Source organism: Lycium barbarum, chromosome 6, assembly GCF_019175385.1.
Source record: "Lycium barbarum isolate Lr01 chromosome 6, ASM1917538v2, whole genome shotgun sequence".
In the NCBI taxonomy this organism is placed as follows: domain Eukaryota; kingdom Viridiplantae; phylum Streptophyta; class Magnoliopsida; order Solanales; family Solanaceae; genus Lycium; species Lycium barbarum.
In genome coordinates this window covers 127,999,004-128,131,182 of record NC_083342.1, presented here as the reverse complement: position 1 = coordinate 128,131,182, position 132,179 = coordinate 127,999,004, and the positions used below count along the sequence as shown (strand labels likewise).

The window sequence follows — 132,179 nt, the reverse complement described above, 5'->3', positions numbered from 1 at the left end:
TGCGAAGCACATTGAAGGTTTACTGCAAATGCTTTAAATGGTCCTCTGTTTCCAGGGACTTAACAACCATATCGTCAACGTAAACTTCCATTGTTTTCCCTATCTGTTCTCCGAACATTCCATTAACTAGGCGTTGGTAAGTTGCACCGGCATTTTTTAATCCGAAAGGCATGACGTTATAACAGTAGGTCCCGTACCGGGTGATGAAGGATGTTTTCTCTTGATCCTCCGGGTACATCCGGATCTGGTTATACCCGGAGTAAGCGTCGAGAAAACTCAACATCTCATGCCCGGCTGTCGCATCGATCATTCTGTCGATGTGGGGCAACGGAAACGAGTCCTTCGGGCATGCCTTGTTTAAATCTTTGAAATCAACACACATTCGAAATTTGTTACCTTTTTTGGGTACTACCACAACGTTGGCCAGCCACTCCGGGTATTTTACCTCTCGGATGGAACCTATCTTCAAAAGTTTTGTTACCTCGTCCTTCACAAATGCGTGTTTAGCCTCCGCTATGGGTCTCCTTTTCTGTTTCACCGGAGCAAACTTCCCATCCAGGCTGAGCTTGTGAGTTGCCATTTCTGGTGATATACCTGTCATATCTATATGCGACCATGCGAAGCAATCGGCGTTAGCACGAAGAAATTCAATTAATTGACGCCTGAGCTCCGGGGTGAGCCCCGTGCCCAGGTATACCTTTCTGTCCGGGAGATATTGGAACAGGATGACCTGCTCCAATTCCTCCACAGTTGACTGAGTCGCATCCGAGTCATCTGGCATGACGAACGATCTGGGTACCTCGTAATCTTCCTCTTCATGTACCGGGTTCAACCCGACGCACTTTGATTGCTATTTGGGAACCTCTCCTCCGGTTGCTTTTTTCTCTTCCGACCCCTTGGGCCGAGGTGCCACTTCTTCTACTGCAAACATTTCCCTTGCAGCGGGCTGCTCGCCTTGGACGATTTTCACTCCTTCCAGCGTGGGGAACTTCAATAGCTGATGTAGTGTTGAAGGCATAGCCCTCATGCTATGTTTCCAAGGTCTGCCCAATAGAGCATTATATTTCATGTCCCCCTCGATCACGTAGAACATCGTTTGCTGAATGGTGCCACCCACATTTACAGGCAATGAGATTTCCCCCTTTGTGGTTTCGCTCGCCATATTGAACCTGCTTAGCACCCGGGCCACTGGTACGATCTGACCGAGCAGTCCTAGCTGTTCAACCACCCTCCATCGGATGATGTTGGCCGAGCTACCTGGGTCAATCAGAATACGTTTAACCGTAGTTTTAAAGACCAGTATAGAGATTACCAATGCGTCATTGTGGGGTTGAACGATGTCCTCCGCGTCTTCGTCATTAAAGAAGATAGATCCCTCGGTCGAATGGCCTCGAGTGCGCTTTTCACGGACAATAGAGATCTTCGTCCGCTTCATTACCGGCCCTCGAGGGGCGTCAGTCCCGCCCACTATCATGTTGATCGTATGCTGGGGTTCGACAGCCTCGGACCTTTAAAAAGATTCCCTTTCCTTATAGTGATTTTTGGCCCGGTCACTCAGCAGATCTCGGAGGTGACCATTTTTCAATAACCGGGCTACCTCCTCTCTCAATTGGCGGAAATCTTCGGTTCGATGCCCGTGGGTCCCGTGATACTCGCACACTACACCCGGATCTCGCTGACCCGGATCCGACCTCAATGGTCTAGGCCACCTTACATCGGGGACACGTCCAATAGCCGAGACAAGTCCTGAAGTACTAACATTGAAGTTGTATTCTAAAATTTTTGGAGGAACTTTATTTCCGGCGGAACTTCCGGCATCGCTCCTAAACGAGAGTCCCCGACTGTTCGATGGGCGCTCAACTCGTTTGCTGCCCCGTCCTGAGAAATGGCTCGGACTTTCTATTGCCTTTTTCGACCTGAAACTTTGCTTCTCCAAGTAGGGATATGGCCGAAACCTTTCTTTCGATGATTCGGACTTGGCCTCGTATCCCTTCCTTGGTGGCTCGAAACCTCTACTTATTTTGGTCCTTACCGGAGAGAACTCGAATTGATCGTCCTCCACCCGAATCTTTGACTCATACCGATTGTGGACGTCGGCCCATGTTACGGCCTCGTATTCCAGCAAACTCTCTTTCAATTTTGCCGAGGCCACCGAACTTAGCATGTTGAGACCCTTTGTGAAGGCCTGTGCGGCCCACTCTTCCGGCATCGGGGGTAGCTCCATTCGTTCCCTCTGGAACCGGGTGACGAATTCCCGTAATAACTCGCCGTCCCTTTGGGTTATCCGAAAAATGTCAGCCTTACGGGCCTGCACCTTTATTGCACCGGCATGGGCTTTCACGAAGGCATCGGCGAGCATCTCAAAAGAAGTGATCGAATGCTCGGGCAGATGGTCGTACCACGTCAATGCCCCCTTTGACAGAGTCTCCCCGAATTTCTTCAACAGTACTGACTCTATCTCATCTTCTTCCATATCATTGCCCTTTATAGCACAGGTGTACGAGGTCACGTGCTCATGCGGGTCCGTGGTGCCGTCGTATTTCTGAATGTCCGGCATCTTGAATCTCTTCGGGATCAACTTGGGGGCTGCACTCGGAGGAAAAGGCCTTTGAATATATTTTTTCGAGTTAGCCCCTTTTAACAAAGGTGGAGCCCCCGGTATCTGATAGTTGTAAGTCTCTACCCTTTTTTCGGTAGAGTCCACTCGCTTCGCCAAGGTTTCGAGCATCTTCAGTACCTCGGTGGAAGAACCGGCTCCGGAATCATTGCTCTCGACTGTCCGTGGCTCGTTTCTCCCGATTTCCGTTGTTCCCTTGGCCTTTTCCGGTCCAGCCTCCCCTTGTCCGCTCTGCAACCGGGCAATCGCCATTCCTTGCTCGGCGATTGCCGCTCTTTGTTCCTGCAACATCTCGAAAATCAAACGCAAATTTATGCCGTCGTTCGGTGCCTCCGGCTCTCTGTGGCTTTGGGTCCGAGACAATGTAACGGAGTTACGAGTTCTTAGAGGATCAGTGGCCGGTAGGGCGACATTAATTTGATCCACCGTGTTTTGTCGGTTGAGGCCTTCCCTCGAGTCAACGCGGTTCGGGTCAGCGGGGTTCGGTAGTCCCCGTAGTTCGCTTTCCTCGTTTTCTGCCACAATTTCGGTATTATTGACATGGCCAGATTGACCAACATCAGCCATGAGTCCGTTTTTGACGATACAAACGAGGGTGGAAGCGTTACGGTTTAGAGATGAGAACGACAAGAATCAAGACCAAGAACTATTATCCTAGCCCTACGGTGGGCGCCAAACTGTTTACCCCAAATTCGGTAATCAATTGAATTTGTATGTGGGTATAGGATATGTGCTTGGGTCCAAATATTTATTACAAAGAGTTGATGATAATGCTCGTTGATAAGCGAGTAAGGAGTGTAAGTGACAGACGATTTCGCGGATGACGAGTTGGTTGAAGAAGTACAATATAAATGACCAAATTTACAATAGATAGCATCAATATTGAGGTTACAAGAGCTGTATATATGTTGTATTACAAGTGTTCTTGGAAATAAAAGATGACCCAACCCCCCAAAGGGAGGTGGGAATGCCCTATTTATAGTAATGAACCCATGGGCTTGCTCCAATATGAATTAATAAAATAATAATATAAGGGACAGCCCCTGCACGGATTTGATGGGATTTGACTGACGGCGCCGTCTGACACACGTGTAGTTGGTAGCCAACCATGATGTGACACCACTGATGCATCCCAGTAACGGTCACAACGGACCAACGGACTCACGGATACCGGACCAACGGTGATGATGCCCCGGAAAGAGATCCGAACCTTCGGTGGCTTAGAGACCGGGCCCGATGACGCTTCCGCTTGGCTTTGATCCGAATGCTTATCCGGAAAGGCGATGCCTTCACACGAACTTTCGCCCCTCTTCTTCCTCCGAGCCATAGTTACCCCGGATTGGCCCGTATCCGGTTTTTACCGTATACAAGACTTATCCACATTATTGTTTTCAACTAATGCATCATTGTTTTGGGCTTCATTGCGAGTAACGTGTATTATGTTAATTTTGTTCCTGGCGAAGGCATAAGCTAACTTTTCATGATGCCTCTATATTCTGAAACACGGCATCAAGAAGAAGGCATCACACTCAGACGTAGGGAAGGTTAAAAAAGAAGATCACGTGGAGATAGTAACATTGGAGATTTGATTTTTAAGAGAAGGCAGGAAAACGTTGGCAAATGTTCGAATGGCAACTTATTAGAAGTACAGCTCTCTTCAAAATAGGGTGTAAAGTCTTGTGGCAACTCTTCGTACAGCAAGAAGCCTTTGAGTCCATCAGTAGTTTTTTATTTTTTATTTTTATAGTTCATAATAGCAATTAATTAAATACGAAATTTAGTTAAATAAAAAGGATACTTATGTAATTTAATTTTCAAGTTAAGGAGCTTATGCTTTTAATATAATATAGATAGATAAATTAAAAATGACAAGGTTCAGAATATGTTGATTTTTTTTTCTTGGTTTCTCACCCTGTATCCGGTATCCGATATTCGTATTGGAGCCCGATTATATCCAAATTCCTGTCTTGTAAATGAATATATCTAATTAAGGTTCCGTATGAAATCGGACACCAAGTTCGTAAATTTTGTGGAGCATATTCCCAATAACTATACTTTAATAAAATAAAGTACTACATAAATGTCCTATAAAGTCCTATTATTTGGTCTACGAAAAGCAGAATATTCCGACCCTCCGGCCCCCGCTTCACAATTTCCACGTGTTACAAATACTTAGAATTATTAATTGAAAGATGGTACTGGATGATGATTGATGTTAATACCTTTTCATGAAATGAAATAATATAGTACTTGATAAGCCCATCACTACACAGAGTTTAATTGGAAGAAGAAAGTGTATAAGTGTTGTAACCACTTCAAATTCACATACACGTGTTAGGATATATAAGAGACACGTTCTTTTCACATTATAAAATTAATGATGTAAAAAGAATGTGTTACAAATACTTAGCGCCCGCTCTCACCCCAATATACGTGTAGGGGGAAGCACCAATGAAAATGAACCTTTATTGTTTCGTTTCCTTTTCTCTTCGAACCGATTAGAGAGCAAAGCAAGCTCCAGTGGTGGGTTGTCTTCGCGGTCCCATTCCATCCAATTATTAATTGAAAGATGGTACTTGATAAGCCCCTCACTACACAGAGTTTAATTGGAAAAAGAAAGTGTATAAGTGTTGTAACCACTTCAAAATTCACATACACGTGCTAGGATATATAAGAGACACGTTCTTTTCACATTATAAAATTAATGATGTGAAAAGAACGTGTTACAAATACTTACAATTATTAATTGAAAGATGGTACTGGATGATGATTGATGTTAACACCTCTTCATGAAATGAAATAATATAGTATTTGATAATTCCCATCACTACACAGAGTATAATTGGAAGAAGAAAATATATAAGTGTTGTAACCACTTCAAAATTCACATACACGTATTAGGATATTTAAGAGACACGTTCTTTTCACATTATAAAATTAATGACTTATAATAATCGACACTTTTACATATCAATAATACTATGATAACCTAAAAAATGGAGTAATTTAAATCTTCTCTTTTTTCTTATTGTCACTAGATATTACTACAACTAGCGGGCAGTTGCCCAGTGTTATACTCTCTGTAAATAAATTGATTATCTTAATTTTTTTAAATATTTAATATTTAAAATATATGAAACGCAGAATAAGTTATTATCATAGAATACTTAACTCCCAAACAATAATTCTATGTAAACATAGAATTCTTAACTCATAAACAAACATACTCGTACTAAACGTAAAATACTACTTTGGTTGCAATATTTTATCAATTTATATGATAATTATTTAACGAACTTTGTAATGTACAATTATTCTTAATTATCATACATTATCGTAGTATTGTAGGAGATTTTTTTTCCTGAGCTCCTCCTTTATAAGATGTTTTGAGTAAATAAGGAAGCACAACAAATAGATTTACTCTTTATTTGGGTATAAAAAGAAACAAATAAACTTAATTATTTATTTCTATGTAGTTTCCAACCCTTTAAATGGGATGACACTTCTCTCCATTTCACTTCTCTTCATTTTTCCCAAGTTCTTACTTGGATGAGAGACATGTGTCATGATTAAAAACTAGTGGTTGAGATTTAATTAACCACAGAGTCCTAATCATGGTTAGGATAATACATATATATTTCCTTATCAATTTTTGTACTTTTTGATAATTTTCTCTTTTAAAAATTTCAGAACTTCAATTAATTAGTTTTTATATGTCAAGTAATCTTTACTCAGTTATTTGTTGTGTTCCCTTTCTCTTTAATTTGTTTGGTATTTCTTTTCTTTTTTGTTTTTAACAATTGACGATTCAATAAGTCAATTAATGGCCACTGAAATTTTAAAATTGTACAAATTACTTTTATTATACAAATATTATTCTTTATTCTTTTTAATTTGTTGATTTAATACATTGATTAATTGACCATCCTAGTGAATTTACTCCCACTAAGCGTTTGATGTCTACTATTTTCTCAATTATATTCCCATCTGTTCAAAGAAACAGAAAAGTACTATTCAAAAAAATAAAAACAAAAAAAAACTCATAACAAAGCTGGAAAAAGAGAGAAAAATATTTAATATATATATATATATATATATATATATATATATATAAAATCTGTAGCTAAAGTTATAGGATTTTCAAAAAAAAAGTTGAAACAGATATATAGTATATTTATTATCCTAATCATGATTAGGACTTTGATTTAATTAATTAAATCTCAATAATTAATTTTTAACCTGACACATATCTCATGTCCAAGTAAGAACATGGAAAAATGGAGTTGAGCCCGTCCCTTTAAATGCAAATGATTTATCCGCAGTAGTAGAGAGTTAGATGGGACCCACATTTGTAGAAAAACTTTGAAGTATGTGGTGATGTATGATGAGATAAGCAAGGGGAAATTTGGGCAACTCACTCAAATATCTTTCTTTACATTGCAGCTACAGTAAGATACCTTTTCAGCCAACCACTTTGCTCCATTTGGAATGAAAAGACCGAAATGCCCCCAAAATGCCAAGCAGGCATGTTAGACATCCTGGGTGCTTTGACTTTTGATTAGATAGTAGAATCTATGTAGTTTCCAACCCTTTAAATGCAAATGATTTAACACGCAGTACTCATAAGCATCATTACAAACAGAGAGTCAGATGGGACCCCACGTTTCTAAAAAATCTTTTGAAGTATTGTGGTGATGTATGATGAGATAAGCAAGGGGCAATTTGGGCAGCTCGTTCAAATATCTATATTGCGGCTACAGTAAGATACCTTTTCAGCCAACCACTTTGCTCCATTTGAACTGAAAAGACTGAAATGCCCCCACAATGCCAAGCGGGCATGTTAGACATCCTGGGTGCTTTCACTTTTGATTAGATAGTAGAAACTAAACTCTATACTTTTATCTTGCAAAATAAACGAAGAATCAACTAGTATAACATTTTAAACCTTCTTTTCTTCTATGTTTTGCGTAAAATCTTATGTTGCAGTCTTAAAATAAATATTTTTTTAATTCCTTATTAATTTAATTGTTCTTCAATTTTAAGTAACAAATTGCAGTTGTTCACATAAAAGAAGAGAAGGTTTGACTTTCTAAATTGTATATTTCTAATAAAGAAATGGAGGATGGTGGGATATGTAAGATTCGCGATCCAACAAAACAAGATAATCTTTGACTATTTTATTTAAATTTTTTATCGTGTGGGTTTAAGCGTTTAAATATTTAAAAAAAAAAAAGAATAATTGTGTCTGATTTTGTTCCAAAAGTTGGCCAAATTCACCTTTAAACTGAGAGCCAAACAGAGCAAATGATCAGTAAATCTAAAGTTGGAAGAATGTTGGCCCGTTTATGTTTCTCTAGGATATGTATTGAGAGTTAAAAACGTAACTACAAAAACACACATCAGATGTATCAATAATGAATGTTATACCTAAGCAAACGTAACACCATTTAATGTTTCTTAAGAAAACAGACTACAAAATAATTTTATTCTACGCATTATTTATTCTTTTTGGCGTTCAAGTTATCTATGTTATTACTTCGTATTATGCATGTATTAGTGAATATATCCGCGCCTCGCGCAGTTGAAAAGAAAAATTACTCATATATATAATCTATGTAATGAAGCAACTTTAATTAGAAAAAAGTTTTTCTTTCGATAAGACTTCTTATTACACAAAGTGGTGAGTATCACTACTTTTTTTCTTGGCAACATACACTGATCATTAATTAAATAAGCAGTCTAATCGAAAAAATATACTAATTCGTAAATCTATGGTCTTCTCAACATGTAAAAGCAATACTTTCTAGCAATCAAAAACTATAAATAGTAGAGCTACCTTAATTCTTATGAAAAATATCGAAGTTATATTTAACTTCTTAACTCTCCCACTTTCATAGACAAACAAAGTGATAAAGAATATCGAGAAAAAGAGAAGATCATGCAAATAATGATTCAGGTGAATCCGCACATTCCATGGCAAAGTGAAGATACATGTATTTGTAAGCTAATTGAATTACATCTTAAATTGCCTACATATTTAAATGTAAAGTATTAAGCAAGTAAAAATGAATAAGGGGATAATTGAAAATATAACCCTATAAAATGCCAAAAGTTATTATAACAACAACAACAACAACCCAGTGAAATCCCACAACGTGGGGCCTGGGGAGGGTAGAGTATACGCAGACCTGACTCCTACCAAGGTAGGACGGTTGTTTCCGAAAGACCCTCAGCTCCCAAAAGTTACTATAAGCGGATGGCAAATATAACCCTATAAAAATAGGGGGACTATATCACGAAAAACCTATTATTATGAAAAGTATAATTGTTTAAACATCTAAAAATGGTTAGTTTAGCAAGTTAGATTTATATAAAATACGATGTGGAAATTTGAATAATTAAAATGAGAAAGTTGTTTAAGTCACTGATAATATAAAACATAATTCAAATCCATATACTTTTTTTGTCACCTTATCTTTTCATTTCTTTTTCTAAACTCAAAAGATAATTATTTCTTAATAACTAAAGAAGAAATTCATGAAATTGATCAATATAATTTTCATTAGATAATATAGAATAAAATAATAATACAACGGTATACTGGGTTGTAATATTTGTAGTAGATGGAATTGAGTTAATCTCATATTCCTTTTTAATCTTATGAAATAATCTTTTGATTTGACCAGAGGTTACATTGGTCTTCCTATAAACTCCATACTGTTACTGCTTGAAAAAATGTTTGCTGATATGAAAATACACCAAAATAAAATAATGAAGATATAAAGATAAAAAGCACCTCAAACTGTTAAGCTCTTCGTTTCCCAACTCAAAATTAAACAGAATCGAAATCCAATTTCATTGCTTGTCTCTTTCATTGTCATTGAAAAATATTTGACGGTAACTGGAAAAAGACAAAAAAAATGTTTGGTGGTAGAATTTCCTACCTTCATCTCCTTCATCCCCCTCTCTCTATTTTATATTGAAAGTCGTTAGCACAAAAACATAATTGATTAGTATCCATAATCAAGTTTTACATACATTTCGAGAGCTTCTAAGGAGGGTCATGATATAACCTTTGAAACACCAATAAGTGAAGCTCTGCTTTATAAGAATGGGTGGTCGAAACTTGAAGAGCGACTCTATCTACCTTGTGAATAATCATGCAGTTGACCCAATAATATTACAGAGTGTCGGTATACAATTTACCAATATCTTCAAATTAAAACCAAAATAATCCAAGTCCAGCAAATTTAATAGATTATTTACTATAATTATTTTTTGCTTTTACATAGGCTTTTAAATATAGTTAATGAGAAAAATAATGCAAGAAATTATCAAAAAGAGGAGAAAAAAGATAAATAGCAATGATGGTCATAGAGAGGTATCACATCACTCTGTCTATGCCTAGCTTTATATTATACTAATAAATTTGTCAGCGATTCGCGCGGATATCAAAGCTTGTTGATTATATATAGACACACTAATATTTCTTACTGGGAAAAAATAACACATGATGAGAAAGAAAAGTAAAGCAAATTATAAAAAAATGTCATCAACTAATCCAAAATATGTGGTGTTGATTAGTGTTACACTGTTACTGCCTATACTTGTCTACAATAACATTCCATTAATATTTGTTCCTCAAAAGGCATCAAATTATTATTTTCATTAATTTCACTCATGGCTTACTAAACCCGTAAAACTCATCAATTATGCACTCCTTTGGTGTTGCAAATGGAAATAAATTTCATTTTTCTAGCCCTAATATATTGTGGAAAATAGTGCCCACTCTATTTTTTTTTCCAGGATCAGATAATTGTTATTAAATCTGTATTGCAAAGAATACTTTGAACCAGTAAGTTAGACTAATTCCTGAAACAGAAAACAGAATCTGTCCAGTTTCTGCAAAACTGTAGAAAGCGAAATTAACAGAAACTGAAAAATAATATGAACAGTATATGGAAAACCAAATCGAGCCCACTGAATTCACAGTGTGTCCTTAAGGAAATTATTCCCCTCAATGTACCCAAGGTTTTGGAATCTTTCCTCCCAAGATAGAACGATTTACTCACCAAAATAGCGGTACAGCAAATTCAGGTGACTACGAACCACTCGAAGGTAGTATATCACACGAGAGTTTTTAAGAAGTGCAGAGAAAGAAGAAGATGAATATCAGAAAATTTCGTAAAGAAAAATTATGAGGATCAACAGAAATATATAGCCTGTTTGGGAAAAGGTTTGCAACTTTTCAGAAAAGTTTGCAATCTTTCAGAAAAATTCTGTTGAAAAAACGGAGGGAAATGTTTTAAATTAATCAGGGAAAGAAAGAAAACGGGTCGGGTCACGGGTCAGGATCTTTAATTAATTAATTAATTATAATTAAAGGAAATTTGGTCAAAAAAGATTATCAATCAATCAGATCATTTGACCAAATCTAATTCCGAGCTGAGCGATGACGACAACGTGAGGGGAGACCCTCTTCTTGACCCTTTAGCAACATGAAGGAGTGCTTCTACTTTTAAGTAGGAGAACGTTTCTTTCCACCACCTATGAGGGACAAATGCTTATTTCATAAAGCAAGAGAGAACAACTCATTTTTCCCTTTACTTTTTTTCCCTCCATTTCTCATTCAACCTATCAATTAAACCCAACAATAATATGGTTACTACATTTAGATATCCATTTCTAAGAGTGAATATGTGGTTAATTTTGTTCTTTCACTCTTTTGGTATTGCCATAGAAAATATCAACTCGAATAACCAACCTGTTTACAAAATAAAAAGAGATTGTGCATTGAGATACCTCTATTTTTATTAATTGACAAAGTTCTGAAAAGTATCCATTTCTTTGCTGGCCGACAAACTCTGCGCTCACCCTTAGAGAAACTATCTAATTAAAAGGCTGACATAAATATCCATATTTGAGCATTTCATAAATTTAATTTGGAATATGAAACGGTACAAGAATATAATTCAAAGAAGACTTTTTGGCTTCTATTTCACTGAAATGCAAAAGTATCAATAAAATTAACGTGTAATTATCCATATCTAAGCATTTCATAAAGTTTGTCTGGATTGTATCTTTTCCTTAAATGCCCGTAGACACATTAACAGTGAGGACTTTTATCTTTTGCACCAAATTCTAAAACAAACTAAATCCTTCTCCCACATCTGCACATGCCGTTTACTTTTCTCCTTCTCCGGCGGCCTTCCTTTTACTCATCTGCCTCTTTATTGTTCTTCTCCCTTCTCGCGAGTATCACAATGAGGAGTAACTGACTTGCTTCAAACTTTTTACTTTTGTTTTCTTACTTTATTGCTTCTATGTTTCTAACATTAACTGATTGGTAGTTTGTGTAAGTATTATTAAATTCGGCGGGAATGACTTATGAGTGTTGATATTTTCTTTATTGCTACAACTAATAGCATTTAGTCATCTCATTAGAGTTACTAATGGATGATATTATTCTTTGCCCCGACTTTTCACTTGCCATAGGATTTGAGCTAAGTAAGCACTTTCTTTATTCCAGCAATAGTAGTGGAGTTACACTGGGTATGTTGTTGTTGTAGTAGTGTCAGTCATTTTTCTTATGCTTAGCTTGGTTATTTAGTCTAGAATAAATCGTGTATTAATTAAGCAAATGAATGCTTGATCTTTTTCTAAATGGTAGAAATAACCATGACCATGCTGGCAGTGATTTCATCATCAGAATCATAACTGCTCCTAGCACTTAGATTGGTTTAATTTCTCATTTTCTCTACCTCTTGGGCTGTAGTAGCTACTCATACCTCGTTATCCTATTGCGTTTTATCTTTTTGTTATTGCAGTTTTTGCACTTTGTTGTGGTAGCTCTCAATTTATGCGGTTTTGTAGCATTTCAATCAAAAGGTACTTAATTTTTTCTGTATTATCTAATTGTTTCAACTAGATTATCTATGTAAGTTTTCACTATGGTTTCTTTTCATTTTGGTTTGTCTAAAAATATATGTCAGGTCTTTTAAACTGTAGAACTAATTAATGGTCTTTTGATATATGACAGAATAATTTAACAACTTATACCTTTCCTGTATATGTTTGATTCAAACAGGGGCGGAGCTACACTATACGAAGGGTGTTCAGCTGAACACCCTTCGCCGGAAAATTATGTCGGGTATACAGGTTAAATATGGTATTTTACAGATATATGCCAGTTATTGAACACCCTTGTCACAACTAAGTGACGCGGCTCAACGGTTAAGGGTGTTCATTTTGGGTCTCATCTCGCGGGTTCGAAGCTCATTAAAGCGCTCTTTTTGTGTTCCTTTTTTAACTGAAAACATACGCTGTTCGACAAGCATTGCACTTCATCAAATAGGATTCAGTCAAAGGCAATTCTCTACTTTCCTTTCTTTAAATATTCTTTTTAAATATTAGTCATAAGTATATGTTTAAAAAAGTTTCACCCAAATCTTCTTGAATATCTCAAATTATACGAGTAGCCTCTAAACATTTACCATCCTATGAAAGAAGAAAAGTAGATATATAAATAAATTATTTATACGAATTATAAATTAATTAGGTATTAAACCCATTAGACACATAGTTATTTTCTTTTTTATAAGAAAATATGATAATGAAAAGTGCAGTCCAATGCAAACTTTAATTCTAATAAAGATGTTTATATTTGTGATTTTATTAATATATAATATTAATTTCTATATGTATATACCTGAAAACATCTCAAGTAAAAATAAAGTTCGTTTGATTTGCTTTGTAGTTACTCTGAAAAATCTATTTAAAACCTCATCGTCTCCACCCATTGGACGCTACCAAAGATGGTCGCCCGGTTCATTCTTTTCTGTCTTTTTTTATTCTCTTTTATTAACTTTCCAACTTTTTTCTTCATTGGTGCTTAGTGATTTTATTTATTGGAATTTCTTAAGTGATTTTCTTTGCTCAACTAAAATTTTCAGCGAAAATTTCAAACTATATTTCAAATTAATGTTTGGATTATGCTTAAGGACACACAACAAAGCAAAATGGCAAAGCTAAATGTTATCTAGTTCGATTTAATTTTTTTGGTGCACCCAATCATGAAACAATATGTTTACTTTATAATTTTGAACACCCTTATCTAGATTCCTGGCTCCGCCACTGGATTCAAATCATGTCGCCATCCTGGTATGACATGCATAATAGAGAGATAGAGAATACCACAACAAAAATAGAGAATTCAGTCATTTTCACATGAATAGTAGGTTTGGATCAACTCCAGCAAAATTTTCTCATATCCTCCTTTGCCCCTGAGAAATGTCTCATCAACAAATTGTTGTCGATTAATTTGGAGATGTTTGCTTCCCCAAAGTAGTGTCTAGAAGAGAACAAGGTTTACTACACTTGAATGTGCATGTTATAAAATTGTTTTTGTGTTTCTATGTTAAAATTGATATGAAATTGTGCATCACTGATGTGTTAGTAAATTCATAGGAACTCGTCCAAAGAATTTATTGTTATTTGTATGCTATCTCTGTGGATGTAATATGAAGGAGGAGTAAAATTCGTTGTTATTGAAAAACCAAGTAAAGAGCAGCCACATTAAATATCAGATTTCCAAATGTTAGGCGCGTGCGCAGCACGGGCTATACTTATCTAGTTACTATCAATTAGTGCTTGGCAGATCATTAGAACTAAGTTTCCTAAAATAAATTTCATCAACCAGGTTAACATAAAAAGTTCCCCTTCAAGATATCTTTCCTTTCATGGTGGTTTTGGAAGGAGATTTCTTTTTGATGACATATTATGTAAATTTGGAAAACAACCATTTAGTCAATTATTACCCAATTGTCAAACTTTAGAACATGTTTTGTACAGGAATAGATAGCAATGCAGATTTAGAAATTCTTTAATCGGATCTTCTTTAGGCATCAAAATCACAAGTCAGAACTCAAGAAGCACAATGCAAGCATGGTAGAAGATTAAAGCACAATGCAAGCATGAAATTCACAAGCTGATACTACAAATCACCGCTATAGTGATCAGCTGGGAACTATGGAAAAGCTTTTGCTCCTGTAAATATGGAGACCCAAATAAGATTTTCAAGAGCAACATTATATATCAGACATGCTGGATCTCACAGAGAGCCATTGCATATGCCTTCTTGAGTGTCATTTGTCAATTCAATGGACTCATATCGATCTGTTCTACAGTGGAGAGAATGAAGCCTATAGCCACATGGAAACAAGTTATATAGAAGAAGCCTACTCCTGGATGGGTAAAGATCAATACTGATGGAAGTTATTTTGCTCAATCTGGGAAAAGAGGTGTGATTAGGGATGTTCTTAGATCCTTAATACTTGCTTCCTCTGCACCTACTTGTTGTGGGAGTAATAATTTAGCATAAGCTGATTTTGCACTGTTTGGTGTACAGTGGTGTCTAGCAGATGGCTACTCCCAGTTAACTCTTGAGCTAGACTCTCTTTCGATTGTTAATATGATTGAACAAAAGAACAACATGAACATCAAACTCAGGGAGGTCCTAAGTACCATGTATCCACTATTCGAACAAGCTAATTAACATGTCACTCGCTGCTGTAGAGAGGCCAATCAAGTGGCAGATAGACTAGCTAAATAGGGAGCTGATCTAAATATCCCCTTGTTAGTCACTGACCACAGTTTTTGCCTAGGATCATTTAAGGTGCTTATCACTTGGATCGTCATCAGTTGTAGTTTCAAAATTAGCTACGACAAAATCAATTCTTTGCCAGTTAACTCCTTTTTGCTACCAGTTTTAGGGAATAATACATCCTAATAACAGTGTAAGATTCTTTCAAACTGTTTAGAGGTGAAGCCTAGTCCCCCTCTTTTTTTCTTTTGTAATATTCTTATACGAATATAACCAAGTACATAGACCCTTTGTGATTTTTTTTTTTAAAGTACTAGTGCAATACCAAACATGTAGCACGAGGATAACATCATTCACATGTGGATTTTTTTGCTAAATAATGTTTGATTTTCTCACTTGAAGAAATGAGTGTAATACTCCTGTTCCTTCATGTCCATTTTTAATGGTTGTCAATTCAGCCAATGTCCTAAAATATTGACCACTCATTCAGAAATTAACGAGATAATTTTACACAACTACCTCGATGCTCATCAAGTCTTATCGTGATTAATAGGTAAAGCTATAATGTCATTGAGAGAGAGTCATAACTTTGTCGGCTCCTACAGTTGGATTTTGGCAGGTAGTGCTAATTAAAAACTCATTTTAGTTAGTTAATTAAAACTCCCCATTTGGCCAAAGTGTGATTCTTCTCCAAAAGAAATAAAAAAAGAAAAGCTATTATTATCAAGAGTGATAATTATTATCAAGAGTGATTAGTACAGAAGTCGCAAAACACGGCTCCCCTCCGGTGGCAATCTTCTCCAGTTCCCGCAGTACTGCTATCTTAATTTTTTTTTACACGTGTCCACTTATTAATACAATGGACTAGATTTATTTACCAATTGAAACATCTTAACTCTTAACCATGGTCAATATTTTTCTCACATATCCCTTCTCTTCCGTTTCACTGTTCGATGATCTTTTATGCCCTTTTCTTTCAAATCTCAAGCAGAAAAAACCCACTTCCATTTACTTTTTTTCCGTCAGGTTTTCCATAAACAACATGCCCTTAACCATGCCTAATTCATACTATAGGAGCATTACGATTGTTAACAAATTCAAGAGGACAATTTCTTAGTCTTTTGAATTGGAACAAATTCAAGTGCTTAATTTATTTATTTTTTTGATTGCCATTGATGGCGTCGAGGACCCTTCGAGATAAATTTTGGCAGTATTCTCGCTGACTTTGAACTTATGATTAGTGGAATAAATCTAATCTGTTACATTGATAAGTGGACACGTGTAAAAAAAATAAAAAAGCACTGCGAGAACCGGAGAAGATTGCCAACGGAAGGGAGCCGAGTCCAACTTTTTTCTTTAACCTCCCCAAAAATTCTCTCGCTTTTGAAGTTTAGAAAGAGCTCAAAAATGCCCTTAACATTTTCTTTAGGTTTAAAAATGCCCTTTAGTTAACAGAAAAATGACATGAAATTTCATTAAACAAGTGGCCATTTCTTAATGGTCCAATAAATTTGCCACCCAATTAAAAGATCCGACCCGAATCTAACACCCAAACCTGTTTCTAACGAACCTAGCCCATCTTTTACACCTCTTGTTCCTCTCACATGCAGGGGCATAGCCAAGTAGGCCTAAGGGAACCCCTTTCGACGGAAAACTACACTGTTTATACATGGTTAAAATTATTTTTTATGTATGTATAGTAGATGTTGAACCTCCTTTGACTTCTTCGTGTGTTTAATTATTCGTAGTTTGAATCCCCTTAGTGAAAATTCTGGCTCCGCCACTGCTCACATGGTGATATCGTGTTGAACAAAAAAAGGAATAGCCTACTTGCGTGACTGTATACCTGTGTGAGGATTATATGTTTCCCAGCACTGAATTCGAATTTGTTTATTTGATAAAATAGTTAAGTGCATCTATAAAAATCTTTCAAATTATTTGCAAAGGGATGCATTAAGTATTTTAGTGTAAGTAATAAATCTCTCTAAGGAAGTTAATACGGGGGAGAATTGGTACAACTTTTAAGTTTTTGTTTAATATTTTAAATGCATATATTATAGTTATGGAGTAGGACCAAAAGTGCCACTAACCTATTGAATTTGGGTAAAAAATATCTTTCTTTTCTCTATTGAATAAAATAAAAATATCCTCAATGTTATTTTTGGCCTAAAATGTCTCTAAAATTAACAGTTAACTACTTAACTATGAGAGGCCTTATAAAAATAATCCACCCGGCAGAGTATGATTAGTCCAGGTGTATTAAATAACCTAACATATGTATTGATCTGGCACACACACGTAATTAAAACCAAACTCATGATTATTAACCTCTGTCCCAATTCTTTTATTCTTCCCCTCATATATTCCTGCAATATTATCGTGTCTTTTAACTAGACTCTAACCGTGTTGGTCACATTATGGCTTTGAGTTTTTTTTAAGGGGGTCTAAATTGGATTTAGTAAGAACATATTCTTAATTTGGGGTGTCTACGGTTGTCAATTGGATTCTTTGTACCAAATCCAAACTTAAACTAATCGAGAATTTTAAAGGTTAGTGGTGATTTTTTCTTCAATTTTTAGTTGTATATGTCTTCTCTGCAATATAAAAAATGAATAATCTAAACTGTACTAAAAACACACACTAGATGGCTTGACAGGGAAACTGATGAGAATAAAAATAAATTTGATGTGCTAAATATTGAAAGTGTTTAGAAAAGGAGAGAGAGACTTTAGGGTAAAGAGGAACTCAGGTGGAATCCAAACGGAGAAGCATGAGGAATATATGAGGAAGAAAAAGGAATGTTAATGGGGGTTAATAATTAGAAATTTTGGTTTAATTATATGGATGGGTCGGATTAATAGATATGAACTAATTAGTCGGATTAATAGATATGAACTAGTTAATTTGTCCGCGCTTAGCGCGGTTATAATAAATGATATATATATATATATATAGTGAATTTAGAAATATTATTCTTATAACTTTAGTCAAGATAAAAAGAGAGATGAAATTTTACCAAGAGATGAAATTTTACCAAGTATATAAGCATAAAATTAAGGCACAATACATAAACATGCCCTCAAACTTGGCCTCCGCTGGCAAGTATGCCCTCCAGCTTTGGATATGCACAAGTAGGCACCTCAATTTGTCTCCACTTTGTCAGTTGAACACTCTAACTTAAAAAATGATCATTTAGCAACCTCAACTTGTATAAAGTACACCTCCAAAAGTTATGTGTCACGTCAGTTCCACGTAAGCATTTGTGTTTACATGTTCAACTTTACACAAGTTGAGGTGTCTACTTGTGCGCACCCAAAATTGAAGGGCATACTTACCAGCTGAGGCCAAGTTTGAGGGCTTCTTTATGCAGTATGCCTAAAATTAACTATATATATAAACTGATAATATACGCGTATATAAATACTTTAATTAGAATTAGAACATAGAAGAACTATTATTAGAATACAACTGAGCATTGAAGAATTTTTTTAAACCTTTGTTAACTGCAATAATTTCTTTGTTGCTTTGGATTTCACGTATAGTGTTGTTAATCCATCGTTTATCACAACCAATTACCGAAAGCACTTGTTGAAAAAATTAGAATATAACAAATTATAGTTCATTTATCTTCCTTTAATTATAAAATTAAGATCTGTTTGGATAGAGATTAATTTAGATTAAATTCTGAATTATCTTTAACATTTACTTTTGCTAATGCCCATAGTGTGGCTACCTAATATTTCTTTACGTGGATAAATGTTATGTATTGTTCACTTTGGTCCACAGACGTCATGAATTTTGGATTTGTCCCTTGGGCTACGTTCTCATCGATCTAAAAGCGCGAGTAAATAATATTCACTTCTTCAGAAGCTTTAGCCTAGAAGTCTACTAGTGCTTCTCTTTTTCCGGTCTTCCATCACGAGCATCACAATAAGCTAGAAGATAATCAAACATATAGTTTTCGGCCTGCATAGGGGAACACAAATTGAAGAAATTGAATTCTATGATGTAATTTTCTACCTCTTTTCTTGGACTGTTGTCACCAAATATTAGGAGTCAAATGTTTGATATTCCAAACATTCATATGCATCTATGCTATATATTCCATTTAAGCTTGGAGGAATAGTATTCAAAGTGGTGCAATTTTTTGATAACAAAAATTGCTATGATGGAATATATTGCCGCTAACTGTTAAGTGAAAGTAGCAGTGCGGTAGTGCCGTCTCTTCTCAATCGCAAAGTCTTGAAGTTAGCCATTGATCCCTGTTCATAGCAACTAAAAGAGGCATCATTACTCCAAAAACCTGACCTATCAAAAGAATGAATTGAAAGAAAAAAAAAAAAAGTCAACATATAATAGCTATGTATTAGAGGGCATGGAAATGATGAAATAAAATTCACAGAATTCCTAAAATTAACTTTCGCATTATATTTAAGATCGTGGAACATCACTCTGAAAATGAAGAACAAAAGTTAATGAATCTTCTTAAAGGTGTGATCATATCCAAGAACTTACCTCAAATGTTCTTTATCACTACTATCATATTTTTGTCTTTATAGAAAGTACCTAAAAGAAGCAAAGTAGAAGAATTATGTTATTTCAAAAGATGAAGATCCTTAGTAAAATGTTGTTCTGTTTATATGTAAAGATAGTAAATTGGGGCAGATGAATGATCATCTAACTTCCCTGCGTTACCTTTCGTTTTTAAAACGTCAGAATTCTTATTAACCGAAGTAATATATATATAATATAAAGCTAAGCATAGACAAGGTGATGTGACACCTCTCTATGGCCAGCATTTGTATTTATCTTTTTTCTTCTTTTTTTGGTTTTTTTACTCATTTTTCCTGGTCAATAATATTATATAATACACACATGGATTAAAGAAACATTAACCCCAATAAGGGCTGTTACAAAGTCACGACCTTTTGTGTTCCGTAATAATTAATCATTACAGCCTTTCATCAACGGATCCGGTTAATTGTGTAAGTGTCTTTTCCTCTTTTGTCTTGATTAAATTCTCCATTCGAAATCTAAAGAGTCTAGCACTAAATAAAAATTTGAAACGGTTTTTCCTCATTAAACTATCACCGCCACTATCTTCGTTCTTCACACACTCACTATAAAGTGCATCTCCTCTACATGGTTATCAAATATTAGGTCTTCTCACAAAATCAAAAGTTTCAAGACAGTGAAAAGCTATATGCTATGTGCTGCATGGAGTTATAATTTTGTCCTTTTGTTTATCATTTCGATGAAATATCAAGGATTGACGATTGTATTAGATGTTGGCTAAATTTAATCTTGGAGTTTCTATGTACGCTTATGTGTATTGTCCTCAGTAATCTTTTCAATTTAATATGTTACCGTGCTATGCTTGAGTTAATTGTATCAATCCTTAAGTGACTAACTTTCTCTTTTCTAATAATCTACTATTACCATGTTATGAAATAATTTAGCTGTATCAAATTTTAGGTTAGGTTAGATTTTTTCTTTTGTTTGTTGTATCAAATTTTAAGTTAGATGAGATTTTTCTTTTGCTTGATCTTAACAACAGGTACTATTCTCAGTGATCTTTTTTGTTTAATCTTTTACTGTTGTATCAATTCTTAAAGTTATCCCAGTAAATTAAATAAGATATTTCTTTTGGTTTCGGAATCACTACATTGTTTTTCGTTCATTTGTAGTCTATGTGAAAGAAAATCGCATTTCAATTTTTTATTAGCGATGCTGCATCTATTGCTTGTTAGATTTTTAAGATAGTGATAATGTCATGCTCAGTGGTGGAGCCATCCTTGGTCATTGCACATTTTCGTCGGCTTATCAATTTTTATATACAATGTATATACTATATGAATCCCCTAGATTTTTTTGTGAATTTTTTTTTTTTATATTTTGACTCTCCTTCGTAAAGTCATACATGTGATCATAGGGATCTTCACTGTAAATTTTTTTAAGCAGAATAGATAGATTATATACGATTATACACAAGTTATACATGAATTATACATATATTATATATCTGCTAACTATTTATAGTTATATTTTATGTGTTTAGCATTCATATCTAATCACTCTTTTAGATTTCCCATTTCACTGAGCATTTAAGCTGAAGTCGATTGATTAAGCGAATCAAAATGTGCTTGAAACTGAACTTTTAAAATTGTATATTTTTGTGACAGATCTGATTTTTTGGTTCAATTTAATTATTACTCTTGACAACTCATACGATATCGCTTATTTAGAGCACTATGAACAAGTGCAAGTAGCTTTCCAATACTTAAATTAGTTTTTGAAGTATGCACTTAAAAGTTTAATTTATATTTGCAGGTGAGTTATAATTATGTCCTGCTAATAGATGGTATTACAACTCTCTTGGACCAGCTCCAATCTATTTTTCTCTTTAAAATCTTTTACTACTTTTTGCCGTTTTTATTTCAATATGCTCAATAAATCTTAACAATTTTGGTAAAAGAAAAAAATAGGATCAAAATGTAATTTTAATATCCACTAGATTTAACGAAAATGTAACTTTTGAATATCCACTAGATGGAATTCCCAACGTTGCCACTCTTTTCATTCTATTTTTTTTCTTTCTGCTTTTACTTTATTTATTTTTCGTTTTACATTTTTTTTTATTGAATAGAAGATAGACAATAAAAGTTTTACTATTTAAAGAAACAAAAAACTCAAATGCCTATGTATTTGTATTTGATATATAGCAAACTAAGAGAATCGTGTATTAAAACCACCCAACACACACTTCTATATACATATATATAAAAGTGAAGATGTTTTATCTAAGCTCTAATTGTTATAAAGTATTGATTAGAGCTATAAAAACATTACAGTCCTTTACGACCGCGCGAAGTGCGGACTGATACACTAGTTACAAAAAAATAAGTAGAAACGAAATTAATGAGACTAATTAAGAATTGAAATTAATGAGACTTATTTTGGAAAAAGCACATATCCTCTCTTCTGAATTGTTGCCGTAGCCAAACTTCTTTCTTTCTAATGCTCATTACATACAAATTAAGTAGCCTAAAAAATGAGTAGAGGAAGTAAGCTTCTCTGTAATTATGGTAATTTAATGTGAGTTATGAATATGATTAACCAATTAAGAGGAGAAGTTATGAGAAGGAGGAGGTGTGAGTTATGGAGATGACTTTTGAAATAAAATAATTTAGAAAATTGAAGAAAAAGGCAAAAAAAGATAAATAGGATCCTTAGCCAAAGAGAGGTACCACATCACTTTTCTTTTACCTAGCTTTATATTATACAGTCAAACCTCTCTATAACAACCTCGTTGGGTCCGAATTTTTTTTGTTGTTATGCACCTATAACATTATAACATTTAAATAATATTTTGCTGTTATAGGCAAAAAAGATGCATGAAACCTAATTTTTCATTTTAAATTCCCAAATTCTAAGCTTAATCACACTTTGTATAACGAAGGAATTTTTTTTAATGATGAAAGGAATATAAATGTGATATTTTTTGTCATAAATAGTGTATTAAAGGATCAAATATTTGGTCAAAATCTCTACACTTATTATTGGTAATCATAGATATTCTATTTTTATAAAGATGGTTAATTATTATATTACCAAAAAAAGAAGATAACTGTTATATGGGAGGTAATTTTACAAAGAGCGTACTGTTATAAAGTTGGTTGTTGCTGTTATAGGTGAAATACTGTTAATAGAGAAGTAAATTATAACATAAAAAATCGATTTAAAAAAAAAAACTTGACTATTATAGAAAAGTGCTGTTATATGCGGATGTCGTATAGAGAAGTCTGCCTGTATATAGATATGATTAGTAATTTACTCCTATTGAACACTTGGACCAATCATACTCTTCCATGTTTTTTTTTTTTTTAATAAAGTCCCACATAATCAACTTGTCAATCGTTAATTTAAGAGATATTTTTAAGTCAAAAAATAAAGTTAAAGAGTATTTTGGTCCAAGACGTAGAAATAATATTTTTGAGCCAGTTTCAATAAATTAGGGACATTTTAAACCTTTTCTGTTCTAGTTAAACGTAAAGCCGAATGGTATTATTTGCCTATCTGTTCAAAGGTCTCTGTTTTGCCAGTTGACTCGAGATAATAAAGAAAGAAAAAAGGAAGAGTACATAAACAATTATTAAGGGGACAGACATAAGTGCATTGCAAGAGGTGATTTTAGGATTAAAATGCTTAGTGAACGATGAGAATGAACAAGGTACTGGAACCACATCACATTTCGAATTTGATGAAATAGGATGAATTAAAAAGTTATTCTATGAATACATACAATTATCTTAAATATAGCACTATTTTTTTTTTCTCTCGTCAAAAAGGACAAAAGACGATAGTAGAAAGCTATTTATCTGTAAGTAGTCCTAAAGAATATAAGAGAAGAGTTATACAAAAAAGAAAAAAAAATCATTAAATTATCATGATTTTAACAAATTCCTCATAGCTAACGAGACCATCTCCATCAAGATCTGCCTCTCTGATCATCTGTTGGGCTTCTTCATCTGTCAATCTTTCTCCCAAATTCATCATCACATTTCTTAACTGCATTCACGCACATCCAAAAATTTCACCATTAGAATGTGTTTCCACAGCGGGTTAAAGTCAAAAATTTTAGTCAACATTTTTATTTTTGAGACTTAGAAAGTTAAGGTCTTTGATCAAGAGTTACTAATGAGGAAAAAAATCGAATGAAATAAGAGTATAGTTAAGACCTCATTAGCAGAAATAAATCCATCTTGATCTCGATCAAATACTTTGAATGCTTCTTTTAACTCCTCCGATACGTTGTCCTGCACAATATATAAGTGTACGAGTAATTAATATATAAGTTTATGAGTAATTAACATCTATACATAGTCATTTTAAATTCTTTTACACTATCAGGTTACCTAATTAAAAATATCTACAGTCGATCACCTGATATGGATTAATATATATATATATATATATATATATATATATATATATATTCAATATAATTACCTTGAGCTTTCTAGCCATGATATTCAAGAAATCTTCAAAATCAATAGTGCCATCACCATCAGGATCCACTTCGTTTACCATTTCTTGTATCTCTTCCTTAGTTGGATGTTCATTTAAAGATTGGATTACTGCCGCAAGTTCCTCCATTCTTATCACCCCTTCATTTCCATTCAAACAATACAAAGATTTCAAAATTGGACAAAATAAAGATCCATTTTCTGGAGTTTTTTTTTTTTTTTTTTTTTACTATTGTTAACAAAGACCAGTTTATATATAGTAAATTATAGGAAGGAAAAAACGAGAATTAAACTAGAAGATTTACTGGCTTACCGTCGCAATCCTTATCGATAACCCAGAAGGCTTCACGAAACTCAGAAATTTGGTCTTCTGACAATGCATCAGCCATGCCTAATTAATTGCTCTAAATCTTTGATGCAAAATATAGAAAAATCAACTCTTAGAAGTAAGAGAATGGTACTTGGACATGACAAGCAACTTCGCGGTACTTTAAAAAGGGAGTAGATACGACATTTTCCACAAAATTAAATTGAGGAAAGTCAGACACACGCCTGATCTTTGGAATTAAAATTTCTATTCAACATTCAAGGATTGAAGCTTCTTTTAAGATGGAGTCCAAAATTTCCATAGTTGCAAGAACACTATCAAAGACTTGACACTTAACATATTTTGGAGCAAATTAGCTGAGTGGGGGCTCACCCTTAATTTCATTTTCGTCAATTGAAGCTTGACTTTGGTTTTGATTGTGAGAGATAGTTATGAGTAATTATCACTCAAGAAATAAGAACTAGCTACTCCATTTTTATTCAGTCAAACTATTGATTAGAATTTGGAAATACACCGAACGCTGCACAGTAGAAAACACTTCACTAGGACATGATCGTCCACTTTTTGATTAAGTCATCCGCATGCACTTAGGAAAAATTGAAAGTTCAACATGCAAAATCGTTATTAATATATTAACTTTCTTCCATGAGAGAGTCAATATTTCCTTTTTCCTTTCTAGAAATGCCAACAAAAAAAGGTGTCTAAAAAGATTATGGATTTATAATATTGTGCTTTTGACTAGGGCGTTTTATTCGATCGGTTATAACCTGCTTCATTGTGATACAATTTTACAGACTTCAATTATATTCAGTAATTTTATATATTATATTATACGATCGACGTAGTTTCATATGTTATAGGCTGCTATTTGCGTTACTTTGATTTCAAAGTGACTCATCCACATTTTCGGTTGACATTTATTATAGTTATCTCTGTTAAAGTACCTAGTAGCTAGGGTAGTAGTAAAAATTATTCTACAAGCGTATAAAAGTTCCAATATCTTGGTAATATAGCGTGAGGTATTTTTTGATACACAAACTTGAACTCGCAGAATATTAAATACTTCATCTTACGTTAAAATAGAAATAATATAAACTAAAGAACGAATGGCAGCTGTATGACTTTTGACTGCGGAACTGGAACGCAATAAACACAAAACTAATCTTTTTGAATTTCAGCCTGTCTGTTAGTGACTATTTAGAGACAAGGCATCAAATGCGTTGATTGACTTCGAAGAAAAAAGGGGCAGCACAACACAACTGCACAAGGGCCTTCAAAGTCTTACTATACTTTTGAGGTTGGTTCACACACCTATCATTCTCCTCACTTATTTCAATTTTATGTTCTAATTCTTCATCCTCATTTGCCATCAATGTTCTTTCCCCAAAATCAGATTGAACCTCCTGTTTATGCTGCTTAGCTTTGGCTTTGCCAAAGCCTAACTTTAGGTCTGAAAAGTCAAAGTTCAATCAAGACATATTAGTTTGAAGCTGGGCTTTGACCGAGCCTAACTTTACACCCGCAATTTAAACTTTAGACCAGCATGATTGATGTTAATTTTGAAACGGCTATTTTTTTGGTAAATTTAAGCTATTATTTGAATAGGTGTCCTAAAACCGGCTATTTTTGCACCTCCCCTGATTTTGTGGTTATACCTTGTGGGTTAAATTTGATACTTCTAAAAGTACCCGAAAAGATTATGTAAAGACTTAGGTGTATTTTAGTAATGTGCAAAACTGCAAGGACCTAACTGCAAATGGATGAATACTCAGTTGAATACAATAAACAGAAAATTTTCCAATCACAGTCTCCTTTAATTCTTACAAATTCATCGCTTTGTTTACACTACATAGATGTTTCTACAGATCTTATGACCAAATTGGAAAAGGATCTTATTAAGGAGCGTATATCATATTATACGAATAATAGAGGCAACACACAACAATACAAAAATATTAGTTACGGTTGTGTTTGTTTGCGAGTAAGCAATACCTTAATTGCCAAGTGAGTTTGGGGCATGAACACAGCAGTCAAAGCTTGTAATCCCAGCAAAAAAGCCAAAAAAAAAATTAAAAAATAAGGACAACAATTATACTTCATACAAACAGTTTTTTTTTTTTTTTTTTTTGATAACCTTTGCCAGAAGCCTTTGGCTTTGACAATATAAGAGAGATTTTTTTCTCTCTGGCTGATCTCCATTTTTCATCAGCATAATACTTTTTATATATACTATACTACACTTATTACAACTAACATTATCTCATCGAAGAAGAGCAGCACTCTGGCTTCTTCTGATCAATACCTTGGTACTGCAAGAAAGAGACCTCATTTGTGATCCAGAAGTACCCGTCTCTGATTCATTTACCTCAATTGATTTCTTTCTTGAATTTTGATCAGCCCAATGTTCTCTTGAAGAATTTGCGATGACAGAAGATGCTGATCCTCTTGATGCACACAATTCACTTGTCACTCCTTCATTAGTACCATTCCCCACATCTTCTTTGGAATTTCCGCTCATATCCATGGTACTAACATCCACCGAATCACCTTCATTTTCAATCTCAATCCTTAATTCCGTGGTATTCTCTGAAATTATTCTCGGACGAGTTTCTTCTTCATGTCTCAGTCCTGAATTCTGCATTATAAACATAATTAAGTAAATAAAAGTGTGATTTTTTTAATATGAAATTATCACACTTCAACATGGTATCCGAGCAAATAAATAACTTGTGTTCGACTCTCAAAGTCAATTATTATCAACAATAATTTTCAAGCGTGCTTGATCCATGAAAAAAATGGGTCTTGCACTTAAGAGGATACCGGAAGAATACATGTTCAGACGACGATGAGGTGGCGGCTGGGGCGATGACAATGGCGGCACGACACATGGGGCAATTGGTGTGTGATCTAAGCCAAGTATCAATACAAGGTATGTGAAAAGCGTGGTTACACTTTGGCAAAATCCTAAGAGTTTCATCTTCTTGAAACTCACTCAAGCAAACAGAGCACTCCGTTCCTTCAATTATTCCTTCTCCCCTTGTATACTTGCAAATCGTGATAGCACTAATAACTGATGGTTGAAGACCCACTGTTCTAATATACCATATAGGATGATCCACCATTGGTCCATGAATATCTTCATCAACAATATCACTAAACTCCTCTTCTTCTTCAACTCGCCGCGACGCTCGTGACAAAATTCTTGATTTTCGGATTCTGTAAGCCACGAAGCAACAAAAAATGAAGAAAGAAGTAGCCAACACAGAAAACAGAATAATCAAGAAGATGGAAATAATGTGTTTATGTGGAGACTGAGGAATAGGAACTTTGGGGGTGAAAAAATCTGGTGGTAATGGTGGTTGGATTTCATTAAACAGGGGAAAAGTACAAATTGGATAGCAAATATATAGGCATGAAATTGGACAAATTCCAGAAGGGTTTTCTTTTGTGTTGCAATAATAGCTGTTACAAGTTTTGCCTGTGGAATTATCAAGTGATTCAAATATGAGTTTTCGATCATGGAAGGCCATGGTTTCTGCTAATTGTTTAACGAAATATGTGAAGGAAACATATGAGCATCTTGGGAAATTGTATGTAGCAGCCTAGTTTCTAACGAAACGGTAACATGAGGAATGCAATTTGTTTTTTTCTTTCTTCTATCTTTCTGTTTTTCATTTCTATGTTTGTTCTTATTTGACTTTTAGGAAGTTTACTAGACTAGGCGGCTAATTATTAAGACTGATTTACACAAGCTACCATTTTTTTCCTGCTTGTCCCACCCAACCTAAACTGGCTTATGGCAAATTGGACATTTATTGCTTTAATTAAGACCTCATGGTGGAAAACGAAATACTCAAACTGCACGGCATATTATATTGACTTAATTTCCTATATGGTGTCATTGCATTTTATTCGCTATTACATTCAGTTACAAAATTATTTTGTCGCACTAAAGTAATTGAAATTTATCCATTGTAACAATGAGGTCACAAAAATATTTTTATCATATTTAAATAACTAAATCATGTCTCAACTGTCTATTTAAATAAATGACCAAGGAGACAAATTTTCAATTCAGAAAATGCAAATGACAGAAGTGGTTTTCTGCCTTTTTGACGGTGAGTAGAGGGGAAGAGAAAACGAGACTAGCCACAGCCAATATTAGACCTTTCGGTCATTATATATTTGAGCAATCCACACCTAATTCAGTTAATTTAATGTGATAAATTCATTGGCGATAAGTGTTATACCTTTATTATATGTTCGCTAATTTGCAGTCTTTAAAAGTTGGAATCTCTCTACTGGCGGATCCAGGATTTTCATTTAGGGTGTTCGGAAAAAAGAAAAAGCTAAATATACACTGTAATTTTTTGCCGAGGGTGTTCAAAAGTTAATATATGTGCACATAAACACAGAAAATTTACCCTATATATACACTATAATTTTTTACCGAGGGTGTTCAGGTGAACACCCTGGCCCCCAAGTAGATCCGTCCTTGCTCTACTGTACCCCGATTATTCAAACAAATATCTTTCACTCCACAATGAACTATATGTTAGCATAAAATAAATAATTTTGATTGTTTGAGAGTTGAGACCAAAGTGAATCAATCTATTTTCTTTTTGGGCACAAGCGTATTGGAAAGTAGGGTTTTATCTTAAATTCGAACAAGTAACTGTGAATCACCAATCGAAGTCGCTAGAATTGAGTCTCACAAGAGAAAACCTATATACTGTGATTGCTGTAAGCCTTTAACAAAATAGGGTGTGTCTGTATAGGCGATTAAAAATTTAATCGAGGAATTGCCCGTTCTTAGATTTTCCTAACGAATTAATTACTTTCTTAATCACATAGGATTTACGTGTTGCTATAAATTGCCTAGAAGTTTGTATATTCTTGAGGAAGTAGGAGACAGTAGGTCAACAGAAAGGGGCTTGTAATTCTTATCACTAGGCTGTTAATTTCAATATCTGCAATTTCCCTTTCATTTAAACCTAGAAAAATAGGGTGGGGGGAGGGGGGGAAATATTTTTTTACCAAATAAAGAGATGGTATCACTTTCTAACCGTCTTTTTTTTTTCTTCAGAAAAGGGCCAAAAATACCCTCATTCGAAATAGATCACATATACCCTCCGTTTGCATTTGGTACCAAATATACCCTCGCCGTCACACCAATGGACTTCATATACCCCTCTCGTTAACAAATTGCCACAAATGCTGACTGGGCAATCCGATGTGGAAAAAAAGCCCACATGGCAGTCCACGTGGTTAAAACACCCCTTCCCCTTTAAATCAATGTTTTTTCTCTAAATTAGAACCCTAATTTCAGAAAAAAGTTTTCTTCCCCGCTAAATTCAATTGGAAATCTTGAACAATGTTGTAGAAATTTTTATAAGTTTTATCTCGAACAACCACAAGGCAATGGATTGGAAATCTTAGTAATAATACTTCTCAAAATAGTAAGAAGCAGCTGCAAACAATATTATTATAAGTGAGTTTTCAATCTGCAATTTTCAAATTTGTGATTTAAGAAATTTTCATAATTTTTATTTTTTTGGGTTTTCGAAGGAGTGGATAAAATTTTTGGGAAAGAAGATGATGGTGCTCATATCATCAACATATCACGTGTAGTACATCAATATTTTCTTAATCTTTTTCAAATTTACTCTAAATTAATTTTTTAGTGTTTTTATTTAATTCATTTCATCTTTCTTTTAACATAAGAATTTCTTTTTCTTTCTTTTAAGTCCAACATTGTAGTATCGTTCATGTGGGTATTATAAATATCCCAATTTTCAAGTTTTAGTCACATTATTAAACCTAATTGGAAATTTAGTGGGGAAGAAAGCTTTTTTTCTGAAATTAGGGTTCTAATTTAGAGAAAAAACATTGATTTAAAGGGAAAGGTGGGTTTTAGCCACGTGGACTGCCCAGGTGGACTGCCATGTGGGCGTCTTTTTTCCACGTCGGACTGCCCAGTCAGTATTTGTGGCAGACTGCCCAGTCAGTATTTGTGGCAGTCCGTTAACGAGAGGGATATATGAGGTCCCTTGGTGTGACGGCGAGGGTATATTTGGTACCAAATGCAAACGGAGGGTATATGTGATCTATTTTGAATAGTTCGAGGGTATTTTTGGCCCTTTTCCTTTTTTTTGGGGGGGGGGGGGGGGGGGGGGGGGTTAGCATAAACCATTCCGTGCAGTTGAAACAAGAAAAGAAAAAGAGTTGTTTTCTACTCTCAACTTTACCCCATGTTTGGATGGTTGTTTCTCGTGGTTCATTAATGTATGGTTTTCAAGGAAATCATGTTTGTATCCATTGTTCTTAAAATTATGTGGTATGGTGTTGTAAACCCGTTGTAATTCCGTGGTTATATAACCATGAAAATGCTTAATTTTTGTAATCACGAATTTGGTGAATTTTGCGTGGCTACGTATTTTATTTCTCCATTATACCCCCACCATCCACCGCTCACCCCACCCTACCCTACTACCCACCCCACCCTAACTACGCACCCCACCCCACTACCTCTCACCACCACCCAAACCCCACCCCCAACTACTCACCCCCACCCTACCACTCACTATCCCACCCTCATACCATAACCACCCACTACCCATCCTTCCACCATCCCCTCCCACTACCACTCACCACTACCCAACCCCACCACCACAGCCACTTACCCCCACCCTACCACCCACTACCCCCACCCTAATCCCATAACCACCCACCCCTCCACCATGCCCACTACCCACCAAATGACCACCCCCGCCCACCAGCTACTTATTTTTTAAAGTTTCTATTTTATCCTTTACCTGAGTTTTATTAATATATATAAGCTAATTTCTAATTAAGAGTTAAGGGTATTTTAGTAAACTTACAAGTAATTATACAGTACCGTACAATCAAACCAAACAATACAAATGTTATTAAACCACAACAAACGATACAGTCTATCCAAACATTGTGTTCATTAATACAGTACAGTACAATACAATATAACACCATACTGTACCAATACCATACTGTACATTAATGAACCACAGGAAACAACCATCCAAACAGAGTGTAAGTTGTGCATAATCTTTTGGGAGTTAGCACTTAGCATAAACCACATTAACCTTCCCCTAACAAAGAACATAACTTACAGTTTTGCAAGATCGCGGATAAAACATATTCATGGGATTATCACACGCTTTAAGAGGTATTCCTCTATTTACATTTGGATACATTTGTAATACGTATGTTGTTTATCTTAAATGCAAGATTCTGGCTATTTGCTTCCGCTGTTTATGCATATCTTCCATCATGAACCTTATTCAACTCTCCTTCAGGAGCATTTGCCACATCTTCCTTTCAACTTACACCGATACCCAAAGTACTTAGATTCTGTGATTCGCCTTCATTTCGAATGTCAATTCTTAATTCCTTGGCATTTTTTGAAATTCTTTAACGAGTTTCCTCTTCAAGTTTCAGTGCTAAATTTTACAAAATAGAGATAACTAAGAAAATAAAATTGTACTTTGTCTAATAACTTAGTTTTTAAATAGAATAGTCACACATTTCATTAGTATGTTATAAAACTAGGCAAAGGATCCTGAGTTTGAATCTCATTGCCTGAATATAAGCTAAGAGGCGCGTTGATGTCATAATTATGTAAATTAAAATGTAGTCTTCCAACAATTTAAGCTTTTAGATGAGATGGTCACACGTTTCGCTCAATAAAAGCTGCAGTGGCGGGTATTGTGATGACAATGCCAGCACGGCACATAGGACAATTGGTGTGTGATCTGAGCCAAGTGTCAATGCAAGGTATGTGAAAAGCGTGGTTACACTTTGGCAAAATCCTAAGAGTTTCATCATCTTGAAATTCATTCAAGCAAACAGAGCACTCTGTTCCTTCAATTAGTCCTTCCCCTCTTTTATACTTGCAAATCATGATGGCGCTGATGACTGATGGCTGAAGACCCACTGTTCTAATATCACTAAACACTTCTTCTTCTTCTTCTTCTTGTTCTACTACAACTACTTGCTGCTCCTGCTGTGAAGAAGTTCTTGACTTGCGGAATTTGTGAATGACGAAGGAATAAAATATGTAAAAAGCAATGCCTAAGAATGAAAATAGAAGGATCAAGAAGATGGAAACATTGTGTTTATGTGAAGACTGCGAAAGAGGAACTTCGGTTGTGATATTTTGTGGTGTTAGTGGTGGTCCGATATCTGGAAGCAGACAAATACTCGGGCAACTATAACGACATTGCGGTGGACAAATCCCAGCATAATACTCCTTCCGGTTGCAATAATAGTCGCAAGCATTGTCAGTGAAATTATCAAGAGATTCAAACATCAGCTTTCGATCAATATGGAAGGCCATGGTTGCAGCTAATTCCTTAACGAGAAATGTGAAGAAACGTACATATAAATGCTGCCTTGTTTCAAATTCTGTGTGCAAGAGAATATAGAGCATTTTACAGCCTAGTTCCCAACGAACTTATAACATGACGATGAATGCCTTGTGTTTTTTGTTTCTTTCCTTTTTTTTTGTTTTTCTTCTGGTTTTCATTTATGTGTTTCTTCTTATTGGACTTTTGTGAAGTTTAGTACACTGGGCGGCTGATTAAGACCGATTTACACAAGCTACGATTATTTCTTCTTATTGGACGTTTGTGAATTCGTGATTGACAAAGATCTGATTCTGTAAGAAGAAACCTGTAAGTCTTCTAAACTAGTTTTTACTTGGAATTGATCAGTGTTGTTAATGCATTGTACTGTAAGAAAGAGATCTCTTCAACTCTCAATGTGTTACTCTTCAACTTTCCTGTTGAGTTCTCATCACATCTTAAAACTCCTTGCTACAGAACCCATCTCTGATTCATTTACTTCAATTGATTACTCACCCGAATTTTCTTAAGCCCAGTGTTCTTTTGAAGAATTTGCGATGGCAGAAGCACGAGCCCTTGAAGTAGTAGCTTCTTAAGGCATGAACCTCATTTAACTTCCCTCCACGACCATTCACCACATCTTCCTTGGAATTTCCACTGATATCCATATTTTCAACCCATAAAAATTAAATTCTGAATTCGCCAATCCCCTGACCCGCCTTCATTTTGAATTTCAATCCCTAGGGTTTGTTTAGTATGAGGGAAAATGACTCTCAGAAAAACGCTTTCTAGTGTTTCGATGAAAGTCATTTTCCATGCAAAAGATTTTCTCTGAAAAACGGAAACACTTATTGCTGGAAGTCATTTTCCTACAACTTCTTAAACTTTTAACTTCATATTTTTTGTTTAAACTCACACTTATATATATATATATATATATATATATATATATATATATATATATATATATATATATATATATATATATATATATATAAATGAACATAAGGTCCAAAATAGCTTGGTATTATGACGTTTTTCCTTATCATAGAACAATGAGAGAGATTTATTAAAATTTTATGATATTTCTTAAAAGTACAATAATGAAATTTAAATAATAAAGCCAAAGAAATATCATAAAATTTTAATAAATCTCTCTCATTGTTAGGGAAAACGTCATAATACTAAGCTATTTTGGACCTTATGTTCATTAATATATATATATATATATATATATATATATATATTTTGGAAAATATTTTCCACTCACCAACCAAACACTAGAAGATATTTTTCATGAAAAATGACCTGCATCATACCAACACACTCTTAATTCTGTGGCATTTTCAAAAGTTCCAGAATGAGTTTCATTTTAAGTCTCAGCCCTGAATTTTGCAATATGGAGTTAATTAAGACAATAGAAGTGTGTTTTCTCTAGCAATTTAACATTTCGTTAGTGTACTCGTACAGTCATTAGTATGTTTATAGGAGCGGGCATAAAGCAGGGGTTTGAGTCTCATCGTTATCCATTAGAAAAATTCGCGTATTTAGCGAATTAAGTCCGAATACGAGAATTAAGTCCGAATACGAGCTTGGTGACGTGCATATTAAGAAAATAAGAGTATACTCTTTTTAATAACATTATAATTAAGAAATCAAAAGAATAATCTTCAACACTTTAAGCTTTTAAACGAGTTAGTTACACAGTTCGTCGTTATACAGAAGGCAAGACGGCAATGGCTGGGGTGATGACAATGGCAGCACGGCACATGGGCAATTGGTGTGTGATCTAAGCCAAGTGTCAATACAAGATATGTGAAAAGCATGGTTACACTTGGGCAAAATCCTGAGAGTTTCATCTTTTTGAAACTCACCCAAGCAAACAGAGCACTCTGTTCCTTCAATTAGTCCTTCGCCTCTTTTGTACTTGCAAATTGTGATGGCACTAATCACTGATGGCTTAAGACCCACTGTTTTAATATCAATAAACTGTTCTTGTTCTTCTACTACTTGCTGCTCCGGTTGTGAAGAAGTTCTTGAGTTGCGGAATTTGTGAATGATGTAGACACAAAATTTGTAGATGGCAATGACTAAGAATGAAAGTAGAATGATCAAGAAGACGGGAATACTTGATTTATGTGGAGAATGCAAAAGAGGAACTTCGGTTGGTGGTGGTGGTTCGACTACACAAATACTCGGGCAAATATAAAGACATTGCTGGGGACAAATCATAGAAAAATACTCAGCCTGCTTGCAATAATAGTCGCAAATTTTGCCAGTGGAATTATCAAGAGATTCAAACATCAGCTTTCGATCATGGAAGGCCATGGCTGCAGCTAATTGTTTAACGAGAGATGAGAAGAAACGTATATATAGCTACTGCCTTCTGCTTGGTGCAAGAGAATATAGAGCAATTTTACAGCCTAGTTCCCAACGAAATTGCAACATGATGAATGCCTTTTTTGTTTTTCTTCTGTTTTTTCATTTATGTGTTTCTTCTTATTGGACTTTTGTGAAGTCTAGTATACTGGGCGGCTGATTAAGACCGATTTACACAGGCCTACCATTTTTTTTCCTCCTTGTTCCGCTCAATCTAAGCTGGCTCATGGCAGATTTGACATTCAATATTGTTCAAAGAAACTAAGCTACATGAATTGATAGTTCAAAGCTCTCGGCTTTTCCAAGTTAAGCGTCACCTTAGATGTATTTTCAATGAAATATTGTATCTTTCATTCTAGTGTGTACAAGTTAAGCTTCACCCTCAATGTGCGTGTTCCAGTAAAATGTTGTATCTTATATTCATGTTGCTGATAATTGTAAATTGTAATACAATGTTACTTATCCTGATCAGATTTAATAAAGAAAAGAATTTTTCATTCCTTCAATTTAACTGTTTTCAGATGATTTAGCGCAAGGAATTAGAGGTCCAAATGTATGTATGACGTTCATGTTCAGACTTGTCTTTCTCAATCAGAGCCATGTGAAGCTTTAACAGGTAATAATGGCGTTGTATTATCCAGACCTTGAAATTTAATGATAAGAAACAAAAGTTAACATTATGAAGAGAATATAAAATATATTGTTAAGGTAAAAATAAAGCAGTTTACTATATGAAATGATTATTAATTGTCTATGTTAATGTTTTCAAGAGTGACTTTTGAGCCAAATTGGGTCATGATCCGAAGTCTAATCCATATCAAGATGACAACATCCTAGTCCTGCAATATGTTCTCGTTTTTCCTTTTTCCCTTATTCATATAAATCAGAGTACCACATTTTAATTTTTGCATAAAGAATGAAGAGTTCCATAATGGTTTTAGCTTGTAAGGAACAGGTGACTTGTCAAGCAATTTTGAATGTTACTTTTAGCTTAAAGTCACAAAATTACATAAAATAAGCAAAGAAAACCCAATTCCTTCATTTCTTGGCGTGTTAGGATCTTCTTCATTACATGTTAAGCACTAGTTTGGCCTTTACACACTCCTCCTTCTCTGGCCTAAATTTCCTTAAAAGAAAGCACTTTTACTTCTCATATACTTGGCCAACCTTGTTTTTTCAGAAATTAGTTACTGAAATCTCTTCTAAAGTTATTGCTTCCGTTATAAAGTTACTACATATATATGTTCTGAAGTTACTACTCAACTGTTCAAATACAGCAATTCATTATTCGAAATTACTAAATCTAATTTCTGGTCTTTCCTCTCACAAAAATCGGGCTTTTATTTTGTTGGTGATCATGGCTGCAAATTCTTCATCTTCGTACAAAATCCGAAGTCTTGTTACGTTGCTTCACCAATACTATAGAGTTCGCTTTAATGCTACATCCTCACAGTTACAGGGCATCCATGGCATTGTTCCAACTACTAGGATCGGTTATGGTGGCTCAGTAAGTCCAGGGTTACGGCTTATCAGTTCTGGAGAGTATCAAATACCCAATAAGACGGATCAGTAATTAATTCTTCTCTATATAGCTTTCGTTCAAAAAAAACTGACAAAAGAATTTTTCAGTTCTATCAAGAAAATTGAATCTTGGTTTCTTTATTGCATCTATATAAGGGTAAAGAATGAAGCAAACAAAGTTCCTCCAGAAGAGCCAGCTCCTTCTAAGCCCAATTTATTTGCTTGGTAAGCAGTTAATTATTGTCATTGATCATACAGTATCAATTTGATTGCCATGCACAGAAAAAGGAACTTTAAAGAAGAGGGGAAAAAAGAGAAAGTGAGTTTCCGCTTACAGCTAGAGTACAAGTCATCAATGAAACCTTCTAATTAAATGTGCAGGGCAAAATGGCTTTTTGGATCCATAATATCAATATTCCTCCCCTTTTGGAAGGGAAAATGGGACAGCTTTCGAAGAATTGAAGGTACTACTATATATTTTTGTATTTTAAATGCATATTAACAAATTAATTCCAACACTATATATTCAAAGGTAAAAAACGCTCTTCAAACTCAGAACCCGAAACGTCTAAATTAATTGTAATAAGCTCATATTAAGCTCATAAAACACTCATATTTTAAGATGCTCAGAGATGATGATCACATGAACGTTACAAGAACAAATTAAACTCAAACAATTATAATCTTTCAACTTAAACGTGTAACTCAAAAGGATGTCCAATGCTCTGAAACAAGAAAAGTTGACTTCAATTTCTTTAATGGAAAAAACAAGGAAAAAGGGTCAAATATACCCTTTTGCTTTAGTTTATTGGCTAACTTTGTCCTCCGTTAGTCAAAGTAGTCAAATATACCCCTCCCGTTACCAGTTGGGGTCAAATATACCTCTACCGTTAACAAAGTTTCAAAAATACCCCTCATTTCTAACATATTTCCACATAAACAAATCTAGTCATTGAAATTGGGTGACATGGACGCCACGTGGAATTTAACTTATTCTATGTGGTGCCTACGTGACAATTTTTTTAAAAACAATCTGCAAAAATTGATTTATCTAAAAACAAATCTATTAAAAATGGCTTTTATTAAAAATCCGATTTTTTTTTTACTTTATAAAACCTGCTTCTTAAAAAAACATATTTTGGAAAAAATTGGAAAATGATTTTTTTAAAAAAATTCAGTTTTTCAGATTTTTCAAAATTAATCCAGATTTTAAAAAAAAAAATTAGGACACTTTTTTTAAAAAAAATTACTTTACAGTTTTCCAGATTTTTTAACTAAAATATCCAATCGAGAATATATTTTAAAAAAACTAGTTTTATTAAAACAAAAAAGTTTCAGATTTTTAATAAAAGCCATTTTTTTTCCAGATTTGTTTTAAAAAAATCAATTTTCTAGATTGTTTTTTAAAAATTGTCACGTAGGCACCACATAGAATAAGTTAAAATGTATGTGACGTTTATGTCACCCAATTCTAATGACTAGACTTGTTTATGTGAGAATATATTAGAAATGAGGGGTATTTTTAAAACTTTGCCAACGGCAGGGGTATATTTGGCCGCAACCTGTAACGGAAGGGGTATATTTGATTACTTTAACTAACGGAGGGTAAAGTTAGCCAATAAATTAAAGTTGAGGGGTATATTTGACCCTTTTCCCAAAAAACAAAGATTTTCTTATAATAAAAATTGTTCTCTATGAAAGATCACAAAAAAGCCTAAAACATGGAATTGATGTTTCAGGAGAGGTAGCGAAGGCGGCTGAAGAGGTGGAAGAAGCAGCAGATATAGTAGCAGCGTTAGCGACTAAAACGGAAAATGTAATGGGAGGGGTTGCTGGGACGCTGCCTGAAAATAGCATACTCAAAGAAGCAGCTATAGCAGTGGAAAATGCGTCATCTGTAGTTGCTAAAGATGCTCAGCTTACTTCTAATTTCATTCACAAGGTCAGCATACCAAATTGGTTTTATCATAGATCGCTTACATACTTCTAGTCTACACCATGTGTTGTAAATATCGTCGTCTTAACGCTACTAGAAATAGAGGTTTTTTCTCAGATATTAAGCGAGAAATTTATGTTATAAAACATGATTTTTACACCTCATTCCCACAAAATCAGCTCGCTGGGAAGACGCATGGTGAGAAATAGGCTCCCATAGAAATCGGAAAACTTTCTAATTTTTTTCGTGTAAAAACACTACTACCCACTATTTAGGTTTTTTTCCACCGATATTTTAATAGAAAAATAGTGATTTTTTAGTAGTGTAATTTGTATCCATTATTATTATTTTCTGGTTTAGTAGAAAAAATATAGTTTTCTGATAACACTTCTGACAGGTTGAAGATGTGGAGCAAGACTTGAAAGACCTGGAGAAAATGGTTGAACCCATTATTGAAAAAGTCGAAGAATGGGAATGTGACAAAAAGTAGTACACTGCATATTTTATTTATTCTTTTTGTGCCTCAAAAATCATAAAAGCAGAGGGCATATTCTTCATTTGTAGAGACGATTCAGAACATTGTGATTGGGAATAATAAAATAATACTATAGAAAATATTCAATTTCTAACTCTGAAGAGAATAAAATGAAGCCATCGCTTAATCACTCCTATACTTTGAATAACTCTTGCCAGAGTCAACCAAAAAAGAAAAAAAGAAAAAAGAAGAAGAAAGTAAATCTAACTATTGTTTGCAAGTTCATCTCTTGAGTTAGGCACAAAAACTAAGTTTGATGAAGAGAATTTAATGCAGGCAGCTTTTTGAGACATTTTTGGCTTATTGTTATCAAGACATAAGGAGGACATTAGTCGGAATTTATGTTTATGGGTGGTGGTTGCCTGGGTGGGTTATAGCCTGTTGGGCCAAGTTTTTGAGAGGTCATTACTTCTTTTAATTTACTAGCGACTTCTTTAATCTATTGACTTTTGTCTTAACCAAAAAATCCTCATTTGAGATTACTCAAAAGTTGATGTACTGTGAGGGGCGACAAAATTAGTCCATGAAAATATGATTCACTCAACTCGTTTAAGTTTACCCCTATTTATTAACTCTGTCCATTTCAGCCCATCAAAAGTTACTTTGATTGAAATGTGTTGGGTTAAATAAAAAAATAGTAGGTACTTTAATAATATAAAAGAACAAACAGTGAAATTAAAACTTAGTAGAATTAACCGGGTTGAGTTATGACTCGCTTTTTAACCCAACCCATTTCAATCAAAGTAACTTTTGAGCGGTCCAATTATTAGTCACCTCATCTTAACCCGTTCAAATTCAGCCCAACCCCCATTTGACACCCCTAATTGGGACGTTTGAAAATCCACATATAATTTTTCAAGATAACTCAAGAAACCAGCAAATCCAACTCCAAATTAAAGCACCTTTAAAGCTGCAAAATAGTTTCCGGGTAAAATAACTTGGAGGAAAATAAGTGAGTTTCTTACTTTTTTTTTGTGTGTGTTTGATATGTAAGCAAATAATATTATCATAAATGTATTTGCATATAATCTAGACAAATACTATGAGAGGTGCAGGTAGGGGTAAGGGTGGTGGGTATGAGGCAGGGGCGGAGCTAGGTTGGGCAGAGGGGGTTCATCTGAAACCTCTTCGGCGAAAAATTACACTGTATATATAAGGTTAATTTTTTTTTTTTTATGTATATATAGTAGATGTTGAACCCTTACCTTCTTCATATGTTTACTTCTTTATATTTTTGAACCTCTTTAGTAAAATTTTTGGCTTCGCCACTGGTATGAGGAGTACAAGATGGGGGCGAACATAGATGAAGTGTGTTGGAGGGTGGAGAAGACACAATCAATATGGAATGCCACTTGTGGAATTTGTTTTCCCTACCTGCATTAGAAAAACCATTTTTCTCATCTTAAAGGATCTTGTTTTCCTAGGGCAACTATAATTTAAAAAACGTGACCAATCCAACATGAAAAAATTAGAAAACTTATTTTCGTCCGTACCGAACAAATATTCTTTGATCATCACACATTTAAAACCCTTCTCTACAGCCGGCCCATGGAGAAGAAATGGCCGTACATACATTAATGGGTGTGTTTGGTAATGTTCTCCAATTTTCCTGTAAAAAATATTCCATGAAAAATAAACCTTTTTTTACATTTCTTTTTTCAGTATTTGATTGATGAGTAAAACAATTTTCTCGCGTTTCGCTAGTGAAACTTTTTTATATAATTTGGTTATTAGGAGAAATGAAAACTCTGTTGGAAATATAGTTTGGAAATTTACATTTCTATTTTACACGTGCTTATGCAAAATTCCTAATCACTAGAATTACTTCTTTCCAAGAAAATGACAAAATGAATATGAGATGAGATGACTAGATTCTGGGTTTGATCCCCAGCAAAGTCGTTAAATTGTTTATAGAAAAAAAAACAGAGGAGATGGCTAGACCTTGATACTCACTACAGTAGGGTGTCAATGGTACGGTTCGGACGGTTATTTTATAAAATTTATACCATATTAATTTTTCTGTTATTTCATTTTGTAGAACCAAAATTAGACTTTTCGAAACTGTCCCATAATCTCGGTTTCTCTTCGTTATAGGTACGATTCGGTTAATTTTCGGTACCTTTTAAAAAAAAAAAACTATGTTACAGACTTATAGTCACTAGTAAAAGTTAAAACACGATATCATGCATACTTTATATGACTTTGGCAAAAACTCGTTAGACATTTTTACTGTTGAAAAGGTGATGAATCAAGAAAACGTGAAAGACGACAAGAATAAAGATTGATCCCACTATTTTATGCCAGTGTAAAACAATGTTAAGCAATGACAAAATATTATAATTTAGATCACGCGAGAAGGCAAAAATCAATCAAGATGGGACTCAAGAACTGAGTCTACTAAGATTAAGTATCCTATAAGAGAAATTTAAAATCATACTAGAGGAAAGATATCTAATACTTTGTATCTTCTTATCCAAGATCGTTTGAATACCTTGGAGCTTACTAGCTAGTTACTAGATGCTAGTAGCTAATTTAATTTTAATAGGAGTAGTATAATTGATTTTAGAGTTGGAACTTTAGTTGTTAATTATGTTGCCGTCTTGTGGTCGTTTTCATCATCTTGAACCCAAGGCAAAAAAATTAATTTTATTATATCTAAATTTAATATATAGAATATATTTTACACATATAAACTTAGTCGGTACGGTTCGGTATTTTTTCGGTTTATTTTTATAAAATTAAAAATCTACCTAATTATTCGGTACGGTTATAAATTTATATAAAAACAGTCGTTTAATTAAAAGAAACCTAAAAATTGATTACGTACGGTACGATTCTGTCGGTTAAGTCAGTTTTCTTAAAACTATTGACACCCCTACTCACTAGTCACTCCGTCTTAATTTATGTAACGGTATTTGACTGGCACAAAGTTTAATAAAGAAAGAAGGATTTTGAAATTTGTGATCTAGATTAAAAGTATATACTTATTTGGCTATAAACTTATTAAGGATAAAATGAGAAGTTCAAAGTTAAATTAATTCTAAATAAGAATAAATGACATTCATTTTGGTACAGATTAAAATATGTCATTTAAATTGGGATATAAGGATTATATAGGAAATCATGGATACTGTGGTGGACTATTGTCTAAGACCACGCAAGCAAATCATAATTTCTGGAGAATATTTTCCGCAGAACACAAACATACTAGTAGGGGTGTTCACAGTTTGGTGAAAAATCAAAATCAAAATCAAACCGAACAAATTAAGAAAGGGTAAAGTACGTATATATATATATTAAGGAGAAATATTTATGAAATGTGACGATAGTTCTCTATTTACAAAACATAACATTACAAACCTTATACAAAACATGCTTTTTTAGAAAAAAAATATTTTTTTATTTTTTATTTATTTTAAATTTATTTTTATTTTAAAAAATTATTATTATGTTTTAAAAAAAAATCATTATGAAAGTTGTATGAAATGTGTATATCTCGCTCAAAGCTTAAAAAGTTCGCTCAAAATTTAGTGTATGAAAACGGTATGAAAAATGTATGAAATGCGTATATCTCGTTCAAGGCTTAAAAAATCCGCTCAAAATTGTGTGTATGAAAACGGTATGAAATTTGTATCTTGCTCAAGGCTTAAAATTTCGCTCACATTTTCGTGTATAAATTTCATGTTAGATTTCTGTAAAATTAATACAACTACAGCAACATTGTATACAACTTTGATAGAACATTCAAGACTTAACATAATCGCTCAATTTTTTGTGTATGAAATGTGTATATCTTGCTCAAGGCTTAAAAAGTTCGCTCAAATTTCGTTTATGAAATGTGTATATCTCGATCAAGACTTAAACATTACGCTCAAAATTTTATGTATGAGAATTGTATGAAATGTGTATATCTCGCTTAAGACTTAGAATTTCATTCACATTTTTCGTATATAAAGTTCATATTAGGTTTGTGGAAAATTAACACAACTACAACAACATTGTAACAACTTTCATACAATATTCAAGGCTTAGAGTTTTCGCTCACAATTTTTTGTATGAAAATTATATTAAAAATTTCGCTCACACATGCACATTTCATACACTAAATTTGAGGTAATTTTGTAAGCCTTTGAGTAAATTAAAAATAATTTTTTAAAAAAATATAATTTAAAAAAAAAAAAAATTATTTTCTGTAAAAAAATAAGAAAAAGAAAATATATGAAAATCCGTCATGTTTTGTAAAATATCATTATGTTTTGTAAATAAGGAAAACTATCTATATATTTTGTAATAAAGAGTCTTAAGTAGGTACCCTATGTCTTTTTCCCGTTAAGAAAACCGACATTTGGTTAAATTTGGTTTGGTTTGGTTTTAAATTTTAAAAACTGATAATATTTGGTTTGGTTTTGATTTTATTAAAAAATAACCAAATAAATAACCAAGCCAAACCGATAAATTATATACACAAATTTTGAAATTATTTATAAATATAATGTTTGTTTTTATAAATAATTATAAATATTTTATACAATCAGTATCTAATTTTTGTCGACTTATTTCATATAATTGTTGGAGGCCTATGTCTTAAAGAAAATGCCATAGCCTAACACTGTACCTATCTCACTTTTCATCTTACGGCCTACTGGTTCATTGGTTGCTAATTCCAAAAAATTATTATGATTGGCTATCCTGGATGAAGTATTTGAAATTTAAAATAAACTGAAGTGAAGATTTGGCATTGTAGTTCGGTTATTGTAATTTCACTTTGGTACTTATTTCTGCCAAAGTGCACAGTATCCCATTTGCTAAAATAGTATTACGAGCTAGTCATAAATCGAAAAATCGAATCAAACTGATGATTTTTATGTTGTTTGGTTTAGTTTGGTTTGGTTTTAAAAATTTAAAAACCGAGTAAGTTAGTTTGGTTTTTGTTTTAATCAATAACCGAACCATGAACACCCTACATACTAGCATCAAATTTGACCCTTGGACCCGTAAAATTTGCAAACATGCCGAACGTCTATAAATAATAGGCTAAGTTCCACATCTTAAATCATCTTGCCCTATTTCATTTCAAGATCTTTATTGTTAGTTGTTAATAACTAGTCATCAAGCCAATCCTAATGGCCAAGTTAGAGATTCAAATCCAGATAAGAAAAATGTTAAAGCCCTCAACTCCAACCCCAACCCCAAATCATCTTGAGAGCCTCAAATTTTCATTGTTTGATCAGTTGGCTCCTCCTGTATATGGACCTATGTTGTTCTACTACTTGCCAATTACTAGCAGTGAATGTAACAGGGCAAAAAGTGCTGAAAAATGTGCTAAGTTGCAAAAATCTTTGGCTGAGACTTTGGTCAAGTTTTACTCTCTAGCAGGGAGAATTAGAAAACATGACCTCTCAATTCACTGCAATGACGAAGGTGTTGAGTACGTTGAAACCAAAGTCAACGCGGACCTTGCTAAATTCCTCCGTGAAGGACCGGAGATTGAGCTATTGAAAGATCTTCTTCCATGGTGTGTTCCTCCAGACGCAAATCTGCCATCAAGCCCATTGCTTGGAGTCCAAGTGAACATATTTAATTGTGGAGGACTAGTCACAGGGATACAAATTTCACACATCCTAGCTGATGGTTTCACTTTTGGAACATCTGTCAAGGAATGGGCAAATACTAGCCTTACACAGGGGTGAATCCACCCATTAAAAATGGGTTACGTGAACACATGGTTGCCCTACTAAACTCGGTATATCTATATAAAGCAGGGACTTAGGCCCACTGAGTTTGACACTTCCCGTGATGAGTATTCATATTTATCTATTTTCTCCTTTATCTGCAATTTTCCCTTAAAAAAAGCCCAGGCAGAAAAGGAAAACTAATACCGCTTCGGTGCTATACCTTACACTCCAACAGTCGCTTCTTAATAACCCCAGCCTTCTTAATTTCCTCGATGGAGTAAGAGCGCAAAATACCAGCGGTTGTCCCTCCACTTTCTCTCCTCTCTTCTTTTTCTTTTCCGTTTTCAATTTGAGAGTTCCATTAAATTGTCTTTTATGTTTGCATATCTGATTCTTAATAACCCCATCTAACGCTGGCATGCTTGGTAAATCTTTAACTTTGGGCTTTTCTTTATTTCACATTTCACTGTTTTCTTTGTGTTGGGTGTTGTTGGTGAATGGTGATTGTACGGTTTATAGTTACCTTTCTGATTGCAGCGTTGTTGTTCAAATTGATATGATTGATTTGTTTTATCAAATTATCGATTGGCTAATGCTTGCGTTGAATCCTCTTTCCAGGTTTTAACAATCGCTCTCCAGATCAAGTCTTGGTTGCCTGCTTCAACAATTGCACGCAAAGCTAATCTCACCCAATTGTGCTTTCTACTTTTAACTGTTCTTTTTAAATCAGTTTAGTAATTTTGGTGAAACACTTCACTTATTCGCATTGAATAATTCGCTATTCCCTCTTGTGTACTAATTATTTGTAGTACAGTTTGGGAGTGCAAAATAAGGGCTACAAAGATCACTTTTGAAACTTGTATTGGTTCATTTACGCTTGAGGTACTATATTCTTCTATATATTTTTTTTTAAAATTGTGCATTCAGGTTTTTGGGTACTGAAGGAAAAATTGAAATTCCTTTTTTGAAAGTACATGAATTATAAGCATGTGCGAAGAACATGCTGTGATTCCGTAAATCTTGCTTGGGGAGGGCCTACAAACTCCATTGGCTCATTTACAGTTGAGAGGTATTTATTCTTCTGTTTTCTGTTTTAGTTATTTTTCAGTTTGGGTACGAGGGAAAAAATGAAATTCTAATTTTTAGAGTAGATGTATCACAAGTTTGTACCAACAACTTGCCATGATTTCATAGCGCTTGCTTCAATAGGGTATGATAATGTCAAATTCCACATAGCCCTCAAGGTTTCGTCAAGTTTAGAATATCACTGAAAGTTGATGCCCCTGGTACTAAGTTTCATAGCAATTCATGGTAATAATTAAAGGACTAGATGTTCCTGCTATTTAGGCAAATATTGCACAGTACCAGAGAGAAAATGCAGAACAAATCATGATTGCTCAAGCACATAAGGTTCGTCCTTAATGTGCTCTGATTACAATACTTACTTTCTAAAGGAAATGAGTTTGTAGTAACTGCTGCATGCAAAGCATTAATTTTTTGAACTGCCTTCTAATATTGCTATGTGGTGAACGAGGCTGAAGAATATGGACCAGCCTTGGCAGCCATAAAGCGACAACCTACACAGTACGATGGGGATGTGAGTTGATTTATGATTCACACTCTTAAGACTTATGTTTATTTGGTAATTCTGGTATGGCCTGATCAAATATTTAAGAAACTTTTCACCGTAATCAGCAGCAGCATAAGTCTTTCTTGAGCTTTTGCATTTTTCATTATTTCATGTTGACGATAAGCTTTAAGGATCATTTCCAAGGGGAGTTAGTTATAATTTATAACAGCTTTCTCTAACTGTTCTTCCAATTCAGTAGTAATAGATAATTATGGTATGCTTATTTTCGTGCAAATTTACGCAACAAAATGACTGACAAATGTCCGGAAGCTCTACCTTTCTGTCATCACAAGCGACAGTTTGTTCTTTTCCTCCAGGCATCCTACTTGCTTCTGCTTTTCAATGTTTGAATTTTCAGGGTTAAAGCTTGATTTTACATGTGTGATTCCTTGATACGTATGCTTTTTTATTTTGCATAATTATGAGATAAAGGTGATTGACTTTTTTGATCGGTCAAAATCAAAATAAATTTGGCTAAGTGTAGGTTTATCTAAGCTTAGTCTATGCTCTGAAATGTGGAAAGTTTTCTTTAACAGTGTCATACTACGCTTTATTTTTTAACCATGCTACATTCTTTTAGTCAAATGCTTTATTTAATCCCCCATCCCCCTTTCAGAATTTATCCCTTTAAGGTATAAAGTAAGGAAATTATATTTGGGTTGGGTTGGGAGAAAGACTCTTCTCTAATACACTGGGTGTGAAATTAGAAAAAGAGGCAAGATTCTGGAAAAGAAATGTCTTCGACCTTTTCTTCTTTGATAGATCAAATAATCATTTAATTAAAATGTGCCAAGATGGCGCCAAAAAGATTACACACAGTTCTGTAACTTTTTTGTAATTTAAATAATTATCACTTAGTCAGCACCTAAGTATAAATCCTCCTAAATGGGGGGAAAAAAAAAAAAAAAAAAAAGCACCTAAGTGTGGAAAAAATTATATACAAGGGAATGAGTGGCTTAATCACAATTATCAAACAAGCAATCCAAAGTATATGAATCTTTGTCTTCCATCCCGCCTTATCTTGAGATAAGTCTGCACTAATTCCAAGAAAGCGACAGACTATGAAACCAAGCATGGGGATCCGGTGAAACTCTTTTTTTTATTATTTTTATAAATCATTTTCCTTTCTCAGTGTTTGTTTTGAAAGTGGGTGATTTGTGTTCAGAGAAAGAGTGGAAAAATAAAAACTGAGAAAATCACAGTAACCTACAAAAGCAAAGGCAAATAGGACGTTGGATCAAACTTATATTGAAACACAAATTTTGGTGTTGTCTTCTGATAATAAAATATGAGATGCAGTTAGAGTTTTGAGTCGTTTTATTTGTTTGGGTTTGGGAAGCTAACGGAAGTTGCTGGAACTATTAGAAAGTCATTTGACAAAGCGGAGATCAACTGGGAGAAGTAAGCTTTGTTAATTACTTTCTTTTCCATGATATATTAACTTATTTATACTACTCTGCATGAGTTTGTTTTGTGTCATTTAATTCTTAATTTGTTTGTTTCATCGAATGTTTTTGTGTTTAATTATGAATATGATAACGAGTTTGCATTGCAGTTAATATCGTGGTTAAATGTGGAAATACTAGAGGATGTTGACAATGGAGAAAAACATGGTTAAGTATGAGGCCTAAAGTTGGTGGGACGTTTTCTCAAGGACAAAGTTAATTGGAAGATATAGAGAAACAGATCGTTAGTTTTCTTGGACTTGAAGATGAATCTGATGAGAGAAGTGATAAAAAGAAGCGTCCATGTCCTTTGTAATATGTTAAAAGTTCATATTGTTTTATTGTCGATTGTTAATATACCAATTATTTCAATAAATGTTCGTGTACCCACACTTACACATATCAAACTACATGTATGTAAATAGATATTTGACTAAGATGATAATGTTATTAGTATCCCTCTATCAAATCCACGACTTAGTGGACAAATTTGCAAGCTTTTATTTAATCAAGTAGATCCAGTATTGTTTTTGTAGTTTGCATGCAACTTCCATTTTCGGTATTGCTTTGGATTTCATTTTGTTTGTGAATTTTTTTTCTCAATTATATTGGTTGGATGATGAGAATATTGAGATATTAAATTGTGATTTGTACACATGATGAGGAGAATAGAGTTCTTGATTTTTAACATATTCTTCAAAGGAGAGAAATATATTACTAGCATCTAGCGCAAATGTTGAGACTTCTAATAGTTAAAGGTTGATCCCAATAATTCTGTAAGGTCGTTGTTGATTTGCTGCCTTAGGTTTAGAAGGTCTCATACCTATATGTAAACAAATGTTTCTCCCTAATACATAAATATTGATAACATGATCGGTGTTTATTTAATTGTTAATTAATTTGCATCTCTGGTGCTTTGGATTTCCGATCCGTTTGTTTGTGAAAACTTTTTTCTCAATTATATAGGTTGGAGGATGTGAATATTTATTTAAAAAAATGTGATTGTGCGCATGAAGAGGATAATAGAGTACCAGATTTTTGGGAGAATCAAACGGAAAGGAAATAAAAAGAACAGATGAAGTAATGGAGGGAAAGAGTATGTGAAAGGGAAGCAGAAATCAATAAGTCAATAATAGGACATAGAAGTAAAATAATACTCACTCTACAAATTGCATTGTCATTTTTTATTTTTTTTTTGGGTTCCTTTACACCTTATCAAGTTTTCTTTTATTTGTATGGAAGCAAATTTTCGAAAAATAAAAGTTTTACTATCTCTGGAAAAACAGAAAATAAGCTGTCATTCTAATAAAAATACTAGTATGTGCTATTCCTCAACCAATAAATTAATTTTTGTAAGCATATACGAGACAAGTTTATATTTTCTACAATAAAAACATACTCAGCGTAATCCCATAAGTATAAAAAAATATTAGTACTGTTTTCTATGATCGCGCGAAGCGCGAGTGAATTCTCTAGTTATGTATATAATCCTAAAAATATATCTAATATTAACTGAAAGAACACATGGTTATGATATCATCACATGAATGTTAGATAATAAGACTGAAACAGTTGTAATCTTTAGTAAACCTAAGCATGAATTTCCTAGAGAGGAAGTTCAAGCTTGCTTTTGTGAGTAAGAAAATATTTAAATCGGTGACAGATTCCATAGGAATGCGCAATAATAAATTATTTTGAAAAAATATTCTGACGGAATCTGTCACAGATTTAAAAAAGATACTACATATTTTGATATACCAATGGTTTCTGACGGGAAAATAGCTGCATTTTCGTCAGGTTTCACTGTAGTCTTTTCGATGGAAACTGTAGGAAATTACCTAGGATGCAGTCAAAAACTTTTCCAACAAGCCATTTTTTGACATACCCCATCGCTTATGAAATTTGTGATTTCCAACGAATATCCGTCTGGAAATTGGTGAATTTCTAGTAGCCCGGCCATCTTTTACTAGGCCCTGCTCTGAACTTCTCATGGAAGAACTACAACTGTATAAACAGTTAAATTGAATGGATGACACATCGTAGCAAGATGTTGACTTTACCAAAATTTTCCCTTGCCTTTCTTTATAGAAGAACAGAACATGACAAAGTAACAGTGTTATTACATAAACAGTATATAATATACAAAGTTTTTTGTTGAAATGCTTCTTAGTCTTTGAAATGCAGCTAGTAGTATCACTAAGATGGCACCAAATTGCAAATGAGTTCTTGCCATGGCTGAAGTTTAATCTACTTTTAACATAAGTTTTCACATAGAAAAATATTTAAACTAGCTGTAGTGCAAAATTCTTGTATTTATTCTGGAGTTTTGAGAACGACAGTACATCCTAATGAGCAAAGTCAATATGTGATAACTAAAGCGCCCTAAATTCTCTATCCAATGTGTACCACGTTTTTAACTCATGAGTGTGATGGCAATAAACTAATCCCAACTGTTCCATGTTTTATTGATCATGAGCGTGATTACAATAAACTGATGCCGACTTATGCCATGTTTATGAATCATGAGTTTGTGATGGCAATAAACTAATGCCAATTTATGCCATGTTCATAAGAGTGTGATGACAATAAACTTATGGAATTAGTAAAAAATTTGGTCTTAAAATTTGGGCTGAGGCCTCTATAAAAGAACCTGTCAACTAAGGAATATTCAGAAACAACTTGAAGTACAGAAATCAACTCTTAGTACATAAATTTTGCTTCTTTTTGTTTCCAGATATTTCCCTACTAAGAAAAAATCAAAGTTCTTTTCTTTTTGGCCGTCAAGCCAATAGTCATGGCCAAGTTAGAGATTCAAATCCAGACAAGGAAAATGATGAAGCCCTCAACTCCTACCCCGAATCATCTTCAGAGCCTCAGTCTTTCATTTTTCGATCAGGGGGCTCCTCGTATATATGTACCAATACTGTTCCACTACTTGCCAAGCAGTGAATGGAACAACGAAGGAATTACTGAAAGATGTGATAAGCTACAAAAATCTTTGGCTGAGACCTTAACCAATTTTTACCCTCTAGCAGGAAGATTTAGAGAGGATGAATTCTCAATTCACTGCAATGACGAAGGTGTTGAGTATGTTGAATCCAAAATCAATACGGATCTTACTGAGTTTCTCCGTGAAGGACCCAAGATTGAGCCTTTGGAAGATCTTCTTCCAAAAATGGATAAGCTATCAAGTCCATTACTTGGTGTCCAAGTGAACATATTCAACTGTGGGGGACTAGTCATAGCGATACAAATTTCACATGTCGCAGCTGATGCTTTCACTTTAGCAACATTTCTCAATGAATGGGCACAAGCTAGCCTTACAGGGACGACGACAAAATATTGTCTTCCAAGGTTCAGTCATTTGTCATCGCTCTTCCCCACAAGAGTGCTATCGGGACCTCAATTCTCACCACCATCCAACATAGGCCCTAAGATTGTCACGAAGAGATTTGTGTTTGATGCTTTGGCAATATCAAAGCTCAAAGACAGAATCAATTCAAGTGCCACATTTACGAGACCTACTCGAGTGGTAGCTGTTATGTCATTAATATGGAAGGTTCTTGTGGGCATTTCGTCAGCCAAACATGGACATTCGAGGGACTCTTGTTTTTTGTTTCCTATTAATTTGAGGGGAAAATCAAATTTACCATCTTTGGAACATGCTCTAGGGAATTTCTATGTGACTGTAGTTGCCACTCTTGAGGCAAACCAGTTAAGAAAGGAGTTAAATGACTTTGTTAACTCTATAGGAAGTACAGCAAGGGACACATCTCTAAGCATTGGTAAGGCAAGCGTCGATGAAATTATCTCTCTGTCCATTAACTGTGGGACAGAAATCATTAACAAATTTGGTCAAGGAGATAAGATGGACATTTATGCCTGCACTAGTTGGTGCAGATTCCCCTGGTATGAAGTAGACTTTGGTTGGGGAAAGCCAATTTGGGTGAGCAGTGTTGGCAGACCTTTTGAAATAATTAGTCTGTTCGACACAAAAAGTGGTGATGGAATAGAAGCATGGGTTAGTTTGAAGGAGAATGACATGGCTGAATTCGAGAGAGATCCTGATATTTTGTCCTCCACTTCAAAAGAAGCATTTGATTCCTCGATTTGGATAAAATGATTAATATAACTGTCTATCGTGATATTTTCAAGTGTATCTTTTGAGCCTAGTTGGTTGAAGTCTAATCCATATGATGATATGAACATGACAACAGCCTAGCTAGTCGCACAATAAGATTTTGTTATGCTTTTTTCCTGTTTATTCGGATGATGAGCAACAAATTTGAGGTTTTGTGCAAGGAGTATCTAGTTTCATCACAATTTCACTGAACATTAATTTTATGATGAGTTGAGTTGTTGAAAGATCTTTCATACATATTACTGAACAATAGCAATAAGTTTCTGCCTCTACATGTTAGGAAACGATAACATGAACAAAAACTAATAAGACCCAGAGAGGCATAAACTTTAGTAAATCTGATCATGAATTTCAACCACTTAAAGTTCTCGACTTTCTTCACTTTATGAATAAGAAAATAATTATGGAAGAGATTCACTTACTATAGTGTCGTGGGGAACAAAAATGACGCCCCATGGCTTAATAGTTTGTACAATAGATTGACTCAATTGTTTGGAACGGGGGTAGGTGAGCCTCCACATTATAGGCTCCAGGTATTGACTACTTGAATAAACAAGAGGTCTCGTGACATATGACTAATCATAGTATATTTAACTAAAGGAATCAATGTCGTAATCTTCTTCATATTATATCACGTATACAATATTAAATATTAGAGCTAGCTATTGTCACATTGGTGTACGCCCTCAGGCAACAAACCCAGTGTGGTAATGACAATTGAACTTGCAGAAATGAACAAAAAATAAAATGATATTTTGATTATTCAAAGTGGCCACTATAGTTTATCTTTTCCAATTCTTTTCAAGTCAATCAGCTCTAACCATAACAATAACAGATCCATTCTAAGCTAAATCTCTATCATCTTCCGGTCCAATAACCTTTGATTACTCAAGATTTGATGCACCATGCTAGGACCAAAAATCCAAATAGTTTCAAGAAAATTCATAAATCCATCAAATCCAACTCCAAAGCACCTTCAAAGCTTCAAGTTATCCGTTTTTGATAGACTTGCTCCTGCATCCCATATCAAGATCGTTCTGTATTTTTCCAACAATGAAGAACACAAAGCTGAAAACAATTATCAAAGACAACTATCCGAATTGGAGGAATCATTGGCCCACACTTTATCCAAGTTTTACCCACTAACTGGAAGACTTGTCAAAGATCAAGAACAACTCTTTATTGATTGCAGTGACCAAGGGGCTGAATACTTGGAAACAAAAGTAGATAAAGAACTTGCTGAGTTCCTTCACCAAGGAGTTAAAGATGGGAGTTTGGATCAACTTTTACCACAAGAAGTTGGTGCAGCAGACTCTGCCACAAGTCCATTACTGACTATCCAAACCAATTTATTTGATTGTGGAGGACTTGCTCTTGGGGTGTGTGTTTCCCATAAAGTTGCAGATACTTCTACAGTTGTTTCATTCATCAACGAATGGGCCAAATCAAATCAAGGAGAGATCAATAATAAGGTATTGTGCCCATGTTTTAGCGTTCCTTCATCGTTTCCAGTTAAAAACTATATAGTTAAGAACGTCCCTGAATTTCCTATAGACATGGGAATGAAAATCGTAGCCAGAAGATTTATGTTCAATGGGTCCAAAATAGCTGAACTTAAAGACATATTCAAGAAAAATGCTACTACCCACCATGAAATCCAACCTACAAGAGTAACACTGGTGACTGCTGTCATATGGAAGGCTTTAATCAATGTGGCTCAAGCCAAACATGGCCAATTACGGCCTTCTTTACTATCCCCTGCTATGAATTTGCGTGGAAGAACTGAAGTTGTTCCCATTTCTCAAAATGCTTTCGGGAATTCTTGGATTCCAATCATTGCCCGCTTTACTCCACATGGAGATAGATTAGAATGGTTTGATTTGGTACCTCCGCTGTCCAGTGCAGTGAGAAACACTGCCGAGGTCATTAGAAAAGCAAATAGTGAGGAGATTTCTTTGATAGAGGCCGGAGCTTTTATGGAGGTACATGAAGAAATCTTGAGAAACGATGGTGTTGATGTGTTTATATGTAGCAGTTGGAGTAGGTTCCCAGCATATGAAGCTGATTTTGGTTGGGGAAGGCCTTCTTGGGTTAGCTGTTCAAGTGAGGATTTTGAAATGTTCACTCTGTTGGATAGCAAATGCGGTGAAGGAATTGAAGCATGGGTGTGTTTCAATGAGGAAGACATGTTTGAATTTGAACAAAATACAGACATATGCAAGTTTACTTCTTTGTGTTAAATCGTATCAAATAGTTAATTTGAAGGAATGACATATTATAGCAAGTTGTTGAACTGCACTTTTGTCTAGCATTTCTATAGACTACAACTCTTCAGGACAAGAAAAAGTTTACCATTTATTACCTTATATCCGGAAGATTGTGCTTGCTTCTTCATTACATTTGTAAGGATAAAAGAGCCAGCTCTTCTTAGGCCCAGTTCATTTACCTGGTGTACACTTGTTTTCAATGATAAACTAATTGCCATGCATACAACAACAACATACACAGTGAAATCCCACAAAGTGATGTTTGGGGAGGGTAGAGTGTACGCAGACCTTATTCCTACCTTGGGAGGTGAAGAGGTTGTTCCCGGTAGACCCTCGGCACAAGGACAGGCAATTCATACCAATATGAAAAAAGAAATAACGAGAGCGAATAAACCATAGCAAAATACTATAAAAAGCATGATAGAGCAATCTGAAAAAAGGGGCCATAACTACCTACAAATTAATACGGTAATCGAAGTACAAGAAAGAGTAGATAATAGCGGAAATCGAAGGACCAGGAACTACAAGAGTAATACTACGACTACTAGTATGCAAGAATACTCGTGACAACGCTCAACTACCCACTAACCTTCTACCCTAATCCGCGTTCTCCATAACCTCCTATCTACAGTCATATCCTCGGTAAGATGAAACTGCGTCATGTCATGTCTAATCACCTCTCCCCATGCCATGCACACAAATAGGAGGAAAGAAAAACGAATGGTCCTTAAGGTATATAGGTAGGACTATTTTTGTCTTTAATGTATTATATGGAAACTCCCACCTTAATTAGTGGCAATGGGGTCGGCGAAATTGCAACTATTGTACCAGTAAAAGGAAATTCAATCATGGATCCACTTACCTTGATTAAGCGCTCCCGCAAGAGGACAAGCTGACAAAACTCCAACCAGAGTGACCTCACCTGGTTTAATCCCAGAAGCTAGTATTTCTCAAAACACATTAATTGCTTCCCTGAACTTCCTATAATGAGTATAACTCGTGATCGATGCATTCCACGACACTACATTTGTCTCTGGAATTTCATCAAACAGTTGATGAGCATTTGAAATTGCAATACAGTGGATGAATTCCCAACTTCTTTATTGCTACTTAATTGAGTAACTGGCGTGAGAGCGCTCGAGAATGTTGAGGAATCAAGGTGGATATTCAATTTACGCATTTGGGTGTAAACACAAACGAAACGCCACTAACTATTAAACAGGTACATGATGTGATCTTGAGAAATAAGGGCGTTCATGTGTTTGGTTTGTCTGGATGATTATAAACTAGTGAATTTGACCTGGCTTCGCCGGTACTAAGGAACCTAAAATCAGATATTATAAATTAATCTACAAATTCAAATATATTATTTTAAGTTCTCATTGATTTTATTATTAACATATTATTTTATATTTCTCTCTATTTGGCCCCGTTTGGACATGGTTTGAAACCTGATTTCAAATCATGTTTGGACATACAATTTGAATATTTTAAGTTGTATTTTCTCTTATAGACATAAAAATTTCACAAATTATGAAAACTATCAAAACATTCTCAATTGTTATACAATCTTACCAAATGAGCAAATCATAGTTTATAACAAAATTAGTACACTACTAGAAGGCTTTTCTAAAAAATGCAATATCAATTAATCAAATTTTACTTCAATAAAATTGAAAATTTATCATGAATAGTAATGTAACTACTATTTAATATAATCTTCCCACATAAATTAAAGATTGGTAGACATAAATAAACGTTAGTGGAAGTTAATGAGATTGGTAAATGATTGATGGGGGTAATTGTTAAAAATATTTACCAACTTATGGGTTTTTTTTTTTACAAAATATTAACTTATGGGTTAAATTTTATATTTAAAAAAGTTGAAATCATGGTTTCAAACCCAAACCAAGCTTTTTTGGATGATTTGGGTTCAAACCATGGTTTTAAATCAGATTTCAAACCACGACCATGGTTTGATGGCCAAACGCTGATTTGAAACCATGGTTTCAATTTTGATGGCCAAACGCCTACTTGTTATCATTCAGGATTTTTTACTCTTCAGTAATGCTTGATCCATTTTGTGGTGAAATTATATACCTTTTCTCTCTTTTATGTCTTCCTCTTGTTCTTCCTATTTTAACTTTTGTTTCTTACTTGCCTACCTAGTCATTTGTTCCTAAAATGTCAAATCTCCCTTTTGGTTCTCACTCCCTAACTTTCTAAGTAATTTAAGTAGGTAACTAAAGAAATTCAAAGGCATAATAAATATAGATATATATGAAAAAATGACTCATAGACAACATATTGAATTTTTTATTATTGAATGAATCCGTTATGAACAATAACACACAACATATTGAATTTTTTATTATTGAATGAATCCGTTATGAACAATAACACATGCATTAAAAATGTACAAGAGAAGCCTTGATAGCTCTAACAATTAACAACTATACACAAATATAAAAATAAAAAAGGGGTGCATATATAACATATTCATAAGAAAACTTTTTAAGTTACCATTAGTAAATGAGCACTCATGGTAATCATTAGCTTCTCTTTTTAGTTAATTTCTAATATACATACACCTTAAAAATAAAAATAAAAATTGGAGTGTTAAAAAGACACCCACCTTATTTGAATAGTACTCCTAACCAATTGTTTAGAAAATCCCTGGTCGATTCATTATTGAAGCAAAATTCTTACAATTGTAAGTTACTTTTTTTAGCCATGGTTCATACCATAAGCACTAAGCATAAGGCAAAAAATCTAAAAGAAAAAGTAAAAGAACAGCCATGGGATTATCAAGATTTCTTTTGCTTTACAATCATTCAGAATTCAAAATAAAATTCAAATATAATTCTCACAAGGTAGCCCAAAAAAGTTAAGCTACTGATATGTCTAATCTTAATGTGTTCAATTTCACCGGAGAACATGTAAAGCTTTTAAATTTTTTGTTTGCCTGACATATATAACTATATATTTCTTGGATATTATTTTTTGTGCAAAAAAATAATATGCAATATTAAACCGTTAAAAATACAAAAGTAAAGAAGATAACAATTATTTAACTCACATGATGGCCAAAAAAGTAAAAGATTCAAAGAAATATATACATACACAACTGAAAAGCCAGATTGAATTAGGATGTGGAAGACATTTGCAACTTTGCAAGCAAAGAAACTGCATAGGGCCTGAAATATAAAAGAAAAAAATTAAGCCAAAGAGAACAAACAGAGGCACAAAATTGCAGAGTAACCCATATGCTTAATATATATATATATATATAGTGATATGCATTTATTTTCACTAATGATCACGTTTAATTACAGAAAAGAAACACCTTTTAGTCTCTTCAAATTCTATTGTTTTTCAGTTTATATTTTTAAATGCCTTTCTCTTTTAATTGAACAATGAATGTGGACAATTATAAATGATAGAGAAATTTCATTTTCAGCAAATATTTTGAGGTAAATATAAGAGGAAAATGTCAAAAAAAAAATGAGAAAAAAAATAAATAGGAATGGAGGCCATAGAGAGGTGCCACATCACCTTATCTATGTCTAGCTTTATAATATATATAGATATAGATGTGAGATTTCTGCTTTTTTTTTTTTTTATTACAAAGTGTTTTTAAAATTTAGCGTTTAATTAGAAAAATTCACCGAACCTATTCATGGAAAAAGACTTTACTTTTTCAAAATTTGAATATCTTTAGCACAATTCCTAGTGATTCCATTGACAACATTAAATCAGTTTACACAGCATTATACTATCTATATAGAGCTTGATTTTTCATTCATGAAAAGAAAAAAAGAATTATGCTTCTTCATAGATAGGTTTTTCCAATTCAAAATCAACATTCAAATAAGTTGTTTCACAAATTAAAAACATTGTAAATCATGAAATTGAGTTTCCTGCATTTAAATATTAAACAAAAAGTACTGAAAATCACTTTGCCAATTACCATAAAACATCAAAGAATATAGACTGAAATTTTTGTTAGATATTTTTTTTTAAAAATGTTTACAACTGAAACTATGGAAAACAATCTCGAAACACCTTAATTTTAGTGTTGAAAAGCTTTGGAAAAACACATTTTATATCAAAAGTTTAATGCTATTTAATTAAAGTAATTCCGTTCAGTCCCAAAATTTGGTAGATGGGTAATTTCTTATCAAAATTGGGAAACTTAAATAATAACACCTCTTCTTTTAATCATGGTAATTAATATACTTCTTTGATTGAGAAAACTAATTAATCTAGACCTTTGATATTTAAGTAGCATATGTGTCACACATCCAAGCAGTAACTTGGAGAATGAAAAATGAAGAAAAGCCAAATCCAAGTTAAGAAATTAACCCTTGTGTTCCCTTAACCTACGTGATCTTTACCCTACACCACATGATATCTCTTTATTTTATTTTTTCCACGGCCAAGCTTCTTGCGCTTCCAATTATTGTTATTCCATTGTCTTCAGACCTTTGGTCAAGCTTCGTTAAACTTCAAAATATCCACTTATAAGGGAATAAAGAATAGCTTTTAAATACATATTATCTATGAAAATTGACTGAGAGAAAATTAAAGGTGGAATTTGATTGGACATTACGGAGAATTCACAATTACTTGCAAAAGTTGAAAAGTTTTGCATGGTCAGTGGTCTGACAGTAGAAAAGTCTTGCATGGTTTCAGATAAAGAAAGCAACTAAATGCTTTATGAAACTCTTTACCCAATGTTGACCAATTGCAGAATGTGTTTAAATTGAAACGGCGGGCTGAGGCCTCCATAAAAGAACCCCTTAGGCCTTAACTAAACAATTCTATTAAACAACTTGAAATCAACAATAAGAGAAAAAGGAACTCTTGTGGCTATTCCAGAAAAATCTCTCCAATTCATTGCCAAATATTTCTTGTTTCTCTTTTTTTTTTGGTGGGAAATTTGGTCCTCAAGTACATCCTAATGGCCAAGTTAGATATTCAAATCCAGACAAGGAAAATGTTAAAGCCCTCAACTCCTACCCCAAAGCATCTTAAGAGCCTCAAACTATCATTGTTTGATCAGGGTGCTCCCCGTATGTATGTACCAATATTGTTCCACTACTTGCCAAGTAGTGAAGGAATTATTGAAAGATGTGATAAGCTCCAAAAATCTTTGGCTGAGACCTTAACCAAATTTTACCCTCTAGCAGGAAGATTTAGTGAAGATGAATTCTCAATTCACTGTAATGATGAAGGGGTTGAATATGTCGAAACCAAAGTCAAAGCGGATCTTGCTGAATTTCTTCAGCAAGGACCCAAGTGTATAGGGAAAAATGCGTAGACACCAAGTGGACGTATCAAAAGGTGACACGTGGTGATGGCGACAGGTCAGATCCAAGCCAGCGAACGAGGGACTCTAGGAAATCATACGAGGCTCTGGATAAGTAATTCGGTAACTCACTTCCGCAAGCAGAAACTACAAGGGTCCGGAAGAGCGTGCCAACTCACCGGTCAAATGTCATTCAATGCACAGCCGTAACAGAAGACCCCCAAGTTTCCTCCAGCCTTTAGTAGCCTTTATTAGGCTTTATTATTCTTTATTGCAACATTAATATTAGTAATTGAGGGGGCACGATTCATGGACCCCATAGCTCCAGTATAAATAGATGTACTCATTCTATTGTAAGTCATCTGAAACATTATACAGAAATACAAAGTATTCATATTATTCTTAACATTTACCCTTTCTTGCTTAACTCGTGGTGATTCACCGCCCGGAGACTCTAGCTCAAAGCTTTTCCAAGGCCCAGGCTACATAACTAGCTATGTTTTACTTTCACTTGTCTTGTTAATTATTACTTGCTATTTCATAATTTTGGTTACATTTGATCCACTTGTCCTTGACCTCGCGTACAAATTCAACTATACCGATTTTCCGTGTAAACAGGACATAGCTGCAGGCATTGGTAGGGCAAGCATCGATGATATTACCTCTCTGTCTGTTACCCGTGGCAGAGAAGTTGTAAAGAACCTTGGTCGGAAAGATGTAGACAATTATCCCAGCACGAGTTGGTGTAGATTTCCCTGGTATGAAGCAGACTTTGGTTGGGGAAAGCCATCGTGGGTGAGCAGTGTTAGCAAATATTATGAAGGGATTAGTCTGATTGATACAAAATCTAGTGATGGAATAGAAGCATGGATAGCTTTGAAGGAACAAATATTATGAACGGATTAGTCTGATTGATACAAAATCTGGTGATGGAATAGAAGCATGGATAGCTTTGAAGGAGAATGACATGGTTGAATTTGTTCAGCTAAAAAAAAAAAAAAAAACATGGTTGAATTCGAGAGAGATCCTGACATTTTGTCCTTCACTTCTTAAAACTAAGATTTCTTGGCTCTATTAAGATACATAGTACCTCTTCATATTCTTTAATTTTTTCATTTGTATGATGTAATGATAAGCATCTTGAATGCATTCTTTTGATTGAAGAGAAATGCAGGCAGTCTCTTGTGACTTTTTTGGGTTCCAATGTTATGAGGGCCTGATGGGAATATGCAAATCAAAACTTATACATCGAAAGCTTTTTTCTTAATTGCTTGGGAAGGGGGTGGGTAAGTTAGGTATGTGACTACTTAATTATAGCTATGCTCCAGCTTCCAGGCATTGACCACTTAATTAAAAAGGAGATTTCGTGGTATATGACTAATAATATTTAACTAGAGGAATCAATGTCGTAATCTTCTTCATATTATACAATTGTCGCATTGTTGTGCGCACCCAGGCTACTAAACTGATGTGCTGATAACACTTGAACTTGCATAAACGGAAGGGAAAGAATGGTCACCATATTTTATCTTTTCCAATTCTTTTAAAGTTATTGTCTCCAACCATAACCATGACAGATCCATTCTTAGCTAAACGTCTATCATGCTTCCTGTCCAATATATTTTCAGTACTCAAGATCTGATGCACCATGGTGGAACCAAAAATCAATATAGTTTCAAGAAAATTCATATAACCTCAAAATCCAACTCCAAAGCACCTTAAGCTTCAACTTATCTGTAATTGATCAACTCGCTCCTTCATCCCATATCAAGGTCGTTTCTGTCAACAATGAAGAAGACATGAAAGCTGAAAATAATTGCTTCCTTCATTAATTGGGAAAATTAGAACAGGGAATTAAAAGAACTAAGCACAGTTAAAATTATCGACATGTTTGTCTTTTAATTAAATTTATCCCTTTCCCTTGTTTATAATTAGGGGAAGTTTGTCTCTGTTGAAGGAATATTTCTAGTACTAGCCATTTATCACACAGTAAGTGAATTAGAAGAAATAGTTTTTTTCAATGTTCAAATAGAACGAATGTGTATTTTATTTTCTTGAAATGAATAATTTCAGTTTGTTCTCTTTATTTTCTCTTCTATCTTTCTCTATATATATGCATTTCATATATTAATTTAAAAAATTACAAAGATCCAAATATACTCCTAAATAATTAAAAATGTCTATATATGATCTTGAATAATTCTAAAACTCCAAATATGCCCCTACCTGGTTTTCGCTGTTTGTGCGAGTGCATATTTGGACCTTTAGTTTGTACAGGGGTATATTTGAGATAAGAAAATATTTATGAGCCGAAAAAATCAACGAAAAGTAAATACTGTATGAGATAAATCAGCATTTTAAACCTTTTCCGTTTATTGGATGCACCATATTTTTGCCAAGTGGACTTTGGACTAGTAACGAATTTGAGCTAGGGCATCTTACAATGGAAGTCTTGTAGCTTTCTTCGTGGACTTAAAACACAACTCTAGAGTTTGAACATCACCGTCTATGGCGGGTCAAGCCACAAAATTGTATACTAAATTGAAAACAAAGACTTTCTTTTAGTTTGAAGGGAAATTGTTTCTTGTATCAGTGATTAACCCCTTATTACACAAAATCGAGATTTTTTGGAAATGGGGTTTGATGAAATGGAACCAATGTTTGGGCGAGTAAATGCAGAGTGGTCAGCACCTCACAAAACCCCATTGAAACCTTTCCTCTTTCATGTCCATGGGTTGCCAAGTGATCCCTCTACTCTTATTGTATGTGCCACTGATTTCCATTCAAATACATGGGAAGCTTTGAAGTCTGCCCAGGAGCTTGAACATATGGTTTGCCCTGCTTACTCTTTCCTTTTTATTTTGTGCAAATGTTGTCTACTTTACTTTTTGCTTCTCTTATTTCAATTCAAGATTTTGTCCTCTATTGCTAACTTGATAATGTTTTGGGTGGTTGCAAAAAGTTGACGACTTTCTTGTGAAAAAATGATGATTTGTGAGGAAATGTAAGATCATGAGCATGAGAGACCATTTTGTGCATTTGATTGTTCTACAACCTCTAGGCTTAGTATTGAACTGAGCATCTAGAGAGGTCTATGATGTGGATAGATTTAGCAGACAAGCAAAATAAATGATAGGAGGATGGACACAAGGATATTATAGGGAAGACCAATTGAAGGAATTAAACACAAATCTAGTTACTTATAGAAAAAGGACTTAAGCACAAATCCAGAAATTAGATCTGAACCATTGCTTAATCCAGCCAAATAATCAACATTTGTAGGCAAATTAAGCTAATCTCACCAAGAATTGTGATAAAGCTAGTCCATTTTATATAAAAATAGACCCAAAAATTGAATACAATCATAATCTCGTTCAATAAACTGAATTAGAAGAAAAGAAGCAGGAGGGGAAGAGATGGGAACTCATTTAAGGATTCTCACCTTGAAAATCTCTAATATATGGTTCAAGAGGAAGAGATAGTTTGGTGGACAGAGTTACCTGGTATCAGTGCTTGTGGGAGATAGAAGGTACCCCGTGAAATTAATCGAGGTGTGAGCAAACTGGCCTGAACAACACGGTTATCAAGAAAAAATAAGAGGAAGAGATAGAGGGGCAATACCCCGATCTCAAAGGGGTTTTCTTAAGCAGAAGCTTTCAACTATTCAAATCTCAAAATTTGCTCTAATTAGAAAGGACAAGTCTATCTATATTGTTCCTAATGTCCTAGACACAGTAGGGGTTAATACAAGTCAAATTTGGGCCGAAAAAAATAAAAAATAGTTATTACTGAGGTGGAGGTTGACGTGGTAGTATCAAGTTGTTTTCTTTGGGCGAAGTTGGGTCATGTTTCACAAAAATGTGTTGAAGTGCCGATTAGATAAAAAGAAGTTTTCATATGGATATGGAGAGAGAGTAGTGATGGATTGTTCATTGTTAAGTCCGATTACTAGAGTTGGGAGTGAGGAATCTTCTTTTCCTCATTGCTCTATTTGGGTTCCCAGGTTGCCTAGGAAGGTGCATTCTTTACGTGGTTGCCAGCTATGGAGCGATTGACTACAAAAAATCTGGGGAAAAGGAGAATCACATATGTTAGGCGAAGATGTGAACCATCTCCTATTGCATTGTAAAATGGCTATGGCCCGAGTGAAGTGGGTCATGTCGGGCACACTGAAGGAGGCGTAGCAAAGTTGGGCTCTCAGGATGCGGAAGAGGAGTCTACGAGCATGGAATGTCGCTTCATTAGCCACTATGTGCGTTATATGGAAAGAAGAAATATGAGAGCTTTTGAAGGGGTTGAGCAAGTACATGTAAAATTGCAAAACAAGTTTTTTGTCTCGATTATTTGCTTTGAAACCGTTTGAAGCAGATATTACCCGTTGATGAAAATATTGACAGGACACATACATATTCTTTAGATATTGGAATAAAAGCCGATTGGCAAAAAAGAGAATATGGCATACATTACACATGCTTATTGTGACTAATTAATTGTTGCGTAATTTGTCTTTGTTTAGCCAACCTTTTTAGTGGCTTTATTTGTAATATTTGTTCTTTTGAGATCTTATTTTTTATCTTTTTGTTTCTTTCTCAAGAGGATCTAAGCAAAGTATGGTTCTTGTGTTTCAAATCATAGTCACCAGTTTATTATCTTTCTATACAGAGGGACAGAACTGGTATAGGAGGCTCTTGGTCTGACTTTGTAGATTACCTTATAGCTTCCTTAAAGTCTGAAGATGTGAAGCTTGTTATGGATGGACAGTCAAAACTTGGAGGTGAACTTTAATTTCTTTTTTCAAATTTGCTCAGTGGCCAATTTCTTTTTCTCTTTCCTCTTTTTTGAAGTAAGCATATCCCCTAGTTTCTTGATAAATGAGAAAGCATATCTTCAAGTAAAATTGAAGTTTAATCTTGAAGATATTCTGATGGTTGAAACAATAGTAAAACAAGTATGGGCTTAAGTCAGATCTTAATGTAAACTTAAGGTTATTGGAAACTCCTCTATATCTTTTACATTGTTCTCACAAAATTTACCGATGTCAGTGCTTTCGTATTTCTTAATGTTAGTGAAATAAATTAACTTTCAATGGGAGGCTAAATTTTTATGATCCCAGGACTAAGACCAATAAATGAGGTTAGTTGATTATGTCAGGTCCTTAAACTAATCAGATATATTATTGGTTTAGGCAAACTTCTTATGAATCCTCTTCACATTCAATGATAATAATTAGCTTTCTTCTTATGTTTCTTTTGTTTCTCTTTTAGAATTCGGGTGAGTTTGTTTGTTGAAACTTTTGAATATTTGGGGTTTCAATATATTGGATTCTTTTCCCTTTCTTTCAGGTGCTGCACATGCAAAATTGGTTGCTCAGAAAGCAAAGGGGATGCCAAGAATCGCTATATCACTTAGTAAACTTGTGGATACTGCAGCAACTGAGGCAATGGCAAATCTTTCTCTGGAGCTCTACAAAACATTTACAGATGTACATAATTTGCTTAAAGCTGGTCGGTACCCTCATCCGTGAGCAATGCTTTATGTTCTTAGTTTAATTGATGAATACCTGTAATTAATTGGTTAAAGCTTGTGGAAGGTATTTCCAGCTGTTTTTGGTGTCATCACTGGTGCCATTTCAAGATTAGATAGTCAGGTCTTATTGCTGTTTCTTCTTTAAGTTCTTCACATATTGCACAACCATGTATTCGTTCATAGAAGAATTTACTGAAATGGTGCAGTTTGCACTATTTCCTCAATTTATTCATTTGCTGTCACATCTACGCTTAACTTTACTGATTAAAAAAAAAAAAAAATCTGCACTTAGCTTTTTCCTTATTCTGTCCTGTCTTGTGAACAAATCACTTTTCGACTTTTGATGATCTCATGTGGCTAAAGATAGATTGTCTTTTTGAGAGTGCTTTTCACTTTCTTGTGCTTCTCTCTGCAGAGCAACAACGATGCTGTGAGTTGACAAATGTTTTATCGGAAGAAAAGGTTATCTCTTTTTCATCAGCCATAACTTTTGTGAAATTTGACTTTGCCTGTGCTAGTTTCTTTACAAATGAATAAATGCAGCTATCGTTTTTTTTTCATTTGCTCCCATCTCATGCAATCGAACTCAATGTTTTTGGTCTGTGTATTATAAAATAATCTTTTTAATCTTTTTTTTTGTCCTTTGCTATATGACTGAACTTGGGAGGTACGGGGTACAGTTAATGCTAGTGGATACAATCAATTGCTTTGTCTCTTATATTATAGTGTAGCCATTATGGTTTTATAGTTGCTTTGTTTACCTAGCAGGAAAAGAACGAAACTGCCCAGAAGCAACTCGATGCACTTCTGTACTCAAAAAGACATAAACCGCAAAAGATTACTGAAATTACAGCCTCAGATACTGCAACCGTCAGTCGCTCACTGGAGTCTCCAGGTATAGTAAAAAAATATATATCCATTTTGTAGTGGAAAGTTGAAACTTAGGCTTGTACAGGATTGAATTTCGATTCTTCAACTACCATTTGAACAAATTTAGATCAGTGATGTCCCTGTATTACATACCAAATAATCAAATCCTTTGCTAGTTTATTAATGAGGTGAAAGGGCAAAAGAAACTTGATAGTGCAATTAGTAAATTTCTATATCAAAGGCTGTTTTCGATAATTTTCCTCGTATTTGCAGGCTATACCTTTTCTCTGCCAGTCCTAGACTTTCTGAAATTGTCCTAATGTTTTTCTTCTCTGTTATTCTATACTTCTGTAGGAGAACAATTCACATCCTTTGTGTGATGTCTATGGACCTGTATAAATGTCTTTTGTTTTTACCATTTACATTCATTGTCGCAGCTGCTAATTCTCTACTTGTAGATATAATTGTATTGTAATATCTTAGTACATTCGTTCTATACCTTATTGCAGTTAAGCAAGCAACCCAACTTCCCTCTACAAAGGTGACTAACCGTGTGGTTCCAGCACATCGTAGGTAAATGCTAAGTCAGTTTATCTTTACATCTTATCTTAAATCTGTTACTTCCAATGACTAGCAGCTTGGTTTGCAGGGCCAGAGTCCGAGGTGTTCTTTTACATGATACTGAAGATGATAGACAAGATTAGAAAATACTGTCATTTATCTCTGTCAATACAACTGTATAATGGAATATATGGTGGATCTAGGGAAGACAAGGTCTACTAGGTTAAAGTCGAGATTTATTTAAGATTGAGTTGTTAGGTTCAAGTCGTGGAAATAGTCTCTTGCAGAAATGTAGGGTAAGGCTTCCTTGTCAAAAAAAGAAATGTAGGGTAAGGCTGCGTACAATAGACCCTTGTGGTCCGGCCCTTACACGAACCCCGCATAGCAGGAGTAAGGTGCACCGGGCTCCCCCCCCCTTTTTTTTTTTTTTTTTAAAGAGTTGTTAGGTTCAGAGAAACAATTAAGTCAATGTGCAGATTAGTCTTTGTTTGTAGTGAACAAGGGGACTCCATCCAAGTTTTATCCACCAACTGGGAGACTGGTCAAAGGTGAAGAATCTCTTATATTGATTGCAGTGACCAAGGTGTTGGGATGAAAAATAACAGCTTTTAAATACATCTTATCTATGGTAATTGGTCTGAGAAAATCAAGTGTCGAATGTGAATGTATATTACGAAGAAATTAACAATAACTAAGCAATTGCAACTTGCTTTGCTTAATTGAAGATAAATAAGCTATTGCAACAAAATGAAAATATTTAACTTTTGTCCTTCCCTCAAAACCTCGGGGTTCCTGGTTCGAATCCTTGCGCAGGCGAAAATTTGAAAAAAAAAAAAGGCAGAGTTTTCAAGCAAATTATGTCTGATGGGCAGAGTTTGCTTGCAAACTATGCCTTAAGGTAGAGTTTTGCAGACAAATTATGTCTTAGCAAACTCTTCCTGATAAGACATAGTTTGCAGGAAACTTTGCCCCATCAGGCATGCAAACTCTGCCCCATTAGTACAAGTGTTAGTTTGCAATCATCTGCCATAATCCCATAGTAGTCCTCTGCATAGAAGGTAACTATCTGCAAGGTAGTTAGGCTATATTATACTAATGTGTGTACGAACCAACATGGGTACATTTAGTTTTGGGATCTTTACACTATACTTAAATAGCAGCTTAACAAAGCCCTCAATTAGATAGTTATACGAATCAACATGGGTACAAGATAGTTATACACTTATATTTTAATTTTGCTTTCAAAACTCTGCCTTAAGGCAGAATTTTAGCGAAATTCCTTTTTTTTTTTTTTTTTTTTTTTTACAATTTTTTTGCGCGGATACCCTTCTTTTGGGGTGATCTTTAAATTTTGCCCCTCATATTTATGGTTTTTAAATTTTGCCTCTCATATTTGTCGTCTTTAAGTTTTGCCCTTCGCTTGAAAAGGTGGGCGAATACCTTAGGTTCTGGGTTCGAACCCTCGCTCAGGCATAAAATAAAAAAATAATTTCGTAAGGCAAAGCTGGGGGGCGTGTATGCAGGATCCGGCATCCAGACCTTAAGCAAAAACCAAAGTTATGCCAGATCCGACATAACTAAAGGTCTGCCCTATAAGGTGTTGACACCCAATTTTGTCCCTCCTTTATTTTTTATTCACTCGGACGTATTGACGAGCTAGATACTTTATTTTTCACTGCTATTTATATTCACTACTTTTATTTTTTAACATTATAAGTATTACTTTATCACAGATTTTAAACGGTTAGTCATCGTTTCATTTTCGGGTTTGGACTCATTAAATTAATTACAAGACAACACTTTGCAAAATATTTATTTTTACATATTAATTATTTATTGTCTTTACATAATATATATTATACCAGTTATTAAATTAGAAACCCAAAAATAATTAAATAGAAGATGAAGGGTCAACAATTTCAGCCAAATAAATGGCCCAAATCATCAACCCATACTCTAATTAATTCAACCAACATACATTATTCCCTACTCAAAACAAATAATCAGCCCACATTTATCCCCCTACCCAACAGACCAGCCCATATCCTAAACTACCCGGTCCAGCCCAACTATTAACCCGACCCGACCCACTTCATCTATTCATCACCCATACCAAAAGAACCCTAATCCCTTTTCTTTCTTTTCCTCTCATCTTCAGCCGCACCCCCTTCTCCGTCCTTTCCCGCCTCTCTCCGCCGCTCCTCTCTCTCCCCCTTTTCCTCCTTCTTCTCCGCCTCCCCACTCACTCCTGTCCCCCGCTCCCGTCTCTCTCATACGCTCCTATCCTTACTTTAATACAAACAAAAGCCCTATAAATTTGGGGGGATTCAGTGTTCAAATGGAGGAGAACAAGGAGGGGGAAGAAAGAAGAAAGGAAATCAACGAAAAAAATAAACAGAAAGAAAAGGAGGGGATCAAAAATCAGACGGATTTTTGGGGGGAAGAGACGAACAGATCGACCAAGACCTGGAAATCAAAAATCAAAGAACAAAAAAGGAAAGAGAGGAATCGAAAAACCTAATCAACTTTAGAAAAAGGAACCACGAAAATCCCCTACAAAACACAAGTAAAATCGACAAAAACAGCCAACACATCATTCTATTTTTTTTTTTTTGGGTTTGAAGTTTAGTTATTTCAATCGGTTTCGGGTTCGTCCGAGCTCGAGCGTAGATTCGACGACATCGACACCCCGTTCATTGCACCTACAAAAGGTCAGTAAACCTTTCCCTTTTCTTTAAATTTTAGTATTCTGCGTATTGGGTTTTAATTTATGATGATGTGTTAGTTAACAGCTGGGTTGGCAATGATTTGGTTTAGTCGAACTTAGATTAGTTAATATAGCGTATTCTTAATGATTGCGGCACTCGGGTATGTTAGTATAGCCAAAGACGTTTGCTGTTAATCGTAATGTTCAAGCGTGTCTTATTTGTATAAGTGCTGATTTTCTGTTTGAGAGTATGGGAGATATACCTAAAATATACTAGATGTATACAGTTCCCGCATGCATTTGAGCTATAAGAATTTGTATATTGGAGTATATATCGTGTATATCAGTTATGCAGACTCTGAATTATTAGCTTGTGCGTCATAATGATATTAAGTTGAATCTGAACTTTAATTGTTTGCTTCATTGGATTGCTCATTATTAGTTTCTATATTCTGAGTATCGTGGGTATCATTCGGGTTTTTGTCTTGTTTATTAGGAATCTAGAACTAATCAAGCAAGGCTGGGTTTTACGAATTTAGATATTTAATGTCGTTTCAGTTTACAACATGTATGCGAAGTATGGATTTTTGTTGCCCTGTTCTGTTTTTCATCTCTATGTCATTGAATATATCCATTTGCAAACATGAATATCCTTGTCGAATGCGTCTGTTTTGTGTGAACTGGGGTTGGTTACTGGTTTAGTTCATATTTGGTTTAAGTTTTAGTCTGCAGATGCTGTCTTGGAGGATAATCTGGTCCCCTTCTGTTTTGTCTAACAATAGCAGTATAGACATGAATTTTAAGCATAAATTATTGTTCCAATGCACATTCTAAGGGATTGGGACCAAAGGAATATGTTACGAATAATTAGTTAAGTTCCAGCTCTTGTCTTAGCGGTTTTTAGAGAAAAATACAATGACACATCATTATTTAAGCTCAATCTAGGTTAATAAGAGTGCTACAGACGGAAATGTCCCCTATAAACGATCCTTGGATATTGCCTAAATCTACTGAATATGTTTAAAATCTGATTTCAGTATCTGAAGAAATCTGGGGATATTAAACAAACTAGATTTATGTGAATCTATTTGGATATGAATGATTTGTTACTCGAGTCCGTCTAAATGTACAATTTGGGTCCAAAGATGAGAAGAGGCGTGAGTTAAGTCTATCTTGACCAGAGGGAGTCAGATTGGTTGTTGTGACTGAGACCATCTGTCCGCGACCAATTTATATAGAATCCAACAGAACCTGCTCTGAAGGTTTTAAATGGGTCTTAAAATCAGTTTTAGTATCTGAAGACTTTTGCCCACATCTTGTTAAGACTAAATAAAATCATGTGATGTGCTTGAATGATAAATACTAGTTATATTCCAAATGATCAATCCTTGATGAACTTGTAACCATGTTGTGCATCTTTGCTGATTGTAAATTTCCTAATGAGTATTCTGCTTTGCCTAGTTTTCCTTTGAGTTAACAATGTCTGGCTATTGATTTATAGACTCAGTTTGTATGTGTGTGTGTGTGTTCTTCCAACTTATTATATCATTAATGGATATATGGATTCGTTATGGCGCTGTTGTTGAAGCAAATGACTGTTGCGGTCTGACCATTAGTTGCTGCTTTTAAAGGCAGATTATTGCCGCGATTTTTTTAGCCCGAATGTGGCTGAATGTTGGGTACTTTGAGTTGATTTCTGTTATTAAGTCAATTGCTGCATTTTTGTCTAACTGAGCTGCGTTTGAAATTAAAACCAGATGCGTTCCTGGGACAATTCTGCCACATTGCTGTTTTATTAAAGCCTCAAACTTCTTTATTTGGCTTGTTGCTTAGTTGTTGTTTGAACATAATAATTGATGCATTTTGAGAGTTTAGCTGGTTTTTTTTAGAGGTGATGCTCCCACTGATTGTGTTTAAAACTGAGGAGATTGTTTTATTCAAAAAAAAAATCCGATTGAGATGGTCTATTTTGAGGCATCTAAGAGCTAGCTAACAGAAGCACATTTACTAAATTTACCTGCAACAAATAGCAGTACCACGTTCAAAAATTTACTTTCATTCATTTACGTCTACTGAAGCTCATTCTGACATTGCAACTTTACTATTATTTTGACGTTGCCAAATAACTAAGGTATCCACTCATAAACCTCAAACTAAATCCAACACCCTATTTACGTGATTTCATATTTTAAGTCTCATTCCACTGAACAACATAATTTAACTTTTTTTTTAAATAAGTTCTATTTTATCAAAGTGGCATCCTTATTTTATCTTTATATGACTGAATATCCAAGCAACAGCCGTGGTGTCTTCCCTATTTGTCATTGTTCATATGAGGCGTGAGTAAGTTATTAGAGATTAATTGTCTGTTGGCGTTTATCGTACTTTGTTGAGAAATTCAATTTCCCGTTGCTAATCCTTTTCTCTTCTTTTATTTTTTGCATGACACACCGGAGTCGAAGAGTCTCATTTTAAGACTCAACGTCCCCCCGCAAAGGCTTGAACGTGCATCTACTCTATCATTCAAAGTTCTCATTCTTTCAACGCTCATCTGAAACAAGAAAACCAAGAGAATGGCTAGCCAAACGGCGAACCACTGAAAACTTCACTCTTTTATGGAAGCCAAATATGGCTTTAGTAATTTTAATTCTATATTCTGATGGTTGTTTATATGTTTTGTGTGACTAACATTTCTATGTGATTAGGATAAATATTTAGTTGCTTATGTTTGACCGAGCCTATTTTAGGATGTCTTAATTAGCAAAGTTGGGTCTTAAATCAAGTGAGCTTAGTTGTTCCTGGTAAGTTTGGTATTTTAGTTAAAAAGAAAGATATGTTTCCAAAGCATCACAAATTTTACATATTAATGTTAGTTTGTTTTGAGAAATAAAAGGCCAACTAGTTTCCACGGATAACTTTTTTTTCATTTTAGTTTCTTTTCAACACTTGAAATACATGTTTGTTTGAAACAACCTTTGCACAATATACATTAAACTATTAGTCTTTCTACGAAACTTTTAAAATTTATTTAATATTAATTTCACAATAACTCTTTTAATTTGTGGGTCGGCATAACTCACTTTTATCCAAATAGATATAAACATTACACATCTCGTTTCTTTTAGTTTATTTGTAACTAAACTCTTTTTATGCAACTATTACTTTTCTACAAGTTTTATTTTGAATAACATTCTATTTCTATTTATAACTTTAGTAATACTTACAAAGTTATTTTCTTTTTTTCATAATATTCAGATACTTAGCCTAACTAATCATAAGTCCGGTCGGTTAACCATTGTTAATGGGTCTTAAAGGATGCCTAATACCTTCCCTTTAGACTAATTGAACCCTTACCTAGAATCTTAAGTTTCGCAGACCTTAAACAGAGTTAACTTTAAACATAACTTCAATAAAAGTTAGGTGTCCTAATTCACCGTAAATAATTAGGTGGCGACTCCTTAACAACAAAACAACAAAAACAGGAATCTCCAATATGTCGTACTCCTAAATTAACTCTCCGGGGTTAAAATGGGGTGTGACATAAGGCAGAACGTTTTCCTTAAGGCATAGTTTAGTTATGCCGGATCCGACATAACTAAAGGTCTGCCCTATAAGGCAGAACTTTTTCCTTAAGGCATAGTTTAGTTATGCCTTATGAGACAGACTTTTAGTTAAGGTATAACCAAAAGTATGCCCTATAAGACAGAACTTTCCTTAAGGCATAGACTTTGCCTTATAAGGAAAACTTTTAGTTATGTCTTAAGGAAAAATTTTGCCTTATGAGGTATACTTTTAGTTATGTCTTGTCACGACCCAACCCCGTAGGCCGTGACTGGCGCCCTACTTGGGCACCCTGACATACCTATCCATATCTGATCACATCCAAATAGCATATGCGCCATAACACAGCATAACACCAGAAAGTTTCAAATCTACGTATCCCCGTCACATATCACCTCACAACATAACGCCATACACAGCATAACACCAAATATATGTGGAACCCGACCCTCTTTTGCGAGTAGCTCGGTGAACCATAAACACAGCATAACTCCAGAGTATATCAAAGTGCGCACGATAACAGAACCGGCCCGGGAACCGGCGAAAGATATAACAGAACGCACGAGCAGAGTCATGAGTAACCATATGCATAAAATCATTATCATAGACTCAAATATAAGTAAATGACCATACTTGAAATTCGAAATGATAATCATACCAAATTCTTTCAAAAGTCGTCCGAATTACATAAAGGAAAGTCGCGGGATCCACGGACGGGTATTGACCCGAGTCGGGTCCGCCTATGGAAAACATACTCATTATATGCCATATAAACTTGTACAAAAATATTGAAGCAATCCGAGCCTTTCTGTGAAAGATATGGCGTTCACAAATTACAAAGTTCTTTAAAGTGAAACCTTTTTATGCAAAGTTCGGAAAGCGATTATTTCAAAGACATAATGGTTCATATTTCATCAAATTATACATAAGAGTGCCAAGGAATATATATATATAAAGATCATAACATGCTCGGATTTCGAATTTAGAATTTCCTCGAGGCTCGTGATATAGCCTATTGAAAACTAAGGCATGCCAAAAGAAAGAAGGGTTGCGCTTTACATACCTCGAACGCACTTCCAAGATAGCCAATCTAAAGCTAATCCAAATCTACGCCTCGGGCTCCCCAAGGTCTACAATTACGCCAACAAATACCAATCATTAGCTAAGGGCACTTGAGCCATTCATTCCAAACTAATCATTAAATTCTACAGAAAATTCGGCAGCACTTCCCCTGTAAATAGGCCATCCCGAGAATTTATCTCGCTCAAAATCAACAACAACAACCACAATAACCAACCTAGTAACATTGATAACCAATTCGAAAGGCAAAATAATAATAGTAACTCTCTTTTACATCATTCAACAACTTTCATAAATTCAACTCGACGACTTACCTTCAAGCCAACATCGATGCTTATATATATTTAAATACTAACCCGAATCCATACCAACAATACTTAAAGACATTCTAAGCAATTCATACAACATTTCCAACAATCCAAAAAATTTCCCTTCCTTTCCACATAATGTAACTCTTCCATTCTAACTTCACACCATCCAACTAATATCAACATTTTTCCATATTCATTAACTAACTCAAGATTACCCAAACATATTTCAATAACATTTTAAACAATATCCAAGGATTCGAACCATTCCGCCCATTTCCATATTCCATTCGAAACTTCTACAATTGCAACGAAACTACCAAATCGCATTATTTTCTTCCAAATTCATTAATAACAACCATAGTTCACATTTAGCATCTTACTTTCATAATTGCATAAAAATTATATAAAAATCACATAATTTCTCATAACAACATACAACCAATTTCAACACCAACTCAACTCGTTAACCCTTTATCTACGTCATCAACGTCACAACGACACCTCTAACAAGCTAAATAAATTTTAATTCACCATTCTCTTTCATTACTATGGCTCACGGCCACACTCCTCTTCACACACCCACACGACCTCTATAAAGTTTCTAACCATTAAATTCCTTCATAATGCTACTAAAATCAATTCATCATTCTTACTCAAAACACCCCCCTTACACGGCTCAATTTATAATTCAACATCAACATACATAACCCGTTTGTATTCAACACACATCTACCAAGCTATACAAGTCTAAACTACCTCCAAAACATGTAGAAAAGAATTAAATCTTACCTTAGAGACAAGCTCTAATTTTTCACCATGAAATGTCTTCAAGAAAGCCATAGCCGTGAGTTGCCATGGCTACCATGATCTCCATATTTTTCCTCCTCTTGATCTTCAAATCTCTCCAATTAATTGTGTAGAAGGGGGCAAAAATGGGCTGGCCGTGAACAGTACCCATAAACAGTGGCGCCGCCCGTGAACAGTGGCGGCGTGAACAGTGCCGCAGTGAACAGTAGCCGCCGTGACCTTCTCTCTCTTTAGGCTTGAGAGCTTCTCTCACTAACTCTACTTTGATGGATGAGTTTTGTGAATAATGGAGGAATATAAGTCATCTTATGCTTTATATAAGTAGCCCTTAATATTGACACATGTCCCACTAATTTACTTGGCTAACTTTAATTAATCAATTTTTGTGATAATCAAAGTTGAAAATTAAAAGCTTTTATTTCATGTCCGAAAATAATTCCTCCTTTAACTTGAGTCGATTTGCTTGCGGATAATTTGTCGTATAAATGTACGGGGTATAACATGTCTTATAGGGCATACTTTTAGTTAAGGCATAACTAAAAGTATGCCCTACAAGGTGGAACTTTTCCTTAAGGCATAACTAAAAGTTTGCCTTGAAAAGTAAATAAAATAAAATATATGCCTCAAGGCAAAGTCTGCCGGAGGGGACAGAGCGAAATTCAAACTTTGCCTTGCGAATTTTTTTAAATTTTTGACTGAACGGAAGTTCGAACTCGAAACCCATGGGTTTTAGGCGAAGTGCAAAATTTAAAGACCACCAATTTGAGGGGCAAAAGTTAAAGACCCACCCCAAAAGACGGGCAATTCGTTTTCACTGAGCTAGGGTTCGAACCCAGAACCTCGGGGTATTAGGCGAAGGGCAAAAATTAAAAACTACCACCAATTTGAGGGGCAAAAATTAAAGACCACCCCAAAGGAAGGATAATCCGCGCAAACAAATGAGTTTTTTTTTACTTTTTCCTGGAAAACATTTTCACTTTTATTTGGAAATAAATGTTGTATTTGAAATTTGAAAAACACAAAAAAACTTGTTTTCACTTTTTTCACTTTCAATACATTCAAACAACCAAATATTTTTTGCAAAAACTATAACCAAACACAACTCCAACTCCAAAATACCAAATAAAATTAAATAAAATATTTGATTTTCATGGCCAAACGCCTACTAATTCTAATTAGAATTACGGATTGAATAATCATGAGAATTCAGGGCAATAAACTATTGCTTACCAAGTTGGCGAAATGCCGCCAGTAACGCGTGGACCGACCGTTGACAATGTATTATTGCTTCCGAAGTTCCAATAATGCACCTCAATTCTTTAGAAATATATGTCATGTTGAGAAGAATAGAGGGCAATAAACTAATGTCTGCGCTGGCATCTTCTACCCAATTGACCAATGCTTAAATTGAAAACGTGAGCTAAATGGAACGACAAAGAGTGCAATAAACTAATGTCTGCGCTGGCATCTTACCATTTTCCTTTGTGTGGATTTGAATATCTAGCTTGGCCATTAGGATTGGCTTGAGGACCAAATATTCCCAACAACAAAAGAGAAATTAGAAATATTTGGAAATGAAAAGAAAACACTCAAAGATGCGATATTGTTTGATCAGGTAGCTCCTCATATATTTGTACCAATATTGTTCCACTACTTGCCAAACAGTGAATGGAACGACAAAGAAAACACTCAAAGATGCTATAAACTCCAACAATCTTTGGCTTTACCGTCTAGCTGGAAGATTGAGTAATGATGACCTCTCAATTCACTGCAATGACGAAGGTGTTGAGTATGTTGAATCCAAAGTCAATGCGGATCTTGCTGAGTTTCTCCATGAAGGACTCAAGATTGAGCTTTTGAATGATTTTCTTCCAACAGATCTGCCATCAAGTTTGTTACTTAGAATCCAAGTGAACACATTCAATTGTGGAGGACCAGTCATTGGGATAAATATTTCACACATCATAGCTGATGGTTTCACGTTAGGGTCATTTTTCAAGGACTGGGCACACATTAGCCAAACAGGGACAACAGAGAGTTGTCTCCCAAGTTTCGGCCACTTGCCGTTGATCTTTCCCTCAAGAGCGCTATCAGGATCTCAAGTTTCACTTCCTTCCAACATAGGCCCTAAGATTGTCACAAAGAGGTTTGCGTTTGATGCTTTGGCAATATCAAAGCTCAAAGACACAATCAATTCAAGTGCCACATTCATCAGACCTACTTTAGTGGTCGTTCAGTCGTTCATATGGAAGGTTCTTTTGAACAATTCATCAGCCAAACATGGACATTCAAGGGGCTCTTCTTTATTATTTCCTATTAATTTGAGGGGAAAATCGAACCTGCCATCTTTAGAGCATGCTCTAGGGAATTTATTCGTGACTGTAGCTGCTACTCTTGAGGCAAACCAGTTAAGAAAGGAATTAAGTGACTTTGTTAACGTGGTAGGAAGTACAACAAGGGACACATGTGCATGTTAGGTGTGGAATTGGCCAAACAAGTCAATTCTTTTGTTCACATAGTCGTGATGTAAGCGCTTACCTCATAATAGTCGTGATGTAAGCGCTTACCTCATCATAGGAAATTCATTCCTATAAATAGGTAGCTTATGGTTCATTTGTAAGATATCATTAAGATCATTTGCTAAACACATCCAAGAGAGAAAAAATCTAAGAGAAATACTCTTAGTGAAAGGCCTAAGTAAGAGAAGGTCTTTGAGAGAATTTTCTGTGGTAAAATTCTTGAGTGTAATTGGGATTGGGGTTGTGAGGTTGAGTGTTGTAAACACTTGTAATATTTCTTCTTTAATAAGATCTGCAGCAGCAACGTGGACGTAGCTCTCACATTGAGGGTGAACCACTATAAATTGTGTGTGCTATTTATTCTTCGCTTACATCACGGCGTAAGTAGGTTCTGTCTAAGGAGGTTGGTATTTAAGTGGTCCAGCTGTGACCCTCCAATCTTTCCTGGGAACCTGCTTACAAAGGTCGGATTTGGGATTTAAATCCTAACAACTGGTATCAGAGCAACAAGTTGTGTTGTGATTTAGAAACGATGGGAGGCGAAGATGGTACGACGCACGGCATCGGTAAATTCGATGGTACAGACTTTGCGTTCTGGAGAATGCAAATTGAAGATTATTTATATGGCAGAAAGCTTCATGAACCTCTGAGTCCGAAACCAGAGGAGATGAAGCAAGCAGATTGGAATCTCCTCGACAGACAAGTTCTGGGAGTCATTCGGCTGACGCTGTCGAAGAACGTTGCTCACAACGTGGCAAAAGAGAAGACCACCGCAGATATGATGAAGGTATTGTCTGACATGTATGAGAAACCTTCGGCAAATAATAAGGTATTTCTCATGAAGAAACTATTTCATCTAAAGATGATGGAAAATGCTCATGTTGCTGCACACGTAAATGAATTCAATACCATTGTAAATCAATTGTCATCGGTAAAAATTAATTTCGATGATGAAGTGCAAGCTCTAATTTTGTTGGCATCCCTACCAAATAGCTGGGAGCCAATGAGAGCAGCAGTTAGTAATTCTGTCGGCAGTGACAAACTAAAGTTCAACGATGTTAGGGATCGTATCCTTGCTGAGGAGGTGCGCAGGACAGATTCTGGAGAGGCATCGACGAGTTCTGCTTTTAATGTTGAAAACAGAAGCAGAAATTTTGACAGAAACTAGAACCGAAATAGGGGCAGATCGAAGTCAAGGAATGGCAGGGGTCAATCCAGAACAGGACGAACACATGAGTGTTGGAACTGTGGAAAACCAGGTCACTTCAAGAAGAACTGCAGGGCGCCAAAGAAGGAGGACAATAAGGGGGCTGGAATCAACGCTGCTACGGAAGACATTGGCGATGCGTTGTTGCTATCGGTTGACAGCCCGATAGACTCTTGGGTGCTTGACTCAGGAGCGTCCTTTCATACCACCCCACATCATGATATAATGACAAACTACGTGGCTGGGAATCTCGGCAAAGTTTATTTAGCCGATGGAGAGCCGCTAGACGTTGTTGGCACGGGAGACATTAATTTGAAGATGTCAAATGGATCCTCGTGGAAGATTACAAAAGTTAGACATGTTCCAAAGCTGATGCGAAACCTGATCTCGGTAGGTCAGCTTGATGATGAGGGATATGATCTCAACTTTGGTAATGGGTCTTGGAAGGTGGCGAAAGGTGCTATGGTAGTTGGCCGAGGAAAGAAGATTGGCACTCTCTACATGACGACTACCTGTCGTGATACTGTTGCTGTGGTTGACAACACAAAGAAGACAGATTTGTGGCATTGTCGGCTAGGGCATATCAGCCAGAAGGGGATGAAGCTGTTGGTGACAAATGGCTTAATTCCGGAGTTGAAGACGGTGGACCTTCATACGTGTGAGAGCTGCATTCTCGAAAAACAAAAGCGAGTAAGCTTCTCAAATGCAGGCAGGGAGTTGAAGGTCGAGAAGTTGGAATTGGTGCACACAGACGTGTGGGGACCTACCATTGTCCCCTCCCTTGGAGGATCACACTACTACATGACCTTCATTGATGATTCAACCAGGAAGGTATGGGTTTACTTTATGAAAAATAAATCTGATGTGTTTAGTGTATTCAAAAGATGGAAAGCCATGGTCGAGAATGAAACAAACCTCAAGTTGAAGTGTTTGAGGTCCGACAACGGCGGAGCATACACCGATGGTGATTTCAAACGGTACTGTGTCGATAATGGGATCAAGATGATGAAGACTATTCCTGGAACGCCACAACAAAATGGAATAGCTGAAAGAATGAACCGAACGTTGAACGAGCGTGCTCGGAGTATGAGAATACACTCTGGACTGCCCAAGACATTCTGGGCAGATGCAGTCAATACCGCGGCCTTCTTAATTAACCGAGGACCGTCAGTTCCCTTGGATTTCAAAATTCCAGAAGAAGTCTAGAGTGGCAAGAAGGTAAATCTTTCATTTCTGAAAGTGTTCGGTTGCTTATCATATGTTCATAATGATGATACGGCTAGAAGCAAGCTTGATCCAAAATCAAAGAAGTGTTACTTTATTGGCTATGGTGACACCGAGCTTGGGTACCGATTTTGGGATGAACAAAATCGGAAGATTATCCGAAGCAGGAATGTTGTCTTTAACGAAGAGGTACTGTACAAAGACAAGCTGCAAAAGAATTCAGAATGTCAGGACAATGAATCGGAAATAGTCGATTTGAGGGACTTTCCGGCACCTGAGCCGCAGCCAGGTACAACCGAGGCAGAGGAACAAACAATCCGAGAAGGTGCTGATGAAAGTGCTGATTCTGAAACAAATGAACAGACGCCAATCACAGAGCTGCGTAGATCATCCAAGATCAGGAAGCCGCTTCACAGGTACTCTCCATCCCTCAACTACATTCTACTCACTGATAGAGGGGAGCCGGAATGTTATGAAGAAGCAATGCAAGTCGATGAATCGACTAAGTGGGAGCTGGCAATGAAGGATGAAATGGATTCACTATCGGCAAATCATACATGGGAATTATCCGAGTTGCCAAAGGATAAAAAAGCATTGCAAAACAAATGGGTTTATCGGATAAAGGAAGAACCCAATGGAAGCAAGCGTTATAAAGCAAGGCTGGTTGCAAAGGGATTTCAACAGAAAGAAGGCATTGACTATACGGAGATCTTCTCTCCCGTAGTCAAGATGGTGACTATCAGAACTGTTCTTGGGCTGGTAGCAAAGGAAAATCTACATCTGCAACAGATGGACGTGAAAACTGCATTTCTTCACGGTGATCTAGACGAGGAAATCTACATGCGACAGCCGGAGGGATTCAAAATCAAAGGAAAGGAGAATCTGGTGTGCAAACTTCAAAAGAGTCTGTACGGACTAAAACAGGCTCCAAGACAGTGGTATTTAAAGTTTGACAGCTTTATGAAGAAAGCTGATTTTTCAAGGTGCGAGGCAGATCACTGCTGTTACTTCAAAAAATTTGAAGACTCGTACATGATACTGCTACTCTATGTCGACGACATGCTAATCGTAGGAGCAAACCTACAGGAGATTGATCGGTTGAAAAAAGGGTTATCGGAAGAGTTTGCAATGAAGGATTTGGGAGCTGCAAAGCAAATCCTTGGGATGAGAATCGACCGAAGCAAGGAGGGCATCAAACTCTCACAAGAAGAATATGTGAGGAAAGTTATCAAAAGGTTTAACATGCATGATGCCAAGCCAGTCAGTACTCCCTTGGCTGGACACTTTCGGTTGTCAAAGGATCAGTCGCCGACAACCGAGGATGAGAAGAAGCAGATGGACAAGATACCTTATGCATCTGCAATCGGTAGTCTTATGTATGCAATGATATGTACAAGGCCAGACATTGCACATGCAGTGGGAGTTGTCAGCCGATTTATGAGCAATCCGGGAAAGCAACACTGGGAGGCTGTGAAGTGGATATTCAGATATCTGAAAGGCAGCTCGAGTTCAGCTCTGTATTTCCGAAAATCAAAAACAGGATTGCAAGGGTATGTTGATGCTGACAACGGTGGTGATATTGATAGCAGAAAGAGCACATCCGGGTATGTTTACACCTTCGGAGGTACTGCAATCTCTTGGGTTTCCAAGTTGCAAAAGATAGTAGCTCTCTCTAGTTGTGAGGCTGAGTACGTTGCTGTGACGGAGGCCACAAAGGAAATGATGTGGCTACAATCTTTTCTGCGGGAATTGGATCAGGACCACGAGGGAAGTGTGCTATATTGTGATAGCCAAAGCGCCATTCATTTGGCAAAGAACCCGGTTTACCATGCTCGAACGAAGAACATACAACTCCGGTACCATTTCATTAGATCAGCTTTGGAAGATGGAGCGCTGGTGCTTGAGAAGATCGCAGGGAGTCAGAATCCAGCAGACATGCTGACAAAGGCAGTGACGATAGACAAACTGAAGTTATGCTCAACTTCAGTTGGCTTGCACGAAGTATGAAAGTAGGAAAGAGCTGCTGTATCGATCAAAGTGTGAAGACAAATTAAAATTAGTCTTCAAGTGGGAGATTTGTTAGGTGTGGAATTGGCCAAACAAGTCAATTCTTTTGTTCACATAGTCGTGATGTAAGCGCTTACCTCATAATAGTCGTGATGTAAGCGCTTACCTCATCATAGGAAATTCATTCCTATAAATAGGTAGCTTATGGTTCATTTGTAAGATATCATTAAGATCATTTGCTATACACATCCCAAGAGAGAAAAAATCTAAGAGAAATACTCTTAGTGAAAGGCCTAAGTAAGAGAAGGTCTTTGAGAGAATTTTCTGTGGTAAAATTCTTGAGTGTAATTGGGATTGGGGTTGTGAGGTTGAGTGTTGTAAACACTTGTAATATTTCTTCTTTAATAAGATCTGCAGCAGCAACGTGGACGTAGCTCTCACATTGAGGGTGAACCACTATAAATCTGTGTGTGCTATTTATTCTTCGCTTACATCACGGCGTAAGTAGGTTCTGTCTAAGGAGGTTGGTATTTAAGTGGTCCAGCTGTGACTCTCCAATCTTTCCTGAGAACCTGCTTACAAAGGTCGGATTTGGGATTTAAATCCTAACAGTGCATGCATTGGTAAGGTAAACATCAATGATATTGCCTCTATGTTTGTTACCTGTGGCACAGAAGTTATGAAGAAACTTGGTCAAGGAGACCAGATAGACATTTATCCAAGCAACAGTTAGTGCAGATTTCCCTCGTACGAAGCAGACTTTGGTTGGGGAAAGCCATTCTGGGTGAGTAGTGTTAGCAAGCCTTTTGAAGTAATCATCCTAAATGACACAAAAGATGGTGGTGGAATAGAGGCATGGGTTAGTTTGAAGGAGAATGAGATGACTGAATTCAAGAGAGACCTGATATTTCGTCGTCCACTTGAAAAGTAGCATTTGATTCCTCGATGTGGATAAAATGGTTAATTTTGATCTTCTATATAGTGACATTTCTAGTGTAACTTTTGAGCCTAGTTGGTTGAAGTCTAATCCATATAATGATATAAAGATGACAACAGCCTAGCTAGTCGTTGATAAGATTTTGTTTTGCTTTTTTTTCCTGTTCATTTGTAGAGTGAGTTTTTTCAACGATTCAAAACAGAGTGATTCTGAATGGTGCTTGTTGGTTTTCTTGTAAAGTGTTTTATGTCTTTTCTACTAATTCAGTCAACGTCCTTATATCTGTATTACTCATTAGATAAGGTATAATCCATTAGCTATGTCACTATTTTTGCTATTAAGAAATTGTGAATAGTCTGCGAAATTAATTCTGACACCCTACTTATTTTTTGGTACTTACTCAAGAAGTAAAATCCACGGGAGCATACTATATCAAATTCTCACTTTCGATTTAATCTTAGAAGAGCCCATATATGGGTTGGTCATATTTCTAGTTAGGGGAGTATAATTTAATACCTTTTTATAAGAAAATTAAAAAGTAGTAGCCATTCCACGTTACTTAATTCTCGTCATCACTCATCAACTTCAGCATGTCAGTTCGGTAATATAAGGCATGCTCGAGTGGGGGTATTACAATAAAATGCAGAGAAAGTTAAATGAATTACTTTAACCAAGATCATATTCATAAAAAGCAAATCAAATACATCAATATAATTTTCTTCAATCGTGACAATCTTTAAAAAAGAAAAAAAAACTCAATTAACGATTAAGAGCTCGTTTGGAAAGGCTTATACCGTTATACGTTAGTCAAACCAACTTATAAATTATTTTTAACTTATTTGGGTGTTTGGCAAAAATAAAAAACAACTTAAATTAAGTTAAAAAGTGCTTAAAATAAGCCAAAACCAAGATGCTGCTCTACCCAACTTTTTTGTTTGGCTTAAAAGCTATTTTGGTTTGACCAACAACTTTACCCTTTTATTACTTATATTTTCTGTTAATTCCAATACTACCCTTACTTCTAAAAACCCTTTAAGCACTTTTATCCAAACACGTAACTGCTTATTTATAAAATAACTTTCAGCACTTAAAAAGTACTTTAAGCACTTATGCTTAAAAGCCACTTTTTTTCAGCTAATCCAAACGGGCTCTAATTACATCACTTATTAGCATCAAATGACTAGGTTGGTATTTTGCCAAGGTGTTGGTGTTTTGCCATGGTGACGTTCGAAAATCAAACTATTGCTGCGTAATTCAACGTTTTAGTTTTATTTATTTCGAGTCTAGAAATCCCGATGTTTTTAAACCCAAATTGTTAAAAAAGATAAGAAAGAAAAGAAAAAAACGAAGCCTGGAGGAACTGCATATGGAGGGGCTTGAAGCTCAATCATTGAACTAGGAGAAATACAATCTTTTATACGGTTTACAAATGTAAATTATGTACATGAATGTTTAATAATGTGCCTCAATCATTGAACTATGAGAATATAAATTTTTTATGCGGTTTACACATATCAGTTATGTATACAGTCCCTGGTTGAGGTGAAATAATATTGGTTACAAACTCAAATGAGCAAAGTATACTCATTGTTTATTAATCACGTGGATTCGGGGCAATAAACTAATGCTTACAAAGTTGGCGAAATGCCTAAACCCGTTCACACAAGATTTGACCGTTGAAGATTGTATTATTGGTACCATAATCACCTCAAATCTTTGTGAAATATATGCCATGTGCATCACAATGGATGATACAATAAACTAATGCCTGCCCAGTTCGACGAAATGCAGAAAGCATTTAGATCTAAACATGGGCTGAGGCCTATATAAGTGAACCAGTTAACTGAGGAATATTCACACACAACTTGAAATTAGAAATCAACAAAGAGAATGAAAAAATAACTCTAGTCCTGAAATTTTGCTCCTTTTCATTACCAGAATATTCAGTATTCTGTTTTTTCTTTCACTTTTGTTGGTGATCAAGATAATCCTAATGGCCAAGTTAGAGATTCAAATCCAGACAAGGAAAATGTTAAAGCCCTCAACACCAACCCCTAATCATCTTCGGAGACATAATCTTTCATTGTTTGATCAGATGGCTCCTCCTTTATATGTACCAATACTCTTCCACTACTTGCCAATCAGTGAAGGAATTACTGAAAAATGTGATAAGCTGCAAAAATCCTTAGCTGAGACTTTAACCAAATTTTATCCTTTAGCAGGTAGATTTAGAAAAGATGACCTCTCAATTCACTGCAATGATGAAGGTGCTGAGTATGTTGAAACAAAAGTCAACGCGGATCTTGCTGAATTTCTCAGCCAAGGACCCAAGAGTGAGCTTTTGAATGATCTTCTTCCAACAGATATGACATCAAGTCCACTACTTGGAGTCCAAGTGAACATATTTAACTGTGGAGGACTAGTCATGGGGATAAATATTTCACACATCCTAGCTGATGGTTTCACATTAGGAACATTTGTCAAGGAATGGACTCGTGTAAGCCAAACAGGGACGACAAAAGATTGTCTCCCAAGTTTCGGTCGTTTGCCATCGATCTTTCCCAGTAGAGTGCTATCCGGACCTTACATTTCACCACCTACCAACAGAGACCCTAAGATTGTCACGCATAGGTTTGTGTTTGATGCTTCTGCAATAGCAAAGCTCAAAGAAAGAATCAATTCAAGTGCCACATTCACGAGGCCTACTCGAGTGGTGGTTGTTATGTCGTTAATATGGAAGGTTCTTGCCGGCATTTCCTCAGCTAAACATGGGAAATCAAGGGACTCCTATTTCTTATTTCCCATTAATTTAAGGGGAAAATCAAATTTACCATCTTTGGAACATGCTCTAGGGAACTTCTGTGTGGTTGGAGTTGCTGCTCTTGAGGCAAACCAGTCAAGAAAGGAGTTAACTGACTTTGTTAACATGGTAGGAAGTACAGCAAGGGACACATCTGTAGAAATTGGTAAGGCAAGCATCGATGATATTGCCTCTATGTTTCTCACCTGCAAGACACCTCAGAAGGACGACATGGACATGTATTTCTGCACTAGTTGGTGCAAATTCCCTTGGTATGAAGCCGACTTTGGCTGGGGAAAGCCATTCTGGGTTAGCGATGTAAGCAAACCTGCAGAATTAATTACTCTGATTGATACAAAATCTGGTGATGGAATAGAAGCATGGATAGGTTTGAAGGAGAATGATATGGCTGAATTCGAGAGAAACCCTGACATTTTGGCATTTTGTTCACCTCAAAATTAGCAGCAGTTGATTCCTCGATTTGTACACTCTTGATGATCATGTCACCTTTCTTGCTTCGTTTTGCTTATTGGTTCTTGTCTTCTTCATATCAAAAGATCTAGTTCTATCTTCCCAAACCTGCATTTAAGTAAATATCTAGCCAACTCTGATATAAGATGACCCCTTAGTATTGTCTTCGGACTATCTTTATGTATCTTCTTGATGATTTAATCTATCTTGGTATGCTTACTTCTTGGTCTAGTTAAATTACTGAGCTACTCTGACACAAGATTCTCATTGTGAAATGATGATCAATGAAAGAGGAGAGAAAGTCGGTTCTTTCAATTTTTAGGGGAGATTGATAGATTGCTCCTATCTGTTGTTTCTTGTACTTCGATTATTGTATTATGAGCCCATTTGGATTGGCTTATAAGTTGCTTATAAGCTGTTTTCAACTTTTTTGAGTGTTTGGCTGGCCAGCTTAAAGTCATTTTGTGCTTAAAATAAGCTCAAAAAAATAATTGTGCCCATTTGACTTAACTTATCTAAAGCAGCTTATAAGCCCAAAAAAAATAAGTTAGACTACCCCAACTTATTTTTTTTAAACAGGCTCTATTTTGTGTTAGTTACGACTCCTTTTTTTTTTCAGACAACTTTATTATGCTTTGTATAGTATTTTGTCATGGCTTTTTATACTGTTTTGAATTGCTTGTCGTTGTGCCGTTTATCGGAAACAACATCTCTACCTCCCAAGTTAGGGTTAAAGTTTGCGTACACCTACCCTCCCCATACCCACTTTGTGGGATTTTAGTGGGTATGTTGTATTTGTTATTAGAAAACTTGCTCAAAACAAGACAAGAATGGAATAACAACATCTCGCAGAATATATTAAGAAGATGCTTATAATTTATAAACTCAAATGAGCAAAGTGAACACGTTTATTGATCATCAGAATTCAGGGCAACAAACTAATGCTTACAAAGTTGGCGAAATGCCAAGACGTGTCGACAGACTGCCTTTAAAAAAAACACTTTGTTTTATTACATAGGAGGTAGGGGAAGGAAAAATGGGGGAGGGATTACTAGGTGGGGAATTGAACCCTCACCAACAAGGTGAAAGTTCGTAGCCGACCAACCGAGCTGCTAAAAATCCCCCTTTAAATGAAAATTCATGAACAGACGGCCTGACTGTTGAAGACTATATTGTTGGTCCCAAATAATGCATCTCAATTCTTTATGAAATATTTGTCATGTTCACAATGCAGGGCAATAAACTAATGCCGGCCTGCACAATTTGTCATAATGCAGAAAGCCTTTAAATAAATCTAAACATGGACTGAGGCCTATATAAGAGAACCTGTTAACTGAGGAATATTTACAACTTGAAATCAGAATTCAACAATAGATAAAGGAACTCTAGTCCAGAAATTTTGCTCCTTTTCATTACCAGATCTCTCTATTAAGAAATACTGTATTCAGAGTTCTGTTTTTATCTCTATTGTTGGTGTCCAAGCTAATCCTGATGGCCAAGTTAGAGATTCAAATCCAGACAAGGAAAATGTTAAAGCCCTCAACTCCTACCCCGAATCATCTTCAGAGCCTCAAGCTTTCATTGTTTGATCAGACGGCTCCTCCTTTATATGTACCGATACTATTCCACTATTTGTCAAGCAGTGAAGGAATTATTGAAATATGTGATAAGCTCCAAAAAACTTTGGCCGACACTTTAACCAAGTTTTATCCTCTAGCAGGAAGATTTAGAAAAGATGACCTCTCAATTTACTGCAATGACAAAGGTGTTGAGTACGTTGAAACTAAAGTGAACGTGGATCTTGCTGAATTTCTCAATGAAGGACCCAAGATTGAGTCTTTGAACAATCTTCTTCCGTGGTGTGTTCCTCCAGACTCAGATCAGCCATGGAGTCCATTACTTGGAGTCCAAGTGAACATATTCAACTGTGGAGGACTAGTCATAGGAATACAAATTTCACATGTCCTAACAGATGCTTTCACGTTAGCGACATTTGTCAATGAATGGGCACATATTAGCCAAACAGGGACAACAAAAGCTAATTACCTCCCAAGTTTTAGTCATTTGCCATCACTCTTTCCCACAAGAGTGCCATCAGGACCTCAGTTTTCACCAACTTCCGATGGAGGCGCTAAGATTGTCACGAGGAGGTTTGTGTTTGATGCTCTGACAATAGAAAAGCTCAAAAGCAATTCAAATGCCACATTGAGGAAACCTACTCGAGCGGTGGTCATCATGTCGCTAATATGGAAGGTTCTTGTGGGTATTTCCTTAGCCAAACATGGACATTCAAGGGAATCTTCTTTATGTTTTACAGTTGGTTTGAGGGGCAAATCAAATATACCATCTTCAAAACATGTTTTAGGGAATTTCGGGATGTTTGGAATTGCTAATCTCGAGGCAAACCAGCCAAGAGAGGAGTTGAATGACTTTATAAACTTGGTAGGAAATACAATATGGGACACATCTATCGGCATTGGTAAGGCAAGCGTTGATGAAATTTCCCCTATGTATGTTGACACTTACACAAAAGTTGTAGACATGCTTCTTAAAAGAGACGAGATGGACATTTATTTGTCCACTAGTTGGTGCAGATTCCCTTGGTATGAAGCTGACTTTGGTTGGGGAAAACCATTTTGGGTGAGCAGTGTTAGCCATGCTGTTGAAGTAATTTGTCTGATTGACACAAAAGATGGTGACGGAATAGAAGCATGGGTTAGTTTGACGGAGAATGATATGGCTGAATTCGAGAGAGACCCTCATATTTTGACATTTTGTCCTCCTCTCGGGAAGTAAAATTTGATCCCTTGATTTGGACAAACTGTAGCAACATTATCTATCTTCTTGATTTCTACAGATTTCAAGTTCTTCACAACAAATTGTCATGCTTGTCCTCTCAGTTTGAGATAATAAATTCGTATGCAAATAGCATTGAGTGAATCAGCTTAGATCCATCTCAGGCCATAGTCCAATTTTTTGGACGCATGACTGGTGATTCTTTTCCGGCAATTGTGTCATTTTTATGTGAAGGATCCAAGATTCAGCTTCTGAATCAATCCTTTAGCCTAGGATGTTCAACTACCATTTTGTCAAATACAGAAACTCCCAAAAGTCTTACAAAAATAAGGACAAGAAAAACATACACACACACACAAAGGTGTTACGTCCCGTATTTTTATACATTGGGACAACCCGGATTAACTATGATAATTTGAGGCCAAGACTATTCCGGGAATTGAAGTCGGGACTTTTGACCATTCGATTTTATTTTGAGACATAAGTTGAATATGAAATTGATGGCATTGAACACTTAGGAAAAATTGGGACCACAATTCATAAAATTGAAATTAAAAATCTTGCCCAAAAATGGCCTTGTAGCCGTGTGGTCCACAAAAAGGTCCCACACATTGTGTGGCCAATTTTAATTGGCCCAACACATGTGTGGGCCATAAACTAGTAGAGATATTTTGTGGACTTAAAAAAAGATGACTTCAAGTCATCTTTCTATCATTTTACACTAAGACAAAAATAACAAAAGTTGAAGAGCTCCAACAAGGAGGCTCACGGCTAGAGCCATGGAAAATCAAGTCCCATTTTTGCCTTTCTAAAAATTATTTCTTTGGTATAAACCCACTATTTGGAGGTCCCTAAGTGGCGTGGAAGTATCGTTTGGGTCATCCAACCATCCTTTGTGTCAAATAGCAAACCCTAGCCATTTGTGGAATTGAAGAAGGAAAGGTAAGTTTTGCTCTTGTTTATGTGTTATGGACGTTTAATTCATGTTATGGTATGTTAATATGGATGAAAATCATGAAATATAGTATGTTGGAAGTGGGGTGTGTGATGGCTGTGTTAGCCGTGTGTATGGGTGTGGTTATGTAAATGGGTGTTGTGACAAAATTGATGAATTAAATTCCTTGTAGCATGTTTGATTGTCGTAGAGCGAAGAAATAAATTAGAACCATCTATATGTATATATGTGGGTGTGGCCGTGCATGATCCCAAATGTTTGGCAAAAATCGCATTAATATCGCTTAGTGTTTTAGTTGTCGTCGTTATGAATTCTAGTTGGAATTGAGCATTTAATGACTCAAGAATGATGTTGAGATTTTGTGGGCTGATTTGGGTCCTATTATGCGTTTGACGTAAGTCGTATATTTGTGAAAATGACATCGATATAATGTGGATTGTGATACAAAACATGACTTGAAAATGAGGAAAGAAAATAGGGGGCTGCTCTCGGCTAAGGGGACTGTTTTCGGCCACTTGGAGAAAAATTATTGGCTTGTTGGAAAAACTATGTGAATGGTTTAGAAGTCCTCTAATATTGTGGGAAAGGATTCGGGTTAATAATCGAATGTACGAACGATATCGTGGCTTGAAAGTAAGTCGTTGAATCGAATGTTTGGAAGGTTGTTGAAAGATGTAAAAGAGAGCTATTAATGTTGTTTTGCCTTTCGAATTGATTATCAATGTTACTAGGTTGGTTATTGTGGTTGTTGTTGTTGATTTTGAGCGAGATAAATTCTCGGGATGGCCTATTTACAGGGGAAGTGCTGCCGAATTTTCTGTAGAATTTAATGATTAGTTGGAAAGAATGGCTTAAGTGCCTTTAGCTAATGTTTGGTATTCGTTGGCGTATTTGTAGACCTTGGGGAGCCCGAGGCGTAGATTGGATATTTACTTTAGATTGGCCATCTTGAAGTGCGTACGAGGTATGTAAGGCAACTTCCTTTCTTTTTGGCATGTCTTAGTTTTTCATAGGCTAAATTAGAGCCTTAAGGAAATTCCAAATCCGACATCCGAGCATGTTATGATCCGTATATGTTCTTTGGCATTCTTATGCATGATTTGATGAAATATGAATCTTTATGTATTCGAAATAATTGTTCTCCGAACTTTGCACCCAAAGGGTTTCACTTTAAAGAATTCGTAAATTTGGAATGTCATATCTTTCGTATAAATGCTCGGATTGCTCCAATATTTTTATATGAGTTTGCATTATGTATAATGAGTATGTTTTCCATAAGCGGGCCCGACTTGGGTAAATTCCCGTCTGTGGGTCCCGCGACTTCCCTTTATGTAATTCGGGAACTTTTGAAAGATTAGTATAACCATTATTTCGATTTTCAAATATGACCATTTTGCTTATGTTTGAATTTATGAAAATGATTTTATGCATATGACTACTCACGATTCTATTCGTGCATTCTGTTATTCCTTTCGCCGAGTCCCGGGCCGGTTCTGTTATCGTGCGCACTTTGTTATACTTCGGAGTTATGCTGTGTTTATGGTTCACCGAGCTACTCGCAAAAGAGGGTCGGGTTCCACTTATATTTGGTGCCATGCTGTGTATGGCGTTATGCGGTGATGTGATACGTGACGGGGTTACGGAGATTTGAAACTTTCTGGTGTTATGCTGTGTTATGGTGCCATCGACGGGCGGGCGACCATATTCTGTACCCTATGCATGACTTACATGTTTGAAACTAAACATTTTGATATGATTGGATTTGCACTTATGTTCGGCACTTCTGTTTCGTTTATGTCTCAGGTTTGTTTTCTGTATATTCTGCTTTGCATACTCAGTACATATTTCGTACTGACCCCCCTTTCTTCGAGGGGCTGCGTTTCATGCCCGCAGGTACAGACGCACAGTTTGGTGATTCACCAGTTTAGGACATCCCCTTCTGCTGTTTGGAGTGCTCTTCTCATTTCAGAGCATATATGTTGGTATATATATTTGTTCGTCGTGTATGTATATATATTTGTTCAGGGGTACGGCGAGGCCCTGTCCCGCCATATGATTTGGTTTGTCTGTTTAGAGGTCTGTAGACGTAGTTGTGGGTGTGTGTGCCTACTTCTGTTCCGATGTGTTTGTATGATGCTATTTGTTATGGCAGCCTTGTCGGCGTGCATTGGTATCTGTGTTTTGGGCCGTTGTGCCAATTGATATCCTTATCGGCTTTTGACATATTTGACAGCCTTGTCGGTTTTTGACATATTTGATAGCCTTGCCGGCTTTTTGAGATATGTGCATATGTTCGGCGATGTACATTCCGCCGCCTCTTTTGATTCTGATATGATGTTTTGTACGCGCAATCGCGCAAGATAATATTTGTTCCCAACTCTGTTTAAAAATGATGAATATGAAATCCGTGTTAAGCTTTGCTATTATGATTTAGTTTGTATGTCCGTTTGGGTGCCCAAGTAGGGCACCAGTCGCCGCCCACGGGGCTGGGTCGTAACAAAAGGTTTGCTAACCCCGACCCCCCCCTCCAAAACCCCCCGGGGTAATGGAGGGGAAGCCAAAATTGAAAAGAGTAAAGCAGTAAATATATACTCCCTCCGGTTCAAAAAGAGTCTCCACTTAGGGTGTGTTCATATGGAGGAAAATGTGTTCTTGGAAAATAAGTGAATTTCTACTTATTTTCTCATGTTCGGTTAATTGTTAGAAAATATTTTTCGAAAATAACCAACCAAGCCCTACCAACCCCACCACCCCATACCACACCAACCCCCACACCCACCACTCAACCCAAGCACCCACCACTCACCTCAAGCACCCACCCCACCACCCGAACGCACTTCATATTCACCCACCCCTACCCCATACCACCACCCACTCCAACCCCACACCACCGCTCCATCCAATCCTCCCACCTACCCACCCCCTCCCAAATTTCCTATTTCATATACTTTATTTTACTTTTATAAAAAATGAGAAATTTTTTCTTACCCACCACTATCCACCCCCACACTAAATTTAACTACACAAACTTTTCATTTTTATAAATTATTTATAAAGGTAAAATTAAATGTGAAGTAGAAAATTTAGGAGGGGGTAGGTGATGTAGAAAACCAAACTAATTGTTTTGGAGAGGGATGGGGTCCTTGGGGGGGGGGGGGGGTTGTGGTGGTGGTAATTGGTGAAATGACACTTATGGACTTATTTTTCCTACTTTAATTATGGAAGTTATTTTCTCTATTTTTAAGGAACTTTTTTCGTAAGAAAATGTTTTTCAAAAATTTTGACCAAACGAGCATGAGAAAATTAGAAAATATTTTCTGGAAAATGTTTTCCGCCATACTGAACACACCCTTAGCTTTTATTTTTTTTATTAAAAAAGAGTGTTTATTTGCCAAATCAAGAAAGAATTAACCTTATTTTGCTAGATTTGTCATTATTAATTGTTAAGTGACCAAATTCCAATATATATTTGTCACACCCCATTTTAACCGGGTTGATTTAGGGAGTATGACGTATTGGTGATTCCTGTTTATTTGTTTCAAGGAGTCGCCACCTAATTAATTTAATGGTGAATTAGGACACCTAAATATTAACTAAGGTAAAGTTAAAACTAAACCTCCGTTAATGGTCTGCTAACCAGTGTGATTCTAGGTAAGGGCTCTATATTATCCTAAAGGGAAGGTGTTAGGCATCCTTTAGAATCCGTTAACTACGGTTATCCGGCCAAACTTAGGTTAATTAATTATATTGAAATATAATGTTTAAATTTTAAAATGATTCACAAATGTTTCTAAAATTTTAAAAGGAAAATAATATTAGTGAAAATAAGATTTACAAAAATTTAATATGAAAGAAAACTTGAAATTCCATTTTTTAAATAGGACTTATAAATACCGCTAAGACTTTAAATGAAAATACTAATGATATTATTTGAAATAATACTTGTAGAAAATATAATAATGTGCGTAAGAGAAGATTCTAAAAATTAAATGAAACTTGAAATTATCGACGAAGCCTTAAATAAAAAATAATATTTAATAAAATTTATAGGAAATGTGATAATTTGCATGAAATAAAACTTATAAGCATTGTTAAGATAAAAATGTCATTTAAAGAAGATTTACAAATGTGGCTAAACTTTAAAATAAAACGCTATTTAATATAAGATTTTATAAAATATGATAATTTGCCCATAAATAATAGCTGTTAAGAAGAGATTTGGCAGTTTTGCACTTTGAATAAATCGTATTATTTGATTATAACAATGTAGAAAAATCTAAGCTTATAAATAAGATTCAAAAGGAAGTGAGTTTTCTTTATCATTTTTTCTATAAAATATGGGTGATTGATTCAAACTTGAAAGGGTTATTTATAAAATATGCTTGAATTTATATTTGTGTATTAGTGGTGTTTTGAAATTAAGATAACAAGAGATAAAATATGATTTCTTTAACTAAAAAAAAAATATTAATTTATACTATCAATTATTTTAGAAGTAAATATTATAGATTCTATAAATAACTTTAATGTGAAAAGAAGAAAATGAAGCTTATGAGATTAATTATTAGTCTTCTTTAAACTAACTACCCATTACTAAACTAAATCTATTAACTCATTAAGGTTTATATAAACTAAATAAAAAACAAACAATTAGTATACAAATTAAATGCACAAAATAAATAAAGGAGAGATAATTAAAAATGGGCTCAACCCATATTTTAAGAAAGGCTGCTGTTAAATGGATCTGACCCATTTGGGCCATTGCTGCAAACACTATATGGGCCTTGGCCCAGCAATTTTTATTTTCTGCTGCGGAATAAGGACTGATCGGGGACGGCTCGAGATGATTATGTTGGACTTTTAGCCCAACACCGAATGCGGGGAGAAACGAGTCCCTCGGATTCGTATGTGAGGTTCATGCAAAAGATAAAAGGAAAAAAGGATTAGTGTATAATCAATAAATAAAGTTATTTATAATGTAAATTTCAAAACAAGCAAATCAGCGACTTGTGTATATATTATGTATATTCGACTATGCACCACGTACACATAATCGCACAGGTTTCAGCTCACTTTTTTGGAATATTTTAAATGACTACACTAAATGTCTGCAATCTTCTACTGGACTTCCATTCCATTACCTGGCTTTCAAATGTTAAACAAACTATAATCTTAAGGAAAGTGGACGGCAATGACACCGGCTGAACATGATCAAATGCATGTATAATGACCATGGTTGGGGAAGGGCAATATCTTATCGTTCTCTGTTTCTTTCTAAATTAATATAGGCCTATCCATTGTTTGGTTATGCTTTAATGCCTTAAAGAAACTTCCCCAAACCTCAACAGAAAAAAAAAAAAAAAAAAAAAAACACTTCCGACAGACAAGAGAAAAATACAAGACTCAAAACTTAGTTAAAAGAAAATCACCAACTTCCCAAATTGAGCAAACAAGTTAGACAACCTTGAGTGTAATTTTACACAAATTATGATACTGAGCAGACAGACCCAATGACTAAACATAGCTTCTTGCCAACTACTACATTAGGCAAATAAATTAACTAGCCAAACATAACTCATTCACACCAGCTACAATATTAAGCAGAACAAACTACCCAACTAAATATATATCAAAACAACCATGACTGCATAGAAACCCAAGAAAAAAAAAAGAAAACCAAATAAATAAGGAGATGTATCAGATCTGCTCCACTTTATTAAACTTAAGGAAGGATATATATACTCAGGTATATATTGGACAACAAAGACTTGTTCGAAACATGGAAGATAATTTAGGTTAAGAACACATTAAGCCATAATAAGCATTCAACTCCTAAATTTAATCAAACCAATCATAGCATTACATCTACCATAATAATAGACCAATAGAACCAATATTCAGACAGATGATAATCAAAACTAGACTAACACATATTGGCAGTCAGATTCAAGACTTAACATATCGGGACTCTACGTTAGATTATTCAACTAACACAAGATACATGCTTAACATGGACAGATTACATGATGCTCTCGGATACGTTTAAACTAATAGGATTACTATAAGTATAATGCAAACTAAATATCAATCAAGAAACTTCAAACATGGCTCCAAACTGGACCAGAACACAATGAAGGCAGACAAAACCTCCTAGATGAGATTAAGGACCTAAACTTTCTTCCCTTTAAAGTAGGAGGTGAAATAAGAATGCCAAGCATAAACATATGACCAGACAGAATGAGAATCAATCTTTAAAGTAGGAAATCTGGATACTTGTTTCTTATCAAAGAAGACCTGTTAAAATATGCACAACATCACATTAGATTTATTTAACTAGTCAGCTTCAATTCTAAATGATTCTCTGAATCTGCCATAGTTCAGAATCCAAAAGAGAGTAGCACAGTTATTGGAAGCAACATACTTAAGTTGGAAACGATACTAAAATAAATTCTTTAAAAAAAAAAAAAAAGAAAGAAAGGAAGAGAGCAGGTTATTTATTGAGACAGAACCAGATGGGGGATCAAACTAATAACATGCACTCAATCCTATAATTTGAGTTAAAACAAGCCAAACCAGGTCTTGAATTTATACATTAACACAGCCTTGTTCATGATTTTTTTTTTTTGGTAAATGAAACAAAGTGCATAAATGCCTTACTCTCACAAACCAAGCAGAAAATTAAATGTCTCTACCCAAATTCTAATATATGCTATTGAAACTAAACGAAACTAACCTGATTACCACATTTTCCATGGAACAGAACTGAAACTCCAGATAAAAAGAAAGGAAATCTAAACTGGGCACTAGGGAACAAAAGACAACACAATCATATAAACATTGCCTCTCCTCTATATAACTAAATCAGGCAAACTAATCACACCACCGGCTACAAACCAAGATTTACTGATTCAAATTAAGCGAATAACCATTATGAATTGAACTAATAGCAGGCACACCATATGAGGGATACTTGGACTTCATATACACATACCGACGCATGCTGAACTTATGAAACTACACACCTAATCTACACAGAAACTGACATAACATTTATTAACATTAACAAACTATTAGACTAACCTATCAATTAACTAACAAACGCATAAAGCATATAAACGCATAGAACAAACAGGAGAGTACTTAAATTACCGATAAATGAATAGAAGGAGAGAGGTTTACTGACCTTCTTCAAATGCAGCGAAATGGGGCTCGAGCTTCCGATGTACCTCGAAACACTTTGAAATTCGAACTTGCGTATGCTCGGATTCAAACGAACACCCACAGCAAAAACAGAACAGGATTTAATTTTGTGACGATATCGAAAAATTAAAAGTCGATATTTTGAAGGGGAACTGGAACAATTGAAAACTTGTATTCCGAATTGACTATCAAGAAGTATTAAGGTATCTTTTCGATCCAAAAAATCCCCCCCCCCCCCTTTTCGATTCAACCCTACCACCATTTATAGGTCTTTTGACCTTTGTCTTGAAGAAAGAAAGAGGAAACGGGTATAACGGGAAGTGGAGGACAGGCGAAGGTGGAGATGACAGTGAGCACGGTGGGAGTCGCAGTGGTGTGGGGACAGGGTATAGTGGAGGCGTGATGGAGGTAGTGGAGAGGAACGTGTGCGTGGGGGTGTCAGTGGTGGGGGACAAGGCGTGAGGAGTGAGAAGCAGTGGGGTGGCAGTGGGGGGTAACGTGGAGGCGGCGATGAGGTGGAAGAGGGAGAAAGGGAAAGGGAGAGAAAGGGAGGGGGTGCGGCGGTGATAAGGGAAGTGAAGGGGAACCCTTTTAGGGTTTCCCTTATTTCACGTAAAAAATGGGTCGAACCCGGTCCATTTATGGACTGGGTCGATTTTTAGACCGAGTATTAAAAGAATGGCTAATAAATTATAACATGGACTGGTCCAAAAAATTTGGATCGAAAATATGGGCTGGTCAAAATATTTATGAGTTGATTGGACTTTGATTTGGAATCCGATAAATCAAAATACAGACTGAGAGCAAGAAATAGTTTGACTTCTAAATTTAAATAAAAGACTTGTTTAAATAACTTCTGTTAAAATATTGCTCAATATGGAATATGTCGTCATTAATGCTTAGATAAAAAATGGCGTTGTAATAGCAGTGCAATAATATTGCGAAAAATCCACAGTAAAATAAATATTATTATTTAATTATGCAAAGATAAATGCGATGCGTGTGCGTAAGCTGGTAAAATGCCGAAATGATAAAAAATTATGAATTATAATAATAGTAATATATAATAATGATAATAATAATAATAATAATAATAATAATAATAATAAAATGCGGTAATAGTAATAAGAATAATTAATAGAATAATGCAATAGCGGTATTGATAAGAGGCTAATAATTATAGTAAACACATAATATATATATATATATTTTTATTTTTTCCAAAAAATATTAGAAGCGCAAAATAGGTATTTCGGCAGAGAGACGGGACAAAATTGGGTGTCAACATATTTATTAGGGGTAACTTAGTTAAATTACTTATTTTTAAGTGGGAGTAAGAATTTATGTGCAAATGACTAAAAATCAATACTCTTTTTTAACGGGAGGGAGCAATAACTTTCAAGGAGACAAACCTTCCAACATGCAGTCAAAGATGTCAAAAATACCAAAGGGGCTTCAAGTACCAGCCTAATTAAAGAACGTACAGCTTTCCCATTAAATTAAAGATGGGAGACGTCCTTTTGACCATCCTTTGATCCCAGAAATCAAGACCATATATAGCAATATCCAGTAAACACACTCGTTTACAGATTTGATTTGTATTAGTAGTATATACTTTTATAACTTTTACAAATTTCAGAAGTTTTTATAAATTGAGACCGAGGGAGTGCAATTTTTTGGGAAAAGAGCATCAATGTCCACTACATATAAAATAATTACTCTTATATGCCCTCTTACTTTCATGCCCTCAAAATTATTTATCCTTTTTACTCATTGTAGCTTTGTAGGTAATTTTCTCTCTTTTTTTTTTTTTTTTTTTTTTTTTTATTTCTCTACTTTTTATCTTCTTTTCTTTTTTCTCTTTTTTTTTTTTCCTCGTATGCAAAGGCCCAATGTGCATACGGCAACAGCAACTAATCCAAAGGCCATACTTAAAGCTGCTAAATTCTTTAACCAATTTTACCATGCTTAGAAATTGTAATCGAAAGAGAGGGTAGAAACAATTTCTTGTATACTATTCCAAGAAGTAAGAGGTATAAACACATGCACGTACATTGGGTAAGGAAAGAATCAAAAAGAGAATGCTACATATCTGCTATGAATCCCTGCATATCTGCTATCTATAAATGGACAAATATCTGCAGGCAACCTGTATATGAATCATGAGTATGATGACAATAAACTAATGCCAATTAGCACAAGTTGGTGAAACGTGAATCATGAGTATGATGAAAATAAACTAATGCCAATTAGTACCAGGTTGGTGAAATGCAGTGTGTATTTAAACGTGGGCTGTGGTAAGGATTGTGCAAGAACAACTTGAAATACAGAAGTCAACAAAATGAAAAAAGCATTCTAGTCCAGAAATTTTGCTCCTTTTCATTTCCAGATATTTTACTAATAATAAACATTCAGAGTTTGGTTTTTTATCTTTTGTAATTGTGAATTTCTGGTCATCAAGCCAGTTTTAATGGCCAAGTTGGAGATTCAAATCCAAACAAGGAAAGCGTTAAAGCCCTCAACTCCTACCCCCCGATCATCTTCAGAGCCTCAATCTTTCGTTAGTTGATCAGCTGGAGATTCCTAGTTTGTATGTACCAGTACTGTTCCACTACTTGCCGAGCAGTGAATGGAACAGGTCAGATGCTGCAAAAAGATGTGATAAGCTGCAAAAATCTTTGGCTGAGACCTCGGCCAAGTTTTACCCTCTAGCAGGACGATTTAGAAAAGATGACCTCTCAATTCACTGCAATGATGAAGGTGTTGAGTATGTTGAAACTAAAGTGAACGCGGATCTTGCTGAATTTCTCCATGAAGGACCCAAGATTGAGCTTTTGGATGATCTTCTACCATGGTGTGTTCCTCCAGGCGCATATCTGCCATCAAGTCCATTACTTGGTGTCCAAGTGAACATATTCAATTGTGGAGGACTAGTCATAGCGATACAAATTTCACACATCGTAGCTGATGCTTTGACTTTAGCAACATTTCTCAATGAATGGCACAAGTTAGCCTTACAGGGACGACAACAAAAGGTTTTCTACCAAGTTTCGGTCACTTGTCATCACTCTTCCCCACAAGAGTGCTATCAGAACCTCAATATTCACCACCATCCAACATAGGCCCTAAGATTGTCACAAGGAGGTTTGTGTTTGATGCTTTGGCAATAACAAAGCTGAAAGAAAGAATCAATTCAAGTGCCACATTTACGAGACCTACTCGAGTGGTGGTCGTTATGTCATTAATATGGAAGGTTCTTCTGGGCTTTTCTTCCGCCAAAAATGGGCATTCAAGGGACTCTTCTTTATTTTGTGCAATTAATTTGAGGGGAAATTTAAATTTACCATCTTTAGAACATGCTCTAGGGAATTGCTCCACGTTTGGAATTATTAATCTAGAGGCAAAGCAGTCAAGAAAGGAGTTGAATGATTTTGTAAACTTGGTAGGAAATACAATACGGGACATATCTGTAGGCATTGCTAAGGCAAGCTTTCATGATATTTCCCCTTTAATTATTAACAACTAGACAAAATTTGTAGACAAGCTTGTTGGGAATAAAATAGACCCACAAAAATAATATTCACGGTATTAGTGATAAACGCGGAACACTAAGTTATGGTTAAATCAGCAAGAATAAAATGCAGCAATAATGACACCAAGATTTTACGTGGAAACCCTTCTGAATAAGGGAAAAACCACGGCCAAGAGGAGCAGCTGATATCACTATAGTAAGGAATTTTACACTGTGTAGTAATGAGTATAAATACTCCTAAGACCACTACACGCACAAAAGAAATAACACTCTTTTGATTTCCCACCTTACTACAATATCACTCACACTCTATTTTTCTTCACAGACTATTTTCTCACAGTCTATGGAACACCTCACTTTGCTCTCACTCAGATGTATTGTCTGAGATTTTGGTGTGTATAGCAAATGATCTTGGTGATCTTACAAATGAACCATAAGCCGCCTATTTATAGGAATGAATTTCCTATGATGAGGTAAGCGCTTACATCACGACTAAGATGAGGTAAGCGCTTACATCACGGCTATGTGAACAAAAGAATTGACTTGTTGGCTAATTCCACAATTGCTACCAATGTGATTTTGTCAAAGGAAGAAAAATCTTCCTTTCTTAAAATATGGGATAGAGGACTGGACCCCACAAATCTCCCCCTCCAGTCCCATTCACCTGAAGGAGGGTACACTGGCTTCTAATTTGAGTGCATGCCGACAAGTTCTTTGCACGATTCGAACTTGTCTCTCGGTACCACCTTGGTCAGCATATCTGATAGTGCGACACACTTCTGCAACTTCGACTGCCATGGTATAGCTCCCCCTGAGCTTCCTCTTAGATACCTGAGTATCCACTTCATAGCTTCCCAATGCTCTTTCCCTGGATTTTCGAGAAATCTGCTAACAACACCGACTGCATGAGCAATATCTGGTCGAGTGCATACCATTGCATACATCTTGTTGGTACGAGTTTTTCGAGCATACAAACTTTCAAGATGCTTCCATAGGGTCCAAGCATGTGTCTCCCCAGAAATATGGTTCAACACATTATCGTCAACCCACTGTCTAATAAAGCCGCAAACCTGCCGATGCAACAAATTCCACTCTTCATCTGATTTATTATCAGGCTTTTTATTGGCAAAGACAGGTTGATGAAAGTTCTTGACATAGAGCAAATCTTCCATTTTGCCCTTCCAAATGGCATAATTTACGCCACTCAAAGTAACCATTCTACTAGTGTTGGCTTCCATCGTTTATCACAAATACAAATACTATTTTATTCGAAGACCAAAATAATTCTTTTCTGATGTGGAAGTTCACACTGTGCTGCAACCACAGAGCATACTTAGACAGAACCTCGGCTCTGATACCACTTGTTGGGAATAAAATAGACCCACAAAAATAATATTCACGGTATTAGTGATAAACGCGGAACACTAAGTTATGGTTAAATCAGCAAGAATAAAATGCAGCAATAATGACACCAAGATTTTACGTGGAAACCCTTCTGAATAAGGGAAAAACCACGGCCAAGAGGAGCAGCTGATATCACTATAGTAAGGAATTTTACACTGTGTAGTAATGAGTATAAATACTCCTAAGACCACTACACGCACAAAAGAAATAACACTCTTTTGATTTCCCACCTTACTACAATATCACTCACACTCTATTTTTCTTCACAGACTATTTTCTCACAGTCTATCGAACACCTCACTTTGCTCTCACTCAGATGTATTGTCTGAGATTTTGGTGTGTATAGCAAATGATCTTGGTGATCTTACAAATGAACCATAAGCCGCCTATTTATAGGAATGAATTTCCTATGATGAGGTAAGCGCTTACATCACGACTAAGATGAGGTAAGCGCTTACATCACGGCTATGTGAACAAAAGAATTGACTTGTTGGCTAATTCCACAATTGCTACCAATGTGATTTTGTCAAAGGAAGAAAAATCTTCCTTTCTTAAAATATGGGATAGAGGACTGGACCCCACAAAGCTTTCTGAAGGAGACAAGTTGGACATTTATGCATGCTCTAGTTGGTGCAGATTCCCTTGGTATGAAACTGACTTTGGTTGGGGAAAGCCATTTTGGGTGAGCAGTGTTAGGTACGATGCTTTTGAAATAATTTTTCTGATTGACACAAAAAATGGTGATGGAATAGAAGCATGGCTTAATTTGAATGAGAATGTCATGGCTGAATTCCAGAGAGATCCTGATATTTTGACATTTTGTCCTACACTTCCGAAGTAGCATTCCATTCCTTGATTTGGATAAAATAAAACTACATTATGTATCTTCTTGATGATGTAATAATTATTGCTTTGGTTTGCTTTGTTCATATCAACAAGTGTAGTTCTTTCATGCCAAACCTGCAGCTAAATAAATGTTTGGCTTACTCTGATATGAGATTACCCCTTAGTAGATTTCCAATTTCCAAACTATTTTTATGTATATTCTTGATGATATATCTTTCTTGGTTCGCGTTGCTTCGTGGTCTAGTAATATTTTTGACCTACTCTCACATAAGATGACCCTGACTAGATTATCAGTTATGAAATCATCAACAACAAGAGGAGATCAACGAAAGTCAATTCTTTTTAATTTTGAGGGGTATGATAGATTGCTTGAAGTAGGATTACAAGAAAGGAATAAAACCAACCTGCAGAATACATTTGGATAATGCTCTAATTTAAGATTTCTTCAAATTAGGGTAGTAAGACAATTGTCAATTGATTCAAGATTCAGCTTCTGAATCAATACTTGGCCTAGGATTTTCAACCACCATTATGTTTGTCAACAAGTCACTAGATCTCTAGCAATTCAAGTGAATAGGTTTACCTGTGGAGACTAGTGGTAGGAATACAAATTTCATACATGATAACGTATGAAGCCTATTTTGGCTGGGGAAAGCCATTCTGGGAGAGAGATGTAAGAAAACCTGTTGAAGTAATTACTCTGATTGACACAGAAACTGGTGATGGAATAGAAGCATGTTTAATGTCTGATGGAGAACAACATGGCTGAATTCTCGAGACACCCTGACATTTTGTCCACCTCAAAATTAGCAGCCGTTGATTCCTCAATTTAGATGAAAAGAACCTACATTATGTATCTTCCAAATGATATACAACAACAATTACGTCTCAATCTCAAACAAGTTAGGGTCGACTATATGAATCCCCACTTCTTCTTTCAAACTCATTTCGTACCATAATAATCTATCTTATTCTTAGCTTGCTTTGCTTCTTGGTCTAGTTAAATTACTGAGCAACTCTGACATAACGAATACCTAAGTAGATTCTCATTGTGAAATCATCATCAAGAAAAGAGGTGATCAACGAACTCGGCTGTTTTAAAATTTTAAGGATTCTCAGAGATTTCAAAATAGGGTAGTAACTAGTAAGACATTTGATTTTAATAACAGGTTATCATGTTTGTCCTCTTAGTTTGAGACTAGAATTTCGAATGCGAATAAATGTTTTAACACTTTTAGTAGGTTTGAAGGTTGAGAATACGAGACAGACTTTAAGGTATATTGTAGCAAAATCTAAAACAAAAGTAAGCTAAATTGATCTTTGGTAAACTTTCGCGGCTTCCCTCTTTAGAATATCAAAATGCCTCAGCTTCCCCCTCCAACACCAAGTACTGTCTGTTGACACTCAATTTTGTCCCTCTTTTATTTAATTTACTCGGGGTTTCTAATTTATTGACGAACTAAATAATTTATTTTTTAACATTTTTATTGTATTACTATTACTATTAACATCGCTACTTTTATTTTTCAACATTACAAGCATTACTTTATCACAAATTTTAAATAGTTCGTCATCGTTTCATTTTCGGGTTTGGAATCGTTAAATTAATTACAAGACAACATTTTGCAAAAAATCTTTATTCTTCTACATATTAATTATTTATTGTCTTTACATAATATATATTATACCAGTTATTAAATTAGAATCCCAAAAAATAATTAAATAGCGGAGGAATGATCAACAATTTTCAACCAATTAATGGCTTAAAATACAAATACAATATTATTTCCCTACCCAAATAAACAACCCACATTTTAATACCCAACCCACACATTATCAGCCCATATTTAAATTAATAGGCCAGCCCAAAACGGACCAGCCCATTACCCGACCCGCTTACCCGACCGGCCCAACTTCCCCCCTTAACAAAATGAAACCCTAGGGTTTCATTTTTTGTCCCTCACTTCCGCCTCCCTTTTCCCATCTTCTTCAGCTCTCTCTCTCTCGTTCCACTCTCTCCCATACCCCCACGTTCTCCCCACCTTCATCTCTGCCATCTCACTCCTCTGCACCTCCACTCATTGTTGTCTCACCCACGCCTCTGTCGCTCCTGTCGCTCTTGTTCCCCACGCCTTTCGCCTCTCTCCCACGCTCCTCTCTCCACTTTAGCGCAAGCAAAACCCTATAAATGTGTCGAAGTCGAATCGTTGAATGGGGGGATTTTGACTCAACGTTTTCAGAGAAAAAAGGAAACAAAACAAATCAAGAAGAGCCCGGAAGTCAAAAAAAGGGAACATCGTTTTTTTAAGAAATAGGACCATTCAACATTTTGGGGGAATTCCATTACTTTAGAGTTCGAATCTGCTTCACTTCAAGTTTGTTTCGAATCATTTTTATTTACGTTTTAGGATTACTAAAAAATCAAACCAAACTTCCTTTTAAAAGAGTGTTCGGTTCTGTCGAACTTTTGGATTCGAAAGACTTTTTATCGAGTTCGAGTTCGTCGCATTCGAGAGTAGATTCGACGACCTCGGCATCCCAGTTCATTGCGCACAAAACAGGTAAACTTCGATACGTTCATTACTTCTAGTCTTTAGTTTCTGCTTTTAGTTAGATTTTAGCTGATTCTGCTACTTAAGTTATGTAATTTCTTTGTCGTCATATTTTTCCTTTGATGTTTGGGAGCTGTTAGGATAGAATTTTAGTCGCCAAAATGAATTTGAAAGGTGTATACTGTAGTTTGGATGTTTAGACTGAATTCCCAGAACTTAGAACCCATTTAGAGCCGAATATACATGTGGTATACAATGAGCTAACAAGATAAGTAGAAGATATACATTCGGTATACACCCGATATACACACCCTGATACATGTTCTAGGTATACTGTGTATATGGTTAAAACAGTTCTAAACTATCCCTCTTTCACTCTGTTTTTTTCAAGTAATATACTCTGACATGAATGTGATTTGTTTGGGTTAGATGTTATACAACCTTGAATCTGTTCAGCTTTTATTGTGATCTAGTATGTTTTTGGTTAACCTATCCTAATTCTAGCAATACATCAGGTCTGCTTGTTCATATTTTTTAGGTCTAATTTCGTTATGTGATAGCTCTATACAAATTGGTTTTCAGTTATCATATTAGCCTATTTAAATTAGTTTCACGCTCATTTTGAACTTACAACCATCGCTGCAATGCCATTATTGGTGTCAACTCTTTGATAAGTCTGCTGCTGTGCTCCTATGCTTGTCTCTTGTCCCTAAATAAGATGGATACATTAATGGTTATATCATTGAGACTCGTTTCTCTAACTAAAATAAGCTACCTTTTTGGCAAGTTGCTGTTTTCCTTTAAGCAAAAAACAGGTGCTACACTCGAGTTGTTGCTCGTGGCCATTACCTTTAATTATTACCCTCTGGTTTGATGATATGCTCGCTGATTGAACCATTATTATGTTCGAGATGTTGTCCTATATTGTTGTCTCGCGACTGTTTGGTCTGGCTTCCCCTGTTATCTTTGAAAGAAATTGATGCTACCTTTGTTTAAGCATTTCCTCTCCCACAGACTACCTACACAGCTACTGTTTGCCATGAGTTTGTTATCGCTATTTGTTGTTGTTGTCTGATCATATGGCTGTTGTCGCAAATGGTATCATTGATGAACCAAATAAATCATGTGCCATTTTACTGCATTAATGGCTGCGTATGCACTTTATAGGAAACTGTCTTCTATAGATATTTTAGAGCATGCTTCCTTTAGTCTCCAATGGGTATAAAAATAAGAACAGTTTCATCCAGCTGAATGTATTGCTTTGGATAATATATTTTAGGATAAAGTATCATCATGCTTGAGCTTTGTTCCTTTCATTACGTGAAGTGTTTAGTTTACAGATTGTGAGTGATTTAAATGGTAGGCTGTTTATGTGATAATATATGCTCCATGGTTTGTTTAACTAGGACAATGATGCTGTGGCCTTAATTTATGGGATTGTTTAAATATTTTTCATGCAGTCTTAAATTGCTATTGGCATGATATGGCCTGTTGATTCTATGAGTGTATGGTTGGCTGAAAATTACTGCTATCTCAGTCTGTTGAGCATGATCAGCTTAGTAATCTTTATGTGTTGTTGAAACTGGTCCTGTTATTAGTCTAAAATACTCGACAATGTAGCAGGTTCTCCTGTACTTATTTATTTAGTTTAAGCAGTGTTTTTTTGTCTTAGTTTGTTAACTTATCAGATGTGCTGAAATCCTTTCTTAAAACAGAAAGCTATACTACTGATGCCTTGATGAAACTCGTCACTTTTGGCTGCTATAACATGATGTCAATACTATACTGAGTGAACCACCAGTTTTAAGAGAAAACAGATGCTTTCATTTGATGAGAACTTAGTGTTAAGCCTAGTTGCTACTGTTTTAAAATACCTATAAAATTGAGTTTTATGTGTTTAAGCATAATCAGCTGGTTAGAATATTTTCAATGCACCTACAATCGCTTCAATTTTGTTAAGGCAGTGAGGTGGTATACCTATGTATACATAAGGTATACTCCAAATATACATAAAATATATACGCTCTGCTGATTTGTTTGAGTTTATATCTTACATGTCTAACATTATCCATTGATCGCATACTAACCGTTTTCTTTTCATTTTTATGCATGTCATCTTGCACACGAGTCCAAGCGACTCGTCATCTTCCCTGCATTTTGACGTTGGGCCAAAAGCCCAACACAATTCCTCTCGAGTCAGCCCATATAGTAGCAGCCGATCCGCAGCCAAACAAGGAAATAAAAATCTGGGTCGGAGCCTAATAGGCCCATAACAATGGCAGCAAACAACAGCAATCTTAAAATGGGTTGAGCCCATTTAAATCATTTTACTTCTTTATTTTATTTTCTTTGTGCATTTACTTTGTAATTACATGACTAACACTTTTTCTTATTTTTGTTTTTTCTTAGCTAGAATAAACCTTAGTGACATTAAGGGTTTTAGTTTAGTAATGGGTAGTTAATTTCACAAATTACATTCAATTCTATTTTCTAAACTATTTATAGTATCTATAATATTTATTTGAGTAATTAATTTTCAACTAGTACGCCTACATACTTTTGGGTTAAAGGAATCATTTATCATTATTACCATCTTAAGAATTTCAAAATGACACTAACACAAAAAATATGAATCCAATTGTACCTTATAAACATTTTCAAGATTTACCCAATTATACATATTTTTAGCCGAAATTGGTTAAACAAAGAGTGATAAAAAAATAGAAAGAAATTTAGGGACTTTTCATCTTATTTAAGAATATAAGTCTAGGCTTTTCTACACCATTATATTCATATAATATTATTTTTATCTAAAGATCACATTCGTCAAATAATCTTTTTTAAAGGCTGTTATTCATACGTAAATTATCCTATTTTCTACAAATCTTATTTTTGAATAATATTACTATATTGCTCATTTAAGACCTTAGCAATATTTTTGAGTCTCATTTAACATTTAGAATCTTCTTTTACACAAATTATTACTTTTCCACAAGTATTATTTTAAACAATACATTCATACTCTCGTTTAAAATTTCAACAACATTTATAAGTCGCATTTCAAAATAGCATTAAAGGTACTTTTTTTATACAAATTATTATTATTTTTTACAAGTTCTAATTTAAATAGCATTCTTATATATTTATCTATAACTTTAGCCATATTTACAAAACTACTTTATTTTTTCTATAATACTATATTTACACTTAGCCTAATTAAATTTTAGTTCGGTCGGTTAACCACTGTTGATGGGTCTTAAAGGGTGCCTAATACCTTCCCTTTAGACTAATTGAACCCTCACTCAGATTTTTTGGTTTCGTAGACTTTAAAATCAACTTTAGATAATTACTTTAATAAACTTTAGGTGTCCTAATTCACCATAAATAATTAGGTGGCGACTCCTTAACATAAACACAACAAAAACAGGAATCTCCAATACGTCATACTTCTAAATTTAACTCTCCGGGGTTAAAATGGGGTGTGACACTGTCTAAAGGTATGATGGTGTTACGTCCCGTATTTTTATACATTGGGACAACCCGGATTAACTATGATAATTTAAGGCCAAGACTAATCCGGGATTCGAAGTCGGGACTTTTGACCATTTGATTTTATTTTGAGATATAAGTTATATATGAAATTGTTGGCATTGAACACTTAGGAAAAATTGGGACCACAATTCATAAAATTGGAATTAAAAATATTGTGCAAAAGGCCATGGTGGCCATGTGTATTAAATGGTCCCACACATTTGTGTGGCCAATTTTAATTGGTCCAACACATTGTGTGGGCCAAAGACAATGTGGATATTTTGTGGACTTAAAAAGAGGACTTTAATTCATCTTCTCACCATTCAACACTTAGTAAATAAAACAAGACTTGGAGAGCCCTTCAACCCACTGTTTTCGGCCAAGAACAAGGGAAACCCAAGACCATTTTTAGCTTCTCAAAAATTATTTCCTTGGTGTTAACCCACTAATTAGAGGTCCCTAAGTAACGTGGAAGCATCGTTGGAGCGATCAAGTCTTTCATTTAAGAGATTTGCAAACCCTAGCCTATTGGTGGATTGAAGAAGAAAGGTGAGTTCTAATCTTGTTTTTGAGTTATAAATGTTGTATGCGTATTGTAGTATGCTAAAATGGATAAAAATCATGAAATATGGAATGTTGAAGTTGGGTCTTGTGTTTGGTATGTGGGCCGTGTGAGGGGTATGAGTGTGTTGTGTGATTGAGTTGATAAATTAGTTCCTTGTAGCTTGTTGATTGTTGTAGGGTGAAGAGATAGATTAGAACCATCTAAATGTGTATATGTATAGATGTGGGTGTGGCCAAGAATGAATTAATATCGTTTAGCGTCGTAATGGTTATTGTGATGACTTTTATGTTGGAAATGAGAGTTTAATGTCCCAAGTTTGATATGATAAATGTGCGGACTGATTTGGAGAACTTTGTGCATTTAATGCAATCTTTATATATGAGGACCATTAACATATGTATATGTGTAGTGCGGACGAATGTGAGTCCTATAAAATGTCGAAGATCGCATTACTATCGCTTAGCGTTTTAATTGTCGTCGTTATGAATTTTAGTTGGAATTGAGCATTTAATGACTCAAAAATGATGTTGGAATGGTAGGGGCTGATTTAAGGCTTATTGTACGTTTCATGTAATTCATATATTTTATGAGAATGATATCGTTATATTGTGGATTGTGATGCAAAACATGAATTGAAATCGAGAAACGTGAAAAGAGGGTTGTTTCGGTTTTAGGGGCTGCTCACGGCTAGGGGGCTGTTTTCGGCCACTTTTGGAAAAAAATTGTGAATTGTTTAGAATGTTCTTGAATGTTGTTAGTATGGGTTTGGGTTAATAATCGAATGTACGAACGATATTGTGGCTTGAAAGTAAGCCATTGAGTTGAATGATTGGAAAGTTGTCGAATGATGTAAAAGAGAGCTACTATTATTATTTTGCCTTTCGAATTCACTATCGATGTTGCTAGGTTGGTTATTGTGGTTGTTATTGTTGATTTTAAGCGAGTTAAATTCTCGGGATGGCCTATTTACAGGGGAAATGCTGCCGAATTTTCTATAGAATTTAATGAATAGTTGGAATGAATGGCTTAAGTGCCCTTAGCTAATGTTTGGTATTCGTTGGCGTATTTGTAGACCTTGGGGAGCCCGAGGCGTAGATTGGGATTTACTTTAGATTGGCTATCTTGGAGTGCGTACGAGGTATGTAAAGCAACCTTTTTTTCTTGGCATGCCTTAGTTTCACATAGGCTAGACTAGAGCCTTAAGGGAATTCCAAATCCGAAATCCGAGCATGATATGATCTATATATATTCCTTGGCACTCTTATGTATGATTGGATGAAAAATGAACCATTATGTTTTTGAAAGAAGGGATTTCCAAACTTTGTACAAAAAGGTTTCACTTTAATGAATTTCGTAATTTTTGAATGTCATATCTTTCGCATAAAGGCTCGGATTGTTCCAACATTTTCATAAGAGTTTGCATGATGTATAATGAGTATGTTCTCCATAAGCGGGCCTGATTCGGGTCGATACCCATCCGTGGGTCCCGCGACCTTGCTTTATGTAATTCGGAGAATCTTTGAAAGAATTTGGTATGACCATTGTTCCGATTTCAAATATGATCATTTTACTTATGTTTGAAGTTATGATAATGATTTTATGCATATGACTACTCACGACTCTATTCGTGCATTCTGTTATTCCTTTCGCCGAGTCCCGGGCCGGTTCCTTTATCGTGCGGATTTTGATATACTCCGGAGTTATGTTGTGTTTATGGTTCACCGAGCTACTCGCAAAAGAGGGTCGGGTTACACCTATATTTGGTGTTATGCTGTGTATGGCGTTATGTTGTGATGTGATATGTGACGGGGATACGGAGATTTGAGACTTTCTGGTGTTATGCTGTGTTATGGCGCCATCGATGGGTGGGCGACCATATTCTTCTGTACCCGATGCATGACTTACATGTTTTTGAAAGTAAATAAATTTTGATATGTTGGATTTGCACTTATGTTTGATACTTCCATTTCGTTTATATCTCAGATTTGCTTTCTGTACATTCTGTTTTGCATACTCAATACATATTTCGTACTGACCCCCTTCCTTCGGGGGCTACGTTTCATGCCCGCAAGTACAGACGCACAGTTTGGTGATCCACCGGTTTAGGACACCCTCTTTTTGCTGTTGGAGTGCTCTTCTCCTTTCAGAGCATATCTTTTGGTATATATTTTTGTTCGCTATGTATGTACATATATTCGTTCAGGGGTACGGCGGGGCCCTGTCCCGCCATATGATTCGTTTGGTTTGTTAGAGGTCTGTAGACGTATTTGTGGGTGTGTGTGCCTGCTTCTGTACAGTTGTGTTTATATGATTCTACTCGTTATGGCAGCCTCGTCGGCGTGCATTTTGTATATGCGTTTTGGGCCGTTGCGCCATTTGATAGCCTTGTCGGCTTTTGATACATTTGACAGCCTTGCTGGCTTTTTGATATATATATATATATATATATGTTCGCTCATGGTTGCGTTGAAATGTGTCTGATACAGTTTGATATGGTTTGAAACGGCATATAGTACTTATGGCCGCATATGCTATTTGGATGTGATTCGATATGGATAGGTATGTCAGGGTGCCCAATTAGGGCACCAGTCACGGCCTACGGGGTTGGGTCGTGACAGAAGTGGTATCAGAGCGGTTTGTCCTTGCGATATCTACAGACCGTGTCTAGTAGAGTCTTGTTTATCGGTGTGTTGTGCACCACATCGATAAACAGGAGGCTACAGGACATTTAGGGAGTCTCATTTCTTTGAATCTTAAATCGTTCGATAGAGCTGTGCTATTAGGATGATTCTGTTCTGATCCGTTGTTGTTTTTCTTTCAGTGATGCCTCCGAAAAAGGCGACGGTCGCCCAGAAGAAAAAGGGCGTGGTAGGAGAGACCAGCCAGGCTCGGAGAGCTACTCAGACTACGTCTGATACCGTGCCGCAGTCAGTGGACTCCTCTTCGCCATCAGCGTCATAGGGGCCTGGAGCAGCTTCACCATCAGCTCCAGAGGCTCCAGCTCCTCAGCCAGGGGCGGAGGATAGGACGTTGAGGGAGGTCGTACAGCTATTGACTACTTTGGTAGCGGGACAGGTTCCCAGACGCGGGCTGAGAGATGATGATGATGATGATGACAGGCGTGATAGCCTGAGGGTTCATGATTTTCTGACATGCCTTCCCCCAGAGTTTTTCGGGTCTAAGCCCGAGGAGGACCCCCACGACTTCATTCACGGGGTGAGGTGCTCATTAGATTTGGTCAGGGCTTCAGAGACCGAGTCTGTTGAGTTAGCCTCGCACAAGTTACGGGATGTTGCTGCTAATTGGTATGATTCTTGGGAGCTATCCAGGGGTGAGAGTGCTTCCCCAGCTACTTGGGATGAGTTCGTGGCTGCTTTTACCCGCCACTTTTTGCCCCCGGAGTTACGGCGGGCACGGGTTGACAGATTTTTACAGTTGCAGCAGAGAGGCCGGAGTGTTCGCGAGTATAATTTGGAGTTTGATTCTTTGGCTCGATATGCCCCTACTATAGTAGCGGATATGGCTGACCGTATGCACCGGTATGTGATGGGATTGGACCGCTACTTGATTGACAGTTGCATGGCGATGGCGTCACAGACAGATATGGATATCGTCCGATTACAGGCCCATGCTCAGGGTATGGAGGACCGACACAGGGCCGATTATTCTGGTAGAGATCGAGACAGGAGGCCGCCCAAGAGGGCCAGGTCCGCGGGGTATTCTGGAGATTCTCGAGGCGGACAGCCTCAGCAGCAGTCGTCTGGCAGGTACTTTCCTCCGTCAGGCCGGGGTACACAGTCAGCCGGCAGACGATTTGACAGTGCAGGACCATCCGGGGCCGGTCAGAGTTCCAGAGCATCGGGTTCCCAGACAGTCAGGGGTTCCAGCCAGTCCAGACCACCCAGGCCCCGTTGTTCTTATTGCGGTAAATCGCATCCAGGGGAGTGCTACCGAGCTACGGGAGCCTGTTTTTCTTGCGGCCGTCAGGGCCATATTATGCGTGACTGTCCGATGGCGAGTGGTTCTGGCAGTACAGTTCAGCCGACGGGATCAGTCGCAGGTTCATCTTCTACTCCCTCAGCCGTGCGCCCTGCGGGGCGAGGTATTCCGACATAGACGGGTCGCGGTCGAGGCCGTGGCGGTGCTTCAGGTTCTAGCGGTCCTTCGAACCGCATATATGCATTGGCTAGTTGCCAGGATCAGGAGGCTTCGCCAAATGTTGTTACAGGTACTTTACTGGTTTTCTCCCGATGTGTGTATGCATTGATTGATCCTGGTTCGACTTTATCATATATTGCTCCACTTGTTGCTAATGAGATTGGGATAGAATCTGAGGCAATAGAGCCTTTTGAGGTAGCTACACCTGTAGGGGATTCTGTTATAGCCAGACAGGTTTATCGAGATTGTTCTGTTATCATATCTGATCGTTGTACTAAAGCGGATTTGATAGAGTTAGATATGCTTTAATTTGATGTTATTATGGGCATGGACTGGTTAGCGTCCTGTTATGCTAATGTTGACTGCCAGCAGAAGGTAGTTCGTTTCCAGTTCCCAGGGGAACCAGTCATAGAGTGGTCAGGTAGTACAGCGTCGCCGAGGGGTAAGTTTATTTCATACCTCAAGGCTAAGAAGATGATCCAGAAGGGTTATATTTATCATTTGGTCCGTGTGCACGATACTACAGCCGAGACACCTACTCTGCAGTCAGTTCCGGTTGTCAACGAATTTTCAGATATATTCCCAGATGAGCTTCCAGGTCTTCCGCCTGAGCGAGAGGTAGACTTTGCTATTGATTTGTTGCCAGATACGCAGCCCATATCTATTCCTCCGTACAGGATGGCACCGGCAGAATTAAAAGAATTGAAGGAACAGTTGAAAGATTTATTAGAAAAAGGTTTCATCAGACCCAGTACATCGCCCTGGGGAGCACCGGTATTATTTGTGAGAAAGAAGGATGGGTCACTGCAGATGTGTATTGACTACAGGCAATTAAATAAGGTGACTATCAAGAATAAATATCCCCTCCCCCGGATTGATGATTTGTTTGATCAGTTGCAGGGTGCCAAATATTTCTCGAAGATAGATCTGCGTTCGGGTTATCACCAGGTACGGGTACGAGAGTCTGATATTCCGAAGACTGCTTTCAGGACCCGGTACGGGCATTATGAATTCAGAGTTATGTCTTTTGGGCTGACTAATGCTCCAGCGGTATTCATGGATTTGATGAATCGGGTATTTCGGCCTTTCCTTAATATGTTCGTGATTGTGTTTATTGATGATATATTGGTTTATTCACGATCAGCAGAGGAGCATTCAGATCATTTGAGAACAGTGTTTGGCACTCTTCGACAACAGTAATTATATGCTAAATTTTCGAAATGTGAATTCTGGTTAACCTCTGTGGCATTCCTGGGGCATATTGTCGGAGCAGATGGTATTCAGGTTGATACGCAGAAAATTGAAGTTGTACAGAATTGGCCTAGGCCTACTACACCTACAGAGGTACGCAGTTTTCTGGGTTTGGCCGGTTATTACAGAAGATTCGTAGAGAATTTTTCTTCCATTGCGGCGCCATTAACAAAGTTAACTCAGAAAGCAGCGAAATTTCAGTGGACTGATGCCTGTGAGCGCGACTTTCAGATGTTGAAGCAAAAATTAATTACAGCTCCAGTTTTAGCTCTCCCAGAATGGACAGACGGGTATGTGGTTTATTGTGATGCCTCTGGTATGGGTTTGGGTTGTGTGTTGATGCAGCACGATCGAGTCATAGCCTATGCTTCCCGGCAGCTCAGACCACACGAGAAGAATTATCCCACTCACGATTTTGAGTTAGCCGCGGTGATTCATGCTTTGAAGATTTGGCGGCATTACTTATATGGGGTCCACGTTGAAATTTATACGGACCATAAGAGCCTCCAGTATATTTTCAGACAGAAAGAATTGAATTTGCGGCAGAGGCGGTGGTTAGAGTTGTTGAAAGATTATGATGTTGATATTCTATACCATCCAGGGAAAGCTAATGTTGTAGCAGATGCGCTTAGCCGCAAGTCCATGGGAAGTTTGATTGATGTGCAGTCTGATAAGAAAGAAATGGTTCGTGATATTCTTCAGTTAGCCAGTCTTGGAGTCCGCTTAGCCGATTCTGGAGATACTGGGATTTCTGTTCGAGGAATGGCCGAGTCCTCGATTCTGGGGGAGATAAAGCGGCGTCAGTATGATGATCCTTTTCTGATTCAGTATAGAGATGCAGTCCGTGAAAAAGAGCAGACCCCTTTTGAGATTACATCCGATGGAGTACTATTATTCAGGGGCAGATTATGTGTACCTGACGTTGCGGGACTGCGATGACAGGTTATGGGTGAGGCCCATTATGCCAGATATTCTGTTCATCCAGGGTCGACGAAGATGTATCATGATCTGAGATGTCTGTATTGGTGGGACGGTATGAAAAAGGACATAGCAGAGTTCGTTGCTCAGTCCCCTAATTGTCAGCAGGTGAAGATTGAGCATCAGAAGCCCGGTGGGCTATTGCAGGAGATGGAGATTCCGACGTTGAAGTGGGAGATAATTAATATGGATTTCGTTGTAGGCTTGCCTCGCACTCCACGGAGGTAAGACTCCATTTGGGTTATCGTTGATCGGCTGACAAAATCAGCCCATTTTCTTCCAGTTCGGACTACCTACACAGCTGAAGATTATGCCAGATTATATATTAAGGAGATTGTGAGACTGCACGGAGTTCCTGTGTCTGTTATTTCCGATAGAGGTGCCCAGTTTACAGCAAATTTCTGGAGATCATTTCAGGAGGGATTGGGGACCCAGGTGAGTCTGAGTACAGCATTTCATCCCCAGTCCGACGGACAGGCAGAGCGCACTATTCAGACATTGGAAGATATGTTGCGTGCCTGTGTTATTGATTTCAAAGGTAGTTAGGATGATCATTTGCCGCTTGTTGAATTTGCTTATAATAACAACTACCACTCCAGTATTCAGCTGGCACCATACGAGGCTTTGTATGGCAGGAAATGCAGATCTCCGATCGGTTGGTTTGACGTGGGTGATACTCAATTAATTGGTCCAGATGTAGTCCAGAAGGCAGTCGATAAAGTGAAACTGATTCGAGAGCGACTATTAGCGGCCCAGAGTCGACAGAAATCTTATGCTGATAAACGACGTCGACCGTTAGAGTTTCAGATTGGCGATTGGGTGTTCCTGAAAGTTTCCCCTATGAAAGGGGTTATGAGGTGTTACATCCCGTATTTTCATGTGTTGGAAAGCGTGTGAGTTAAATGATATTAGTAATGGGCACGAGGTTATCCCCCAAGCTTATAAGTGGTTAAAGTTATGGTACGCATGTATCGTAAGGAATTGAAATTTAACCAATCGAAGAAAATAAATTTCGTCGAAGTTCAAAATTTATTTAAATGGAATACGGTCTAAGCTATAATATCCCGTACTTTTGGACTAGAAAATTTAATCGTCCAACGTGAGAAAATTTACCCGAGCCCGGAGAATTAGATCATATCCAAGGATAAAAATCAAGAGCTCGGTGTATACGAGGAATGAAGGCCCAAAATTATTTAAGGCAAAAGATGTGACAACGGTAATTGCAAATAATATTTTATGTGTGGCATTTGGTAACTACTGAAATGTTTCTTTTTGAATAATGTTAAATATCTTATAAGGGGGGCTAATATTTTCAGTTGGTTTTCTCCACTAAGTGGGGTCTACTAATTAAATAGCTATTCTTATGACTAACATGGAAAAGCACCAAAGGTTTGGTCAAAAAGGCCCATACGTGTATACATAGTAGACATACTAGCTATGACTCATTCTATCTAAATTAATAATAATTTATGTTGAAGATGGGCCTTATCTATTTTATATTACAATACTAGGACAAGAACACTTCCTCCTAGAAGCATTTCTCACGATTGAAACCATTTTGATGGAAACAAAGCCATTCCTTGGAATTCTCGGCTAAGCCCCATTTGGAGAAGTCCAATAAACATATATGGTAAGAGACCATTAATTGTTGTCTAGTACGGGAGTTTTAGAGTTCAGCAAACACAAGTCATCAATTAGAGGAGCCTCACATATATAGCACTACATGTTCATTACAAGATTCATTTATTTCAAGTTAAGCAAAGAAGAAAAATTTCTTTTGGAAAAACAAATATAAGGCTCTCGGCCAAGGTGGGTTCTAGTCGAGCAATGGAGGAGTGATGGGGAGAAATTATGCCTCAAAGTGTTGAATTTATTCAAGTGATTAGCAAGGTTAAGGAGCCAAGTTGAATAAGGTAAGATTTGATCTCTTTTTTATACACATTTAGGAGGATGCTAAACTCGTTTAATTTGAGAAAGGTGTGTTGAATATGAAAGATTGTAAATGTTGTTGTTGAAATTTAAAGTTAGCCGTGTGAAAGGCTTATATGAAGTAATGTTCAATCTTATTTTGCATATATTGTGGATGGTTTGAACGTGTGGTAATGTGTGGAAATGAATAAAAATCATAGAAATTTTATATGTTGGTATTGAAGCCGTGTAGGGGCTGGTTTAGGGGAAATTGGTGGATTGATTTATTTGATGGCTGGTTGATTGTTGTTATGGACGTGTGGTGAGGATGAAGTTTAATGATTCAAGTTGAAATTTAAATTGTTTGTGGGTTGTTGTAGGAGCTAATATGATGCTAATATAGTTATTATAATTGTATAAATGATGTTTTTAGACGTGTGGATTATTAGTGTGATTCATGAAATTGAAAGAAAGAATGTGTTGTTGTGATTCTTGTAAAACTTGGTAGATGTATGTTGAACACAAGGAATTGGAAGTATAATGGTGTCCATATATTGTTATTGGTATTTTTGTGTCTACAGGAGAACAATTGAAAATTTGGGATAGGTGAACATATAGGGGAAGTGCTGCCGAATCTTCGCTAGAATTTTTGATAATAGAAAACTTAAGCGAGAATATATATATAGACTGAAATGTAGGTCCTATAAAAGAGTGAACTATGGACTTGCGAATTAGAAAATGTAGTTACTAACGATAACGTCACTTTTACATAAATAGGCGAAAAGAGCAACGAGGAGAAAAGGATTCACGAATAGTCGCCAACAGGTATGTAAAGCAACCTTCTTTCTTTTTGGCATGTCTTAGTTTTACATAGGCTAGATTAGAGCCTTAAGGAAATTCCAAATCCGAAATCCGAGCATGATATGATATATATATATATTCCTTGGCACTCTTATGTATGATTTGATGAAATATGAACCATTATGTTTTTGAAAGAAGTGATTTCCAAACTTTGTACAAAAAGGTTTCACTTTAATGAATTTCGTAATTTTTGAATGCATATCTTTCGCATAAAGGCTCGGATTGTTCCAACATTTTCATAAGAGTTTGCATTATGTATAATGAGTATGTTAGTATGTTTTCCATAAGCGGGCCCGACTTGGATAAATACCCGTCCGTGGGTCCCGCGACGTTCCTTTATGTAATTCGGGAACTTTTGAAAGAATTCGTTATGACTATTATTTCGATTTTTCAAGTATGATCAGTTTACTTATGTTTGAGTTCATGATAATGATTTTATGCATATGACTACTCACGACTCTACTCGTGCGTTCTGTTATATCTTTCGCCGGTTCCCGGGCCGGTTCTGTTATCGTGCGCACTTTGATATACTCCGGAGTTATGCTGTGTTTATGGTTCACCGAGCTACTCGCAAAAGAGGGTCGGGTTCCACATATATTTGGTGTTATGCTGTGTATGGCGTTATGTTGTGATGTGATATGTGACGGGGATACGGAGATTTGAAACCTTCTGGTGTTATGCTGTGTTATGGCGCCATTGACGGGCGGGCGACCATATTCTTCTGTACCTTATGCATGACTTATATTTTGAAAGTAAACATTTTGATATGTTGAATTTCTACTTATGTTCTGTACTACTATTTCTTTTATGCCTCAGATTTGTTCTCTGTATCTTCTGCTTTGCATACTCAGTACATATTTCGTACTGACCCCCCTTTCTTCGGGGGGCTGTGTTTCATGCCCGCAGGTATAGACGCACAGTTTGGTGATCCACCAGTTTAGGATACCCTCTTCTGCTGTTTGGAGTGCTCCTCTTATTCCGGAGCCTACATTTTGGTATATATTCGGTCTTTGCATATGTATATATTTGTTCAGGGGTACGGCGGGGCCCTGTCCCGCCATATGATACGGTTGGTCTGTTTAGAGGTTTGTAGACGTACATGTGGGTTGTGCCTACTTCTGTTCAGATGTGTTTGTATGATCCTACTCGTTATGGCAGCCTTGTCGGCGTGCATTTTGTATATGTTTTGGGGCCGTTGTGCCATTTGATAGCCTTGTCGGCTTTTGATATATATATACGCATCTGGTTGTGCTGAAATTTGGGCGATGTATATTCCGCCAACTCTTTTGGTTTTGATATGATATTTTGTACGTGAAATCGCGTAAGATAATATTTGTTTCTAGCTCTGTTTAAAATGATGAATATGAAGTTTGAGTTAAGCGATAAAATGACGATTTGGTTTGTATGTCTGTTTAGGTGTCCAAGTAGGGCACCAGTCGCGGCCCACGGAGCTGGGTCGTGACATGAGGTTTGGCAAGAAAGGAAAGCTCAGTCCGAGATATATTGGGCCGTATCAAATTATTCGTACAATAGGCAAGGTGGCCTATGAACTGGATCTACCGGCTGATTTGGGAGCGGTTCACCCGGTATTCCATGTTTCTATGCTTCGTAAGTGTATTGGTGACCCTTCCAAAATCTTTCCTGCAGTTGATATACAGGTCACAGAGGAGCTATCTTATGAAGAGCAACCTATAGCCATATTGGATCGTCAGGTAAGAAAGTTGCGGAATAAAGAGGTGGCATCGGTTAAAGTGCTGTGGCGGAATAATAACCGCGAAGAAATGACCTGGGAGGCTGAGGAGCAGATGAAGGAAAGGTATCCTCACCTATTTCCAGTACCTTCAGGTAATCCAATTTCTATGTTTGACTATGTTGATTTATGAATGATTTGTATGTGATGGCTATAAAAGAATCTTCCCCCGAATTTGTAGTAAGATCTGTAGCATTAATCCAACATTCGAGGACGAATGTTATTAAGGGGGGGAGGATGTTACGTCCCGTATTTTTATACATTGGGACAACCTGGATTAACTATGATAATTTAAGGCCAAGACTAATCCGGGATTCGAAGTCGGGACTTTTGACCATTTGATTTTATTTTGAGATATAAGTTATATATGAAATTGTTGGCATTGAACACTTAGGAAAAATTGGGACCACAATTCATAAAATTGGAATTAAAAATATTGTGCAAAAGGCCATGGTGGTCGTGTGTATTAAATGGTCCCACACATTTGTGTGGCCAATTTTAATTGGTCCAACACATTGTGTGGGCCAAAGACAATGTGGATATTTTGTGGACTTAAAAAGAGGACTTTAATTCATCTTCTCACCATTCAACACTTAGTAAATAAAACAAGACTTGGAGAGCCCTTCAACCCACTGTTTTCGGCCAAGAACAAGGGAAACCCAAGACCATTTTTAGCTTCTCAAAAATTATTTCCTTGGTGTTAACCCACTAATTAGAGGTCCCTAATTAACGTGGAAGCATCGTTGGAGCGATCAAGTCTTTCATTTAAGAGATTTGCAAACCCTAGCCTATTGGTGGATTGAAGAAGAAAGGTGAGTTCTAATCTTGTTTTTGAGTTATAAATGTTGTATGCGTATTGTAGTATTCTAAAATGGATAAAAATCATGAAATATGGAATGTTGAAGTTGGGTCTTGTGTTTGGTATGTGGGCCGTGTGAGGGGTATGCGTGTGTTGTGTGATTGAGTTGATAAATTAGTACCTTGTAGCTTGTTGATTGTTGTACGGTGAAGAGATAGATTAGAACCATCTAAATGTGTATATGTATAGATGTGGGTGTGGCCAAGAATGAATTAATATCGCTTAGCGTCGTAATGGTTATTGTGATGACTTTTATGTTGGAAATGAGAGTTTAATGTCCCAAGTTTGATATGATAAATGTGCGGACTGATTTGGAGAACTTTGTGCATTTAATGCAATCTTTATATATGAGGACCATTAACATATGTATATGTGTAGTGCGGACGAATGTGAGTCCTATAATATGTCGAAGATCGCATTACTATCGCTTAGCGTTTTAATTGTCGTCGTTATGAATTTTAGTTGGAATTGAGCATTTAATGACTCAAAAATGATGTTGGAATGGTAGGGGCTGATTTAAGGCTTATTGTACGTTTGATGTAATTCGTATATTTTATGAGAATGATATCGTTATATTGTGGATTGTGATGCAAAACATGAATTGAAATCGAGGAACGTGAAAAGAGGGCTGTTTCGGTTTTAGGGGCTGCTCACGGCTAGGGGGCTGTTTTCGGCCACTTTTGGAAAAAAATTGTGAATTGTTTAGAATGTTCTTGAATGTTGTTAGTATAGGTTTGGGTTAATAATCGAATTTACGAATGATGTTGTGGCTTGAAAGTAAGCCATTGAGTTGAATGATTGGAAAGTTGTCGAATGATGTAAAAGAGAGCTACTATTATTATTTTGCCTTTCGAATTGATTATCGATGTTGCTAGGTTGGTTATTGTGGTTGTTGTTGTTGATTTTGAGCGAGTTAAATTCTCGGGATGGCCTATTTACAGGGGAAATGCTGCCGAATTTTCTGTAGAATTTAATGAATAGTTGGAATGAATGGCTTAAGTGCCCTTAGCTAATGTTTGGTATTCGTTGGCGTATTTGTAGACCTTGGGGAGCCCGAGGCGTAGATTGGGATTTACTTTAGATTGGCTATCTTGGAGTGCGTACGAGATATGTAAAGCAACCTTCTTTTCTTGGCATGCCTTAGTTTCACATAGGCTAGACTAGAGCCTTAAGGGAATTCCAAATCCGAAATCCGAGCATGATATGATCTATATCTATTCCTTGGCACTCTTATGTATGATTTGATGAAAAATGAACCATTATGTTTTTGAAAGAAGGGATTTCCAAACTTTGTACAAAAAGGTTTCACTTTAATGAATTTCGTAATTTTTGAATGTCATATCTTTCGCATAAAGGCTCGGATTGTTCCAACATTTTCATAAGAGTTTGCATGATGTATAATGAGTATGTTCTCCATAAGCGGGCCTGATTCGGGTCGATACCCATCCGTGGGTCCCGCGACCTTCCTTTATGTAATTCGGAGAATCTTTGAATGAATTTGGTATGACCATTGTTCCGATTTCAAATATGATCATTTTACTTATGTTTGAAGTTATGATAATGATTTTATGCATATGACTACTCACGACTCTATTCGTGCATTCTGTTATTCCTTTCGCCGAGTCCCGGGCCGGTTCCGTTATCGTGCGCATTTTGATATACTCCAGAGTTATGCTGTGTTTATGGTTCACCGAGCTACTCGCAAAAGAGGGTCGGGTTCCACCTATATTTGGTGTTATGCTGTGTATGGCGTTATGTTGTGATGTGATATGTGACGGGGATACGGAGATTTGAGACTTTCTGGTGTTATGCTGTGTTATGGCGCCATCGACGGGTGGGCGACCATATTCTTCTGTACCCGATGCATGACTTACATGTTTTTGAAAGTAAAGAAATTTTGATATGTTGGATTTGCACTTATGTTTGATACTTCCATTTCGTTTATATCTCAGATTTGCTTTCTGTACATTCTGTTTTGCATACTCAATACATATTTCGTACTGACCCCCTTCCTTCGGGGGCTGCGTTTCATGCCCGCAGGTACAGACACACAGTTTGGTGATCCACCGGTTTAGGACACCCCCTTTTTGCGGTTGGAGTGCTCTTCTCCTTTCAGAGCATATCTTTTGGTATATATTTTTGTTCGCTATGTATGTACATATATTCGTTCAGGGGTACGGCGGGGCCCTGTCCCGCCATATGATTCGTTTGGTCTGTTAGAGGTCTGTAGACGTATTTGTGGGTGTGTGTGCCTGCTTCTGTACAGTTGTGTTTATATGATTCTACTCGTTATGGCAGCCTCGTCGGCGTGCATTTTGTATATGCGTTTTGGGCCGTTGCGCCATTTGATAGCCTTGTCATCTTTTGATACATTTGACAGCCTTGCCGGCTTTTTGATATATATATATATATATGTATATGTTCGCTCATGGTTGCGTTGAAATGTGTCTGATACAGTTTGATATGGTTTGAGACGGCATATAGTACTTATGGCCGCATATGCTATTTGGATGTGATTCGATATGGATAGGTATGTCAGGGTGCCCAATTAGGGCACCAGTCACGACCTACGGGATTGGGTCGTGACAGATGGTGACTGGAAGATTCGTATTCGATCCATGGTAATAGCAATTCACTCTGTTGGATAGCAAATGTGGTGATAGAATTGGAGTGTGAGTGTGTTTGAATGAGAAATATGTGTATGAACTCGAACGTGATACAGACAATTACTTGTGCAAAATCATCACGAAACTGTTAACTTGAATGAGTGACCATCATAGCAAGTTGTTTGACTTGGGCATTTTTTCCTTGCCTTTCTTTAGATTAGAATTTATTAGGACAAGTAACATTATTTTAGAATAATCTGCAGAAATGTAGAATGAAAGATACAACATCTTATTGACGCTTGACCAAACTAGACTGGAAAATAGTATAACATTTATTGAAAATACATTTAAGGTGAAGCTTGAACTTGGAAAAATCAAGAAAAAATTTCTTGCCTTGTTTATGAATTGTAATTGAAAGATATGGTAGAAGAGTTGCTTGTATATTACTCCAACAAGTAAGGGGAATAAATACATGTACATGCACATTGGGTTCTTAATAAGGATAACATACCCAGTATAATCCCACGGAGTGGGTTTACGTGCATCCTATAGCATGAGTCGTGAGTATAATCACAATAAACTAATGCCAACTTTATCAAGTTGGTGCGACGAATCAGGAGTATGATGAAAATAAACTAATGCCAGTTAGTACCAAGTTGGTGGAGTGAAGTGTGCGGTTAAACATGGGCTGTGCATCTGTAAGGGGTATTTAAGAACAACTTGAAATTCAGAAATCAACAAAAAGAAAAAGGAACTCTAGTCCAGAAGCTTATTAATGAAAATTCAGAGTTCTGCTTTTTCTCTTTTGTTATTGCGAATTCTGGTCGTCAAAGCCAGTTTTAATGGCCAAGATGGAGATTCAAATCAAGATAAGGAAAACGTTAAAGCCCTCAACTCCTACCCTGAATCATCTCCGGAGCCTCAATCTTTCGTTGTTTGATCAGATGGCTCCTAGTGAGTACGTACAGTACTGTTCTACTACTTTTCGAGCAGTGAATGGAACAGGTCAGATGGTGCTGAAAGATGTGATAAGCTGCAAAAATCTTTGGCTAAGACCTTAGTTTTATCCTCTAGCAGGAAGATTTAAAAAAGATGACCTCTCAATTCACTGCAATGATGAGGATGACCTCTCAGTTTGAGATTATATTCGTATGCAAATAAAATTGTAGTAACATTTTATAAATTCGTATGCAGATAAAATTGAGAGGAATCAGCTTGCATCCATTTCAGGCCATAGTCCAATTTTCTATACATATGATAGGTGATTATTTTAATTCCTGCAATTGTGTCATTCTTATGTGAAGGATCCAATATTCAGCTTCTGAATCAATCCTTTAGCCTAGGATGTTCAACCACCATTTGTCAATGAAGAAACTCCCTAAAGTCTTCCAAAAAAAAGGGAAAAGAAAAACATACATACACACAAAGTTCTGAATGAGTAGCTTTTTTTTTTCTCTTGTAATGGAAGGGAAACCAAAATTGAAGAGAGTAAAAGCAGTCAAGAAGATGGACCAACAAAACATAGCTTTCAACAAGACAAACCTTCCAACAAGCAGTCAAAGATGTTAAAAGTACCAAAGGGACTTCAATTACCACTTACAGCTTTTCCATCAAACTAAAGGTGATAAGATACTCTGTCTTTTTTCCCATCCTTTGATCCCAGAAATCAAGACCATATTTAGCAATAAAGAGTGAAAACTGCAAATTTTATACTCCCTGTGCCAATTTATGTGTCATACTTCCTTTTTAAAAAGAATTTAGATTTAATCTTCTCATCACACATGTGTTGCTTGTTTCAGATCACAAGTTTTCAAAGTCTTATTTTTCTTTCGTAAACTTCATGCCCAAATGCCGCCACATAAACTGGGACAGAGGTAGTACTTTTTCTTTTTGCTGGAATAACCCAGAGATGGATCAAGATGTTACAATCGCAAGTTGAAACTAAACTCTTGTAAAATTGATCCTCTATTATACCTCTGCGAATTATGTATGTATGTGGTCCGGGGGAATTCAAAATTTGATTAGAATCATCAAGATTTGTTTGAAACGTATTTAAAGGCACCAAAGATACACCTCTGCCATGCATTCAAGAAATCATCATTCAACAGGAATCGGAGTAAAACAGGGAAACTAGCAGCAAAGTGTATATGAAGCAAGGGTAACATATTAAACACGAACAAACAAAATCAAACTCCTATTGTCATTCGTCAGTACTAAATACTACTACTAGTATTCATTACATACAATACAAGACAACTCCAAAAGAAAAACAATACTAAGTGTTACGAATTCTTAAAATAAAACTAATAGTACTACTTGTAAACTTTCAACCTAGACCAAGAAAGCAAAGGCAGAGATGAGAGCAGCAACTGATCCAACGACCAGATAGGTGCTAAAGTTGAACGTAACAGCAGCATTAGTTGCAGGCTCGGGAGCGACGTTAGATGATGGAGACTGAGAAATTGAAGCAGATAGAGGAGAATAAACAGGAGCACTAATTGGTGGATGAACAAATAATGGTGATGACTTTAGTGGTGATGGTGATGGAGAACTTAAGGGGGAATGTGAAGTTGTTAATCCCATGGCCATGAAGAATGTTGCCATCATCAGGACTAAGAGACCATTGTATGATGATAATGATGATGCCATTGCATGCAGTGTAAGGAAAGGAAAAATATTGGAGAGAAAAAAGAAGGGGAGTTTGTGCGAGAGAAAGAATTAAGGTTGGCAGAGTATTATTTATAAGGAAGACTAATGGTCTGAGTTCTGAATTGCATGCACGACTTGTTTTTTCTTTTCTTTTTTTGGGATTTTGGAAGGTTTTTTGGAACAATTTAACTTAGGGTTCTAATTTTAAACACTTATGCTATGAAAAATTTCACCATATTAAGCTAAGGTTAATTCCAGTAAAAATAAGTTAATTAAAAGGTAACTACAAGTGATTTATAGTATACGACAAGTACAGTTTAGTAATTATATAAAATATAATATACTAGTATAAGGTAAGTGCCTAAGTGGTAACTTGGAAAATAGTGTGAAAAGTCTTTATATGGTCAGTGTTATAACTTAAATTCTTTAATGTAATTAGTCTACACGGTAAAAGAAAAGACCGCGGACGTGTAATCAATTATCTGCCAAATTTTAAAGGTTATTTGCACATTCATTGAATGTATACCAACAGTGCATATGAAAAGGTTTAAAACTGACAGGGGTACTTTCCTAAACTTAAAGATCCTAAGCTCTAAGAGCCCGTTTGGATTGCTTATAAGTTGGCTTATAAGCTGTTTTCAGCTTTTTTGAGTGTTTGGCTGGCCAGCTTAAAGTCATTTTATGCTTAAAATAAGCTCAAAAAAATAATTGGACTCATTTAACTTAGTTTATCTAAAGCAGCCTATAAGCTGAAAACAGCTTATAAGCCAAAAAAAATAAGTTGAATTACCCCAACTTATTTTTTTCAGCTTATAAGCTGCAAACAGCTTTAAGCTATAAGCCAATCCAAACGGGCTCTAATAGGTAAAAGCACTGAATTTTAAAACACAGAGTTTTTGTAATTTGTAGAAGTTCCAGGCTGGTCAAGGTGAAAAAACACGGTTTTAGTTCTACGTTAGTCCAAAAATGAATTTTGGACGTTTTTCATTAAAGAGGCAGAAGATTATTGCACACGTTAGTCCAAACATATTGGCAAGAAAGAGAATATAATCTCATAAGTAACTTATTTCCTGTCTGACAAATAAACTTGTTTTTCATGTCTGCAAATACAGATGGAAACCACGTTGGTGCCTTCTCGGACAGGCTTCTATCCAAACTCAGTACAGGTATTACAACTATCACAATAACTAATAAGGCAACAAATAACATTCCTAGTACCTCTTAGTTTGCATCAGACCAATCAATGCAAAACATGTGCCATACGAACTTTAATCGCTTAACCAGCTGAAGTGATTCTCATTCTAATTTGCAACTAATTAGGTTAAATTGTTTGTTTTGATCAGTTGCACAAAAAAATTGTTTGTTTTGATGTAAACACAAAGGGCAAACACTGACCTGTTATCAGCATAAGTAATTAAACCAACATCGATCAAGTTTAAATTGCCAACAGTAAACTCATGAAATCATTTCAGCAAGTTATAGTACACCAACCATAACATCTAGTTGCTACTAAACGCTACGGCCTATAAAAAGAGTTTAAATACATTCTCCAATGCAAGAATACATATCCTGTCAGTCTATATGCTGGCTTTTCCTCCTTCCACTAACACTTGATATGGGATCCAGGACAAGGTGAATCCCGTTACTTCTCATCAACGCTAATATACATTTAAAGACAAAACGAATGTCCGTAAAAATAATAAGCACCAAGAATTCATTATTCTGGCACGAGTAGCAATAAAACAATGATTAAAATATGGAATTATTTGTTAAGGTATCCCGAGTTGATTGCTATCCAGGTGATTGCTATTTCTCCAGCAAGTTGTTCGCCAAACAGAACATCTTATCAGTCCCAAGCATGGAAACATTAGTATGTTATGCATTCTGTGTAGTTGAAGATTTCTCCTAGTTTGGTTTACCATTTGTTGTGCTGGTGCTGCTTCCAGGGCGAATAAGGTTGCCATACACATGGCCCATTTTAGCACGTTTTGTTTCCAAATATCTCTTGTTATCTTTTGTAATGGGAGTCAGAAGGGGGACCCTACCAGAAATTGCCAAACCATAACCCTTGAGCCCACTGTATTTTGCAGGATTGTTTGTCATCAGCTTCATAGTTCGAACACCAAGATCCCTTAAGATCTGCAGAAGGATACAAGTTTAGTTTTGCTACAAGGTACCTAGATTTACACAAAATTCACCTCACGATGCAGAGCGAGCTTATATATTCACTAGAAGTTTTTATAAGAAATAAGTACCTGTGCACCAACCCCATACTCTCTTGAATCAATGGGCAAACCAAGCTCTTCATTCGCTTCAACAGTATCACGTCCAGCATCTTGTAAATTATAAGCACGAAGTTTGTGACCCAAACCAATTCCTCTACCCTCATGACCACGGAGGTAAACCAAAACCCCCCTGCCAGCAGCCTCAATTTGTTGCATTGCAAGTGCCAGCTGGCTTCCACAGTCACATCTGGCTGAACCGAATATATCTCCTGTGAGGCATTCTGAGTGTACCCGTACAAGAATATCTTGTCCGTCTCCTATATCTCCCTGATTATTTAACAAACTCATACCAAATCAGTATACAATAGTCAACATGCCCGTCCCCTTTCCATTTTTTTTTTTAAATAAGATGGAACCTTATGTTTCTAATTGATATATTCAGTTTTGTGATTAGTGAAACACAACAAACTGAAATGTATGTACAATTTCGACTAGTCCTACCACTGCTGAATATACATGCGAGAATATCCCCAAAAGTTGCTCACCTTAACCATAGCAATGTGCTCAATACCATCTATTATTGACTTGAAGCAATGGGCAGTGAACGGGCCCCACATAGTTGGTATTCTTGCAGCAGAAGCATGCTCTACCAACTGATCTCTTTTCCTCCTATATCTGTAAAAGGAAGTTCGTGTCAGATAATGTACCAAAAGCTAGTTAGTAGAAACAAGTTGAATAGGGCTAAAAGACTGCTTGCTTTCAAGCATTTTCTGGACAAAGCAAGGATAAGGGAAAGTCACTTCTACTGTGTTTAAGATATTAATGCAGCTGAATGCAAACGAAGAGAAAGAAGAACATCAGAAGTAGACTTCCTCGTTTGATCAAGTAAAACTAAAATAGTTCCAGACAGAAAAGGAAGCCTCACGTTAGAACCATCAAAACAATAACCAATGAAGGAGTTATTCAGCAACACCAACTCGTAAAGAAATCAGAAGCAGATCTGTTAACTACCTGATTAAGTCAGCAACTGATATGATCTTCAAGTTATGTTCTTTTGCAAATTGACGAAGCCTAGGCAATCTAGCCATGGAACCATCATCATCCACAACCTCACATATTACTCCAACAGGGTCTAAGCCAGCTAACATGGCAAGATCCACAGAAGCTTCAGTATGTCCAGCTCGTTTTAAAACCCCGCCTACCCTGTATTTCAATGGAAAAATATGTCCCGGTCGGTTGAAATCCTCAGGTTTTGAATCTCTGGACGCAAGTGCCAATACTGTTGTTGCTCTATCATGAGCAGATACTCCTGTAGTGGTTCCATGCTTTGCGTCCTGCGTGATTGTTTTACCATTAATGCTTCATTAGCATCTATTTAACAGGACACTAGACTAGGATGCTGAAAGGACAACCGACAACCAGCAGCGAGAGGTAGCACAGGTGACGGATAATTTCAAGAAGTCTTTTGGCTCAGAACCCCAGGAAGAAAATTAAATCTTAGAATGTGTTCAAAAACAAGCCTTAGGTATGTTATTTATATTTTCGCCCTTAACAAATGTCGAAGTAAACTATAGAAGATAAAAGGTAGTCGTATTCCACACAGTTGCAAGAATAGCATTCACTACATCCTTAAAATATTCCCTGGAAAACACAGTATTCCAGCATTGACTGGGAGTAACTCTCCTTGGATAACAATACCCAGCATTTCGTTACTCGTGTTACAAATTTTTTGTAGAAAATTTCTTACATCTTTCTTTCTTCTTTCTTTAGTTGGTAAGGTTTAGATATCGAACAACTTAGTAATTCGAATGTATCAAGTAGGTTTAGAAATGTTAAATTCCCAAATTCTGAAATGAGAACTGGCTTGCCATTAAGAAAGTCCCCTTGCGCCCCCAAACCCCCCTACAAAAAGAGATACAAAGGTGCGTAATCAAGTTAATACATACCACTGAGACTGTGAATGCTGTACAAAGTTTCTCCTCATTCTTTTTATCGTTTACCATCAATGGAAGCTGTAACCTCTCCAAGTCTTCCTCTACCATACTCACACAAACTATCCCTGTTCCATGCCTCACAAAGAAAGCCATTGCTTCTGGTGTAGCTTTGGATGCAGCCATAATTAAATCCCCTTCATTTTCTCTGTCTTCATCATCTGTAACTAGCACCATCTGCATTAAGGATTTTGACTTAGTTTATTTCTACATAACATAAGACAAACTACTCTTGTTGACTTTTTAAGAATAACCTACCTTTCCTTGGCGAATGTCTTTGATGGCCTCAGGAACAGATGAAAAACCTTCTGTCGGCCGATCCAAATCGAATTCATCATTATCTGAAGAAAAACCACTTGTTGTAGGAACAACAACATCTGCTGCTAGCGTTCCAAACGTTACAGCATCAGGTTGAGTCTCAGTTCCTGTAGAGAGGCTACTCAACAGAGAACTTTCTCCCCTGGATTGAGAACGGACGTCTCCTTGACCAGATAAGAATGCAGATTTAATCTTAAAATCATTCCTGATGGTTAAGTGTGCTCTAGGATTACGACGTGTGAATGACTCTGAAGAGACGCCATTAACAGAATATACATCGCCGGAGTGCAGTCCATTGAACAACTTGAAGTTCTTTGATGCTCTACAAGAAAAATGAGCAGATCAGAGAGAACTCCTAATACTGCAAATTATTAAGAAAGTGAAAGGTGAAAAATCAATATTTAAACAGGTGACTGTAGAATGCTCAACCACATTAAAGATTTGAACATTATAGACTAAGCTGATGTTAATAACAGATATTACAAAGTCTTCACATGACTCTTTGACACCTTGCTCTCTTACAAAGAAGGATATAAAAACATAATAAACTCTTTTCCTGCGGAAAAAGATTAAAGATTGGCACAGGTACAGGGAAGTGGCGGAGCCACATGCATCTAAGGGGGGTGTTCGTTGGAAAATAACGTTGTATAGATACGTAAAGAAGATTTTTTTATGTATACTATGTGGCGAATCCCTTTTATTTCTTCGTATCTTTACTTTTTATATTTTGACACCCCTTAATAAAAATCTTAATTCCGGCATTGGTACAGGTAACTATTACTACTACGCCTCAATCCTAAATTATTTACAAAAAAGAAATGGCATCATAGACAATCACCAAGGCAAATAAGGAGTCTTGAAAA

At 36.1% G+C, this 132,179-nt stretch overlaps 12 protein-coding genes, 1 long non-coding RNA gene and 3 pseudogenes across 14 annotated transcripts in view; 10 read left to right on the top strand and 6 right to left on the bottom strand.

Annotated features, from left to right (window-relative positions):
• Positions 1 to 23,474: 23,474 nt before the first annotated feature.
• LOC132600188 (calmodulin-like) lies at positions 23,475 to 24,792 on the bottom strand. The gene is made up of 4 exons (XM_060313280.1): positions 24,558 to 24,792; positions 24,228 to 24,385; positions 23,957 to 24,034; positions 23,475 to 23,786 (listed from the first exon to the last, which is right to left on the bottom strand). The coding sequence occupies exons 1-4, from the start codon at positions 24,631 to 24,633 to the stop codon at positions 23,655 to 23,657; spliced, it is 444 nt and encodes a 147-aa protein (XP_060169263.1). The 5' UTR covers positions 24,634 to 24,792; the 3' UTR covers positions 23,475 to 23,654.
• A 1,857-nt stretch (positions 24,793 to 26,649) lies between these two features.
• Positions 26,650 to 28,288, bottom strand: LOC132598821 (RING-H2 finger protein ATL54-like). Its single transcript, XM_060311923.1, has 2 exons — positions 27,404 to 28,288; positions 26,650 to 27,207 (listed from the first exon to the last, which is right to left on the bottom strand). Exons 1-2 carry the CDS (start codon positions 28,100 to 28,102, stop codon positions 26,833 to 26,835), a joined length of 1,074 nt encoding a protein of 357 aa, XP_060167906.1. The 5' UTR covers positions 28,103 to 28,288; the 3' UTR covers positions 26,650 to 26,832.
• Positions 28,289 to 32,277: 3,989 nt separating this feature from the next.
• Positions 32,278 to 33,530, bottom strand: LOC132644639 (RING-H2 finger protein ATL54-like). Its single transcript, XM_060361237.1, has one exon. It carries the CDS (start codon positions 33,037 to 33,039, stop codon positions 32,278 to 32,280), a length of 762 nt encoding a protein of 253 aa, XP_060217220.1. The 5' UTR covers positions 33,040 to 33,530.
• Positions 33,531 to 34,667: 1,137 nt separating this feature from the next.
• Positions 34,668 to 35,708, bottom strand: LOC132644638 (RING-H2 finger protein ATL54-like; annotated as a pseudogene).
• A 741-nt stretch (positions 35,709 to 36,449) lies between these two features.
• On the top strand, positions 36,450 to 39,376 carry LOC132600187 (uncharacterized). Its single transcript, XM_060313279.1, has 5 exons — positions 36,450 to 36,901; positions 37,010 to 37,078; positions 37,235 to 37,317; positions 38,593 to 38,795; positions 39,187 to 39,376. The coding sequence occupies exons 1-5, from the start codon at positions 36,690 to 36,692 to the stop codon at positions 39,277 to 39,279; spliced, it is 660 nt and encodes a 219-aa protein (XP_060169262.1). The 5' UTR covers positions 36,450 to 36,689; the 3' UTR covers positions 39,280 to 39,376.
• A 5,071-nt stretch (positions 39,377 to 44,447) lies between these two features.
• Positions 44,448 to 46,993, top strand: LOC132644637 (acetyl-CoA-benzylalcohol acetyltransferase-like). Its single transcript, XM_060361236.1, has 5 exons — positions 44,448 to 44,987; positions 45,618 to 45,694; positions 45,809 to 45,881; positions 46,347 to 46,409; positions 46,988 to 46,993. Exons 1-5 carry the CDS (start codon positions 44,448 to 44,450, stop codon positions 46,991 to 46,993), a joined length of 759 nt encoding a protein of 252 aa, XP_060217219.1.
• Positions 46,994 to 50,577: 3,584 nt separating this feature from the next.
• LOC132598818 (acetyl-CoA-benzylalcohol acetyltransferase-like) lies at positions 50,578 to 52,626 on the top strand. The gene has a single exon (XM_060311922.1). The coding sequence runs from the start codon at positions 50,869 to 50,871 to the stop codon at positions 52,195 to 52,197; it is 1,329 nt and encodes a 442-aa protein (XP_060167905.1). The 5' UTR covers positions 50,578 to 50,868; the 3' UTR covers positions 52,198 to 52,626.
• Positions 52,627 to 53,120: 494 nt separating this feature from the next.
• On the top strand, positions 53,121 to 53,781 carry LOC132644636 (salutaridinol 7-O-acetyltransferase-like). Its single transcript, XM_060361235.1, has 2 exons — positions 53,121 to 53,687; positions 53,770 to 53,781. The coding sequence occupies exons 1-2, from the start codon at positions 53,121 to 53,123 to the stop codon at positions 53,779 to 53,781; spliced, it is 579 nt and encodes a 192-aa protein (XP_060217218.1).
• Positions 53,779 to 55,838, bottom strand: LOC132598820 (uncharacterized). The gene is made up of 2 exons (XR_009566682.1): positions 54,578 to 55,838; positions 53,779 to 54,129 (listed from the first exon to the last, which is right to left on the bottom strand). It is a non-coding gene; the product is annotated as an uncharacterized LOC132598820 (long non-coding RNA).
• Positions 55,839 to 59,337: 3,499 nt separating this feature from the next.
• On the top strand, positions 59,338 to 61,060 carry LOC132644635 (acetyl-CoA-benzylalcohol acetyltransferase-like). The gene is made up of 4 exons (XM_060361234.1): positions 59,338 to 59,801; positions 59,938 to 60,034; positions 60,172 to 60,618; positions 60,680 to 61,060. Exons 1-4 carry the CDS (start codon positions 59,446 to 59,448, stop codon positions 60,869 to 60,871), a joined length of 1,092 nt encoding a protein of 363 aa, XP_060217217.1. The 5' UTR covers positions 59,338 to 59,445; the 3' UTR covers positions 60,872 to 61,060.
• A 1,116-nt stretch (positions 61,061 to 62,176) lies between these two features.
• Positions 62,177 to 67,365, top strand: LOC132598817 (uncharacterized). Of its 2 annotated transcripts, none has more exons than XM_060311920.1 (7): positions 62,177 to 62,624; positions 64,456 to 64,567; positions 65,136 to 65,297; positions 65,735 to 65,781; positions 66,085 to 66,214; positions 66,699 to 66,762; positions 66,839 to 67,365. In XM_060311920.1, the coding sequence occupies exons 1-7, from the start codon at positions 62,427 to 62,429 to the stop codon at positions 66,891 to 66,893; spliced, it is 768 nt and encodes a 255-aa protein (XP_060167903.1). In that variant the 5' UTR covers positions 62,177 to 62,426; the 3' UTR covers positions 66,894 to 67,365. The 2 variants fall into 2 exon arrangements, with proteins under 2 accessions (XP_060167903.1, XP_060167904.1); XM_060311921.1 differs by having other exon boundaries at positions 62,179 to 62,624; positions 66,088 to 66,214.
• Positions 67,366 to 76,458: 9,093 nt separating this feature from the next.
• Positions 76,459 to 77,801, top strand: LOC132644634 (vinorine synthase-like; annotated as a pseudogene).
• Positions 77,802 to 84,898: 7,097 nt separating this feature from the next.
• LOC132600186 (acetyl-CoA-benzylalcohol acetyltransferase-like) lies at positions 84,899 to 86,806 on the top strand. The gene has a single exon (XM_060313278.1). The coding sequence runs from the start codon at positions 85,104 to 85,106 to the stop codon at positions 86,370 to 86,372; it is 1,269 nt and encodes a 422-aa protein (XP_060169261.1). The 5' UTR covers positions 84,899 to 85,103; the 3' UTR covers positions 86,373 to 86,806.
• A 788-nt stretch (positions 86,807 to 87,594) lies between these two features.
• On the top strand, positions 87,595 to 89,376 carry LOC132600185 (acetyl-CoA-benzylalcohol acetyltransferase-like). Its single transcript, XM_060313277.1, has one exon. It carries the CDS (start codon positions 87,873 to 87,875, stop codon positions 89,175 to 89,177), a length of 1,305 nt encoding a protein of 434 aa, XP_060169260.1. The 5' UTR covers positions 87,595 to 87,872; the 3' UTR covers positions 89,178 to 89,376.
• Positions 89,377 to 99,664: 10,288 nt separating this feature from the next.
• On the top strand, positions 99,665 to 103,267 carry LOC132600184 (acetyl-CoA-benzylalcohol acetyltransferase-like; annotated as a pseudogene).
• Positions 103,268 to 128,216: 24,949 nt separating this feature from the next.
• LOC132598816 (bifunctional riboflavin biosynthesis protein RIBA 1, chloroplastic) overlaps positions 128,217 to 132,179 on the bottom strand; it is a 4,449-nt gene continuing 486 nt past the window's right edge. Inside the window, exons 2-7 of the mRNA XM_060311919.1 lie at positions 131,257 to 131,638; positions 130,954 to 131,175; positions 130,019 to 130,341; positions 129,553 to 129,682; positions 129,038 to 129,334; positions 128,217 to 128,921 (exon numbers count right to left, since the gene is read on the bottom strand). Of these exons, the coding sequence (XP_060167902.1) occupies positions 128,688 to 128,921; positions 129,038 to 129,334; positions 129,553 to 129,682; positions 130,019 to 130,341; positions 130,954 to 131,175; positions 131,257 to 131,638 (1,588 nt within the window). The 3' untranslated portion in view covers positions 128,217 to 128,687. The remainder of the gene's footprint in view (positions 128,922 to 129,037; positions 129,335 to 129,552; positions 129,683 to 130,018; positions 130,342 to 130,953; positions 131,176 to 131,256; positions 131,639 to 132,179) is intronic.

Excerpts from the sequence above, each read along its gene's own strand:
- LOC132600188 (XM_060313280.1), bottom strand. The coding sequence starts at position 24,633 with ATGGCTGATGCATTGTCAGAAGACCAAATTTCTGAGTTTCGTGAAGCC. Across the intron at positions 24,386-24,557 it reads TATCGATAAGGATTGCGACG|GGGTGATAAGAATGGAGGAA; the intron begins GTAAGCCAGTAA and ends ATGGAAATGAAG. Across the intron at positions 24,035-24,227 it reads TCATGGCTAGAAAGCTCAAG|GACAACGTATCGGAGGAGTT; the intron begins GTAATTATATTG and ends TATATTGTGCAG.
- LOC132600185 (XM_060313277.1), top strand. The coding sequence starts at position 87,873 with ATGGCCAAGTTAGAGATTCAAATCCAGACAAGGAAAATGTTAAAGCCC.
- LOC132598821 (XM_060311923.1), bottom strand. The coding sequence starts at position 28,102 with ATGGCCTTCCATGATCGAAAACTCATATTTGAATCACTTGATAATTCC. Across the intron at positions 27,208-27,403 it reads CCTCATCGTCGTCTGAACAT|AATTCAGGACTGAGACATGA; the intron begins GTATTCTTCCGG and ends TTTATAATGCAG.
- LOC132600186 (XM_060313278.1), top strand. The coding sequence starts at position 85,104 with ATGGCCAAGTTAGAGATTCAAATCCAGACAAGGAAAATGTTAAAGCCC.
- LOC132644639 (XM_060361237.1), bottom strand. The coding sequence starts at position 33,039 with ATGCTCTATATTCTCTTGCACACAGAATTTGAAACAAGGCAGCATTTA.
- LOC132644636 (XM_060361235.1), top strand. The coding sequence starts at position 53,121 with ATGCTAGGACCAAAAATCCAAATAGTTTCAAGAAAATTCATAAATCCA.
- LOC132598817 (XM_060311920.1), top strand. The coding sequence starts at position 62,427 with ATGGGGTTTGATGAAATGGAACCAATGTTTGGGCGAGTAAATGCAGAG. Across the intron at positions 62,625-64,455 it reads CCCAGGAGCTTGAACATATG|AGGGACAGAACTGGTATAGG; the intron begins GTTTGCCCTGCT and ends CTTTCTATACAG. Across the intron at positions 64,568-65,135 it reads TGGACAGTCAAAACTTGGAG|GTGCTGCACATGCAAAATTG; the intron begins GTGAACTTTAAT and ends CCTTTCTTTCAG.
- LOC132644635 (XM_060361234.1), top strand. The coding sequence starts at position 59,446 with ATGGCCAAGTTAGATATTCAAATCCAGACAAGGAAAATGTTAAAGCCC. Across the intron at positions 59,802-59,937 it reads AAGTGTATAGGGAAAAATGC|AAACTACAAGGGTCCGGAAG; the intron begins GTAGACACCAAG and ends TTCCGCAAGCAG. Across the intron at positions 60,035-60,171 it reads CAAGTTTCCTCCAGCCTTTA|AAATACAAAGTATTCATATT; the intron begins GTAGCCTTTATT and ends AACATTATACAG.
- LOC132598818 (XM_060311922.1), top strand. The coding sequence starts at position 50,869 with ATGGCCAAGTTAGAGATTCAAATCCAGACAAGGAAAATGATGAAGCCC.
- LOC132600187 (XM_060313279.1), top strand. The coding sequence starts at position 36,690 with ATGGCTGCAAATTCTTCATCTTCGTACAAAATCCGAAGTCTTGTTACG. Across the intron at positions 37,079-37,234 it reads AAGCCCAATTTATTTGCTTG|GGCAAAATGGCTTTTTGGAT; the intron begins GTAAGCAGTTAA and ends TTAAATGTGCAG. Across the intron at positions 37,318-38,592 it reads CAGCTTTCGAAGAATTGAAG|GAGAGGTAGCGAAGGCGGCT; the intron begins GTACTACTATAT and ends TTGATGTTTCAG.
- LOC132644637 (XM_060361236.1), top strand. The coding sequence starts at position 44,448 with ATGGCCAAGTTAGAGATTCAAATCCAGATAAGAAAAATGTTAAAGCCC. Across the intron at positions 44,988-45,617 it reads GAACATCTGTCAAGGAATGG|GTTTTAACAATCGCTCTCCA; the intron begins GCAAATACTAGC and ends TCCTCTTTCCAG. Across the intron at positions 45,882-46,346 it reads TTGGTTCATTTACGCTTGAG|GCAAATATTGCACAGTACCA; the intron begins GTACTATATTCT and ends CCTGCTATTTAG.